The sequence below is a fragment of the Rhodamnia argentea genome, chromosome 3, assembly GCF_020921035.1.
Source record: "Rhodamnia argentea isolate NSW1041297 chromosome 3, ASM2092103v1, whole genome shotgun sequence".
Taxonomy (NCBI): domain Eukaryota; kingdom Viridiplantae; phylum Streptophyta; class Magnoliopsida; order Myrtales; family Myrtaceae; genus Rhodamnia; species Rhodamnia argentea.
The window spans coordinates 31,749,997-31,889,623 of NC_063152.1; the positions used below are offsets into that span (position 1 = coordinate 31,749,997).

At 40.5% G+C, this 139,627-nt stretch overlaps 15 protein-coding genes and 1 non-coding gene across 27 annotated transcripts; 8 read left to right on the forward strand and 8 right to left on the reverse strand.

Annotated features, from left to right (window-relative positions):
* The first annotated feature begins 11,884 nt into the window (after nt 1–11,884).
* On the forward strand, nt 11,885–15,863 carry LOC115746409 (A-kinase anchor protein 9-like). The gene is made up of 5 exons (XM_030682152.2): nt 11,885–12,022; nt 12,209–14,440; nt 14,633–14,746; nt 15,045–15,166; nt 15,334–15,863. The coding sequence occupies exons 2-5, from the start codon at nt 12,266–12,268 to the stop codon at nt 15,581–15,583; spliced, it is 2,661 nt and encodes an 886-aa protein (XP_030538012.1). The 5' UTR covers nt 11,885–12,022; nt 12,209–12,265; the 3' UTR covers nt 15,584–15,863.
* Nucleotides 15,864–15,961: 98 nt separating this feature from the next.
* Nucleotides 15,962–20,335, reverse strand: LOC115746411 (RNA-binding NOB1-like protein). The gene is made up of 5 exons (XM_030682156.2): nt 19,878–20,335; nt 17,847–18,981; nt 16,882–17,050; nt 16,448–16,567; nt 15,962–16,327 (listed from the first exon to the last, which is right to left on the reverse strand). The coding sequence occupies exons 1-5, from the start codon at nt 20,230–20,232 to the stop codon at nt 16,178–16,180; spliced, it is 1,929 nt and encodes a 642-aa protein (XP_030538016.1). The 5' UTR covers nt 20,233–20,335; the 3' UTR covers nt 15,962–16,177.
* A 6,607-nt stretch (nt 20,336–26,942) lies between these two features.
* LOC115746455 (NAC domain-containing protein 2-like) lies at nt 26,943–28,398 on the forward strand. Its single transcript, XM_030682217.2, has 2 exons — nt 26,943–27,347; nt 27,781–28,398. Exons 1-2 carry the CDS (start codon nt 26,943–26,945, stop codon nt 28,396–28,398), a joined length of 1,023 nt encoding a protein of 340 aa, XP_030538077.2.
* Nucleotides 28,399–32,576: 4,178 nt separating this feature from the next.
* Nucleotides 32,577–35,476, reverse strand: LOC115746479 (probable CoA ligase CCL9). Its single transcript, XM_030682254.2, has 4 exons — nt 35,174–35,476; nt 33,502–34,549; nt 33,278–33,381; nt 32,577–33,052 (listed from the first exon to the last, which is right to left on the reverse strand). Exons 1-4 carry the CDS (start codon nt 35,372–35,374, stop codon nt 32,834–32,836), a joined length of 1,572 nt encoding a protein of 523 aa, XP_030538114.1. The 5' UTR covers nt 35,375–35,476; the 3' UTR covers nt 32,577–32,833.
* A 13,231-nt stretch (nt 35,477–48,707) lies between these two features.
* On the forward strand, nt 48,708–52,946 carry LOC115746414 (probable copper-transporting ATPase HMA5). 2 transcript variants are annotated; one of them, XM_030682162.2, is made up of 7 exons: nt 48,708–49,104; nt 49,413–50,807; nt 50,884–51,138; nt 51,484–51,606; nt 51,709–52,188; nt 52,302–52,757; nt 52,799–52,946. In XM_030682162.2, the coding sequence occupies exons 1-6, from the start codon at nt 48,805–48,807 to the stop codon at nt 52,716–52,718; spliced, it is 2,970 nt and encodes a 989-aa protein (XP_030538022.1). In that variant the 5' UTR covers nt 48,708–48,804; the 3' UTR covers nt 52,719–52,757; nt 52,799–52,946. The 2 variants fall into 2 exon arrangements, with proteins under 2 accessions (XP_030538022.1, XP_030538021.1); XM_030682161.2 differs by having other exon boundaries at nt 52,302–52,946.
* A 2,042-nt stretch (nt 52,947–54,988) lies between these two features.
* Nucleotides 54,989–57,273, forward strand: LOC115746417 (probable phospholipid hydroperoxide glutathione peroxidase). Its single transcript, XM_030682167.2, has 6 exons — nt 54,989–55,356; nt 55,953–56,029; nt 56,245–56,306; nt 56,482–56,600; nt 56,786–56,953; nt 57,044–57,273. Exons 1-6 carry the CDS (start codon nt 55,042–55,044, stop codon nt 57,074–57,076), a joined length of 774 nt encoding a protein of 257 aa, XP_030538027.1. The 5' UTR covers nt 54,989–55,041; the 3' UTR covers nt 57,077–57,273.
* Nucleotides 57,274–57,498: 225 nt separating this feature from the next.
* Nucleotides 57,499–61,716, reverse strand: LOC115746418 (putative pre-16S rRNA nuclease). 2 transcript variants are annotated; one of them, XM_030682170.2, is made up of 7 exons: nt 61,279–61,716; nt 60,758–60,906; nt 60,085–60,142; nt 59,096–59,167; nt 58,913–59,008; nt 58,367–58,456; nt 57,499–58,000 (listed from the first exon to the last, which is right to left on the reverse strand). In XM_030682170.2, the coding sequence occupies exons 2-7, from the start codon at nt 60,904–60,906 to the stop codon at nt 57,950–57,952; spliced, it is 516 nt and encodes a 171-aa protein (XP_030538030.1). In that variant the 5' UTR covers nt 61,279–61,716; the 3' UTR covers nt 57,499–57,949. The 2 variants fall into 2 exon arrangements, with proteins under 2 accessions (XP_030538030.1, XP_030538028.1); XM_030682168.2 differs by having other exon boundaries at nt 61,397–61,713.
* Nucleotides 61,717–69,316: 7,600 nt separating this feature from the next.
* On the forward strand, nt 69,317–75,704 carry LOC115746416 (serine/threonine-protein kinase BSK7-like). 2 transcript variants are annotated; one of them, XM_030682164.2, is made up of 11 exons: nt 69,317–69,561; nt 70,118–70,286; nt 70,363–70,583; nt 70,832–70,967; nt 71,522–71,655; nt 71,724–71,829; nt 72,291–72,376; nt 73,029–73,217; nt 73,770–73,922; nt 74,407–74,520; nt 74,942–75,704. In XM_030682164.2, exons 2-11 carry the CDS (start codon nt 70,205–70,207, stop codon nt 75,185–75,187), a joined length of 1,467 nt encoding a protein of 488 aa, XP_030538024.1. In that variant the 5' UTR covers nt 69,317–69,561; nt 70,118–70,204; the 3' UTR covers nt 75,188–75,704. The 2 variants fall into 2 exon arrangements, with proteins under 2 accessions (XP_030538024.1, XP_030538023.1); XM_030682163.2 differs by having other exon boundaries at nt 70,145–70,286.
* A 3,498-nt stretch (nt 75,705–79,202) lies between these two features.
* LOC115746507 lies at nt 79,203–85,245 on the forward strand. The gene is made up of 8 exons (XM_030682300.2): nt 79,203–79,716; nt 80,414–80,476; nt 81,325–82,035; nt 82,133–82,267; nt 82,433–82,516; nt 83,537–83,596; nt 83,707–83,793; nt 84,640–85,245. The coding sequence occupies exons 1-8, from the start codon at nt 79,294–79,296 to the stop codon at nt 84,919–84,921; spliced, it is 1,845 nt and encodes a 614-aa protein (XP_030538160.1). The 5' UTR covers nt 79,203–79,293; the 3' UTR covers nt 84,922–85,245.
* Nucleotides 85,246–87,576: 2,331 nt separating this feature from the next.
* Nucleotides 87,577–92,148, forward strand: LOC115746502. 3 transcript variants are annotated; one of them, XM_030682289.2, is made up of 3 exons: nt 87,577–87,979; nt 88,715–90,626; nt 91,156–92,148. In XM_030682289.2, the coding sequence occupies exons 2-3, from the start codon at nt 88,731–88,733 to the stop codon at nt 91,474–91,476; spliced, it is 2,217 nt and encodes a 738-aa protein (XP_030538149.2). In that variant the 5' UTR covers nt 87,577–87,979; nt 88,715–88,730; the 3' UTR covers nt 91,477–92,148. The 3 variants fall into 3 exon arrangements, with proteins under 3 accessions (XP_030538149.2, XP_030538152.2, XP_030538150.2); XM_030682292.2 differs by having other exon boundaries at nt 87,577–87,974; XM_030682290.2 differs by lacking the exon at nt 87,577–87,979 and adding an exon at nt 87,989–88,258.
* Nucleotides 92,149–92,339: 191 nt separating this feature from the next.
* On the reverse strand, nt 92,340–92,411 carry TRNAD-GUC. The gene has a single exon. It is a non-coding gene; the product is annotated as a tRNA-Asp (tRNA).
* Nucleotides 92,412–92,899: 488 nt separating this feature from the next.
* On the reverse strand, nt 92,900–99,056 carry LOC115746474. 6 transcript variants are annotated; one of them, XM_030682248.2, is made up of 11 exons: nt 98,747–99,055; nt 98,164–98,359; nt 97,953–98,057; nt 96,329–97,629; nt 96,071–96,189; nt 95,764–95,888; nt 95,407–95,506; nt 95,222–95,299; nt 95,011–95,094; nt 93,914–93,999; nt 92,900–93,787 (listed from the first exon to the last, which is right to left on the reverse strand). In XM_030682248.2, exons 4-11 carry the CDS (start codon nt 97,578–97,580, stop codon nt 93,688–93,690), a joined length of 1,944 nt encoding a protein of 647 aa, XP_030538108.1. In that variant the 5' UTR covers nt 97,581–97,629; nt 97,953–98,057; nt 98,164–98,359; nt 98,747–99,055; the 3' UTR covers nt 92,900–93,687. The 6 variants fall into 6 exon arrangements, 5 of the variants coding, with proteins under 5 accessions (XP_030538108.1, XP_048132065.1, XP_048132064.1 ...); XM_048276108.1 differs by having other exon boundaries at nt 98,164–98,381; XM_048276107.1 differs by having other exon boundaries at nt 98,164–98,487.
* A 5,162-nt stretch (nt 99,057–104,218) lies between these two features.
* On the forward strand, nt 104,219–108,737 carry LOC115746506 (microfibrillar-associated protein 1-like). Of its 2 annotated transcripts, XM_030682297.2 has the most exons (4): nt 104,219–104,384; nt 104,512–104,639; nt 106,526–107,826; nt 108,408–108,737. In XM_030682297.2, the coding sequence occupies exons 3-4, from the start codon at nt 106,637–106,639 to the stop codon at nt 108,520–108,522; spliced, it is 1,305 nt and encodes a 434-aa protein (XP_030538157.1). In that variant the 5' UTR covers nt 104,219–104,384; nt 104,512–104,639; nt 106,526–106,636; the 3' UTR covers nt 108,523–108,737. The 2 variants fall into 2 exon arrangements, with proteins under 2 accessions (XP_030538157.1, XP_030538158.1); XM_030682298.2 differs by lacking the exons at nt 104,219–104,384; nt 104,512–104,639 and adding an exon at nt 105,442–105,520.
* A 4,936-nt stretch (nt 108,738–113,673) lies between these two features.
* LOC125314176 (L-type lectin-domain containing receptor kinase IX.1-like) lies at nt 113,674–115,503 on the reverse strand. Its single transcript, XM_048275674.1, has one exon. The coding sequence runs from the start codon at nt 115,501–115,503 to the stop codon at nt 113,674–113,676; it is 1,830 nt and encodes a 609-aa protein (XP_048131631.1).
* Nucleotides 115,504–120,908: 5,405 nt separating this feature from the next.
* Nucleotides 120,909–122,979, reverse strand: LOC115746457. The gene is made up of 3 exons (XM_048275675.1): nt 122,566–122,979; nt 121,480–121,654; nt 120,909–121,177 (listed from the first exon to the last, which is right to left on the reverse strand). Exons 1-3 carry the CDS (start codon nt 122,977–122,979, stop codon nt 120,909–120,911), a joined length of 858 nt encoding a protein of 285 aa, XP_048131632.1.
* Nucleotides 122,980–132,023: 9,044 nt separating this feature from the next.
* Nucleotides 132,024–134,042, reverse strand: LOC125314177 (L-type lectin-domain containing receptor kinase IX.2-like). Its single transcript, XM_048275676.1, has one exon. It carries the CDS (start codon nt 134,040–134,042, stop codon nt 132,024–132,026), a length of 2,019 nt encoding a protein of 672 aa, XP_048131633.1.
* Nucleotides 134,043–139,627: the final 5,585 nt, after the last annotated feature.

Below are 139,627 nucleotides of genomic sequence, written 5' to 3' on the forward strand. Positions count from 1 at the left end.
ATTTTTCATTTGTTCATTTCGTGAGCAATTTAACCAATCGTTTTTGTTTAAAAAAAAAATTCCGTAAAGAAGACGCAGCCTCAATTTCACTTCAAAAGTGTCAATATTTCGTCTCCTTAAGGTAAAAGTCAACGCACATTTATTCCGTAAGTAAGGAGGAAAAAAGAATTTGCTTGAACGCCATCCTTACTTGATATATATTGCTTTCAGCATCGGTAAAAATCCTCGTAAAGCATGTGTCGTACCCCTCTAAGCAACGGTAGTCACTAGTCAAAGATAATATAATTAATTAGTGATGATCTTGTAGTAAAGCTTTTTCCAACAAGGAACATCAATTTAATAATTCCCATAAAAAAAAAAACAGAGAGGACAAAATAGGTGGGGTTGGAGTGGACACTTAGCATCCAGATTGTGGAAGAGAGATTGACAAGATAATGACGCTTATCATGCTAAGGGAAGTAGGTCGTCCGGCCCAGCATCGAGGACGGCCCTATCTCTTCTTATTTGAGAGTAGAATGCTCAAGCATAAGTTCTATCTGTTTAGACATTAGGTGTAGAGATTGAGCTTCTTCGAAGAGTGCCTTGTTAAAATTATTGCAATTATTTTGATGTCTTTTTTTTTTTTTTGGTCAATGTTGGTATAGTGCCGTAGGTCTAATCATCGGCCGAGGCGATGATTGTGAGTTCACGTTTAAATTGCTTTCAATTTATTAAAGTATCACACATATCTTATCTACCGGGTTTATGCTATTTATATACATGCGATCTTCCTTCACCTTCTGATTAAAAAAAAAATCTCCCTTCACTTATTAGTTTGAGTTTTTGGATTGGGTGTTTTTATATAGTATCGTAGTTACTACTCTAGTGCATTTTGCACATGTAGACTTCCGTTCATCAAGTTTCACTCGTACTCTTTGTATGCATGTGGTCTTCCTCCATCTCTTGACTTAAACTTTTAGATTGAACTTTTAATATACTTTATATACTACTATGTACTTCATGATTCGAAGGAGAAACAAGAATTTTCATTTGATATGTGTGAGGGTCGAATACTAATGCAACTATGAATTCATCGATAGATCGAGTCACTTGGATGAGGAAGTTTCGCATCGCCCGATGCCATAATGGATTTGAGTAGGGGTAAACGCTTTCGGCTTTCGGGTTCCACCTAAAATCTGGAATTTATCCGTTGGAACCGATTCCCATTTTTTAAAAGTTGAAACCTACCTTGCATATCCGGGAATTTGAAATCTACTCCTATCACATGTTGCAAGGTCAATTCCAAGGCCCACTCGGGTTCTACATATATTATTAATTGAACGATTGCAATGAATTATCACCTCTAATGGTTATCATTACTGCTATAAATTCACCGAACATAGCTTATATTTAGACATGCGAGAAATATGAATCATTAATAAAGTAAAAATTCCACTTAGCGGTACCGTCCGAAAATGAAAGCTCGGACTAATGGTTCTAAATTACGCACTCACCATCGGAAGATATGAAACATCGCATATCTCACGAAGAATATGAATCATTAACAAAGTAAAAGTTTCACTTAGGGATACCGTCGAAAATGAAAGCTTAGACTAATAGTTTCGGATTACACACTCACCATCAGAAGCTATGGAATATCACAAATGTCGCGACCTAAAAATTAATTTAGGTTAATGGATTATTCGGTTAATTAGATGAATTAACTAACCTAAAACGGACTCTCCCAAGCCCTACCAATTCGCAACTTAAGTTTGATTTTTTTTCTTTTGTAGGAGCCGCCACTAATCTTTTTTGGTAGGTAGATTAGATACCTAAATAAAGTATGAGAGAATATTTTATTTTTCGCTAACCATAGATTTAGGGTTCGGGGACTTGATTATGTTAATTTTTAATTAACACCATTTCGGTACCAAATTTCATGAAAATGCCTTTTCTTGATTGATGATGGGAATTGAATGTTTTTTTTTTTCGATTTCCCTTTTATTATTTTTTGTTTTTTCGAATTTCTTTTAAGCTTGAATTTGAACAAAGTTAAACAAAATGCCCATAATATACCTTAATTTCCGAATTTTCCGATAAATCTTCTCATTCCCGAAGATCCGGGCCGGAGCGAGATTCTATCCGCTACATTCTCGGAGATTCGAACTAATATGCGGATAATGGTATAAGATGTTATCATCCCTTCTCGCCAAAGGAGATAATACGAAATCTTATACTAAATTACCGCCTCATCCCATAAGATCATGGTTAAGGCTTGCAATTTAATATTCCGAAGGGTCGGGCATAAGGGAGCATATATTATGGGCGGTTTTATTTAAAAATGTTCAAACATTTATTGAATTTTCGAAAAAATCCCTAAAAGATTTCGAAATCTTCAAGGAGATAAGCTCCTATCCACAAAGGATTGATATCTTTCACATTTAGGAAAAGTTATCTCTTGAGATCTTCAAAGTATATTAGATAATTTTCCAAGTTTAAAAGATATGATAAGGATTTTTAAGGATTCCAATTTAGACACAAGATAATCTTTAATATTCCAAAAGATGTGTATAATATCTTTAAGATGCGACCGGGATCTAGATTATCGCAAATGTACTAAGGATATGCCCAAAAGTTAAAATATGATGGATACGTCAAAATATATGCAATTTTCTAAAGATATGCTCAAAATGCACAATATTCTCCCAGATTTTCTCAAGCTCAAACTTAGTAACAATTGATGCAGAATATTTAGAAATAATCACGACATCATCAAGGTTCGCTTTCATATTCAAAATTTCAAATTAGGCAACTACAATTTGTCGGAAAATTGTCCACATTAAATCGAACATTCAAATTACACAAAACGATTTCATAATATCTCGAATTAAGGATATTACCCATTAGGAAATAAAATCTCCTAATTTAGAATTTTTTATTCTGAAAACATGTCGAGTGAATCCAATTAAAACCCAACTTTTGAAACTTGTGATAAAATTAGGGTTTTGATAGTTAGATCATACGAAATAATTGCTTCTGGAATTTTTGAAAACTGCGTTTTAGTCCAAAGTCAACAGCAATTCAACGTGGAATTCATGCAAAATCGGCGTAGAAATAGTCAAGAGACTTACCTTTATGCTCCCCCCAAAAATCTGCATGGTTAGAGATCATAAAACACGCCAAAAACAGACTTGATTCAGACAAAACAGCATGCAAAATAATGCGAAACAGCATGCGAAACAACATTGAAAACAGCGCGAAACAGCATTGAAACGGTGGCAAAATAACTTGTTTTTCAACTCAAAAATTCATCAAGTAGATCTGCGAAAGTATAGGGAGATTACCTTGAATCGAGCCTGTAAATCTGTACTTCAAAAGTAACGAATTCGCCTGAAAATTGTCTCTAAACGGTGCTGTTTTTCACTCCAAACAGCAGTAGAACAGCCCCCTAAGAGCAGCAAAATCATTTCCTGGACAGCAGCTCCGAACCGTAGCAAATTCTGCACTAGATAGTGGTTGATTTGCCCATGAATAGAGCTGGGAACACTCACGCCTTCTCTCGTCAAATCTTGTGTCTCACCAGTGCAGAAAATTTTCAAGCAGAAAATTTTTACAGACGTAATGAGTTGCCCCCCCTTAAACCCTAGGCATAACTGTATATTTATAGAACAAAGGGTTGCACGCAAGCATAGGGTTTACCGACGACCGTTCGATTCAGAAACTCTTATTAGATATCGATCGTCGGATTGAAAATTTTGACTTTTGATGAGTCCTATTTATTAAAAATAGCTAGAATTTTCGTCCAAATGAGGACTCTCACAAGTTGGACCAAAATCCTAGGCTTTTGTGGGCTCATTTTGTCATTCCGGACTCAATTGAACCTTAATTAATCAAATGGATAATTAATTTAGGCCTTTTTGCAATTTTAAGAGCTTAAACGGGCTGTTTTAAATCCAAAATTATGATGAAACATTCGGCATCCCCTCTGGGCCTCATTCGAAATTTTCAAACCAGTCCGGTCTAGCCGCCTATCAAATTAAGCTCAATTGACCCGATATCCGACCCTAAATGCCATAACATGCTTTTAAGCGATAGAAAATAAATGTGCTATGCATGATAAAATTATTTTTGTGAGAACCATTACTAATTCTCATTTTTATGAAATGACAAATGAAAATTAAAATTTAGATGTCAACAACAGATAGCACGAAGACATAAAACAAGAAAAACACAGATACTTATTCCAAGTTCCACCTCCTTTAACCTATTTTTTGAAACTAGTTCCCCAAAACTTAAGACCCAAAACCTACCATTCATACCCTAAAACATGAAACGTACCATATTTTGACCGCTCAGGCTATCCGATTCCGTTCTATCCTGAAGACATGTTCATCGCCATGTGGGAGCAATCTCTTGGGAAAAGGACAAAGACCATTCTTAATGCTTCCATGGCTACGAATTTTATTTCCTAATAGCCACGGTACAATTATTTAGGATGGATTTTTGGGAAATCTATTGATTCGATACGGTAAAAGGAGAAAAGTTCAGTAGCATGCAACATGGTGTGAAAAGCCTTTCAACAACCCTAGATTTTATCTATAGCGTATGCTATCTATTATTCTCGAGAGATAATTCGATCATACACCACACAAAAAATCAACGAACCAAGACCTAGCGACTCTACATTAGATAGAACCAAACCCATAATCTTATGTCGCAGTCAACGAGAGACTCTTTCTTCGACCAAAAACGAAAAACGATATACTCTTTCACATTGAGTTTGTATATATAGCAAATTCATAGAACACTTTCTTACGCATATGTGCCATCATTTTACCATTTTTTTTCTTTGATGTCTCAATGTTCAGGGATCAAACAATGCATGAAGGCTTTATTAAAAAACTTAATTTGAGAAAAAGTAACGAAATTGTTATTCAAATTTAGGAAGTCACGTATGTACAAGATGCCTACTTTGATATAAACCCCAACAAGCACACAACAAATTTGGTTTAACTAGTAAAAGCTGTCCCTCGCTATGTACAGTTGAAACTGACTCGTGGTCCAACTTTGGGTGTCTTTGATCCCACCATCTCGGTCTCAGATTCAACTGGACTCTCCCTTCTTTTGTTATGTTGATCAGAAGCACTTACCAAGTCCACCAGAAAATCGAACACATCGGTGCCGTGGATCGCCGACACGACGTCGTCCCTCTGGAGCGTCCTCCTCTTACCTTCCGCAGCCAATGTCCCTGACTTCCTGGTCAGTCCCTCGATGGACAGCTCGATAGCCCTCGAGAAAACGGTCGGCGCCTTGCCCGAGATCATCCTCACTCCGTCGCTGGACTCTTCATGTTCTTCTTGATCCTGGCCAATGGCAATGAACGCTGCTGACTCGCACTCCTACCGCCAGACGATGACGATATTCTCGAGTACATTCCAGCTTGCCTCATTACTAATTTCCCTGGATATTCGATTCTTCGTCGCGTTTAGTACTTAGAGTTTGCCTCGACTTGATACTCCTTTCACCACGACCGCTAATACGAAGGAAAACATTTGAGGGGAGAAAGTTAGGAGATTAGCTTGAAGAGAAGAATAACAAGTGGGAGTCCCTAATATAAGGGAAAAAAATTTGTGGAGGATGACTTGTGTGATGAGCAAATGAAGGGAGAGCGGTGTACGGTCGAGGCGTCTGTTTAATTAGGCCGGCCAAATTACAGCTTATGTTAATATTTTGACTAATGAGAAAGAGGTACACCTTTGACTGCCAATGAATTGCATTCGAGTTAATCTTATTTAATATGAGAAAAGAGAGATTTTATTTTCGCGCATATATTCAATTTGAATGACTGCCAAATTACATGCTCTTTTGTTTTAGTTCTTATCATGCAAAGGGATTGAGATCCGTCAAGCATTTGATTCCGAGGCGACAAAAAATTTCGTATTCGAATCACAACTCTCGCTCGGAGTAACATCGAAAGCCACTTGATCACCCCGTGGGTTGAGTATTACCCGATGCGGATGGACTGGAAATCTGTCGAGTGATGGTCAAAGAGTTATAGGGAAAAGTATCAAAAGAGTTACAAACCAATTGTATTAGTGTCCTGTTAAAAAAAAAAATTGTATTGGTGTCAATTCAGTTCTAAATCTTTTAATTATGCTAGCTCGGTACTAAACCTTTTGCATTTCTACCAATTGAGTCCATCCGATCATTTTGGCAGAAAATAGTTGATGTGGATGCGTGCTGTCCTATGTGGCATGATCGGCGCAAACATAGACATTTTTAACAGTGATTTAAAAAAAATTAATTTTTTTTTCATTTTCTTTTCATTCACTTTGGTTAGCAAGGGCCACCTCGCATAGAGCCAGCAGGGCTGTGATGGCCATGGGCGAGGCCGTGGATGAGGCGGCCCTCGCCCGGATCCGGCGAGGCCATGGATAAGGCGACCCTCGCCCAGATTGGGTGAGGGTTGCCGACCAAAAATAAAAGAAAGAAAGAAAATAGTCAAAAAAATTTCTTAAAAAAATACTAAAGAAATATTCACGTCATCTCCCATCACGGTACGTAGGATAGACAGCATCACGTTAACGATTTCCAGTCAAAATTGATCGGATAGACTCAATTGGCACAAATACAAAATGTTTAGAACTAAATTAGCACAATTGAAAGGTTTATGACTGAATTGGCACAAATGTAATGGATTTATGACTTTTTTTATGCTTTTCCCAAGAGTTATAGATGATAACACTTATAAAGCAAATGAAAATGAAGGTTGCGAACCCATCATTAGCAATTAGTATGAGAGGGAGTACCGAAATTTGAGCCTCCGACTCGTGCTTTGAATCACTTATAAAACTTATCGTTTTCTCGAGAACTTCTATAAAAAAAAAAATGAATCGACAATCTATGCACATCATATCGCTTAACAAGAATCTTATAGCCCAAACTGGCGTGTCCTAGGGTTTCCTTAAATTGGTGTGTGCTAAGCTAGGCACGCATGGTAACACTTCTGCTTCGGAAATTGATTTTTTTACTTTTGCTCCAGAAGTTGTTTTATGATCATAGAAGATGTTTGATAACTGGGCAAAATTTTTACTTTTAGAAAGAAATTCATTTGATAATAGTTAAAAATTTATACTTCTGAAACATTATTAACACAAAAACTTCTATGAAAAATTATTGATTCTAATCTAAATGTATGTTATTCGAGAAAGTAAAATGCAAATACTCCAGATTTACATATAATTTATCATTTAATTATTTATGCAAATGGGGATTAAATTTATGGGAAATTTTGTATTAATGAATTCGATGGTCGAGCTCATATATCCACATTAAAAGCATGGGTAGTTTTGATGCTTCATCACCTATGCCTAGAGGTGTCAAATGGGTGGATAAGGTCGTATTGAAAATGGTCCGACCCATATTGACCCATTTAATCCGTTTTGACCCATTTTCATAAAGTACAAATTTAACAATCCATATCCGACTTGATCCGTATTACTTAAATACTTCTATATTTAACCAAATCATAAAAAAAATTTCTCATAATTTATTAAAAAATGATATTGCTAAAACGTTCTCATGCAATTGAAATTATTTTAATGTTTAAATATTTTGTTATTATTAAAAAATATTATTTTCCTTTTAGAACCAAAAAATTAATATTATTTTTTACTCCGGGGGCGGCGGGCGGTGGTGGGCAATGGCGGCAAGTGGCGGTCGGCAATCGGCGGTGGATGGTGGGTGGCGGTGACGGCGATGTTCAGCAAAGTGAGAAAGATATTGATGTCGAGAGATTTCTACTTCTAAAAGAGAAGTAATTTTTGTTTTTAACTTCTGAAAGTGGGTCGCAAACAACTGAAGCAAAAAATTACTTCAGAAGTAGAAAAATAAAGTTGCATAACCAAACGAATTTTCGTTTCAGAAGTTGCGCTATCAAACGGATTTTTGCTCCAAAAGTACTTTTGAAACAAAATTTTTGCTTCATAAGTGTTATCATGGGCGCCCTAATTAACATGCTCTTATTCACACATTTCATGCTAATAAAATTTGGTCGGACCCAAAACGAATTAAAATGCAATTAGCTTTTGGCATCATAACATTCAAAAGGCAACTTGGTTAGAAGAAATCTACGAGCTTTAATAAGCAGAATAGTGTGTTTTTCCTTTATTCATTATGCTTCGATTGTTACTTTTAATTTTTAATTGTATTGCTTTTCAATCTCGATTTTGTGACAATGCATGCTTCTCCCTTGGCAATGAGTATAATTGGTTCGTTCCTTTCGGCTGGGAATCAATTGAAAACCCAAGGACATCATCGATGGCTCTTTCCCTTATTAAAGAAAACCCTAGATTTGGGATTAATTTAATGTCACGTAGCTTTAATTCAATCCGCTAGAAGGTCTAATCTTCGGCGACTTCCATGCCAAAAGTATTCAAGAGGGAAGTTGATGATGGGTCTATTTGATTAGTGGCGCACATTTAGTGAAATCAGAAAGGCCATCGATTAACAAGTAGATTAAGAGTCCCTCTCATCCATCACCATTAGCTGAACAAGGTTTAAGTGGACCCATCTAGTGACCATGAACCTCTTGAGTCTTGACCATCTGTCCTAAGTTCGGAATTGGCGCTAGGTTTGCTCATTCTCTACTGAATTAGCATTCGTACAACTTAATTAATTATGTCCTCTTTGCTTAGTTTAACACGATGCCACCTTTTTTTTTTAAGCTGGAAATTGGTCATGTTTCGTTATGGAAACATAAGACTAATCATCCTTGTTGAAGAATGAGGCTCGAATTGGCATGACTGGCCACCAAATGCCCGATGTTGAAATGAAAGTATAAGTTATGATTCAAGCACAACAAAAATGGAGAGAGAAGCTCTTCTTCTCTAGCAAGAATGCGTTGAAGAAGAAGATGATTCGGAGAAGGGGTCGCGCCCGACCCGGTCGAGACGACAACATGACTTGTCCTGGACCGACCCATTTGCACGTATCAATCTACGTATTGAGATGGCGAGAACCAATTACTTTTGAAAAAAAAGGAGAGAATGAAAACGAGCCAAGTCAAATCGTTTGTTACCCGCGAGCCAAGAAACTGAAATTTATCAAAGAAGAGAAGTTAGGTGATTGTGGCCTCAGAACGAAGCGAGCTGGAGTAACTACAATCTTCAGACGCGAAGGGTCGTGTCTCCGCCTCGGACTCCGACCCCGATGTTGTTCAAAATCAAATCGTGAACGAAGACAGCGGGGAAACGGGTTCTTCGTCTTCACTCCAAGCTACAAGCTGGGATTCAAAGCAACCCTTCTTTCTTACCCTCTAATGGAAGCTTCTCCCCGTTCTCTCTTTCCCGTCCGTTTTTTATAATTTGGGAATGCAAGCGCTGAGGCTCGGTTGTTGGAAGCCCGGCCTCTGATTCTACGCAAAAAGTCCCGTCCAAAAGCAATTTGCACGCAATTGATTAGATTCGAATAAAGAATTTTCAATTTTAGGGAGGTAGGGTTCAAATTTTGTCATTCTTTCTTTTCTTTTTCTTTTTTTTCCTATTTTTGGGTCGAGAGATATTAATTTTGATGGTCCATAGAGGGCGTATTTTCTTATGCCAGACGTACGAAATTTTTTTAATGAAAAAGGCCTAGGACCATTGGTGGGGGTAACTTGCAGCCAAAAGAGGGTACATCGAAATGAAGACGAAGTAATTTCCCAAGTATTGAAAAGCAGGAATGCAATATAAATGCAATTTAAGAATCAAGGATCCATCGTTTTCCATGGTTGCCAGAGACGTAGCGTTCGGACGGTATGATTTGTTCCATTTGACAGGACCTGAAAAGAAGGTGGGGGACAATTTGCTTTTCTCATGCTCTTCGTTCGATTGATCGAGCTTCATAATATCTCGGTACGGTATTAATTAGGGGCGAGCGAAGAGGGATCGATCGAAACGTGAATTGCCGTCTGAACTAATTTTCGATTCCGATTTTCGATCCAGTTCTCAATTGAAAGGGGAGACCGAACCACTCGGATCAGATCAATTATTTTTTATTTAGTTATTTATTTCTTAAATGTAAACATGATAATCCACCCATTATTTTTTTTATTTTTCAATTATTTTTTATTTAGTTATTTATTTCTTAAATTTGTGTTGCTCATCTCTACTAATAATCCATCGATTTCATTAGCCTGTTTAGGAATTGAACCGACCGGTTGGTTCGGTCCGATCCGATCTCAGGACCATCCGGTCCAGTTTTCGTTCTCTGAAACTGGGAATCGATGATATAGGTCCGATTCCTAGAACTTGGGTGGACCGAACAGGGAACTGATTGCCTGTAGTGTTTACAAAAGCCGATATTTTTTTTTTTTTTCGGGTCGAAACCGAGACTCTAATGGCAACGTGGCAGCGGACATGTGAGTTGATTCAAAGTCACTCGTGGAAACGCATTAAGGTGAATAAAGCCACTTGCTGAAGAAGGCGAATTGAACACTGACCTTGATTTTAATGACAGGGAAGCTTCTGATTCTCCCTCAGTAAACCTGATCTGTCCTTCCCCAGAAAAACAAGCTTTAGTCAATCTTTCTTAGCTTATAATTTACCATAACCAAATCAGCAAATTGATTAAAGAAAAAAGAAAAAGAAAAAGGAATTGCTCTCTCTCTCTCTCTCTGGGTGTGAAACTGAAACGAGACTGTTTCTCAGAGAGAGAAAGAGAGAGAGGGAGAGAGAGGGAGGGAGGGAACGCTTAGAACAGAATGCACATACAGAGCAAGCGCAGGGACAAAGGAAGAAGCTCTTCAGATCCGTGTTCTTTGGCTCACCCGCTCGCTCACCGCGTTCCCATGTCGTAAAGCTCGCTCCTTTTTATGGTGAACTGAGCTAACTGGCACCATACCTCTTCAAGGAGCTGCAACACGTATCTGGGGTCCTTTGGTTTGGCCCGCATTGACGCAATGTGTACCTGCATTGGTGATTCTCCGGCGAGCTCGAGCTTCCCGTGACCGGAGGTGCCGCCTATGAGCTCCGGCGAGGGGGAGGGTGCTCGAGGCATGGAGAATGTTTGAGAAGAGAGAAAGCACTAGATGAAGAGAGGTGGGTGTTGAGATTGCAGTTTCATGCAACTCCAGGTTTCTCAAAACACTCTCTCTCTCTCTAAATGCAGTGGAACTAGTCTGTATAAATTCGTTGAGAAAATGCAATGCAAGAGAAGGTGACAACTGGAAAAGGTCTCGCATCTCATAAAATTTGTTAAATTTTTCTCTTGCATTGTCATGTTTGTAAAGCCACTGCACCCAGATATGACTGAAAGTTCTAAGTGTTTTCTTTTTTTGTCCTTTACAAATCTTTCGTCTCAATTTTGTGTTCTAAGCCGGGCAACCCAGAAAGTCTAATTATTCAGACTGGATAAATAAATGTATAAATAGCGGTAGGTCTATGTGATTGAGTGATTGAATTGAGGCAGTGTGTAGGAAGTCTGATATTGATTCAGGTGTCACAGTTTTGGTGTCAATGGAGGAATGGGTCTTTGGTTCTTCCTGGTGATGCGAAAGTACCAACTCCGAGATCAGAAAACTGCGCCGGAGATTCAAGATTATTGCTGAGAAGATCGCCGATTCGCCCGCTTCATCGCATGTCGATGGTATGAAATGTTTGGAATGAATTGCTCTCTAGTTGTCTGATACTATGTAACCATTATAAAACGGTCAACTGACAATGATAATAGGTGAATTCACAATCTCTGAGATGCGTGGAGATGACAATAATTAGATCTCAATTAATTTTTTCATTATATTTTATCTCCACAGAGGTTTTGTGTCCCCAGAATCCAAGAAAATTTCTGATCATAGGTAAGACACAAGCTTTACTTCTCCATTTTATGTAGTTTTTCATGCTTTTATAGTTCTGATAATGTCGTCTGAATGGGGTTTTCCCCTGCCCGAACATCTGCAGATTGGTGGAGGATGCTGAAGATTCAAAACTTAAAATGAAAGACGAGCTTCAGGTCCCAAGCAAGTGAGAGAAAAGGACGCGAAAGCGCTGAGACTAGCTTTCTTGATGTATGCTTCCATTTTAAGTCAATTGCTTTCAGTGAACTGTGGCAAAATTTTCGAGTAGAACATTCATTCCTCTGGCGGGAACATATTTCGTCTTTCAGTCACATGTGATGAAGAACCAGAAATTTCACAATATAAGTGTTTCTTCAAGATTTTTCGCTGATGTTATTGGATATTTTCCTATTGTAGTCGCCAACAGGAAATGATGAGATTCTGCTTCACCGTCTTCCAGAAGGACAATTAATTATGACCAATCAAAATGCCAATCTACACGACCTATGTAGAATGTCTAGCGGATCAAATCTTACAGTATCTAGCTCCGAGAGCAGTTCCGGATTAAATTCACCTCAAGAGCTAAAAGCAAGAAACTTCATCCAACACAGCCCAACTAGCTTCCTCTCATCTCTTGGTTATGCCTCAGTGCCTCAGAAACTGATAGCAGATGAATCAGCCAGAGCTCACCAAGAACAACAGAGGTCAAAGTGGGAGTGGTCGCTAAATCTTGATGGCGACTTGAGTACAGATGACTCGAAGATTATATTACAGAACGTTCAAACGAGCAAAGGAACAGAACAGGCTTCCCACAATGAGGTTGAAAGGCTCAATGCTGAGTTATTTGCTTTGGCTAGACAAGCGGATGTTTCGGAGTTGGAATTGCAAACTCTTCGCAAGCAAATGGTCAAAGAGACCAAAAGGTCTCAGAGGCTCTCAATAGAAAATGTTAGATTGAAGGAGGAGAGGGATTCTCTCAAGGAAGAATCTGAGAAATTTAAGGCCTTCAAAAGTAATTTTCAGGGCGGAGATCTGCAGGCGGTCACGGTAGAATTAAGAAAAGAAGTAAGTCACGAGAAGGAGGTCAATGCTCATCTGAGGTTGCAACTTCAAAAGACTCAAGACTCAAATGCTGAATTGGTTCTTGCTGTGAAAGAACTAGATGATATGTTAAAGCAGAAGGATCGAGAATCACCCAAAATTGCAGCAGTTGAAGATGAGGACCAGAAGGCATTGATAGAGCTCATTAAGGGCCAAGCAGGTGCAAATGATCCAACCCAGCTCGATCACAATATCACAGACCTTTGTAGCGAAATAGCTAACTGCAAGAGGGAAAAGGATGAATTGGAGATGCAGATGGAGCAGCTTGCACTGGACTATGAAATATTGAGGCAGGAAAATCACAAGATGTTGTCAGAATGGGAACAATTCCGGCTCCAGGAACAACTGAATGTGCAATATCAATGCGCTTCTTGTTTGACCAACGGAAGCGAATGGGAAAATCATATTCAAATATTGGAGAATGACCTCAAGAGCAAATCAGAATCTCTCTCAGATGCTCTAGCAACCATTAACAAGCTTGAAACGCGTATTTATGGCTCGGAGCGAGAATTGGAGAAGCAGGCGATAGAATTTGAAGCAGCTTTCGAAGACATAACTTGTGCCAAAGTAGAGCAAGAGCAAAGAGCTATCCGAGCAGAGGAGACTCTAAGAAAGACGAGACAAAACTATGGGAATGTAGCTGAGAAGACAAGACGGAAGTACGCCAATGTTGCTGAAAGGATTCAGGAGGAGTTCAAAAATCTCTCCATGCAGATGTTGTCGACGTTCGAGGCTAATGAGGCAGTGACTGCGAAAGCATTGACAGAAGCTCGAGAACTGCGTGCACACAAAAGTCAATTAGAGGAAACACTCCAGAAAGCTAATGAAGAGCTCCTTTCTGTTCGAGAATATTACGAAGCAAAAATGGAAGAGCTTTCCAGAGAAATAAAAGTGAAAACAGATCAGATCGAGCACATGGTGTTGGAAATCAGTGAGAATTCGAGGAAGCTTGAACATCAGATGGATCATGAGACCGAAGACTGTAAAAAAAAATTGTCGCGGGAGATCGCGACGTTGAAAAGTGAGATAACAAGGCTGAGTACGGACAATCATTTCCTCTCTGATCAAGAGGAAAATCAAACTTCAGAGTTGAAACAGATGAAAAAATCACTCGGTGAAACCAAGATTGTGGTGGAAAATGGAAATGCAGAACGAGATGAGCTGGTCGGTGCCCTTGCTTCAATGAAGAAAGAGATGGAGGACTCACTGATGGAGTTAGATTCCTTGAGGCAAATGAAAGATCAAAAGGAGATCGTAATTGAAAGCTTAAAGTCGGAATTGGAAAACCTAAAAGCTCAGAGTCATGACATGAAAAGGTCAATAGTTGACGATAATTCAGGAAAAGAACGACTAAGAAAACAAGCAATCAAGCCAAAGGGTGATCTCAAGAAGCAGGAAGATGCATTCACCGTGACCGAGAAAAAGAGGAACAGGCGAGCAGTAGTTTCGGACGGAAAAAAGGGTACTCCTAGAAGTAATAAGCCTGCTCAAGTTTCTAGCAGCAACAAAGAACTAACAAGTCTCCAGGAGAAAATCAAATTGCTTGAGGTATTGAGAACCTCTTCTTTTTTGTGATTAACATTCGATTATTGCGACATAAGAATAAAAATGCTGTTCTATTCTGACTTGTTGCCTTACAGTGGATTAGCTTTAGTTCAAGATTGCCTCTCTCTCTCTCTCTCTCTCTCTCTCTCTCTCTCTCGCCCCCATGTTTGACTCTTGTACTTCTGCTTCTGACAGGACCAGATCCAATCAAAGCAAGCCGCATTTGACTCCATGAAGGATTCATTCCTAGCTAGGGAAAGTGATCTGCAAAACATAATTGAGGAGTTAGAGAGAAGGTTGCAAGAAAAGGTAATCCTAGCTTGTCTTGTGATGCACAGAGATGCTCTGTACTTGGTACAAATTAGAGATTTAAGCAAGATAAGGTGCTGGAGTTGTTCAGGCCGGAGATCGATTGGCAAGATCGTGCCTAAACATTTGCAGAACAACGGGAGATTAGTCGAGCTGCTAGGCACGTTCATTAAAGGACAAGACATTTGGTGTTTAGGACTAAATATCTGCTACTTCGTTATTGACCTGCATTCGGCAGAGAGTTCACGGAGTTTTCTCTCACTGCTTCTAATATGTGACAGCTTCGTCTTCGATGCAGAGACCTGAAGATATTGGCGAAATCACGCCAACAAGTGTGACACCTGAAGAAAAGGAAACTCTAGCAGAAAATTTGTGCAGTGTGTCGCGCAAGCCCGGAGAAAATGGCGATACGACCCATGGGTATGATGGATTAGCCAGTTGAAGGTCATTTTGTATGAACTATTCTTTGTACTTGTAGGGCGGTAACAATTGGTGCTTAGTTTTGAAAAACTTTTCATTCTTTGAGGCACAAGAACATGGTCACCAGTCACCACTTGATCCATTCTACGTTCTTCCTTTTCTTCCAGGGATCGTTATGATATTGTTTTGGACAGTGAAGCTTTTATCTCCGGTTCAAATGCCAGAGAAGGCAACTTCGACAAGCTCCTAACTGAATCGGCATCATTGAGGGAGAGGAACGAGGCGATGGAGCTTGAGCTAAAGGACCTGCAGGAAAGATACTCCCAGATAAGCCTCAAGTTCGCTGAGGTGGAAGGTGAGAGACAACAGCTGGTGATGGCTCTACGAAACCTCAAGAATGCCAAGACTGGCAACTGATCATCACCGGTGAAGATATAGCGTACAGAACTAAGGATTTGGCTCTGCCCAATCAGAGTCTTGATGCAAGGACGACCGTTAATAATCTTGGACATAGCAAATAACAGCTATGGGCATGTGCGGCGAGGGTTTTCCGATTAGGTACCTGTTCTTCAGGACAAACCATCCTCATACAAATTTGTAAGAGCTTTTCATTGTACCAGAAATAACTGAATGACTATGTGGGGAACTTCCACTCGTTCTTACAATTTGCCTTCCCATCAATAACACGAGGTACCGATCCTGGAATCCCCAATCCACAGTATTAGTGACATTACCTTTTTTCTTTGTGCATGCAGTTCTAACTATGTTCTGGATGAAGGAAATGAGAACAAGATATGCCGAAGCCCCGGATCATGGCTTAGTGAGACCGCCATCATATATCGAAACACAATTATACTCAATCTATGTAATGTTGACATGTTTCACATCACAATTGATAAAACAGGCATATCTCTATTGAAGCAAAACCTTGAACACTCGAGGCGACCAAAATTGCAGCCCCTTCCCCTTCACCCCCAGGGCACGCGAGCACCAGAGAGAGTTGCCAAAGATCTATCTACGTCTAGAACGGGAAAAATGATTGTCATTCGGATTTCTCTTTCCACTGAAAACTGCCAAGGCCTTCCTTACAGGAGGCTGAAAAGAGCTACTCCTAACGCTATGGTAGGAGAACACGTCATCCGAAGTGAAGAAGTCATCTCCCTGCGCAATGGAATTTAATGCAGCCTTAGTTCAAGCAAAAGGAAAGGAACTGGAACATTTCCAACTTTTAATTGAGTTGATTGCTATGGCATAAAAAATCACACAATGAAGATAATCTACCTGCTTATTTGCCTTCTTCTTTGTTTTAGGATAGAGGTACTTCTGTGGCAACTGATCTTCACGTAGAATGAGGTTCTTCGTAATAGCATCTCTTCCGCCTTGGGGTAATGGCAATGAAAACTACGGAAAGAAAATGAATGTTTCAGAGACTGAAAAATTGTCACAATATCATAATTACGAAGCAAAAGCAGGGTGGTTTACATTTTAAAAGCAGAGATTACCAAGCACAATAAAACTTGGTAAAACAGAAGACAGATTATAGCAACAAAGAGTGCAAGTGCAGCAATCGAACTAAAATTAGCAACAAGAGCCAACATGCTCGGATGAGCCAAAAACCATGTTCAATATAACAATGACATTCCCGATGAATATATCCACCTTCTGCTATTATTAAAGACTAAAATGTGCAGATTGCAGCAACCAAATATACGTACTCTGGTGCCACGTAAAGTAATACGCGGTCGACGGGCTGCCAACACAACTCCATTTTCATTGACCGTGACAGCAACTTTACGCAAGGTCCCACCATTTCCACACTTTGGACAGAAAACTCTCCCAATTTCAGCAGTCACAGTATAGCAAGCATGGCATTTCAGTATCCACCTGGGAACATGTAACAAACGTGAGTAGACCGACACTGAAGTTCATTAAAGATCTCTGAACTTTCTTTGGTTAAGTAAAAGGAACAATAGAACCTAACAAGCTTCCCGATGATCTGGTCTTAGGAGGTTGAGATTACACAGCCTTACCAGCTTCCGCAGAGAGGCTATTTCTGAGACTCAAACCAGTGACATCCAGGTCAAAAGGGAGAGACCCCTAGCCCTCCGGAAAAAATGAAAACATTATGCTTGGAAGTAAAAGATTCAACAGCTATAACTGCTGAAGAACTACCACTGTTTTGCACAAAAAAGTCACAAGTTAGGAATAACAGATTCAACCACCCACCACCCATCTCACTTTGTTTCCCCCATTCCTTTTTCTTTTTCTCCTTTCCTTCCCTCTCTCCTCCAACCATGAATTTTTTCCCGAAAAAATGGCTCTTACTTCTACACTTCTTTTCCCTCCCTGTGGAACCGCAAGAGGAAAAAAAAAAAAAAATCTACACCAAGTGAACTCTAACCTCATGCTGACCACTTCCTACATTTGATTCCATCTGGAGAATGAGACGGCCAATTTCAATTAGTAGTTACATTTTGTACTGCTGAATTCAACTTCAAACTAGCCAGACAGGGAATCGGGACAAGAATCAAGTGAAAGGGGAGCTCAACTGAAACCTGTAGGATTAACTATGAGAAATTCAAAAGGCTAGCATTCTCCTATAAGACCATCATGTTGCTGTCAAAGAAAATCAGAAAGCTAATTACCATGACATTACATCTATCTATATTTAGATACAAACCTGTGCAGTTGACGTATTTGCATTCCCCCAGGAGCAAGCAGGCGTAGGCCCATCTGAAGGATAACATTTTGCATTGCAAAATCACCAGTAACACAAGCTACGCTGGACTCCGACAATGATCTCAGCACCCAACTCTGTTCACTACTCTTGTCATCTATATAAGATGCATCATTGCTCTCATTATTCTGGCTTAAGATCTCCAATTGACCTGGATCTTCACTGGCATTATCAGCATCATCTCCGCCAACAGCTTCAGCTTCCGCTGCATCAGCAGATGTTACTTCAGCTAACATCGCCTTGTTGGATTCCATTACTGCAGAAGAAAGGTCGTGCTCTACCCCTTCTCGAAGAGCTGATGCTGAATCTTCCTCCAATCTTATTTGTTTCAGGATAGAAGAAAGGTGCTCACTGCCCTCCACCCTTTTGACTATCTCACTCTCCTCAGAAGTTTCGTTGGCGGATAGCACTTCTTCAGGACATTGATGTGATAGCTCTCCTGAGCCTTTGATATCATCAATAGAGCGGTCATCAGTATCCTTCTCGGCATCTTGTTGACTCTCTTTCTCAGACAACGTCTCAAAATATTCACGTCTAGCTTTTCTTCTAAGATATCTTCTGTGAGTACTTCTACTGACGGCAGGCATCCAATCACCAGCATCATCGTCGACTTGTCCCTGAGAAGCGTCAATTCCATCTGCTACCATTTTCTTGCCTTCAATTGTAATATCTTTTTTCTTAGGGGGAAATCTCCTATATTTTGCTGAACTTCCTTCCACATCCTCGTGATCCGCAGAGTGATTATCACCTGCAGAATCATCTTTAGAATGGTTGTCTTCAGTAATAATGTTCAGGTTTAAGTCCTTCAGTGGTAGAATTCTCGAAGGAGTATTTGTTTTCTCCTCGGCTTCATTTTCTAATGCTTCCCACTCTTCCAGATTAGGAACATTTTTTCCCCATCCAGGCATGTCATTCTCAGGAAGCCTCTTAATATTAACTGTGTGTACAGGCGGTGGACAATCTCTCAGATGGTTAGTGCCATGAATTTGAGCCTCAAGCATGTATGTCAGGGCAATGAGTTTCAGATCAACATCGGAAAGAGTTTGCAAGTCACCAGTTGCTCGCGCAAAATTGATAACTGTCGAGGCACATGAAACAGATAAGTGACTTGACATTCAAACTCTTGTATAAAGTCTAAAGCATAGCTTTTTAATATGCAAGAAAAACTATCCAAAGTCCCACCCTATACAAGAACGCCAAGCAAGAAAAAAGCTAAGGTCAAAACGGAATTATGGCGACTGCTTTAAAATTCATAAAACCCGAATTCTATTACATTAATGCTCTTGTCAGATTTGTTTAGTTTACAATCCATTTATCACTCAGCAAGTATGTCTCCACGTTTGCCTGGATATAGACAACAATAACCCATTTGAATTACATAATTTGGCATGGTGCAAACTTGGCTCCTGTCATCCATGGTCTCAGAGCACTGGAAACTTGCTTACGGGAACCGAACCTCGACAAAACTTCTCAAGTCCTGTGGTTTGATTCAGTTCTGCAGTTCCAATGTCTAGTACACTGATTGCCTTTGAGAGGCGTAACTGGTTCTCTCACTCCCTGTGAATTTCCACTCATGAGCAAGTTATATAGTACACTGATTGCCTTTGACAGGCATAACTGGTTCTCTCACTCCTTATGAATTTCCACTCATAAGCAAGTTATATATCTCCCAAAGCTTCTTACAGAGCACAATGCCGGGAATTTTTTTCTCTTTCGAACCTCTCACAATCATCTTCTATTCCAAAAAACACACCCCCCAATTTTTTCAATTCAGCCCAATTAACATGACAATCCTACCGATTTTTTTTTTTCCCAATACCTCTCATTATCACCTTTTACGTCCATAAAACAAAAGGACAAGTTAACTTTAAGCTCAATTAACGCGACGAGCATAGTCAATTGACAATGCCTCAAAGCCTGCATAATTCCTCCTCTATAATCTATATACCAGGGCAAATTCCACCATTAAAGTACCTTTATTTAGAGCTTCTGGGCTCGGCTCCATGGTCTCGCCAGAGAACGGCAGGAACTCGATGCGGCGGCGCGAGACGGGGTCGCGGACCTCGCACAAGACCTCCGGGACGGAGACAAACCTGTCGGCGAGGCCTCGAAGCTTTTCGCCGCCCTCGATGATGGCGTTGGCGTCCACAACCGCCACGGCCACGCCCTTCGAGGAGCTGCAGCTGTCTACGAATATCTTTTGCGTCGTGGTCGTGCTGTGCTGCGTTTCGACTTTCGACTGAGGCTGGGTCTTCACTATGTTGCTCCAGCAGGGGAGCTGCGCAGCCGCTGGAGGCGGAGCCGTCGGCGACGGCGGTGCATCTTCCATAACTGACCGTGTGTGGAAAGGGAGAGTATGAGAGATGAGGCTAAAACCCTAATGGCGCATCTGCTCATACGGAGTTTCAAAAAGAAGCCGAGTATAACAAATATTTGTCATTTCAAAGCCGGTATTGACTGTTTTTTCGGAAGTCCATAATAAATATGGGGAAATTTTCAAGTGGAGGATTGAAATATTTTTATTTTTTTAAATAAATATTTGTAGTAAATTTTATTTTGAATAAGGGCTTGAAATATCTTTTTTTTTTGTAAGGAGGGCTTGAAATATCTTTTTTAGCTTTTTAGCTTTAAAAAAGACAAAAAAAAATATATTTTTCGTCATTTAATTTTTTTATTATTTTATTTTTAACCCTTGGTTTTGTCGGCCGGCCAACCCTCCGGCGGGAGTTGGGGGGCCTCGCCTAGGGCCGTCGAGGCGAGGCCGCCCTCGAAGGCCGCAACCGGCGAGGGTCGCCTCGCCCGCTGCGCTTGAGTAGGGAAAGGCCATCGAGGGTGCCCTTGTCGGCGGCTTGGCCGGCCAACAAAACCAAGGGAGAAAATTAAAAGAAAGAAGAAAAAAAAAGGGAAAAAAAAACAAAAAGATATGAATACTTACACTCACGATGACGCAGCATGTGTATGCTGTCTTCACTCTTTATATAAGTAAATGTGCCTTCATTTTCACAAAAGAAATAAAATTGCCGTCAACTATTCAATTGATGGCCCCAAATTTGATTTTTTTACATATGAGTAAAAACAAGCACTATATCAATAATTGACGTGGGGCTTCGCAACCGCCGAATATTTTCTTGCGGAGTTTCTTCTTAAATAACAAAATTTGGCCAAAACAAAAAGGTGAAAATAAGAAACCTGAAATTGCTAATGTATCCAAAATTCAGGTAAGTGGAAATACGAAATAATATTCATTTGATCTAATTCCTAAATGAAATTTTAAGGTGATTTATCTCTTGTTTTGCTTACGTCAATCTTCTATCATATTTTTATAGAATTATACTTTCATTATTATTTTAGCTTTTATACAAGTTTAACACTCTAATGTCAAGCATGGCCTTTTGGTATAAATATTAAGAAATCTATGAACTTGAGCATATTCATTTCAAGGAAAAATTCGTATGTAACAACTAGAACATGATGTCCAAGTACCGTCTAGTGGTATTTGAGTAAAGTTCAGAAGAGACTAGTAAACTTTTTTTTTTTCTCCCCTGAAAGAGAGTCTAATTGGATTTTCAATCTACAAAAGCCAGAGAGGAGGAAGAAGAGATTCCGTCATCGCTTTCGAGTTCATTACGATGGCGAGTAGGTATCCCAGGCTTCACTTTGAACCCACCGACGAAGAGCTCTTTTACCATTACTCGTTGCCGAGGCCGAATCGACCACCACTGCCAGATCCGGACGCCGTACACGACTGCGACGTGCACGGCGGCAGCGATCCTTGGGAGATCTTTGGTAAGGATCGCGGTGAGAAGTTCTATGTTTTCACCGAGAGTGGGCAAGACTGTCGACTCGAGCACTTGGAAGGGTGAGCAGAGCTACGAAATCAGAAATTTGCTAGATGAGTTAGTAAGCTACAAGAAACTCTTTACTTTCGAAAAGAAAGCCGGCTCGAGTGCGAAAGCCAACGAGGCCGAGAACGGGCACTAGATCATGTACGAGTACTCGACGTATCCCCACAATGTAAGTGTCTCCTTCCTCTTAGGTTATTAACTATTCCAAGTTCGCCGTTTATACCGGATGTTTTCCTTCATACTTTAAATGATGTCACCCATCCTCGTCTTAGTATTTTCGTGGGATCTAACCATTTTGATCCAGTTTTAAAGCATCGACTAGGGTTTGATCGATAACACAATTGTGTTAATGATCCGTCCAAAATGAACCTCGAAAAAAGTAAGGGAATAACAAAATTCTTTCATCGATACATTAACCGTAGAAAACCGCAAACGACTATCCTCATTGTCACCCGATCAATCATACATTTGATATACCAACTCAATTTTTTGGTAATTTTTCTTTCAAAGCGTCTGCTTTTATCGTAACCCAATTTTCCGTTGCAGGTACATTCTGGGGCATAAATATTCTATCATTCGTTTGATGTGCGTAATTAAGTTGTTTAATTTCTGGTAATTTTTCTTTCTAATAAATGGATGGTGCCCGGTGGTGAAACAATTATCAAATACAGTATCGAAAACCGAATTTCTTCCCATTAATAATGATAATAAGTATTCAATGGACATGTCAAGTCCGACTCATAAACATGTATTAGCTATCGTGAGTTAACTGTATTTATAATGTATCTTCAACTCGGTGCATTTTTTTTTTTTCAAATTGGGTCTCTTTACCAAACCCCAGCCGGCTTCTTTGGAATATTTTGTGTTCAAAAACTTCTTCAACGGTTTCTTGCAATTCTGGTTCGCCGACTGAAGTCGACTTGGGGTCTACCTTCCCCAGCTACCGCCCCTAAATTCCCTCTAAATGTTTTTCTTCCCCAAAGAGAGGAAATACAAAGAGAACTTACGGGGATGAAAGTATTTTATTGACAAAAAAAATTGGTGCATTTTAAGTATCTAATTAATTTAGGGAATTCATTTATTAATCAATAAATTAATTAAAATTCATAAATAATCATTATTGTGGTGACTTGGTCTTTTAACCTACTGCGGCGACTTTGTTGGTTATAGTCTTTTTTTATTCATTCTTATAAGCGGGAAATGATTATTTACTTCCGTTAAATAAAGTGTCTTATGTGTAATCCGCAACAAGTGCGCGGATGAAGGAAACGAAAAGGCGTGCCGTAAGCTGCACGGCCATGTGCAACTTGAGGAAGAGAATCGACGAGAGCGAAGAAGGCACGCCCGCTCCCCGATGATCACGCAAACGCCGCCGACATTCCTTCCACCGCGTCGCCACCGTCATCCGTCGCCGCTACTCGAGCTCGGCCATCCTCTTGCCCGGCTTTAAACGAAGACGAAGTCGTCATCCCATGAAACATCTGCGGCCCGACTTCCCCGGATTTTGCTGACGACACCAACCTCCGTTTGCATCCCGCGGCGGCAGCGACGACTGCCGCGCCAAAGGATGTCCGTTGTACCGCTGATTTCTCGGCTTTTGGTGGTGCGAATGCTGGTCCACTTTCCATGACGGGGGCGGCGGCACCCGTGGTCGACCGTGAATGGGGCGGATCAGTTGCGGAATATGGAATTAAGTCTGAAAGTTCGGTAACTACTCTTGTAAAGTCGTGGAGCAACGCGCTCAAGCTCTTCATGCAAGGAACGACCTCGTTGCATCGAACCCCGGGAGGAGTTCCAGCCAATTTGCCTGATATTAGTAGAATTGATGAACATCACATCACGTTCTTAATCGCAATTATTATTAATTTTTCTGCTCCTTCGGATAATGCAAACAATTATCACTTTGATTATAGATTAAATGTTCGTGATCTTCAAAATAAGCTTAAGCTCTCGATTGTACATAAAGCAATACAGCCTCTTATTTTTATTGGTGTCGGGTCCTTACCATCGTATTTAAGCCCTTTGTCTTCATTTTTGTGTTGTTAACTTTGTCAAGAATCCCTTTTGAGAAGCATCTTCTCTAACAAGAGCTTTATACGGAACATCAATATATAAACAAGAATACTACGTAATGTGACTAGTATAGTCATAGCTAAAAGGGAATTTCTTTCGTACCTTACACATCCGAACTGACAATAATAATAGACACCGTGGTGGATAACTGGATCCATTCGTTTTGTGATAAATGCATGATTTGAAAAATATTTTTCCAAAAATATTACTCAGAAAAATACATTGACGAAATTTTTCTTCATCATTTCTGAAAATATTTAGACATGTATTGTTGTAGACAATGAATTTTCTTTCCATTGGTTAACAATTTCGAGCAATATGAGCGATCATTTTTGAAAAAATATTTTTCAAATCATTCATTTTTCGCGAAATACGCGGAGCCTAAGTTGCTTTTACTACGTAATAGATTCATAAGGACAAGTTACTAATTTGAGGGTAGAGAACATTAAAAGAATGAAATAAAAATTGAAGGTTTTATTTATTTATTTATTTATTAATAGTATAGACACATTAAGAATCATGATAGACTTAGATAATGAAAATTACTTCTTTCTACCAAATTTTCTATTCTTCTTCCTTTTCATAATTCTTTTTCTCATCAGTGGTGCTTGCATTTTTCATAATTTCTACTTTTTTTTTTTGCTTTTTTGGTAAATAAATTAACTAGAAATTAAGTTGGTCGTTAAATAAATTATCTCTACTCTTCTACTATTGCATTCAGCTCTTACCTGACACGTGTATAGCGCATGCGAAGGATCTCGTCGTACTTCACAACAGTGGATTTTAATTCTTCTCCATTAGTCGAAATCACAACTTTTAAAAGCAAATTATGATGTTTACAAGATTACTCGAGGAAATTAAGAGATAGGAGTAAAGGTGGCTTTGGATAGAAGCAGCTTTGAATTAGTTGAGTCCTCCAATAATCGCATGCCACGCAATACAATTTATTCCACGATTATCAAGATTCAAGATGACACTCCGTCAAACATGGGAGTAAGATCTCCTTCCCGTGTACATCATCCTTTTTGCTTGTTAACAAATTATATAGTAGGATATAAGATATGTAGATGTCTGTATATATTTTTATAATGGGCAAAAGGACATTAGCAGTATCAATATTTGTGTACGATACTCACTTTAGTGTCAATATTTTTTTGGATCATTTAAGTGTCAAATCGGAGAAAAAAAACGATCACTTAAATGCTAATTCCGACCAAAAATCATTACTTAAGTGCCAATTCCTGCCAAACAGTGCACGTGATATTTTTTTTATTAATTTTTTAATATTATGTGGAATTTTTTTTAAAAATTTAGTCCACGTGAGCGCCACGTGTAATATTTTTTTTACAAAATAAGCTAAAAAAATTTTAAAAAATTTAATTTAATTTGAAAATTAGCTAAAAAACTATAATTTTTTTTTTAAAATTTGTGTGTTGCAACGGCGAGGGCTTCGAGCCCCTCATCGCCGCTGCCATCTACCATTGCCGGCAATGGCCGACGAGGTGGGGAATGGCCGATAGGGGTCACCAAGTGGCCATCGGCCACAAGCCGGGCCCAACCAGGGTTGGCGGGGCCTCGCCATCACAAATCTAGGCGAGGCTCAACAGAGTTTTTTCCAAGCCCTAGCCACTCAATAGAGTTTTTTTAATTTTTTTTAGCTTTTTTTTTTTTTTTTTTTGGCTTTTTTATCGTTGATTTGGAAGTTCCGGCGAGCCATATAGATGCCACGTCAGATTTCCAACGAAGCTCACCGAAATTGACACTGAAATAACCATTTTTCAAAAAAAAAAAATTGCACTTAAGTGATCTAAAAAAAATATTAATATAAAGTGGGCATCGTACATAAATATTGGCATTCCTAATGTCATTTGCCTTTTACAATGGATAACAAACTTAGGAGTTTTTCAGAGGTGTAAAAATTCTACAAGAAATTTTGATAAAGTGATTTTGCCATTGTTAATGACAGATATTGGATCCTTCCCCGTTTACATCATCCTTTTGCTTGTCACATTACTCCTACTTTGCACGGTCTAATCTCCTATTAATGTTCGGGCATATAAGAAGAAAGTATTCGAAAAGATAGTTATATTTGGTTGGCCAACCACTAACCCATTTATCAGTATCTTTCGCTCACTCTTTTCTCTAGATTGTCGTTTATCGTTATTGACCAGATTTTCAAAATAATGAACAGAATTCAAATAAAAGGATCTTGCTAACGATGGAAAGACATTTTTTTTGTTAAACCATCGAGTGTTCATCCAGAATCTTTTCACTTCATGATATTCACAGCCATGCATTGAAGATTGCATATTTCTTCTAAAAACAATTTTTAACAAGTACCGCTAGAGCAGTGATTACCGAGATCCTTTTAATAATATGTTACCAACTTAGCTGATAATTATTAACATGTTTGCGAAATTACTATCGTTCGCCAAATTCCAACAATCTTAGACACGTAATCCCTGATTTAAGTGACGTACCTCTAGCAATTTTCCATTTGAAGGGGTTGAATTTCAATCAGAGATTTTAGTGGGTTGATAATCGTTGAAATATTCTAGGTGTTTTACATCTTGACTTTTGCTCAATCAAGAACAAATGGGCCCCTGCACTTAGTCCACAAAATGAGATTATCTATCGCAGCCATCCAGAAGTTAAAAAATTGAAAAGTGAGGAAGTACAAAGGCAATTGGGATTTATGGATATGACTTAAGCGGATATACACAGATTTACATTTAGTCATATTAATCCTACTTTGCACGGGCTAATCTCCTATGAATGGTTGGATATATAAGAAGATCATATTTGAAAAGGATAGTTATATTTGGTTGGCCATCCACTAACCCATTTATCATTATCTTTCACTTTTTAAATAATATGATTGGTTGTGCCAGGGTTCTTGCTAACTAAGGAAAGGCGGTTTTGTTAACCCATCGAGTGTTCATCCAAGAATCTGTTCGCTTTAGGATAAAGTTCATGAACTTGGTTGAGGATGGGATGTTCGTAATCGGTCCACGTTTATAAAAGCACATAAAAGCGAGAACCTCTCTTTGAAAACGACAAAAGCCAGAGTAGAAGAAGAAGAAGAAGAACAGACTCCGTGATTGCTTCCGACTTCATCACCATGCCTGTTAGGTATCGTGGACTTCGCTTTCTTCCCACCGATGACGAACTCTTCTTCCATTACTTGATGCCAAGGCTGCACGGAGAACCGCTGCCCGATCCGGATGTCGTCCGCGACTGCGACGTCTACGGCGGTGATCCCTGGAAGATCTTTGGCAAGGATCGGGACGAGAAGTCCTATGTTTTCACCATGTTGAAGAAGAAGAGCAAATCGAGAGTGGACAGGACCACTGGCTCGGGTACTTGGAAGGGCGAACAAAGTTATAAAATCAAGGGTTCGCAAGGTGAAGTGGTTGGCTACAAGAAACTCTTTACTTTCGAACCTAAAGCCAGCTCGAGCGCGGAAGCCGACAAGGCCGATAATGGACACTGGATCATGTACGAGTACTCGAAGCATCCACACAATGTATGTGGTTCTTTCCCTTTTTTTTTAGGTTACTAATTGTTCTAAATACGCGTCCTTAATACTTTTGATCTATGTGAATTCCTTAGACACTATATTCATTCCATGTCAAGTTTGTTGAAGTTCGACAATCTCATATGTTTGAGAACGGAAGGCGCTTATTTATGTAATTATGGTATTTTTTATGGATCCTAACTAGTTTAATCCAATTTAAAAGCATTGATATAAACATGTTTACGATCCATCCACAATGTGGACCACGAAAACAAGTTAGGGTATAAAAAGAGTTGTTTGATCAATCGGTTAATTGCAAAAAAAAAGTCACAAATAACAATTTTCACTATGATTATGATGGGGTTGATCTAGAAAATGTACTTTTCTCGTAACGCCAATTTGGCCCTCGCTATATAATTTAACTTGTTTATATATGACGCAGGACACGGAGTGTGTCTTATGCGTTATTAGCAACAAATACGCTGAGGAAGCAAGCAAGAAGGCGCGTCAGAACCTGCACAGTAGAGTGCAACTTGAGGAAGAGAGTCGACGAGCAAAGAAGGCACGCCCACACCGCGATGATCTCACAAATGCCGACGACATTCCTTCCGTCGCCTTGCCACCCTCAACCACCGCCACCGCTCGAGCTCAACCATCCACTTCCCCACCTTTCAACGAAGACGAAGTTGTCATTCCGCAGAACATCTGCGGTCCCACTTCCCCGGATTTTGCTGGTGACGCCAACCGCAATTCGCATCCTGCGCCGACGACGACAATGGCCGTGCCGGAGGACATCCGCTGCCCTGCTGATTTGCCAGCTTTTGGTGGCGCGAACGCCAGTACATTTTCCACAACTAGCACTGCAGTACCCTCACTCTACAGGGAATGGGCGAATCAGTTGAAGAATGTGGAATTCACTCCTTTAGTCAAGTACCTACTTTGTAAGGCCGTCGAGGATCGCGCTCAAGCTCTCCATGCAAGGAACGACCTCCGGGTGGAGTTCCAGCCAATTATTAGAAGAATTGATGAACATCACGTTTCTAATTGCAATTATTACTAATTTTTCTGCTCCTTCGGATGGTGCAAACTATTGTAACTTTGATTATGGATTAAAATGTTCGTGGTCTTCAAAATAAGTTTGCTCTATAACTCCGGATCAAAATCAGCAAAACGCCTAGATGACGGTATTTATACTAATTGTATACCTTCTGCAGTGGCACTAAATAGCCTCTGTTTACTTGCTTTTTTAAGCATATGTTTGTAGGGGTATCAAAACCGAACTACGAACCGAACCGAACCGAAAATTTTGCACATTTCGGTTCGGTTCGATTTTCGATTTTGATAATGAAAAATAACCATTCTTTATTTTTCAGTTTGGATTATTTCGGTTTGGTTCAGTTAATCGAACCGTGAACCAAAATATCTTCTTTCTTTTTAATATTAGCCATTTGAAAAAAAATAATCTTATTGTTTTTTATCCCAACGACAATATCTTCTTTCTTGCTCGCAGTCCCGTTCCTAGATTCATGACGACCTTGGGAGTGATGTCCAATTTCGAGAGCAACCAGTCGCCTAGGTCGGAGTTCAAAGACGCCGTCTCGTCGGCCTCGCCATTGAGGCGGTTCATCGTCATGAACCGGCTCCCCTTGCAAACCCATTAGGACAAGCAGACCGGGAAGTGGAGATTCTAGTGGGACCCAAACAGCCTGTTGGCGTTGCAGCTCAAGGACGGGCTGAGACCCAATGCCGTCTTGTCGGCCTCGCCGGAGTGGCGGATCATTGTCGCGAACTAGCTCCCCTTGCGAGCCCATCAGGACAAGCAAACCGGGAAGTGGAGGTTCGAGTGGGACCCGTGGTGTTGCAGCTCAAGGACGGGCTGAGACCCTTAGTCGAGGTCATGTACGTCGGCTCTCTGATGGCTGACATTGACGTCGCCGATCAGGCGGAGGTCTCGCAGTTGCTGTTCGAGTCATTCCGGTGCGTGCCGACGTTCTTGCCTCTAGATATGCAGAACCAGTTCTACCATGGCTTTTGCAAGCACTGTCTCTGGCCTTTGTTTCACTACATGTTGCCCATGTGGCCAAGCCAAGATGCAACACTGACGCCAAATCTGAAACAAAACAGGAAAAAAAGAAGAAAAAATGGAAAGGAAAATCGAAAAACCGAACCAAACCGAACCAAATTGGATTTTCGATTCGGTTTGTATTCGGTTTGGTTTGCGATTTGGTTCGATTTAGTTGCTCATCTTAACGGTTCGGTTCAATTCGATTTTTGTGAAAAACCGAACCAAACCGAACTGAACCAAACCGTTGATACCCCTATCTGTTTGTAAGAATAACCATGTCAAAAACTTTTTCAATTACTAGCGGACACATAAGCTTTGAACTATCAATGGATGGTAACTCGGTCAAATATATATGTCGATTTGTAAAACTTGTACATCGATGACGAACTCCCGGCACGACGGTTGTGGCAATGCCGATTCATGATATGTGGCGTTAACACTATGCAATTCCTCATGTTGGCTCTAATTGAACAAATGATTAAGTTGGTATTGCATTCCATTCCACTGCGTTAATTTTTTCGACCCAATGAAGTGGTATAACCACATATGTTCATTGGTGCTTGATGCGATCACCAGGCAAGACTGACTTTGATGCGACGGAATTTGTTGAGCCACATTTATAAAAGTTTTTTTTTATGTGACCTATATTAATTGATATTGTAATTACTGTTTTACGTGATTGATCTAATAAAGAAAAAGATTCTTAATTAGTCTAATATGGGCTGTGTGAGCTGTGTTGAGCCAATACGTGATGAGAGGATCCAGCTAAAAATTCTATAAATAGAGCTTAAATCTCTCTACCAACATTGATGCACAAATAACCGCATGTAAGAAGCACATACAGATTCACATCGCGAGGGGCTATATCATCGAGCTAGTAATACGGAATGCAATAGAGAAGAAGCGCTCAAGTTTTGTATAGTCGCTATTCTGCATCAAGAACGATGGATTCCAAATCGGGTGTACAAATCCCTTTTTCGCTGGTATTTTGTTTCTAGATCTTAACTAATGGTGTTCCTAGGATGCCTTCAAGGCTTACATGTGGTATCAGAGCCGCCATAGTATTGAACTAGAACTCACAATTTTTGCCCTTTTTCGAGAATTTTTTCTTAGGTGAAAATTAATTTTGACTACATACCCGGAATCTTCTCGTTGAGACGAGAAGAACAATGAATAGCAAGGCACCAGAGACCTTTGCCAGATAAATCTTATCATACTAGGGTTTGCGAGACTATTAGACAAGAAAATGACACAAATAGTCTTCGATTTTTATTTTGATATATAATGTTGTTTCTAAATTTTTAATTTGTTCAATATGATCCATGAATTATCAGTACATATTTAATCTAATCCCTAGATTAGATAAGATATGCAATGCTGTCCTTCCGTTAATGCTAAGTTAATGAAATGTGTTGCCGTGACATCTAATCTGGTTAAAAATTTGAACAATGGACAACAAAAAAATCTTCCGTTAATGCAAGTTAATGAAATGTGTTGCCGTGACATGACGTCCAATCAGGTTAAAAATTTGAACAATGGATAACAAAAAAATTTCAAGTGTGAATTATCCATGTAAAATATTCATTTCAAATCAAGATATAACAATCGCCAAAACTAAATAATGAAGGATATATTAACACCCTCAATTTTTTTTTTTTTTCATTTCCTTGGATGGATATGTTGACTTATCATTTTTAAGAGTCCGACTCAGCACATGACAATCCACATTGTTAAATAACATTTGATTTGTCATAAGACTATATTGAACATTTAGGAATAGTTTAGGAATCACATTAAACAAATTTAAATTCCAAGAGTGACATCGCATATCATGCGAGAGTCTATGGACCATTTGTGTCATTTTCTTTTACTAAAAAAACATAGCAACTCAATTGAATTTATTTCTAAACCTTTCAACCTAAAGCTATTTCATTCTTTCCGGCTAATTTTGGTCGGATATTACCGACGTGGATGTCAGACGGCCTATGTAGCATGGCCGGCGCCGACGTGAATATTTTTCATGATATTTTAACAATATTTATTTTCTATTTGTTTATGTTTTTTCTTTTTTTCTCTGTCTCCTTCGATGGCCAATGAGGGCAAACACCCGTGAGGCGAGCTGTGGCCTAAGCGAGGGCGGCCTCATCGGCGTTCGCCCTCGCCGGCCACTGGAGGAAACCCTGAAAAAGGTAGAAAAAAATCCAAAAAATAAAATATTATTAAAATATTATTTACAAAAAGTTCACGTATGCGCCGGCCGTGTTATGTAAGCTATATGCCGTCCATGCCAGCAATATCTGATCAAAATTAACTAGAAGAATTGAATAAGCTGTAGGTCAAAAGGTTTATGGCTAAATTGACACTAATGCAATAGGTTTATGACTTTTTTGAGACTTATCCTCATCGGCAAGGCATCTTACGTAGAGCATTTAGGGAGGCATGGCCGAGTTCTCGACGATATAATCCAAGGATATGCACAGCAGCTTGGGTTTTGAACTAGAATGCACCGGTCAAGTTACCGGGCTACACGTCGAGGTTACCTATGGATTGTAAATGAGTTCATTTGTAGCTAAATGGCTTGTAATAAAAATAAAAATAAAAATAAAAAATCAAACAAATTTAAACTAATAAATTTTACAAGCCAAGTGAAATGAAAATGGATTGAATTTGTCCAGCTAAATGGGTTGGGGTTGTAAATGTATTCGAAGACAAACCTATTTACGACCCACAAATATTTAGACTTAAATCATACCCATTAACAGCAAATTTATCAGAATTTTTTTTTTTTTTTGGGTCAGCAACTCAGCATTTATTAGAACTTGACTAACTAATATTTGACCCATTTTGTGAAACGTGGGTTAAAATATGGGTTTTCAACCCATATTGATGAAGTGCACTTTGGAAGAGATGATGACGGTGATAGCCATTTTGCTCGGGAGCTGTTGAGATTCTGGGCAGAACTCGCCGGGATTCCCATCACTAGTCGTCTGAGGGGTCTCAGACATTCCGATGCTCGGATGATCTATCGCTTCGGATGCGCGGAATGCACGGTTCCATGTAATGCAAACGTGACCTGTTGCTTCTTGTCTAGTGTTTTGTGCTTAAATTTTGCAGCAGCCATGTCATAGATCGAAGAGTTCAGGTCAGACCAAGATGAATGACATGCTATGAAGTTCCCTAGAACGAGAGAATCGTTGTTTTTCTTTCTTTTATTGATACCAACATGTCTGTACAAGGTAACGAATGCAAATTCCATTCAACCACCGGCAATCAGCTAAGAGAGAATGCCGGTTAACAATACGGAGATGGAGACGAACAAAAAGGTAACCCCTATGCTTTGTTTTTCTCTGAGTTTGGGACGACATAATGTAGTATTTGTTACTGAAAATGAAAGTCCAACCTAAGACTCAGTGCGCTCTTAAGGAGGTGATTATGCACCAAATTTGGGGACTTTGGCGGTCGAGATCTGCGCAAGGAAATGCTCCGCCACAAGCCGGCGCTGGATCTTCCCGGAAGCAGTTTTCGGGACAGAGTCTGTGATGAAAACCTTCTTCGGGACCTTAAAGCTGGCAAGGTTCTTCCTGCAGAACTGGATCACATCCTGCTCTGTTACCTTGGCACCTTCCCTCGGAATCACGGCACAATTTATCTGCACACAAACCAAACGGGCATTGACAAATGCAATTATATGGCTAAGAACTTTTCTCTTTCGTTTTCAAAACTTGTGCACGAAAATGTCCATTTTAGTCATCTAAATTCAAACTGCCATTCCAACAAACATCCAATCTCTCAGGAAATTGACAAACAGATAAGAGCTGATTCTTAATGAGAAACACTAGGTAACACAAAAGTGAAGAATGAAATGTTTGTTTACCTCTTCGCCGTACTTATCATCTGGGACTCCAAAGGCAACTGCTTGGGCAACATCTGGATGTGCCAGAAGCACAGCATCAACTTCAATTGGTGATATCTTCTCTCCTGCAAAGCATAACCAAAGTTTAGTGCACGTTGGCCTCAACACAGAATCCATCGAAACTACTTTCAGAACTCTGTTATAGCAAACAAAATGGCCATAATTCCAAACTCCAATCCAGTTACCTCCACGGTTGATGAGTTCCTTGATCCGACCGACCAAATGCAAGTACCCATCCGAATCCATAAACCCAACATCACCCGTATGAAACCACCCGAACAGGAAGGCCTGCTTATTTGCCTCTGGATTATTCTTATAACCCTTGGTCATGTTCGGACCCCTTATACACACTTCCCCGCTCACGCCCACTGCCTGTACGGCTCCATGCTCGTCTAAAATCGCCATCTCCTGCCCCACGGGTCTTCCGACCGACCCAGGCTTATGCTTGCCATCTTCGGGCAAGGGGTTTGATGACATCAGGTGAGTAGCTTCCGTCATTGCATAAGCCTCGAGCACGGGTGCATCAAATGACTCCTCGAGCCGATCCATGATAGAGGGCGCGAGTGACGCGCTGCAGCTCCTTATGAATCGCAGCTTCGGGTAAGCCCGCTCTGGCTTGCTGAGGTGGCGGTCCAGGATGATCTGGTGGATGGTAGGGACTGCTGTGTACCACGTGGCATTGTATGAAATCATATCTGCCCAAAATGTGGATGCCGAGAACCTACCAGCCGCCGGGAGGGCCACGGCAGCTCCGGCAGCTAAAGAGCTCAACAATCCAGCAACTAAACCATGCACATGGAACAATGGAAGCACAATCACAGTAGAATCTGACTCTGTTAGTTTGTATACCGACTTGATGTTCTGAACTGACGAAGCCAAATTGAGCTGAGTTAGTGGCACGCCTTTGGGCCGACTCGTGGTGCCAGAGGTGTGCAAGAACAGAGCTACATCTGAGGGATTATTGACGACTTTGGACATCAAGTCGAGACTCGGCTCTATGTCAGTCGAAGAGAGAGTGAATTTGGAATCCGCCGAGTGAAGCTTGGCGGTTAGGTGGGGGATGTTAAGCTTGGAAGCAGCAGACTGAGCTGGCTGGTTTCCTTCTTGCGGTGTCAATAGGACCTTCGATTCCGAGTCGGAAAGGTAGAACTCAAATTCCTCAGCTGTGTAGGCGGAGTTGAGTGGAGCCGCTGTGGCTCGGCATCGGATTACCGCCAGAAAGAGGATCACAAACTGCAAAACAAGCACATATTTCCAATCAGCAAAGTAACATACTAATCCCTCGCAAAGGAGATCCACACACATATTATCTTCAGAACACGCAGACAACTAGATTGTCATTGTTTGATTCCATTGAAACCATCCATCTCCTTTTCATTAGCTCCAACTTGTTTTTCCATAAATCGATGCTTGCATATCCCAAACAACCCAGGACACGACAGAAATGCCCTTCATGCTCTGCCCTGTCCAATTTATTCCAAATTTTTTGTTTTTTTCTGTTGCAAAACCCGTCATGTTAACAGTAATCACGCGCTCACAGAAATTTCATGCCTTAGATACACTTCCTTCTATGGAAATTGACACCATGTCCATTGCTCTGTTCTCGAAGAACTGTAAAGCACAAAGGAACGTCTTCTTTTCACGCATTTTCCTGGTCGATCTTTCACAAAATGATCCGACTCGTCGTCAGGAGGTTGTCGTTAATCCCTATCTCCTAGATATTGCATTTCCGAATTCAATATACATCGTCATCAGGAATTCTCACGTCCAAATTCACATAATCACACAGCCAAAAACTCGCTCGAAAAGGCATGCATACGTCGCACTCGCGGAACAGACTCGACGATCCGTACGTACCTCGACAGCGTTAGGGAAAGTGAGCGCGACGACGTCGCCGGCGCCCACGCCGGAGGCGGCGAGGAGCGCGGCGGCGTGATCGACGACCTCCCGCAGCCGCGCATGCGTCAGGTCGAACTGCCCGCAGACGGAGAGGGCTCTCCTGTCGGGGAAATCCGACGCCGTCTTCGCCAACAGGCCTGTAAGCGTGAGCGTCTCCATTCGCTAAACAGAGAGCACGAATCGGGACGAAATCGACCGAAACCAGATGGCGATTGGGACTGAAAAGGGCACGCAATCAACGAGAACGATCCGCACGAAGAAGAAGAAGCGAAACGGAGTGCTCGGTGAGACGAGAGAATGGGGAGGGTTTGCGGATGTATATAAGGGGATGGGACTGGGAGGCGCCAGGGAGGGAGGGAGGGAGAGAGGGAAAAATCGAGGAGGCTCGCGGGCAGGGCGAGTTCGGTGAAGGTCGCGACTGGGGTGGTGGGGCCCGGGGACGCCACGTGGCGGAGCCGACGGTCGGTTCGGGGGAGGGAGCGTGTGTCTTCGGGAGGTGCTGCGCAACTTGCCTTTTGCCTTCGAGAATCTCCATCCCGCCTTCTGGGCGCCACGTGGACGACAAGGCTGACGGCAGCTTTCTGACGCGGACAATCGGGCGCGTCGGCTTGCCCCCCGGGGGGAGTGGGGTCCAGGAAGCGGAGAAGGGGTTCGGGTGAGGAGGTGCGTCTTCGGGGAAGGGCCGAGCGATCGTGACACGGGAGAACCCCTCAAAATCAACGGCCGTGATTCGTCCGATCAAGTCAATCTATATCCGAAAAAGAAAATTTTCCTCTCTAGAAAAATTTGAATTTGAAGAGTCGGCATATGCCAATATCACAATCACATGAGTCGATTCAATCGTGGGTGTTGATTCCACGAGCGTATTTATGAATCTCACGCGACCGCTGAAACATCTCACGGCGGTCATTGCAATCTATCCATGAACTTAGAGTTCTCACGAGAATCTTTCGAGAAGGGAGTGAATGGTGCTTACAAGTGAAAAATGCATTGAATCGGTCTAAACCGTGCAAGCCGTGGCATAAGTGAGTTGGGACTCACACACATGCCATCGCGTAAAAATACCTATGATGTTGTGTGAAATTTTTTAACTTATATCAGATGCATGTGAACCCGCTTGATTTTAATTCTCGCGTCATGGGTGTCTGCCATCGACATTTTGTGGCCAACAGATAACTATAAATTAATCTAAAAATTTATAATGTCAGATGAAAACATAATTTAATATACTTTAATATTTTATCGGTTGGTGCGGACGTGTCAGCCATGCGAGAGCATGGGAGGTTTGGTCGGATTGGGTGTGGGGCTTATGTGGTCAAGTATGACCCCATGACTGACTGAGTAGTTGTTTTTGCTTATCCCTTTTTCTTGGAAGAAGCGAAGTTCGATTTTTGTTTTTCTGGTAATAGAAATTCCATGGGCTCGAATTCCTATGCTTGATTATCTTTTTCTTTTTTCGTTTTTTTTTTCGCTCAAATGCTTTCTTTCCTTCTTGTTTTTCGAATGTTCAAATGCTTTGATAAAGGTTAATTTTAAACGATTGTCTGTTCTTCTACCCGGAAGATACTACGAGCGACAAACAAACAGCCAACTGACATAAACTTTTCCCGTCTGCACAATAATTTAAGTACTAAGAATGGATTAACTCATTTTTCTTGATTAAAAGAACCTCTACTTAAGATTGATAATATGATCACAACCAAGCATACTCTCTATATATTTTTGAACTACATTAACCATCTAATATTGGTTGTCTTGGTAAAACAAAAAATTGAACAATTACTTTTTCTGGTAACACTTTAGTGTTGCGTAGACGGATTAATTACCGCCCGACAAAAATAGCGGGAGTTTGGAACACATGATAAGCATGGATTAGTTTATTTAAGTGTAAATGACTATCGTCGGTGTTTATGAATAAATTAATTCCAATCACGATCAATTTTAAATGAATGAGTGGAATTGCCATGTTAGTGAACAATCAAAAGGAAGCTAAAGTGCACATAGCATATTCCTTAAGATTGGATTCTTTTCATTAAATAAGATCCAACGATCATGATACGGGATATGTCATGTGCTAATGATGTTTACTAAGAAATTGGTGAAGGAATGATATAGTATTGAACCATCAAAACAAAGGCAAAGTGCAAACATTATATAGTTTTATACAGGCTGGAATATATTCGATTGCCTAACTTATCTATTACTTTAAAGATCACGCCTTGATAAGCATGTCGATTCGCCGTTCTGACAATGTAATCTTGTCTTGCCGGCGACATCACTCATAAAAGTCCCCGAGCATCAATACCATCCATTGCTCTAAAATTTTCTATTAATCCATAAAATGCATGTCTACTGTCCATTTACTTTCAATTTTAAAGTTGTATCTCGTGATTATCGTTAGGGGTTAAATTTAGACATTTGCCTCATGTTCTTATGTGGCAAATATCCCTAGTCTTCATCTCGCGAATTGTTACGTTCGCACGCATACAGCTCATATCCAGCTACCACCACAAAATATGCTCAAGCTCTTAAATGACAAATTAGAACGCATCAACATCACGACATGGTTTATTCCTAATCAGTAATTAGAGCATATCCTTCCTGGGTGTCTCTTAATTTAATCTATTGTGGTAAAATTAATATTCAAATCGAAGTCGAAAGGCGATGAGATGAGCTGTCGTTTAGTGTTGATCAAAGGTGCAAAGCCACACACTCGATTCATTTCTTTGATACGTAATATATATGCCACATAATATTCGTAAATATTGCTAGTTAGAAGCAAGGCTTTTGAGGACGGAATGCTCTCCAAACTCATATTTTTCTTTTATCTAGAGAAGTATTTCATAAAGTCTCAATTATAAGGCAAATGAACTCGTCAACGTTGAGAATTAAATTGACAGAATTAGAGCGTTAAAGATTGAAATTGACATCCCGACAATATATTTAGGACTGGTTGTGTAATGTTTTTAAGTTACGAAAATCAATAACTCGGGACTGGTGATCATTCTTTTGGGCCGGTCTTTTGTGCGACTATGACCTGACTAACCAACTCATAATGATGTTTTGACGTCCCACCATACTAAATTGACTGAGTTGGGGGGTCCAAATTTTCATGCTCGTGCGGATTTCTAGATGGTAGGAGCTCTTGTGATCATCGCCATTAATCGTCATTGACCCTTTTTTTTTCTCAGATTAATGTGGATTATGAAAGGAAAAAGAAGTATGTCAAATCAAATTAAAAGACTTATCTTAGCACGTCAACCTTTACAATCACGGATCATGGTCAGCCGATTATTCTTTGATCTGATCTTTTAAGATAAGAGGCGTGCTTATAATTGCAATTTCAAAAGCCAAGGTCAGGATGAAGAGTGCCATACAACTCTAGTCTTGAACCGAAGCCCGGAAAGAGCTTGCAAACTTGACGATCTACGTCTCGTTTCCGCCGGAAGCCGGGAACCATTCGATGCCAGAATAAGTAAATAATAATAAATAGATGAAAGGGCAAACCCACAATGACCACAGACAAAAGCAAAGATCCCCACCCCCACCCCATCGGTAAACAACAAGGTGCTTAATGACTTGATTAGCACCCGTCATCCACATTAGACGCACCTGATTTGGGGACGTTTTGTCGCCGTTTAAAGTTTCCGTAAGTTCACGCCCTATGATATTTTTTTAGCGGCAACCGTCCGCATCGTCGAAGCTTCGCACGAGGAAGATTCTCGGCTTTGCAGTGAAGCCCCAAAAATCTCCTCCAAAAGCCAAATTTGACCAAAGGGTTCCCGCAAGTGGCGTCCTGTTGTATAAAACTTTGCCCCCATGCAGCTTTCAAGGGCCGCAGTTGAAGGTCGTCGTGCCTGCGAAATCACGTAACAACACGTGATTTCTTGCTTGCTTTTTGCGTGGTCAAACCCACCCACGTATCTGGATTCTGGTTGGATGAATCCTCTTTACTTGCAAGATTAGTCCTCGAAGGGGATAAAATCTATCCACCCATGTAAACACCGTCATAGAAATGTACGGGAAAAAAAGTGTTAGAAAAGCCCTAAACCTATTATTACGTTTGTGCCAACTTAGCATTAAACCTCTTAATTCTATCAATCTAGTCCTAGACCTTTTAACCTAGAGTCAATTCAGTCTTTCCGACTAATTCTGACTAGACATTGCTAACATGAATGTCGGACGGTTTACGTGGCACGACCGGTGTTGACGTGAACATCTTTAAATAATATTTTGATAATTTTTGCATTTCTTTCTTTCTTTTGAAACTGTCTTTTTTTTTTTCCTACTTCTTTTCTTCGATGGCCGGGCATGGCCATGGCCTGTGAGGGTTAAGCCTTATCGGCGTTTGCCATCGCCTCGACAAGGCCTACCCTCGCCTTTGGTGGCGAAGTCCACCCTTGCTCAGGCAAGACCAGCCATTGCTGGCCATGGCCGTGCCAGCCACATGAGGAAAGAGAAAAAAAAGAAATTAAAAAATTATGAAATAAAAATGTTCACGTCAACGTCGCCCGTATCGCATAAGCCATCTATCGTCCACGTTAGCAATATTTAGGATCATATCGACACTAACGCAATAAATTTAAAACTTTTTCAATACTTTATCGAAATGTTCGTGTTAAGCGTTTCCATCGTGTAAAAAAAACGACGGCACGCGCGCGTTGAGCCACCAAAATAATTATTGACCAGTCTGCTTGACCGCTCGATTTGGTCCATTAACCAAGTCAGTGGGGGTCCATTTCATAGGTCAAACTCACAGTAGGACCAATGAATCGGTCGGGACTGGGGGAGGGAGATCAGAGCTTCAAAGAGGCAAACCAATGGAGATTTTTCCTTCTTTGCTCGATCAGTACCGTGGGACTATGGCGGCCGGTCAACCTGACCATGCGTATCCTACAAAAAACCATGTCGGTCGCATTTAGGACAGCCCTGCTCTCAAATTTGGGATTTCCTTCCTCCACCTCCCCTCCTGTTTTCCTCGTATGATATTTCGGTATCGACGGCCGGAACAATTCTGTCTCCTACATGGTCCCCGATACACGTGAGCCCATGCATATACGAATTATTAGGTCAAGTGAGTTTCGTCGTTGCAGCACGGTGATTGTTTGATGAAATTCCGCGCGCTAGGGTGCGTGGGTGGACATGCATGTGTTAAAAGATGACTTCAGGGGACCAATGACGGGGAAATAGCTGCTTGCAATACCGTTCCGAAGATTGAGTCCAGATCAGTGCCCCGTACCCGTTTTTAACCTACTGAACGAGTCGAAACTATTTCCTTACGAAAGCCGGACCTGTTCCCGATCGGATCGACTGAGCCAGTACAAGTTCGGTGCCTTTTTTTTTTTTTTTTTAATTTCCTGCTCTCGGAATCAGTGGCATTGGGGGGGCGAAAACAGGGAGGGATTAGGACCGGGCCGCCAACGTAAGCGCTTACGTTGGCCATCATCCAACGCATTCTCATGGCCACCCACGATCCTGTCCGTCCCATCCGTCCACCCAAGACACAGCCTGTCCCAGTTACCACCTTCGACGTTCCCAACCCCGAATGGTGGCTGATGCGTCTCTTCGTTTTGAGGAGCAGGAAGAGACGTTTTGCCTTCTGCCACTCGACCGTTGGGAGTTGGCTCTACTCTACGTGATCGACGTGCATATCTTGTCGGCCGGATCACATCCGATTCCGAATTTTGCTGCTTCTGCTGTTGTGATGTGGGGGAGGAAGGAGAAAATTAGAGACCGGGAATTAATTACTTTGACAAGGAGCGCGAGTGAGTGAGACGGGGAGTTTGAGAGCGGGGAAAACTATTCAAAAAGCTCTGGATTTATTATACGATAGTCAATTCAGTCGTAAACTTTTTAATTATGTAAATTTAGTCCTAAATCTTTAGATGATTTGTCGATTTAGTCATAAATATTTAGATGATTTGTCGATTTAGTCATAAATCTTTCAATGACCTGCCAATTTAGCCATAAATCTTTTGATGATTTTGTCGATGTGATCCTTCCGACCAATTATCTAAATAATAGGTTTAAGACTGAATTGGTAAATTTTCAACACACTTAGGACTAAATTGACATATTATCAAAAAGGTTTATGATTTGATTGACATACTTGAAAGGTTAAAAACTTAATTGGCATATACTTAGAATTTTTTGGACAATTATCTTGACCATGAGCCAAGAGAGGCATGGCATCCCTAGAGCTGTGGTGTCCAGCTCCAAAACGAGCGGCGGCAACGGTGGTGAAGAGGAAAAAGGATGCATAGCTGGTTGCGGTCCGAGAAGCATTTGCTTTCTACGTGGTTCGATGCGATCGTTTTGCATACATTTCATGACGTACGTACCGCGCCACGCCCCATGGTCATTTGGGATTCAAGTTTGAACTCGATCGGAAGTAAAAAGTGAGCATATGGCAAGTATTTTTTTTTCGAGATTATATCTGCTAAATTGGAAATACAATAGCTTTATTCTTTTATTTTTTTTTCCCCTTATCTTTTGCTAAATCAATGCCGTGGCTCCTATTGGTAGCCCTCGAGCATGGTTTAATCTGCGGAAACACCAGCCTAATCTCACAATTATGGTCCAATTAACGGTGGCGATTACGTAAGAACTGAGAAAGCTGTGAACAGATCTCTCGTAACGGAGAGGACACGCGTGTATCGACGATGGCCACTTGCCAGACACAGCTGTTCATGAAGGCATCCAATCGAAGGCCAACTGGACACGCCCTCTTTAGACTCATGAACGAACAAGGAGAGAGATTCGTGGTGTCCTTGGTTTTGTCTTTGCGCTAAAACGGGGTTTGGGTCGGCCATTGCGTGTATAATTGCCCCAAATCTACATGTGTTGTGATCCTAGGACGAGTTTTCGTCAAAAGTGGGTCTCCGTTATGGAGACAATTATCCAAAAAAGTCCTAAACATATTGCATTTTTATCAATTTAGTCATAAACCTATAATTATACCAATTTTTTTTTTTGGTCATAATAATTATACCAATTAAATCATAAACCTTTCGACAATTTATCAATTTAGTCATTCCGGCCAATTTTAACCTAAAATTAGCGACGTGGACACTAGCCGTCCCTAATGGCACGGTTTGTTTGTGTTAAGGGCCGCCAACCACCAGCCACATGCCAAGCGAGGGTTCGCAGGCCCTCGCCCAATGGCCAGCAAGGGTCACGACCCTCGCCGGCCACTGGGGGAGACCAGATCTTCGGTCGGTGGCTACAAATGTGTATGTATAATCATGAACCAAACTGGACATTTTCTTAGACCGATACTCGGCCCGGCATCATGTGATTCACGTACATGGTTGAGAACGAAATGGTCAATAAGGAGAGGAGCCAACCCATTGGAAAACAGTGGGCTTCTGGATCGGACCGACTCTTGTCCTGTTGGACAAGCCCGGCTATTGGGCCCCCCAAAATGATGCTACAGAATTTGATCAATGCACTTGCGGGATATATTTCCTCTTTCGTTTTTCTATTAATACGGCAAGAACTACTAAAACGGTGCACCCGTGCAGCTTTTATCTCAGTATAATTTTCGTGGACACAGAAAATCCTGAATTGATACCACGTTTACTTCAAATTGATTTTCGTGTCACGAAAAACCTCAAGCGGCACACCCCGCGACAAAACCGCCAAAATCTCGGGGCAAAACTGAAGCAAATGTGGCACGGACGTGCTGGTTTATGATTTTGTAAGTCGACACGGAAATTATTTTGGGCGAGAGTGGCACAAGTGTACCTGTTTGTGAATTCTCCGACCTGAAAATTAGTTTGATGTAATTGTGGAATTATTTTTTGTGACATGAAAATTAATTTTGGGTAAGCGTGGCACAAGTATACTAGTTTAAGATTTCTTGTGATATTAACCATTTCTTATGGCCCAAGTATGGTACATTTCTTCCTTGATACATTCATTTCTTATAGTAGTATAAGCTTCTTGGAATAATCGCCTTCATATATAACTTAATATGGTATGATGTATGAAATGTCCAGTTTTCAATTTTCATATTCTCCTATCATACTATCATCTTATATATAGCATGTAGAGAAATGTCATGTTAATCTTCTTCTTCTTTTTCAAACAAAAAAGCCTATAGCTGCTTTTGGGGCACACACAAATTTAAGTGAAAGTCTTCTAAACAATTGATGATAAAGAGTTTAACCATAAATTCATAGGCGAATATAGTATACCTAGCTTTTAATCTATTCGAGTCTCTCTTAATCTCTTCATCGCCGTATCTCCGTTTTATACCTATATACGGCATTACATGCTTGAAAATCTTACGATGTTTCTAGATGATTGAAAATTTTACAAATTTTTTTCTCAGCTACATAATAATGTAATCTGTCCACGGAGAGCGGTCGTGATTCTTATCTCTTACACTTAAGGACGAACCGATTGTCGATTGACGGCCCCCATATAGAAATTACACTTAAGGACAAGCCGATTGTCGATTGGCATTCCCCAGATTATCGCAACGACATTTCATTAGAAAAGAAATCAATCGATGATTTAGATTTTTTTTTTTTGGCCGAAGGATGACTCGTTCCACGGTCCCTCTACGTTGCACGGGTAATGGTTCTCTTCTTTCTTAAATTGATTATGCTGCATTTTTGTTTGTTCGGGGCTAAAAAATTGGTTCCAAACTAATTATAACCAATCATCAGCCCTCATCAGCCAGATAAGAAGCACATCGTATATGACGTCATCTCCCTAAGAACCGGCGCATGACAATGGTTTAGCTCTTGATATACGGTTCGCAAACGACGGTTTATGATGTGGGCAAGCACACAAGAATCCACGAATTTTACCAATGAAGCGGCTAGCCCGATTGTCGCTTATTTTTTATTACACGATCTCCCAATCAATAAATACTTTATGCAAAACACGCGGTGATGATGTGTGGATTTACAGTATCATCGGGAAAATATTTCCCTTTTAACAATAGCCACCCCACGTCGACTTTAAGATTCTTTAGTTCATCAGGGGCGCCGATTCGATTGTCCTGTTCGAGAAGGTCGTCTTGTTCACGTTCGTCTTCTTAATAATTTTTTTTTTTGGGGATGTATCTAAGGACAGATGTTGATTTGAACAAGTTGTTTGACCGACAATCCACTAGAAAAACCGAGGGCGGTGGTTTTATATGGTACTAACGTTGTCAATTGCTAGACTGTCGATGCAAACTCAACAACTTTAGATGCCAAAATTTTTAAGTATGTAGAATATAGTAAAGTAGTAGTCTGATCATAGATGGGACTTGGTCATCGTGCACGACTAATTTGGTAGGTCTTATCAATGTCATTGGTGAAATATTAACTATCTTCGCTTATGTTTCCGATTGAGAGAACTCTGATAATTCACTCCATACGTTTCCTCCACCAAGTCAGTTTCAACTTGAGTTGTGAGTTTAGTCTCTTATCAATCGTTAAATTTTGAATTTATGATATTACATATGATTCTCAAGCATCGTGCAGAGTTTGCTCTAGTCTCAGAGCCTGATAAGTGTTGAGCACTTGTCGACCCCGCATGGATTCTATATTTGTACCAAACCCGATTTTTTTATTAGGTTCACTATCGATGGAAGACATAAGTTACACCTCCACCGTTAAATAGTCGACCTATGGATGAAATCGATTATATAGTTAAGGTTTGGAAATTTCTCTACACACGAAATAATAATCCTAAAAAATAAACCATATTTTCTTGGGTCGGCTAGGGTTTCGTTCTGTTCTCTCTCGGTCGGCAAATCCCCTCATCTCCCAAAAACCTTCCCTCTTTTCAAGCTCTCTAATTTTTTTAGTATGTGATTTTCTTTTTCTTTGCTTATTCGTTATTTTTTTCCTTTTCTCTAGGAGTTGGCATGTGTGAATAAATATTTGTCACTAATCTTGAGTGAATGTGAAAATTTATTCGGCCATTTGTCTAGTCGAGAGCCATTAAGGAGGATTTGTGTGACGTGGCTCCACAACCTCTTTGAGATTATGCCGCTCTCCTCTCCGGATCAAGATTTAGGCCAAGATCCGGGGGTTTTACTCACTAAACTAGATCTAGATATAGATTTGGGGGGTTCCTTATAAGTACTTAATCTGTGTTTTTTCAACATATTTATATTGATATCTTTACATGCAATGGTGAAAGGGACGTTCAACCTAAACGGGCACCGCAAGCCGTCGCAAATGGAGTGGGAGATCTCCGCATGTACCCATCACCGAACCTAATGTCCGGTTGTCGATCATTTGCGATGGCGGATATGTTCCGAGGGACGAAAGTGTGCTTATAGCTGCAGATCGTGCTTTGATATTTGTTTTTTGATAGCTATTTGGAATTTGCTAGGCTTGAAAGCTTTCTATGTATGAAATCTTTCTTTCGACTAAAAAAGCACTTAGATTCCACCAAACGTTCCGGAAATAATTGCGTTAAGAATATGTACCGAATCCTCGTCCCCATCAGGACGTGAATGTATAAGGAAGGGAAGGACGTGCTTGTTCCAACGACTGCGGGCAAAATAGAAAAAAAAAAAGATGACGTTGATGGGTAGTGGAATTGTCATATTCATGAAGTCAGCGGCAAATATGGCAAATATTTTTCCCTTGTTAATAATGTGTTCGAAAACTTGGAGTTTAGTCCCACGAGCAAGTTCATCTAATCACGTTCGTGCACGCTGCTAACTTCTCTGTAAATCACTTGATCGAGAGGAGTTAATCTAATCACTTGGGGGGAAAACGATAATCTAAGTTTAATGCTAATTAATTGGGCGGTCAATTACTTCCACGTTGACAACCATGCGTTTGGAGAATAAAAACCTTAAATTATGTACTCGAATCTTTAGATGTATCATATGAATCTATGGATCTAAACATACGCGATAAAACCTCAAGTTGCATACTCATACCAATTAGGGTGCATTGACTATTCCCTATTTACGTCACATTCTTGACACGGGACGTCTTTCCGCCTAGTGCTTTCACGCGGTCGCCTTGAGAATACCGCTCGGTTCTTTGATACTTTAAAGTTCATTGGAAGAGCGATGTACCTGGAAAAATAACATACATTCTATATTTATGTAGGCTAGGCTTTACTAGTTAGCATAGATGAGATTAAATATCTCCCTCGATCGTGTGTATGAAATGGCCATAAGAGCCCGCGCTCTCCTTAATAATCCAACATTAGTTGTGAAGTACGTTTTGCGTTAACAAAAAAATTCTTGCACTACTTGCAAGACTTTATGGAAATTTTTGTAATTACACTCGTAACTACCCAATGTATAAATTTGAGATTAGCGAGCCCATCGCTAGTTCCCCGCTAACTTTGACAATAAATTATCGCTCTCTCCCCTAGAGGGTGACTACTACCCAACGCTCCTCACGAAAATTCATCCGACTTCCGAGAGATTTGAATCCAATGACCTCGGCTAACCTCGAATTTTGAGTGCTAATTAAGAAGAGGAAGAGAGAGATGTCCTAAGCACACACTCTGTTGTATGTGTGAGGGAATCTCCGAGATTCACCTCCCAAGATTCCCTCGCGTAGGAAAGACAAATTGGTTGAAACTCTATCCGCTTATAAAATACATTGTGTAGACTTCCCTTATGACGACGCGGAGTTCTTTAACAATTGCTCCGAGGTCACTTGACATTAGGATCGACAAGTAAACAATCGATACTTTAATCGCGTTTTCGGCGGTTTAAGCGACTATATGTATGAGGTACATAGAAAGCTTTAGCACGCAATCACGCTATTCCAGATAAGATCGTCGCAAGTAAAGTCCCTTACCCTTACCCTTAAACTCTCTCTTTCTCTCTACCGCATGAGATAATTAGTCATCATTTAGATTTCAATTAATTTCGGTAGACGGTAATATTCGCATTTCGACCCCCGAAAAAAAAAAAAATTTATCGATGTTAAGTTTTTCTACTCCACGTTGCCAACTTACTCTACTTGGTCACAAAGAAATTTCTTGTACGCTTTGCCTTTCCTTGGCTTCTTTTTATTCGATACCGTATTTTTCTCGAATCACGTCTGTGATTGGCGGGTTACAGGCTATACACACAGTTGCACATCACCTTACATTTTTTTTTTTATAAATTCCATAACTATGTTCATTAAAAACGTCTACAACCTAACATCTTTGCTGATGTTCTTGTCGTGCTTCGGACCGTTGCTTCTAATATTGCTTGAGACAATTGGTTAGTGTTGATTGTCAGATGATTATTACTCCTCCTAATTATCTAAGTTTCCATTTCAAATAAAGTAATTTAAATCGAGAAAAAGTCTAGGAAGAAGTCGTTGATCATGGTTGTTTTAAGGGAAATATTCGCAAAGCAAGCTAGATGTTTTAGAGGGGAAAATTATCCAAAAAGTTTTAAATCTATTGTAATTGTGTCGATTCAGTCTTAAACTTATTTTTATTAATAATTGAGTCCCAAACCTTTTGTAATTGTGTCGATTCAGTCCATTTGGTCTGTCAAAGCCGACGTGGCAAATTCGTAATCATATTTTAATATTTTTTGAATTTATTTATTATTTTTTCATAATTTTTTGTGTCTTTTTTTTTTCTCTTTTTGGTTTGGGCCGGCAGGAGGTTGCCAAACACCGGCGGAGGGTCGCGAGCCCTTGCCAAGCGGCCGACGAGGGGTCGTGGGTCCTCACCAAGGGCTGGTGGCCGGCAACCTCCCGCCGACCCAAACCAAAAAATAAAATAAAAGAGAGAAAAATTTATGAAAAAATAAAAAAGAAATTGGAAAAAATATTAATATTGTTACAAATTTGCCACGTCAGTGCCGATGGCACCATGTTAGCTCCAACAGGTTAAATAGGCTGAATTGGCACAATTGTAAAAGATTTAGAGCTCAATTGACAAAAAAATGGTACGAGTGCAATTGTTTTAGGACATTTTTGGTAATTCTCTCGGTTTTAGAGTGTCGTGCAAAAGAATGATGTTGGCATAGTGTCATTGAAATCCTTCTCTATGGTCGACTTAGCTTGTAAGCATGGAATGATTGCCAAAACTTCAAAACAAGAAGTGAATGTCATGGTAAAGAAAGGCACGATTCCATGAAAGAAGTTATCGATTTTAGGTCGGGTCTCAATTCCAACCCCAACTCTTTTTTTTTTTGTTTTTCGGGGGGGTCCCAATTGAATTTTCCTCCAATAATAACTACTAGATCGCACATTTTCATTACCAAATAAAATTTTACCCGATGAATTTCGGTGAATCTGCAAAATTAATTGAAGATAAGATTGAGTTCACCTGGCAAATTTGGATGGCAAGATTGAGAATATCGCGGGCTTGTTTTTCCCATTTCAAAATTCGGCTAAGATGTAAGGTGGCGCACAAACGTTCGATATCATCACGTAGCGTTGAAACCAAGTCGTGGCGGGACCTGAGAATCTCTCCCTCCTCGCAAATTTCAAAATGATTTGCTTTAGCTTCAATGTCAAACCTCCACTCCAATTTGAATTCTTGTTAGACACTCAAGGCGTAATATATCTGCTTTTCAGTTCGAAATCTCAACTAATCTGTATCTCCCTTTGCCAATTTGCAGCGAAGCTCCTGGGAAACGGATTACGTGTCTTGGTTACATGGCGGCGGCGAAGCTGTTCGCGCTGACCTGCATCCGCAAGGAGAGCCATGGCGACCTCTCCCCGAGGCCGCACTACCCTTCCATGCCCAGGATCCCGAGGGGCGCCTCGGCGGACGGGAAGGACGCGGCTGGGGAAACATCGGAGGCCAGGGCGGTGCTCTCGGTCGTGGGGATGACATGCTCGGCGTGCGCGGGTTCGGTTGAGAAGGCGGTCAAGAGGCTCCCCGGGATCCGCGAGGCCGTCGTCGACGTGCTGAACGGGAGGGCTCAGGTCCTTTACTATCCGAGCTTCGTAAATGTAAGTGGTTCGACGTTCCGGTACAGAGGATCTCGGGTACACCGCGCGTGTTTTCCCTTTTTTTTTTTGCTCGTGTCTGTTTTTCAATAGATCATGAGATCTTCTGGCACTGCGCCATGATTACTATGAATTGAGGATATGTTCCTGAACTTCTGAGGAGAAATTGTCATAAGATGCTGTTACTAGGTTGAATTTAGTCTCGAAACCTGCAGTTTCTCAAAGGAAAGGTTTGGCGGGTCGATTTTTCTGTTTCGTGGTTTGAATTGAATCATGCTTCGAGTTTGTTGTTGTGTTTTAATTTCTTACAGGAGGAAACGATACGGGAGACTATCGAGGATGTCGGGTTTCAAGCCGCCTTGATCAAGGACGAGATGAGCGAGAGAACCACTCAACTATGCCGCATACGCATCAACGGGATGACCTGCACTTCGTGCTCTTCCACGGTCGAGGCGGCTTTGCAGGCGGTCCAGGGTGTTCTGAAGGCCCAGGTGGCGTTGGCAACTGAGGAAGCGCAGGTCCAGTTTGATCCTCGCGCGACTAACTTGGGTCTCCTGTTGAAGACTATCGAGGATACCGGGTTCGAAGCCATACTCGTCAGTACCGGGGAAGACGTAAGCAACATACACCTCAAAGTCGAGGGTGTGAGGACCGACAATTCCATGAGAATCCTGGAAAATTCTCTCCAAGCGCTTCCAGGAGTTGAAGAAATCGATACCGATCCCGAGCTACGCAAATTTACCCTCTCTTACAAGCCCGACTTGACGGGGCCAAGGAGCTTCATCGAAGTAATCGAGTCAACTGGGTCGGGTCGCTTCAAAGCAGCGATATTTCCCCAAGGTGAAGGAGGGAGAGAATCTTATAGACAGGAGGAGATCAAGCAGTATTACAGATCTTTCCAATGGAGCTTGGTTTTCACTGTCCCTGTCTTCTTGCTGTCCATGGTTTTCATGTACATCCCCGGGATTAAACACGGGTTGGACACCAAAATTGTGAACATGATGAGCATCGGCGAGCTTCTCAGGTGGATTTTCTCGACCCCGGTACAGTTCGTCATAGGGTGGCGATTCTACACCGGGTCATACAAAGCTCTGCGCCACGGTTCGGCCAATATGGATGTTCTGATCGCCTTGGGGACCAACGCCGCCTACTTCTACTCTGTTTACTCGGTGCTGAGAGCCGCGACTTCTCCGAGTTTCAGAGGCACGGACTTCTTTGAGACTAGTTCGATGCTCATTTCATTCATCTTGCTTGGGAAGTATCTTGAGGTTCTGGCGAAGGGAAAGACGTCCGAGGCCATTGCGAAGCTCATGGATTTGGCACCCGAGACGGCAATCTTGTTGACCCTCGATAATGAGGGAAATGTGGTGAGCGAACAAGAGATAGACAGCCGGTTGATACAGAAGAATGACGTGATCAAGATCATTCCGGGCTCGAAAGTAGCTTCTGATGGTTTCGTGATTTGGGGACAGAGTCATGTAAACGAGAGCATGATTACAGGAGAAGCGCGGCCTGTGGCGAAGAGGAAAGGGGATGCTGTAATTGGAGGCACCATGAACGAAAACGGCGTCCTGCATATTAAAGCGACTCGGGTAGGCTCGGAGAGTGCTCTTGCACAGATTGTTCGACTCGTGGAATCTGCTCAGATGGCCAAAGCGCCGGTACAGAAATTTGCCGACCGCATATCCAAGGTCTTTGTGCCCCTGGTATGTCAATTACCTAGACTGGTTCACTTATTGGCAAGTGCCACATAAATTTCACTAATTGCACATGGTTTGGCAGGTGATCATCCTTTCGTTTTCGACTTGGCTCGCGTGGTTTTTGGCCGGAAAGTTCCACGGCTACCCAAAATCCTGGATTCCGTCCTCCATGGACAGCTTTCAGCTCGCTCTCCAGTTCGGGATATCAGTGATGGTGATCGCCTGCCCCTGCGCACTGGGGCTTGCGACTCCAACAGCAGTGATGGTCGGGACAGGAGTCGGCGCATCTCGAGGAGTCCTCATTAAAGGAGGCCAAGCACTAGAAAGTGCACACAAGGTTCGCATCCAATACCCTTTCGCGCTTTCAAATTCCGACCATAATCCTAGATAATACTAAACAACCTTAGGTCCTTTTAATAATTTTTCGTGTACTACCTTAGCATCTTGAGACTATTGATCGTTGCCGGATATGAAATCTTGTCTTCTGTCCTGTCATCTATCTCCTGATTGTTTAAACGGACGAACTTGGTCAGTAACAACCTTAGTAAGAAGTTGCAAATGTTGTGTCATCCATTACCTTTCTCCGGAACTTATTTGAATTGGTTGATCGTGTCTTCTGTCTCTCGTGGTAATTTGCATCTCGATCCCTTTTCTTTACTCTTCTGCTTCCTCGAAACGGCAGGTTGATTGCATAGTGTTCGACAAGACAGGTACGCTCACGGTCGGAAAGCCCGTGGTGGTCAACACGAGACTCCTAAAGAACCTGGTGCTGAGAGACTTTTATGAGCTGGTTGCTGCAACTGAGGTATGAATCCTCCCATTTTTCCGCTTCTCTAATGTTTTCGAAGGCCAAATTCGTGTCAACTGAGCCGTCAAAGACCCCTCGAACTAACAGATGTTGTATTAGGCGAATAGCGAACATCCATTAGCCAAGGCTGCCGTCGAGTATGCCAAAATGTTCAGGGACGATGAGGAGAATCCCGCCTGGCCTGAAGCCAGCGACTTCGTCTCGGTCCCTGGCCACGGAGTGAAGGCCGTGGTTCGTAATAAGGAGATAATTGTGGGAAACAAGAGCCTGATGTTAGAGCACAACATTGCCATTCCAACAGAAGCAGAAGAGATCCTGGCCGAGACCGAAGGGATGGCACAGACTGGGATACTGGTATCGATAGACCGGGAACTGATTGGAGTCATCGCGATTTCAGACCCGCTGAAACCAGGCGCTCGCGAGGTGATATCTATCCTCAATTCGATGAAAGTGAAGAGCATCATGGTGACCGGCGACAACTGGGGAACTGCGAATTCCATTGCCAAGGACGTCGGCATCGACACTGTGATAGCAGAGGCCAAGCCTGAGCAGAAGGCAGAGAAAGTGAAGGATTTGCAGGTGATTTGACATGCTATTTTCGTCCCTAAGAAGCAAGAATTCGATCAAATAACTTGGGACTCTTTTCCAAGCAGGCATTGTTTGCTTTAAACCATGATTTTTAATATCCACAGGCTTCAGGATACATTGTAGCAATGGTGGGAGACGGCATCAACGACTCGCCGGCGCTCGTGGCCGCGGATGTGGGGATGGCGATCGGCGCAGGCACGGACATAGCCATCGAGGCAGCAGACATTGTGCTCATGAAGAGCAACTTGGAGGACGTCATAACCGCGATCGACCTCTCCAGGACGACGTTCTCCAGGATCCGCCTGAACTACATTTGGGCACTGGGCTACAATGTCCTCGGAATCCCGATCGCCGCCGGGGCTCTCTTCCCTTCAACGGGGTTCCGCCTGCCTCCTTGGATCGCGGGTGCCGCAATGGCCGCCTCGTCAGTCAGCGTCGTCTGCTGCTCGCTCCTGCTGAAGAAGTACAGGAGGCCGAAGCAGCTCGACAACCTTCAGATACATGGAATAACAGTGAACTGATGACGCACCAGGTTGTCTGGTTTTGATGAATGCCTGGGGATGAATCTGTTCAGGAATAAATTTTGCAGCCAGTTTATTTGGGTTGAATTAGTCAGCTGGATGTAATTGTACATATGTGGCAGTGTTGTCTGGGATTCCTATGAAGAGTTGGTGTGTCTTTGAGCAGTGAAATGTGTCATCTTCGAGTTCTCTCAATGTGAATAAACAACTCCTTTGCTGTTGTTGGCCTCTTCTGATTCTGATTCTGATTCTGATTCTGATTCTTACCATAGTTCTAAAATCATTTGCACCACCTTGAAAGTGTAGAAAAAACATCAACATTCAAGTGCACAGTGGTTAGTCAAGACCCTGCATTTCGAGGGACATGGTTTGCCCATTTGCGTTGAGGGCGTGCTCCGATGGATAGCTTAGCGAAACTCGGCATCATGACGGTCAAACCGGCAGCTTGATCGCCTCAGGTTCTGCGTAAACCGTGAGCGGCGTCAGCAACAGAAGACGCAGAAGTTCAATCTGGGGCGACGGCTCGGAAGCTCGATCTGGGACCGGGGGTGCTGTACTGGTTGGTAGCAAAGAGACTCGTGAAGTTTGAGCCTCTTGCCCCGAAATATTCCAGGCCTCCTCTCTTTGAGATTCCAATGCCAACTTTGATTCCATAAACATCGGCCTCGGCGAAATTAATATGTTCCCCTTCATGAATCATCATGACTATGAACACAAAATAATAATAATGATAATAATATTCAGTAATTTCAAAATCACCACGTCACCAGCCTACATGGTGTGCGCGAGCCTAATCAGCTCCATTCAAAATGCGACACGTGTCTTCTAACATGACTGATTGGAAAATTAAAAAAAAAAAAAAAGGAAACGGACGGCTTTCTTTTCTCTCTCCTCCGGTTGGCGGGCAGACAGAAAAAGAAGCAGCAACGAATGCTCACATTGAAATCACCGAATATTTTCTCCTGAAGCACAGCAAGATCAAGTCTTTTTCCCATGAAAATCAGTTTAAATACTATCTTGTGGCATTGGATTGTCTCACCATAGTACCATTACACGTTGAAGGTGGTCCATGTTCTTGATGCCAAATGGGTGACGGGTCCTATGACTAGCAATACATTAGTGCAAAAATGAAAAACAATTTGGGAATATCTAAATGATTAAACGTTCGTACGTCGCGTAATCTACAGAGTTTTTGTATCGAATCGATGTTATTCATTGATGGGAAATAATGATTTTTAGTGGTTAAACAAACTATTTTATTTGGTATATTGCTAGAGATCGAATTCATCCGTAAACATCATCTATCTTAAGAGTGAATAATTCATTTCTTCAATTTTTCTTAAAAATTTAAACACAGTTCCATTTTGAACATATTTTATTTACACGGTAAGTGATTTTGGATGATAAAACCTTTGAATGACAACCAGAGAAAGCACGATTCAAATCACCTAAGCTTTACACGGTGGAATGCAGGCTCGTCACTAGTGGAACACAAGCAGAGGAAAGACCTGGGTAACTTGGAATCCCTACCTATTAAATGGCAACCTCTCCACCCCTTGGAGCTCTCACGCTCAACGTCGACGGCTCAATCATCTCGGGACAAGCTACTGATGCCATCGCTGGCCTCTTTCGCGACGATAAGGGCAGATGCATCGATGGTTTTGCGCAATCTGTCAACGCTGCTGACCCTGAACAAGTTGAAGCCCTAACATGTCAACAAGCTATGAAAATTTGTTGTCGATCGCATTGCCCAGGACGGTGCTGACCTCAATACGTCAACAATACATGGTTGCCATTGAATCTGACTGCAAGAATGCAATTGAAGGTCTTAACCGCCTGCAATGATGGTCTGCGTCAAACCCCTCGGCTCAACCGCGGGCGACTCTGCTCCAGTCGTCCTCGTGGAGTTCTTCCCCCATTCTGTTGGAGTGCTGCCGCTTAATGGGTCCAAATGCACCACTTTTTTTCATTTAGTTTCTGTTTTAGGGAAGCAAACAAGCCTGCTCACTGGCTGTGCCAAGCCCATCGGAGGAAGGCCCTCCCTTCGTTTGGGCTTTCCTCTGTTCTGAAGCCCACCCCACTTGTACCTCTGCAACCAAACTTCAATGCATGCATCTTCACGACCAACAAAAAAAAAACAATAAAGCCCGGATCAGATCAACTAAACTGGCATCTATCCACGTTCCACATAAACAGTACTTCCACGTGGATAACTCAGCGCCCGCCACGTCTGAACGCCATCTTCACGACCCAGGAACAAGAGCTACTCTACAAGACCGTGAGCTCAGCCCAAAAATCTCACAACAGCGACAGTCGACCGCAAATGCTCTGTTCTTCTACAAAAACTCTGCTTCTTCGTTGCAGAAATCTCAGCGCGGCTCTTACCTCCTCCTCCTCCTCCTCTTCTTCTTCTTCTTCTCTGCCTTTTCCCGATCTCTTCTCGCCTTCTGTCCCGGAGCAAACCCTTCTCTTCTCTCGCCCAATCTCGTCGTTCCCTGACTGTACTCCGTCGATCAAGCCACCGACTTTCGGTTCTTCGCTCTATCGTTGTCGGAGTTCTGTCTCGCGCGATCGGAGATCGAATCGTACGATGGCCAGCCAATCCTCGACCGGGTCGATTCACGACTTCACTGTGAAGGTCAGTTCTCTCCTGAGGTTTTCTGAAATTATGAATCAGGGATCGCCCATTAGCCGAGATGTTAAACCTGTAATATAAAGTTCACCTTTTTACGTCGTTTCTGACCGAAGATTTCGTCTTTCTATATCCACAGCAACGCTGCAATTTTAGCTCAGACAGATGACATTTTTTTTTTTCAAATGTGTTTGAAATTTTTTTGTAATCTATGTAAGCTGAGGCCCTTATCAACGTGTTTCTGTAACCTTGTCTGTTTTTTTAGGTTTTAAAGGTCTAGTTGGTTAATCTGAAAATGGACCAATCTACAGAACCTTTGAGATATATTTGTCCCTCTTATATGTGTAATTCGTGCATGTATCAGATTCTTGTTGATACAAGTTGAGTTTTTGAATAAGCTGCTGAGATAAGCTGGTCAGGGAGCGAAAATCATGTGTTACTGGACACTGCTAACCGAAAAAAACCAGTACATAACGGTCAGGGCGGCAAACCCAGAAAGCATTATGTTTCTGTGTCGTGTGCTAAGAGGTTATGAATCAATTGAGAACCATAATGTTGTGCTGTGCTGAGACTTGGAGATTCGGGTTCCTTTTCTTATTCAGGATGCCCGTGGAAATGATGTCGACCTCAGTACCTACAAGGGCAAGGTCTTGCTGATTGTCAACGTTGCTTCGCAGTGGTAATTCTCGGGATTTTGTGTTTATGCCCTGTACAGGAAACATCTGCTTGGACTTTAATCTTGGGGGATCTGCTTAAAAGCGATATCATATTTCATGCCTTTGTCATTGAGAATTCTCTATGCAATTCTGCTTGGGAGTAGCTCAGTGTTTTAATAATCAGGTCGGTCCACCATGTTCTAATTTTTTTTTTTTAATGGTATGTTGTTTGTTGCAGTGGACTGACCAATTCAAATTACACCGAACTCAGTCAGATCTATGAGCAATACAAGAATCAAGGTCTCCTATGCCCTCCCCCGGTCCTGATGTCCCGTCGTATCTCATGTTTAGTGGAATACTGACCTCAATAGGATGATAAATATATCGTATTAGAAACGACGATTGGTTATTGGTATCGCTTAGCATATGGAAATTCTCGAAAACTTAAAAAGCATGTCACTCTAATGCGATGCAGGTTTAGAGATACTAGCATTCCCGTGCAACCAGTTTGGAGCTCAGGAGCCGGGGACAAATGAGGAGATCCTACAATTTGCTTGCACTCGATTCAAGGCGGAGTATCCCATTTTCGATAAGGTAAAACAAATACATGAGGTCCTTTTCTGAAGATGCAGAGCGTATTGTGAACTCCTTAAGTTCTCTTAAGTTTTTTTGGAGTTGTATCTGCAGTTCCCTTATATTTCCTAGTGACTATAATTTGCAGTTTGAGTTAAAAAAAAAAAAAAAAGCAAGGATGAAGAGTCTGATTGCTTTCTGTGTAGGTTGATGTGAATGGTGAAAGTGCCGCTCCTCTCTACAAGTTCCTGAAATCGAGCAAGGGTGGACTCTTTGGGGATAACATTAAGTGGAACTTCTCCAAGTTCCTCATCGATAAAGAAGGAAATGTTGTTGATCGCTATGCACCCACTACTTCTCCTCTTAGCATTGAGGTAAGAATCTAATCATCAACGGACCATAGTTGAAGTTTGTTAACTTCTTTGGCTGTCTAACCAAGGCATTGCGGTTTGTTATTAATGCAGAAGGACATCAAGAAGCTGTTGGGAGTGGCATGAGCGCTGGAACTTCTATTCCCCAGAAAGGATGAGAAGTAATCTGAAAAATAAGCATCCTCTTGATTCATCATGAGGGTAACTCTAGATGTCTTCTTCACATGTTCTATCGTTGAGTTTGCACTCGGTTTAATAATGTAAAGAGAACGTATGCTTGTCAATCAAATCCAGCTTCCGGTTTCCTACTGCTGTTAGAAAAATAAAGGCGCTAATTATCGCGGGTGTAACAAGTTTTAGTACTCAGGTGCTACGATGCTAGTAGATGGTTGATCATTTCTCTAGCGGAAAAAGCTTCGAATGAGCGATACATGGCACTAAAGTTAGATGAGTTTTTGTCTGTTGGATTAGACAGTCTTTGTACAGAGAGTATGGTTCCTTTTCTGTTTGTGATGTTGTCATGGGTGTCTTCACTAGAAGATGGTTTGCTTAACTGTAGAATCTCTGATGTGAGTTGAACAGGAAACTGTTTAGCTATTAGCATTAGGTACTTTTCTCTAATCAATAATTACGTAAAAAGACTTGATCGATGAACTGCCGCAGGTCATCAAAGTTTACATTAATAAGATCATTCTCGAAAAAACAGATGCGTCGACTAGAGGGTCTTCGATGTGTGTGTAGGAAAGAACTTTCTTTACATCTACAAGATCGTCATCACTTCATTGACACGGTCTGTTGAAATCCTCCTGTGCTTTTTCCCTCAGCATACGAACCAAAAATTGCCAAAACTCGTTTGAATATCTACTTATCCCTCTCAAACTCTTTATGGTGCATTAGCAGCAGGTGGTAATGGCACTGCATATTTACCATCGCAATTTGAAGGTCACATTCAGGATAACCTCTGAGAATGATAAAGCCCCCACAGTTCTCGCTCATGTCCTATTCAGAAGACTCTGATCTCTGCTTCTTGTTGGCATAATCCAAATATCCCTACCCATAACAAAAGTAGTGTTCAGCAACAGATGACAAAATAAAAAGTTCGCACACTGAATACTACATATCTTAAATAAACAACTGAAAGCAGAACAATAGGCGAAAATCCATCCTCACCCTTTTCCTTCTATTTGCAACAGCCTAGAGGTATTGCTAATTGCTATTCGCCAACAATGCTCAAGAGTTGCGAGGGGGGGAAAGCCTGTTCATCAGCCAAGTCCCATTTTTTCATTTCTATCCTAAACAAAACCTTTAACCTTAACAATTGTGTACTCGATCATGAAATGGTGATCTCTAACTAGCAAAACGAAAGGAGGCGGGGTGAGCTACTTTTTCCCCAGGAATATGTGAAAAGCTAATTACCTGGAGTATCCCCATAGCAGCGAACTTGTCCACTATTGTCTTCGCTGCTACTGGATGCAACGTCAAAGGTTGTAACAACAATTCCACATTCTGTAAACGGACATGCATTAGGGCCCCATGATTAATTAAAAATAACAACAAGATACTCATTTGCAAAAAGGAGTTGAATTTAGCTTTCCATGTGGGGACTGCCATTGGACCGCTAAAGAACACAAGCTAGGGGAAAGTATGGAAATGAGTCTCAATAAGGGAACTACGATCAATTTGTATAGAAGCAGAATTTAGTCAACATAGGGCTTAGGCATTGTTTGGCAAATTGGCAGCTTTGCGAGAACATTGAATTATGTGGGAAATATACCAGAGGATATAAAAGTTAAGCCTTACACACTGAAGAATTATTTAATGTTTATGTAGTTGCTTCTACTATCACAATTCGGACCTTACAGATTGGATAGATAAGGAACTAGCTTTATGGTGCATACCTTAGTAAAATAAAAAAAGGAACTCAGGTTAAGATTTTCAAAGAGAAGGGAAAACAAGTGGCACCTTTGATGTAAAAGTTTCTTCCCAATACGTATAACAAACACCATCAAGTTTTCCTGTTTTGGAAAGCTCGTCAATAAAAACCTTCATTTGCACAGCCTGATTACAGACAACAAAAAGGATTATAAAAATTATAAATAGCATGTCAGAAAAGTTATAGAAAATAATGGTTTAAAGGAGACGTACCTCAGGATTGCCACCACGAAACCGGTCAAGAGGGCAGCCAACCACAAATCCAAGTAGCGAGAATTCAGAGACCTGCATATATACAAGGAATCAGGAACCAATCAGGCCCCAGTAAAAACATTTCCAAGACCATGCAGATTACTTCACGTACACATTCAGTAAGGATATTGTGACCCGAGACTGAGAAACAATAAGATCATTGACCAAAACCTGGCCTAGCTCCCTAAAAAACCCCAAATTATAGGTCCAATTTCAGTTCTGCTATAAACTTTTTTTTGTCTAAAAAAAAATCCCCAAAGTTCACTCTAGTCCCAATCTACCCAAGCGTCCAAAAATCAACAGTGGTTTCCTCAAGATCATCTACATCATGGCCAATTAGAGGTTCATTATCAAAATTTGCATCGTCATCAACACCCTCACTTTCGTATGGAATAACAACAGTCTCCCGATGGTGTTGATCTTGAAGAAACTAATGGCGATTTTTGGAAGTGTCGGCAGATTTGGGACTAGAGTTAAAGTAGGGATTTTTCTTTTCTAGACAAAAAGAAAAAGTTCGGGGCAAAATTGGGATTGGCCTAAAAGTTGGTGTTTTTTTTTTAGCACCCAAAACCTAAGGTCTATCTAATTGAGATACCAAGTCTAATGATTCTAGCCCAGGTAAACATAACGCAATAACAATATCCCCTGTTTTAGATAGGAACTTATGAGGCAAGAAATTAAAGATACTAATTTCGGGAATAAGCAGTAACAAATACCAAGCCTTTAGCAGAACCAACACTGAGAAATTACTCATATTTGAGGTCCTTCACACAACTATCCTCACAGTTGGAAGCCAGACCGAGTGCAATAAACAAAATGCTCTAGTCAACCCAAACACTTATATTGGAAAATTTTCTTTATAGGACGAATCCAAACAGTAATTCCCACAGGAACAATTCCTCCAAGAAATGGAGATACTAACACAAAAGCAGGCTGAAAGGCAGACTTACCAGACTCTGAAGATCGGTTGCCATCAAGTCAATATTTGTCTTCTTCCTAAGCAGAACGCTGCAATTATGGCAACAACAAAGATCATTTCACAGGTGACAATCGCATATACACCACCAAGGTTAGGATACGAGGAAAGAAAATAGAAAAGTCACCCTGAGGGACAAGCTGCAGCAAATTCATGACTTCCAAGTTCCATCCTTATAAATACCAAATAACAAGAATAGTTCTAATATAGAATCAGATTGGGAAAAAGTGCACCAGAAGTCTAAATCTTATGTATGAAATGCGATCAATTGAATCATTTGAAAAGTTTAGGACTCAATTACAGTTTTTGAAAAAGGTTTAGTACTTGATTGAATCAATTGAGACTTTAGGATTCAATTGTATTCCATACATAAGATTTAAGACTTATACAGTACGTATTTCCTGAATCAGATTCTTACATGGCAACCCTACAGAGAGAGGCACATACTAACATCATTGAGATAAACAACATCTGTACCAATCGTATACGCAATCATCGTTTGGCTAATATTATCCACAACTCAATCATCTGATTAGTGCATTCCGACGCTCAATTTCTATGGAGATAAATCGCACAGGAACTGATAAAAACATATACCACAATTCATCTTCGCCAAAATATGATACAATGTGAATGAACGGCAATACCTCAGGGGTGAGGCAATCTTGTTACTCGAATCAGAGACAGCAAGCCCGACATACTTATCGCCAACATCCAAGCCTAGCAAACGGCCTTTTTTCTTCGTACATGCCATCAATACGTCTTGGAACAAGCTCAATGGTTTCACATACCTCATCTACAAACACAATGAACCCAGCTGAGAAACTTCACTTAATGACTCAAGCTACATGCTTGGAAAATTAAGCAGAGACCAAATAGGAATATCCATCGATTCAAGCGGTGCGTTGATGTCAGAGAGACGATCTCTCACGACGCAACCCATCGATATATCTATCACTACATACTATTCGTATCTTAAGTAATACCCAATAAGGTAAACCATAAACAAGTACTGGGAGCAGCTCTACAACTAGCGGTAGCATCAGCATAGCTATTACGGGTTACGCTAAAGCACATAGCTTGCATGAGCAATGAGCTAGAGCGACAACGCAAGCTTATGCAGCACGGCGATCTTGACTGCTTTCAATTGAAAATCAAGTAAACGTACGACTGAGAGACTGAATATGGTGTAAAACTGTCTCGCTAGTGTTCACTGAGGCATTAAAACAAACACTTGGTATGGACGGCCATATATCAGTGGCACACACAGATGGTCCTTCACGTACCGCTACTTCGTCCACTTATGGTATCGCCCGGACAACTTTGCTTTCCCAAAGGAAAATGCGATCGCGAGCGTGGATGCCACCCGCTCTTCCCCTCCTCCCCAATGGCAAGCTCGTGATCCAATCAATGAAAGTGGGCGATTCTCCGGTCAATTCGTGCCACCCTTGTTGGCCCTCATCGCCTCCTTGGCAAATTCGTGACTTCCTCCTTTTACGCTTTCGTTGTTCTTGTGGCCCGGTTTCGATTTCACTAACACAGAGAGAAATTGCACGAGTGGACGGTCTCACTGAAATCGGGTGGAGACGGTGAAAAACTTCCTCGCAACCGACCTTTTTCGATTCTCTCCGCCTGGTCCTCGCCGACTCGAGGTTGGGCCGGTTTAACCATCGTGAGCCGGTTAGACCCGGTTTTATTTGAACGACTAGCCGCATGGTTCGGTTTCTCTTAGTTTAAGGCTTTAAGCTTTCGAAAGAGACAATGGAACTTTCGATTCGAATTATTATGATATTAGAAATGAGCCTCGCGATGTGCAGGAGATGTTTAAAAGTAAACAAAGTTACAAAATTTCGTATCTCTAGAATATGCGTGAAATTTATGAAGGATGCAAAATGAAAAATTACATAAATATGGGGTTAAACGAATCTACCTTCTTTAAATCGTTTCACGCTCGAAAAAGTTAGATATATTTAATAGATCAAATGTTTCCTTCTGAAATACAAGGTTCAAAGTTAGATACCAACATTTTGAGTTAAATTATTGAGGGCTCACCAAAGAAGATTAAAAATTGCCCACGAAAGTCTGAATATTCATGCTTGCAGTAGCTATTTTCACTTATTAAGCATCATTAACTATTACAGGCTTTTATCTTTTAACCTTTGGAAATCAAAATACACTTACTCCTTGCTAGGTAAATTGAAGATAATACTATTGTAAAAAGAGTTATTCCCATTTTTTTTTTATTAGTGAGTAAGGTACTCTCAATTTTTCGTACGATATATTTTTTTTCAATGACGAGATGTATATCAATAGTATATTTTCACGTTCACATGTATGGCTTTCGTATTTAGTTAACGCAGATCAATTATATGATATTGCACATGCTTATTTCATAAGGTCGAGGGTCGAGAGTATCGACCGAGTAATGACCGTTTTCGAGCATTTTCAAAAAAGTTGATCGTCACTTTTATGCTTTCAGTAATTTTTTTTTTTTTTTTGGGTCAAAATGCTTTCGGAAATTTAGGAGCATCAACATTCGCGGACATATTATACCTTTGAAGAATTTTTGTTGAATGGTCAAATGCAGAATCAAAATTCTAATTTTAGTTTTAAAATTGAAAAAAAAAAAGAAAAAAAATAGCGAGTGTTTTCTAATAGGGATCAAAGATTTTTTTTTTTTGTAAAACAAAAACGGTCTTATAATTTTTTTTTTGGTCGGAAAACAGTCTTATAATTCACCTATTAACTCTAGTACCAATAATATGACCCAAAAAAAAAAAAAAACTCTAGTACCAAAAAGACAAAAAAAAAATTGAAGAAGATAATGCTGACGAAAAGAACTTACCTACCAACTCTCCACCAAAATTAAAAACCTTAAGAAAATGAAAAACATATATAATGGTGGGTTCCATTACGCTTTAATAAATCCAGCAAATTCATTTTAATATACATATAGCATAGCATTAGAGCCATGAGGTCATGAGTTTAGTTACCCACCCGACGCATATATAGATTGTGATTCTATGGGCTTGATCTTTCGAACGAGATGGTAATGGTAAGCAAGACCTGGTTCTATTCCAACAACTAGGCTACATGAGATCGTGAACTCATCAAATTAGAAAATTGGGTACTTAAATTTAAGCCTGTCAATTGGGGTGGGTTGGATCGAATTGAAAGCTGTCCGACCCAAAGCGATCCGATTTTTACACGAAACAATTTAAGCGATTCATACTAGAATTTATGGAAGCTTTGCTTCCAGCTTTCCGTTAAGCCTTTTAAGGACGTGCCTAGGTCCCGAAAGTAAACAGTATATATGAGAAGTTCATTAACCATGGCAAAATTGTACTTTGGAAAGGCAAACCAGACTTGATTCCATTCGAGCAACTGGGCTACATGAGATCGTGAACTTCTCAAATAAGATAATTGGGTACTTAAATTTAAGCCGGTCGGCCAGGGTGGGTTGCGTCGGATCAAAAACCGTCCGACCCACTTTTTACACAATACAATTTTAATGATTCATACCCAGCTCAACCTGAATTCAACACATACCCGACCCGATTCGAGTCCTAATTCTTAACAACTTTTCCTTCTCAAAGTGTTGTTTTTGAAAAGTGGGTGACTCCATAGACGGGCTCATCAAGTTGATAAGGGAGCTTGGGTGCTCAAGTCGGGTCGTGGGCTAAGACTTCACGCGACACATAAACAAATTGAAAACATGGGTGAGCACTCTGCTGGCGATCAACAATACCTATGTACACAATTCAGTGATTAGGTCATGAGACCGCGAAGGTGGCGACAAGGTGAAGGGCGGCGGATCTTGCCAAGAGATGAGCAATGCCTTCACTCTCTTGAACAGGTTTGCTTCTAGGCATCGGCCAGCCATAGTGGCAGGGTATAACTATTAGCTTCACATTTATATCTCTCTCTGGGCTCCTGTTCATCTTAATTGTCCCAAATCAAACCTATACCCAACTCAATCTATATTATTACAACATGTTCATATTTGACCCAACCTATCAAAACTAATACCCATTTACTAAACCCATTTTAAGATCTTTAAGCGAACAGGTTATTTGGATAAAATTTCTCATCGCATTAAAAAAGTAAATTTACCGTATTAAAAATGTTCATATATAGAACAAAAAAATGCAAGAAAAACCTAAAAATCGAAAGCTCATAAATAACTAGGAAAGTGTTGTATTAGAATCCATATCGATGGTGATGTACGTGATAATTAATCGGTCCTCACCAACAAATCACCATTTATTGCGCTTGCATTTTTTATTCATACCCCCTCTTATTAGCTTGGTACGCAACTTTAGTCAAATAATTATTACTGGGCCTCACAAGCGACATTGGTAAATTTCTACAGGCCCTTGTAATCTATAATCACATTGGTGCATCCATTAGAATATAATGGACCCATCAGCAAAAAAATCAGGTACATATGCAATCCTTGAAATGGTTAATATGCTGCAATGAAAATGGATTTGAATGTGGATGTTTCCAATCTGTTAAGATTTACATGTGTCAATGGACATGTGGTCCTACTGATAAAGGGATAGAGAGATGGAGATGTTAGTATTATAGGTGCGAGGTTTGACACCCGTGCTCTGCAAATAGGCAAAGCAAAAGCTAGGGAGAGAAGACTTACAGATAGAACAAATAATTAAAAAAAAAAGATCCACGTGTAATCAGACATTTATCTTTTGGACCCACATGAGATTCGGAGTTCAATTACTCACATATCTCTTTCGCCCATTTTTGGATTATCCTCACGTGGCTTCCATTTTGATGTCGATACTTTGCAATTGACTATTCTAGCATCGCACCTTTAAATTAACAATTAAGCGTTGCAATCGACTCCACCTTTAAATCAACACTTAAGCGACTTCTCCCGACAGCTTAGCTTGCTAGAGAAACCCATATGATATTATTCAATAATGAAATGAAATTAAAAAAAAAATTGCTGAGATTGTTCGAACGAGCGCTCTTTAAAAACGCTAGCACAAAAGTGATACTTCATAAATCTTATCGTACGAGCAATCACTCCTAGAGTTTTGATACCGAACACAAGTGATAAGCTCCATGGATTCTCTTCGAGTTCCCTCACAAATATTGTCGAATTTGAGAAACGTTGACGCCTTCCATAATTGTTGTAGTAGTAATTGCTCAATTATTTAAGTTATATTATAGTGTCACGATGTTACATAAAGCATGGCAGTGACAAGACTGTTCTAATCATGCTTTAACTCGTGCGGTAGTGGAGTATCATTTTTGTACTAATCATTGCAGATTTCATTCTGTCTCGCTGCTTCGCGGTACTAAACTAGGATTCGATGACTGTCAATGTCAGAAACGCACACTAAAATCCTTTTTTTTGTTGATTCTACGGCCGGCGATCGAAACATCAGTGCCAGAGTACTTCTCATTGCATTCTTTTCTTTGGGAATCATTGTCCAAAACAGTGTTAAAATTTATTGTGTCGCGGCCAATTCAATTCTAGACCTTCCGATTTGCACAATTGACATATTTAAGACTAAATCGGCAACTAGTCAAATGGTTTATGATTAAATTAATATTATTAAAAAATTTAGGATTAAATGGGCAAATCGTCAAATGGTTTAAAGCCAAATTGGCACAATTAAAAGATTTGATACTGAATTGACCGTCGTACAATAGGTTTATAGCTTTTTAAACTATTTTGCATTCTTGTTTGTATTACTTTCTTGCTATATTCTTGTTGTTTGTCTTGGCAATACTTGTCCTACCTGTGTAGAAATTAACAGAATAAACCATCAAGTGGGCAATTATCCAAACTCTAAAAATACAGTTTTGAGATTTTCTATATTTAGAGGGATAATTATCTAAAAAGTTCTAAATTTATGTATGTAGCGGCCAATTTAATCATAAACATTTTAATGGTATCGATCTAGTTTTAAACCTTTTGACGATTTATAAATATAATTTTTTTTTCCATTCAATTTTGATCGGAATCGGCGACGTGGACACCAACAGTTCGACGTGACATGGCCGGTGCTAACATTGATAATTTTTAGAATTTGTATTTAATTTTTTGAATTTTTTTTAGCATTTCTTTTATTATCTTTCTTTTCTGTTTGTCTCCTTGTTTTTCCTTTTCATATGTGGCCAATTGCCGATGCTGGCAATTAGCCACGGGCAAGGGTTGCCCTCGTCGCCAGACCCTTAGCCGGATCTAGCGATGGTTAGAGTTTGGTGGGGAGGGGTCTACGTTGCCTAGGCGAAAAGAAACGAAAAAAAGAAAAGAATTAAAAAAAAAAGAACCCAAAAAATCGCTCATATTAGCGCTGGTTGTGCTATGTAAACCTGTCAACGTCCGCGTCGGTAATTTCTAGCTAAAATTGGTTGGAATAATTACCTGGGTAAATTGACAAAATTAAACTGTTTCGAATTGAATTGACCGTCGTACAATAAATTTAGCACTTTTTTGACAATCTTGCCAAAATTAACTCGGTTGTGTGACAACATTTGTATATTTTTCTTGCTTATGCATCGACCATTTAGACGGATAATTCCAAATATATCATTCTCCCTAATTTTAAGGAGAACCCAAACATATTATATCTTTCCAACCATTTGAATTATGTCTTTCCTAAGTTGAGAGATGTCAATTAATCTTATTTGATTTTATTAAGCCCCATCTCAAGATCCATAAAGTGCATTGGAGCTTTATTCCTCAAATGATATTTTGGCACGAAAAACTATGTGACATTGTCGATCACGCCATCTCAAGATAAACGAAGTCTGAATGAGACAGAAACACAAAATGGAGGTACGAGTTATCAAATACAATGAGAATACTCGGCAAAATAATTGCTCTTTTCTTTTTTTGTTCTCCGTTGAGAATAGAAGTCGACAACCATAAAACACAAATCATGTTGAGAAAACTTCCCACGGTATTTTGGAGTTAACAAAACCATCTACTTGTTATCGATCGATAAATTCATATGTTGTTTTGTTTTAGATGGCATTGATACGAAGCAAGCTATATCACCGTTGATTTGATTCCAAGTACAAAGTGGAAAGACTCGTGAAGACCGGAAGGACCTTAATAGAGGGCGAATAAGCTAGAGTATTTTTGACCCTCGTTAGTTTTTTGTGCCCCTTTTCTTTTTGGGGCTTTAGGGAAGCCCTATGTTTCGAAGACACGTAGATGGTCTGTACCGTAGTTTGTTTCCTCGATTCCGGTGGAGTGTGGCAGTTGTTTGATTGAATTCCGACGTCGTTTGTTGAGCATGGTTTTCTAATGTTATTTTACGTCGATGATGGGCGAGATCGTTATTTTATCATGCTTTTGCAAACACTTTTTATGTAAGGCACGAGTTGGAGTGATGTTGGTTGCAACTTCAATCTCAGTATATATCCGCTGTTCAGCAGTTTCACCGGACTGCTCGAGAACACTGGTCGGTCCAACTCCCAATTATCTAGGTGAAATCGGGCCAGACTAGGACCTATCTATCCCTAACGATAGTTGGTCACCCAGCATCCCGACCTTTTTCTCCATCGAGGAAAAAGCAAACCTAAAGACGTCGAGATAACCACTAATGGAAGGAGACTTGATCACAATTTGCATCTTGCCCCGAATTGAATTTCAATTCGGGAATTTTTTTCATTCCAACTTGCATGTTTGCCTCGTGATACGAGCTGACAGCTACTTATTGTGTGGATTCTATGGACCGTACTACGTAAATGTACCCACGAGGCATACCAAATTACCATCGCCAGACATTAAATGTTCATTGTAAGATTTGGGGACAGATCTGGAAGAGATTCTTGTCACTTCAAATTATGGCATCTCATAGTACCCCACACGCTTGCCCATCATTATTGCTCTTGATTTAAATGCCTCCTCCTGTTTTTTTTCCCCTCCTGAATAAATGCCATGGTTTTTATTGCGATGTTTGTAGTACGCAATGAAAGGAAGATCAGCCTCGACTTAATCGGTTCATGAGGCTTATAGAATGCTTCGGCAATCTCGGAAAAGAAAGAAAGAAAGAAAGAGAGAGAAGGAAGGAAGAAAGAAGAGGAAAGATCAATTTTGGCCAAACCTCTTGTGATGATTGATATACTCATTCTGCAACTCGCTCAGGCCGTCGCGATCCATACTAATAATTCCAGGTAAACCGAGATCGTCCTAGTCTGGAAATTCTGATTTTCGAGAAGACATGATAGTCTCGATGTTTTTCATCCGGCAACAAAGTGAAACGATATCAGCCCGACACGAAGAACTGAATAAAGAACCGAGATAGAAAATGTTGATATAGATTTGAAACGAGCCAAGGATAAGAGGATATGTCGGCTAATCGATTTTTTTTTTCTATATGATATTCATTCAAAATGTGGTAAGTACATGTAGGACGCAATGACCAAATAAAAAACGGGATGAAAGACCAATCGTAACACGAATCTTTCGTAATAGTCAATCATGTGAAAGTAACGCTCCCTCGACTCATTTAGAAACGTCGCAACACCAACTTTCACGATCCTTTGGACTCGAACGACCAATGAGAAAGAGGAGGAGCATATATTTCTTAAACGTTTCGACCGAGATGAGAAAATAACGTCGGACGACTCATTTAAAGCCGCCGTAACGCGTAACGCAACGGCCGGTTAGAGGAGCGACCAACCGATCGAATCTTTCACGACGGTCAACCGTACGTAATAACGTTCTACGACTCATTTAAACCATGCCACGACTTATACCAACGGTAACGCATAATTCTTCTTAAAGCAACGGCCAGTTAGAGGAATGACCGGCCGATGGAATCATTCACGACGGTCAATCATACAAAATAACGTTGCGGTGACTATCATACCATCAGATATAACATAGATCAAGAGTTCGACCACACGATTTGACCGTATAAATTTCCAAAACTATCATAAGATACTTTTCCAAGCCAAATTCAACACGCAATTTTTTTTCCTTAATTTTCTCATTTTCCATTTTTTTTTTCAGAACTTGTCAGCGGCTAATGGTCTTAGTAACCGATTGGGGGGGGGGGGACCTGCCGCAGAAAATTTGGAAAACCGAAGGTTGTCATGTCGGTGGAAATTGCCAACAGAAAAAAAATAGGAAAATATGGAGGCAAATAAAAAAAATAAAAAAAAAAGAAATTGAAAATATTAAATCTCATGACTCCCCCACTCTCAACGATTCCATTTCCGTGCTCGGTCTTCTGCTTCTGCTTCTCCTTCTCCATCTTCGTCTGTCTCTTTTCTTTCCATTTTTCTAATCCTCCAAAGTCCATTTTTTTTTTTCTCCAAAGCGTTCAGACTCAACGCTCGCTTGCTGTTTCTTCGTTCAAATTGGGATCAAAGAAAGAATGGAATGAATGGAGATTGAAAGCAGAAAGGAACAGGGACTTTCGCTCGTGCCACTCCCACTTTGCGAGGAATCGTCGTTCAGGTCCTCTCTAAAGCTCTTTCGCTTTGTGTTAAATCTACCCTTTGTTCTGCCCTTTTTGCTGTTTTAGCTTCTGGGTTGTCTTGGGGTTGCGGAAATGGTGCTCGCCGAAGTTACCTAGAGCTTTGTTTTTCTGTTGACTGGGCTTGAGTTCGGTGGGGACTGATGAAAAGAATCGGCGGAACTTGGTCGAGTGGCGCCTCGGTTTGCTGTGGAAAACAAGTGAATTTACGAATGTGCTGGGTTTGGATGATTTAGGAGTTTGAGAAATTTTCGTTGCGTACAAAAAGGACTTGAAATATTGAGCTTAAGGCTAAACTTCTTCTGGAGCTATTTGATGAGCGTAGATATGTGAATTGAACTTGATATAAGCACCTGCATGTTAATTCTGTTTGAGAAGAATTTTGAGTGCAGAATGTGCATGGTTTAGTCACATTCGTTGTTGAATTTGGCTAAGGTTCTGAACTAGGAACAATGAGCTTTTGACAATTGATTTTAAGATATCGCGACCCTTTTTGTTGACAATAATTGCTTGACTAAATGAGGATTGTGTTTGAAGCTACTGATTGGAGCTTGTGCTTAAAAGTCTGGTAAATGCTGGATCTTCAAGATTTGCTGTTGCTCTTTGTTGAATTCTGTCACCGGGATGGGTTGTAAGTGCTCCAAGCTATTTGTCTGTTTCCGAGGTTCAGAACAAGGTTCAGCAGTCCCTGAGGTCAAGGGCATTGGTCAGTGGATTATTTCTACTTAGGTCATTTACTGGTTTGATCAATAATAGCAAGTGAGAATGTTGTCTGTGTGCAGAAGATGAGCAGAAAGGTGAACCTGATAATCTGCCTTCCTTCCAAGAATACACATACGATCAGCTGAGGAAGGCAACATCTTGGTTTGCTGTTGAAAACATTGTGTCTGAACATGGGGAAAAGGCGCCAAATGTGGTCTACAAAGGAAAACTGGAAAATCAAGTGCGAATTGTTGTAAAGCGCTTTAACAGATCAGCTTGGCCTGATGCCAGGCAGTTCATTGTACGTAGTGTATCCTTTTAATATAAATACTATGATCCGGTCCTGAATTTTTTTTTTCCTTATGCGGATCATTCTGCCTGGTGAAGTTTCAGTATAGTGCTGCGATAAGAAATTTTAATCGCTTTGGCTCTGTGGGAGCCTGTGGCTGTGTCACGGTGACATCTATTTGAGTGACCTAAAGTTAAAATCTTTTACAAATGGGGCATTTTTCTGGCTACCTGTGATTGAGTTCTGATCTTATAATGTAGGAAGAAGCAAGAGCTGTAGGGCAGCTTCGTAACCAAAGGTTGGCAAATTTAATTGGTTGCTGCTGTGAAGGTGATGAGAGGTTGCTGGTTGCAGAATACATGCCCAATGATTCATTACCAAAACATATTTTTCATTGTAAGTTTGTCTCATGGCTACATTGATTCATTTTCCTCCATGTACATTTACCTTTGATTCAAAAAAGTTTAGGTTGTTCTACTCGAGCAGTCTATCAGTATCTCTCTTTTGGGCATCTACTCCATTTATTGGTAATTGTCAATGTAGTTGTAGATGGTATTTACTTGATATTATATATTCTTTATTTGGGTGGATTTCTACCTTTGCATCTCCAAATGGATATGTTACATTTTATTCGTTTTTAATGTGGATTTTTTCTTTAGAAAAATCATCTTCTTCGAACTTTTGTGCTTCCTTTCTCCTCATCCCTCCTCAGTATTAGCCCGGTCATAGAACCGGATGTTATTCTCTTCCATTCTCTGGCCTGTTTATATCAAAGAACTGGATCCAGGTGAAACTGGTTTTGAGTAGTGGCATTTTTTAGTCCCTGGTACAGTATTATCCTTTTAGCAACATTCTTCTTTCTTTCTGTGTCTGCTTTCATTGTTTCCTTTAACCTTATAAGAGAGTAGGCACATAATGGAAGACTGAATTTGGAATATGTTTTGACTCAGGGGATACACAGCCTATGAAATGGGCAATGAGGCTAAGGGTGGCTCTGTATCTTGCACAAGCTTTAGAATATTGTACTAGCAAAGGACATGATCTGTATCATGATCTGAATGCTTATAGAATCCTTTTTGATGGGGTAAGTATGACATTTCCCAGCTACAATCAAGTTAAAGGAATATAGTCTTACAACATTCCAATTTTTAGGAAGGAAACCCCAGACTTTCATCATTTGGTTTTATGAAGAACAGCAAAAACGGAAAAAGCTACAGTACAAACTTGGCCTTTGCTCCTCCCGAGTATCTGAGGACAGGTATGAAAACGCATGTAAATGTGTGACTGGCCCTTTCCGACTATAAATGAAGCAGTTGCTTTTGTATTTGGACATAAATGGTATGGACGTGTGTAAGCTTGTCTATGGAATGCTATTCTTTTTCCTCTTTAAGAGTTTTAACAGCTGTTCAAGCTATCAAGTAACGGATGCACTTGAATATTTGGTAATATATTGGTGGTTTTGAGGTCATTCTTGAGGAGTAAAGGCTGATGAAACGGATTGAGCTCTTTATGATTGTCTTTATCATGTGTTCTTCTCTAGATTTTTAGTGTGCAAAATAAATACACAAATACTATGTCGGTTTGCCAGCGCACTCTTCTTGATGGTTATTTCAAAAACAGGATGTCGTTCACTATTAATGCGTTGGACATGCCTCTCGACACTGATCAGGTGGACTGTGGATTATGATTGACTACTTATTGCATCCTTGTGTTCTGCAGGACGAGTCGTTCCTGAAAGTGTGATGTTTAGCTTCGGTACTGTTTTGCTAGACCTCGTTAGTGGAAAGAAGATTCCTCCAAGCCGTGTAAGTTGCTTCCAGATGAAGGCAATTCCGACTAAGCAAATCTGTTGCCCCTTGTTATTTCCTTTATTATACATGTGAATGTAGGAGCAGGTTATGTTGTCGTTAATTTTTAGGCACAAGGAACTCTCCCTAATTGTTTTTCTTTGATAAATGTCTACAGTTTTCAAAGTCAGAAACTGTTTTCCTCAGCAAGTTATTACAAATTTTAGATACCTGCAGATGAGATCTTTTTTAGTGGTGTTAGTTTTCCTTTTATTTTTTGCCAGAATAAGTGGTGGTAGTTTAAACTTGCTGCTACTCTGCACTGTTTGAAGTTGGTTTCAGTGCCATGAGATAAAAACATCTTAATTTTGCTTGAAAGAAAGGAGCAGTGAGTCAGAGGACAATGTAATTCACATGTCAGTTCTCCTCATAGTTCAATCACTATAATTGCACTTAGTGTGCTGTAAATCATGTCGACCTCGTGTCAGAGTCTGTTCAGCAACTTGGTCACTGTTATCTCACAGTGACGGCTTAAGCGGCTGCCTTCTGACGTCACATTAAACCAAAATCTTTGGTTTTGACCTTTTCTTAGCCAATATTATGCTGTCCGAATCAAAATTGCAGTGATCGTATAAATTCCAATTCTAAAACTTGCTTAATTTGCAATCAGGCGCTTGATCTAATACGAGACAAGAACGTTCAGATGCTCACAGATTCATGCCTGGAAGGTCAATTTTCAGAAGATGATCGCACAGCTTTATTGCGGTTAGCTTCTCGTTGTTTACAATATGAGCCCCGAGAGCGGCCAAATCCGAAGTCCCTAGTTGCTGTTCTGGCTCCTCTTCAAAAGGATATTGAGGTTGGTAATTCTATTTTCCCCAATATCTTCAAGAATGTTACTATCGTGCACAGTGCAAAGCAGAAGAAATTGAAGCTCATAGCTATCTAAAGAATTTCCATGTAAAGAGAACAACAGCTAAATAACTGGAATATTAGTTAGTATAAGCATGAAGGAAATGTGAATGCTGTACATCCTTAAAGGTCACATTTTTCAGTTGCACGTCTATTTATTAGAAACACTGAACTTGGAAGATCATAAAAGCAATTGGGAGTTTGTGTATAGGATGGTTTTCTTGCTCTTTCTTTGATGGATATGTGCAAATGCACGTGCACGCGCACACGTACTTTTGTGCACCAGCGTCTGTGTGTGTGTTTCATTTCTTTGGGCTGGGGAGAGGCAATAATTTCTTGGAATCAAAAATATGTAAGTACACCTTATCCTCTCATCCCTTCTGATCTTTATGAGCCTTTATTTTGGTACGCAATGATACACTACACTGACTTGCAAGTGCAGTATGTTTTCCCCCTGATTTTGCTAGATCAAGCTTTAATTAATTACTCTGCACTGCAGGTTCCTTCTCATGTATTGATGGGCATCCACCGCGGTGATTCCTCCCTGACCCTATCACCTCTGGGTGAGGCGTGTTTCAGGAAGGACTTGACTGCCATACATGAGGTCTTAGAAAAACTTGGGTATAAAGATGATGAGGGAGCAGCTACTGAGGTTAGTTTCTGATTAGATATTGGACAAAAGATCTGTTACTGCATCATCTGGGTACTGTAGGACCTTATGTAAAGTTAAACTGGAGAGGATTTTCTAGATGTGTTAACCTGTGGTTCTCATTCCATACCTCTCATGAGATACCACGCTGGTTTTGTTTAGAAATGCTACTATTCTGTTAGTATATGATGTCCAAGCAAATTACCCAGGGTAAAATGCATCTTAGACAACAATATGTTGCTGGAAAATGACTGCTCTTTGCTGTTACTTGACCAAGAAATGAACCTATCACTGCTATTGGCTATTTATTTATTTTTACTCTCTGTAATGAGCCATAATTCAGATTGTAATTACGTCTGGCGAGATTGGCTTCATATCAAATTGCATTTACATGTCCAGTGCCTGTCCCATTTCTTAAAATTGCTGGACTCTCCATTTTGTCCTGCCACCATGACCAGAATTTAACCCCGATTATTGTAATATGTAGCTTTCATTCCAGATGTGGACCAACCAGGTGCAGGACACTCTGAACTCAAAGAAAAAGGGTGATGCTGGTTTCCGACATAAAGATTTTAGAGCTGCAATTGACTGCTATACTCAGGTTATTGCGATCTTTTTTATTTACAGGGTATCAAATGACTACCAATGACTAATATAACGAAGTCACCCTTCTGGAGAAATTAGGGTTAAAATGTTTTGGCTGGACCACGAGAATGTGCTTGTGGTCATACTTCTTTGTTTTTGCTCACATTTACCAGCGTTCTTTACAAATTGAGCTACTAGTTCTGTGACAGGCATCCATCAATGTTGCTAGTGGATACTTTTTCCTTGAATTGTGGATATAATTGTGTATGGATGCCCTTTATTTTTCATTTAACCAGATAAACGTAAGCTACGGGTAACTTAGCATGACCAGCATATGATGATTCCCCTTGCTATCCAGTAGGTTTAATGTTGGTGTGCCGTTCAGTGAATATGGAAGCACATTCATCACCAATCTCACTGTTTCATTCAATTTTCAGTTCATTGAAGTGGGAACGATGGTGTCCCCAACTGTTTATGCACGGCGCAGTCTATCTCATCTTATGAGCAACATGCCGCAAGAAGCATTTGATGACGCGGTGCAAGCTCAGGTGATATCTCCCGTCTGGCACATTGCATCCTATCTACAAGCTGTAACTCTTTTTATGATGGGGAAGGACAGCGAGGCACGGGTGGCACTTGAAGAAGGTTCTGTCCTTGAAAGCAAAAGGAATGCTGGCGCATGACTGGAAACTGCGAATTCAACTTTTAATCTGAAACCGCATAGAAATATTCCCTGTAAAAAAAGAAAAGCATCAAACAGAATGAACCTGCTGGTTGCTCACTTGAGTAAACAGATACTAATTAAACACAGAGAAAACACCATTGAGTTGAACTGCACATATACTTCAGAGCCCGTGTATATGGTCGGTTAATACCTGTCATCTCGGAACAGTCTTTTCTCACATTCCCAGTTAGGATGATCCATTCCGTGTGCCGAGGTACAATGTACTTATGTATCAGTAGGGAATGTCCCGAGCCGAAGCATTTGTCGGTAGTGTGTTGGGGTGGTTGTCCTTTTTATACAGAGACTTCTTCATAGTTGAAAAGGGTGAATTGCCAGAGTTTTGAGAGAAAAAATAGTTGCTACTGGTTGCAACTTATGTACAGCACAATGGTTCACTTGTTCATGCGGAATTAACTGACTGTTTCTCCATGCTGTGTTTCCTAATTTTCTCTTTCAATGAAAGTTGTGTGTTGCCTCATGGTGCCGTGAGTCTACTTTTAAGGTAGCCCCCTCCTGCTGCCGACCCGTCCCGACTGTTGGGATTTTACGTAACATGCATAGGCATATAAAACATATAATATACGCAGCGGAAATAAATAAAAACCTATACACGTATCTCCAGAGGCGTAGTTCGTGCGTTTCAATCGAAAATCATATTAAATGAAAGAGGGTTAACGGATTACCTCTTGAAGCGTGCTTGGAACGAAAAGGTTCAGACGTTCTTCGATCCGAGCCCCACAAGTGTCGAGCCTCTAGTTCGGACACACCACCAATCGCGCCGTCGAACAGAATAAAGAACTTGCGGATGATAACCACTTCAATTGTGCTAGCAATGTCGTGGATACAATACTCCGCAATCTTAAAAAAAATTTTGGTCACCAAAGGGAGAGAGTTTTCGAGAGAAACTACAATAGTTCTTTTACGAACACTTAAAAAATTCTCTCACGCACACAGCAACCGTTGCTGATCACACTATTACGTGCGATCAGCAACGGTTGCCGATCGCACGTTGTGCACGATCAGCGGAAGTTGCTGATCGTGCACAACAAGGCACACGGTCAGCAGTTGCTGACCGTGTGCATCAAGTATTTAAAAAAAAATCCTTTTTTTTTTTTTTTTAAAAGAAAGGAAAACACTTGGTCAGCACAACATGTGCTGACCAAGTCTGTTGCACGCACATCAATATGTGCGTGCAACACAATTATATATATCTATTAAAAAAAATTATATCTACATATAATTTAATAAAAGCATAATAGTGCGACTACATGTACATTTCGGATACATCAATATGTGTCCACTATAAGAGTGCGTGTGCATCATATGCACGTACGTCCATGACCAAAAATAAGAATCAAATTAAATCTTATTTAATTTAATTTTTCGACTAATTCGGTATACGTAATTGCAAACATATTTGCAATATCGTCTTTCCGTTCAACGTCGTCATGTATTGGTTAAGGTGTGTGACATTCCTAGGTTCATCACTGAGCTGGCAGTAAGACATGCACTAACACATTAGTACTTCCAAGAGAATTGATTGTCCCGATCAACCTCTAGGTCCTACAAGTCACGAGTGACATCTAGCAATATGTCATGGCTACCCCAGGACAGGTGTGAATTCTTTAAGAACATAATGAACCCGTCGGCTTCTTGCTTACGGTGTAATTCAATCCCTCTGTCTTACTATATCCCGATCGAACAAAGACCATGGAATATTTGTCAAGTCACCGATTCGATCATATGCACAAATCTAATCGACATGCATTTATACGAGACATGAACATTTCATTCTCGATTATAACCCCGGCCGAGGATTTCAATGCATTGTCATAATTAAATTGCATAAGATATCATACATTGCATGTGACAAGGAGACAGATTCCATTTTGCGCACACGTGTGACTTCGTATGTGCATGAACTGCGACCATCAAGAACAGAGACGGATCGACGAACCATCAATATGCGTCCTCGTGAACCATAGTCATGCAACACACAAGTCAACACTATGCCTCGGGTCTAAGGATTATTTACACAAGACCAAAGCATGAACAATTAGACATTGACCGCGCCAAAAGCTTCCATGTCGCTAATCGTTCAATGCATGTCACGTCCAGTGAACTTGTCTGATACAAGCACCTGTGTTCTAACTCGAGCATCGCAATACCCAATGACTTGTGACTCGTCATTCCCTTAAGCATCCAATGCTCAATGGTGAAGTTAAGAACACACCGGTCTCAACAGGATCATTGATATCCATTCAATGATCCATCAATCGGGAATAGTTTAAAGATTCGGTTTAAGCGTGAACCTGTCACACATATTCTCAACGTCTCAAGAATAGGTCCAGCCACAATTAATCTTGTGGAATTTATTCATATAAGTAAATAATTGGACAAATGAATAAATACGTCTTTGCCATTAATTAAATAATAAATTGAAAATACAACTGAAATCCCTAATATGTAACTATTACATAGTCGCTTTAGGGCATATCTCTAACAATACTCCTGTGACGGGAACTGGAAAATAAAACATCACACAAGCACGAGGCTGGTGTCGCCGTGTGTCGCATACATTTCCGGCAAGGTGGTGTCAATGCATTTAATGTCTGTTGGTTGAACTTGGGACCCGGCAAGAAATCAGACAGTCTTCCTGTCCGTGCTTCCGATGGTCTCCTGCTAAATATCAATTATCTGCTGCAGGTTAGTCGTTGCTTCTAATGGAGTTTTCCACGTCTTCCCGGCCTCTGACTCCGAGTTCGCCGGAGAAGATGCCCTGTTTATGGGTGCTCCGATGAGCAACGGATAAGATCCTTCAATGTGAAAGATTACCGTTATGCATAATACTGGTCAATGAGAACTGGTATCTTGCCAAAAAAATGAGAATCCTTAAAAGGGATGCACATCCCTATCCTCATGAAAGATCGTGATTTTAATCAAACTGGAAATCACTCCAAGCTTACAATCACCGTCGGGACCGGAAGTTATGGAGAGAAATCGAGTCGATCCGAATTATGTGGCCTCCAAAACCACTCTTGTCATCTAAGCTGACACGAAGGATTACTAAAAAAAATTTAAATCAATTGGCTTCTAAATATTTGAATCTGGCTAATTTAGTTTTAAAACTTTTGACAATTTGTCAATTTAGTCCTATTAGCAATAACTCGCCGGCGTGGATGTTGGTCGTCTTATATGGCACGATCGACGTGGATAATTTTTTAATTTTTAATTTTCTTTGTTCTCTTTTTTTTTTTTATTGGGCCTACGAGGCCGCAAAGGTCCTCGCCCAAATCTAGGGGAGGGCCCCCTTGCTCGAGGTCGGTGGGGCCACGAAGGCCCTCGCCCAAATCTGGTGAGGGCCATTGTGTCGTAGCTGGCAAGGCCGCAATGGCTTCGCCCAGTACCTTTGCAACTTGCTAATGAAAAAAAAGAGAAAAAATAAAATAAAATAAAATTATTCACATCAACGTGGGTCGTGCCACGTAAGTTGACCGACGTCATGTCAGCAATTTCCGGCGAATATGGCTGAATTGTCACAAGTGCCATAAATTTAGGATGTTTTTTTGGTAATTTTTCTGGAATTACGATGGATAATTTTGGCAAAATCGACACATTCCTCCTTGTTACAAACTCCTCTTTTAGGGACTTGCTCTCCATTTTGGAAGCATGAACGACAATATTGGTGTGGACTCTAGACGTAAATTGCAATTATCTTTTTTTTTTTTTTGGCCAGAAGAAAAGTATTTTCAGTAGAATTGTCTTTATTCTATTTTTTTAACAAAGAAAAATTCAAGATTTTTTTTAATTATTTTTTTTTTGGGTCTGAAGAAAAATTCAAGATCAAGATCCGAACCGGTGCCGTTGGGAACTCGTCCTCAAGACGCCGCCGTTTCGCACGGACCCGAAACTTTCGCATCTCTCTCTCCCTCCCTTCCCCCCTCTCTCTCTCTGTCTCTGGAGATCGAGACACGCACGCACTCGACTTCGGAAGATCGAAAATTTTAATCCGCAACCCCAGGGTTGCGCAAAATCCATTCGGTGGACGCACGCGCACAGAGCGGAATGGGGAGTCGAAGGTTCGCGCAGTTCCCAACGAGCGATGATGACGAGGAGGACGAGCCGCATCCTCCTGGGAAGCGAGTCACTCGCTCCTCGAAGAATCCCGTGGAGAGCGAGGCCGACTCCAGGAGCAAGCGCCGGAAGCTGGTGAAGCTCGTGGACGAGGACGAGGACGGGGGCGGAGGCGAACCTGAGGCTGATCGGGAGGGTGGGCGAGAGGAGAAGAGTGCGAATAATGCGAAGAGGAGGAAGAAGAAGGAAGAGGAAGAGGAGGAGGAGGAGGAGGGTCCAGAGGAGGAGGTGGAGGAGGAGGAGCCCGACGAGGATGCCAAGCCGATCGGCGACGCGGTTAGGTTTTCCGGCAAGGGGAGGGGGCGGAAGAGCCATTATGAGGCGTTCGAGTTGGATGGAAATCAGTACGAGCTCGTGAGTATTTGCTTCCTTTTTTTCTTCGAGAAATTTTTATCGGTTGTTTATTCTCCGGTAAACTGTAAATTGAGTCGAGTGTTATGTGTCTGCGTTTGAAAATGGGAAGCTCGTCAATTCGCTGTTTGATGAGGCGTGTTGAAGGGAGGCTTGGAATTGGTTTCTCTTCGCAAGGTTTTTAGGGTTTTCACTCGGTGATTCTACATAGGATGGGGTCGTTCATTTTCTCTCCCTTGTGTTGTTCTTCGTTTTAGGTTCTTCACTACGGTTTCTTGATGTCTCCTTTATCGGCAAATTGCGTTCCTTTGATCGATATGATCACTTAGGCTGTGTAATTCACTTAAAGATATATTATGTGTTGCTTTCGGCTATACAGTAAAGTATTGTGCTCGTGTTTTCTTTTCTTTTCTTGTCTTTTTTTCACTTCAGAACACCTGTTGACATTCATTTGCCTGTTTGTTTAGTCTTGTTTGATGTTGTAATGTCAAAAAATGCATGCACAGCTTTCCCCAAGAAAATGTTGCCAATGAATTGGCAATTGAATTCCATCTCCAAAATCTAATCTAGGATAAATGCATCGCCTCTTTGGAAAAATCTTCACCCTCTCCCCTTTAAGAAAAGTTGGAAGTCTTTACTTTCCTTCTTCTTCGAACATTTGTTTAACTTCTCTTCTTATTGTATCGCTCCTATCATTCAGGAGGATCCTGTACTTCTGGTCCCCGCGGAAAAAGATCAGAAACCGTATGTGGCTATTATCAAGGTAACTATTTGGTGCCTCCATTTTTGTTCAGTGCCTCCTTATCTCACTGTTTGGACTCGGAAAACTCATTCCGAGTTATGTGAAAAGTTTTAGTGATCGTGTTGATCCAATTTAAATTTTCAACACGTTCCTTCCAAATGGTTATCATTTTGAGTTAGCATTGGCATTTCCGAGGAATGATATCTTGTTGAACAAAAATACAGAATCTTGAACAATGTCAAACATATAGCTCTTCTACGTATCTGATATAATAAGGATTCGCGATGGTTTGGATTTTAGGTGGGTATTAAGAGTTCTACTGGTGCTGAATTAGCTTCAGCCTGCAGGTTTTTGTGGTTTCTGAAGAATTTGATTAATGGTAGTATAGAACAGACTAGTTGGGAATTGGGTTTTGACTTCCCTATGAGTTCAATCAGAAGAGTGGATTTCGGGCTTTAGGTCGTCACTAGAGGCTTGTTCAAGAGCTTTATCCTCTAGGGATTGCTATATCACGAAGCTTAGTGTGAGTTTTTACGTTCTGCTCGGCGCATTGGTTGTGTTCAAGTTTCTCCCACTTTCAACCATAACGAATCAAATTACATGAATGATATAAAGCTCTCCGTCTCCTTTAATTCTCCTTCAGCTCCCTTTGTAAGGACTTTGGTTATGTGAGCATTGGTCTTCTTCTTCCTAGGTAAATATTGCTGCATTGTGGTGGTTGATTTTTTTCATTGAATTTTCCGTTCTTTGTTTATTATCTTGTGAAAACTTTGTTTCGTTGATAACTGTCCTAGAAAAGTTCGTACCCTGGTTGCTATTATGTTTTGTCGAGCGGTGTTCAGTTAGGTACTCATCATCTGATTATGTAGGATATTGCACAAACCACAAAAGGAAGCATAATGGTTACTGGGCAATGGTTCTACCGCCCTGAAGAGGCAGAGAAAAAGGGAGGTGGGAGTTGGCAGTCGCGTGACACTAGAGAGCTATTTTATAGTTTCCATCGAGATGAGGTCCCTGCAGAATCCGTGATGCACAAGTGTGTGGTGCACTTCGTTCCGATTCACAAGCAACTCCCTCATCGAAAACAAAATCCTGGTTTCATAGTGCAGAAGGTTTATGACACTGTTGAAAAGAAGTTATGGAAGCTGACTGACAAGGATTATGAAGACAATAAACAACATGAGATAGATCTTCTCGTTCAAAAAACCATGCAACGCTTGGTAGATCTCCCAGATATCGACACAGAGGATGCTCATGCTGAACAGGAAGATCAGTTGAAGAGGAAAAGGAGCTTCCGAAGAAGGAATGTGTCCCCTTTGGATGTCTCCAGAGATGAAGATTCAGCCAAATCAGATCAACACTTTAAAGCTGAAACACCAGGAAGTTGTACAAGTAATGCCTCCGAATACTATGCCATTTTAGTCCGGTTTAATGAACTAACTGGAGAAAGCGCTCGTGATAAATGGTTAGAGAGGCTTCTTCAGGCAGTGCAGTATGTTTGCATTTCTGAGGGAACTAATGATGAAAATGGAACTAAATGTTCAGAAGGAGTCAATGGATCTCAAGAACAGCAAATGAAGGCATGGATGACATTTTTCTAATTACATTTAGTTTCACTTTGGAAGTGGATGATGATAGAGATGCTAAACTAGTGATGTTATTTTTATTTGCTTGTAGGGTGAGCATCCTTTAATTTGGCCAGATGCTGCGGTGTCAGCGGTAACTGCCCTTGAGAAGGCTTCACATCAAACCTTTTCATCAGATTTTCAGAAATATAATCAGAAGTTGAGGCAGTTATTGTTCAATCTGAAGGTAAGAAATTGTTTGACCTGTTATGGAAAAATTACTAGCATTCTAGCCGAAATCTGAGCACATCCATGCAGGAGAAGCTTGGTGGTTTGTCTGTGCCTTTCGCCGTATAAATTCCCCTGAGAAAGTTATAAATGTGGTGTCTATATTCTTTGATTTTTCTTGCAGAATAATGCGCTTCTAGCCCGCCGTTTGTTAAAGGGAGAATTGGAACCTTCCAAGATACTGAACATGTCACCCATTGAGTTGAAGGTATTCTATCTATTGTTTGATGGGTAGCATTATTTATGCGAATTTCTCAATTATTGGTGAAAAAGAAATTCTCATTCTCACAAATAGCATTGTTTAGGCTACTGGTTACATGTAAATTGGCCTACAAACTCTAGTTACTTTGTTTTTGGAGAATATTATGGTACATATTTGTTCCCGCCGGTGTGACAAAATGTGGTAATTTGTTGGTTTTAACTCTTTAAATGGAAAAGTGAGGGCAATTTTAATTTTCATGAAGTGATTTTTGCACAAATGCAGCTCTAATAAAAAGTGACAAGAATTTTCCCCCCTTGCTGTGACCAATGAAATGATTTCACGGGCTGATGTGGAGAGAAATTATCTTGGAATAATTTGATTTTGTTATTTGAATCCTGTATGCATTGCAGTAAATCACAAGCAGAGTAATGCATGGGAGTATCAGTTTATCTGTCTGTTTCACTAGCTCATGTTTCTTTTCCACCATGCTTGTTCTTGACTTCATCATGTTGTGCTTTGTTACTTATTTAGATGAGGTCCGCTTAACATCGCGTGCTTTCTATTTTCCGGAACTAGAAATATAGCAAGATGTGGTTATGGAAGAAGTTTGCTTCTGGTGCTTATCCGACTCGCTGTGATAAAAGCTTTTAGTTGTGGTTGCCAATTTAAGAGACATTTGGGGTGGTATAGGAAATAAACATATTTTATTGGCTGTACCTGTAACTTTGGTTTTTTTTAAAAGATTTGGCTTTATGAAATTTACTATTGGCATTCTACAGAGTTTTGACTTATTTCTATTATGTTATGATTCTTACTTCATGAACTAATTAACTACTTCATGGTCACAGCTGCTTTACTGTAGAGAGTGATATTGTTAGTGCTTGCCAATTAATATGTGAAGTGATTGGCATGTTTGCATCTATTATTGGATGGTGTAGTCAAGTTCTTGCTTTTTGATTACCATAATTTTATGCTCTTTCAAACTAGAGAAGTGAACTGATCATTTTCCCTCCTTAAAAATCACAGGAGGGCTTGACTGCGGAGGAGACAGCAAGAAATGAGCCAGAGGAGTCAGAGCGCATGCAGGTCACTTTTCCATCGTCCTCAAAACTGGTTACCGGTGATTCAGTTCTGTTATATTTAATCTCTGTGTGATCATTGTCACTTATTTCTACCTTATTTTACCTGGTAAGCAGATGACAGATGCCCGTTGTTCTAGATGCAGCGAGTTTAAAGTCGGTGTGAGAGACATCATCCAGGCTGGACATGGAGATCGGTATCAGGTATTTTTCTCTTGCTGATAAATTATTATAGCTTTCCGTCGGATCAATGAATTAGTCTGAGTGGATAAGTTTCTATAGTAGATTTCAATGCGAACAATTCAGTATTACAGTTCAATCTATGTGATGGAGGGCTTCTTACGGTTGTCATGAATTTATTCTGTGATGTCTGGTCAGTGTGTGTTTTGATGGAGGCTAAATGTTCCGTTTTGCCCTGGTTGTATTAACGGAAAGTGTATGGCAGCCGCAAAACGACTATGATATATGCACCAGCTGTTATGGTATTCACCAAGAGAGATCCTGTTTGGTCTTAATGGGGAATAAATATCTGCTTGTGTTTTGTAATGGGCCAAAGAACACAAGAAAACAGGTTGTTAAGATTATGGGTATTATCCTTGTCATAAAGACTTAAAAATTCCAGCATCAACGGTACCTTGCTCTTCCTTAACTAATGTTGCTGCTGAGATTTTCCTTCCTATGCCTTGTCTCCCAGAGGTTTTAATATGCAGCCTGATTGTCATTTTAGTCAGATTGCCTGCTTTGTAGCTAGGGTCACATGTCAATTGGAGAGATTCATTCCCTGCTCTTTTTTGATCGAACCATCTTATATTCCAAGTTGGAAGGGGATAGTCTTCTGTATATAGCATAAGAATTTCTTTGCGATCTTTCTCTCACCTCAGTTTTTAGTTTTTCTCTGCTCTTTTATCCAATTTAATCCTTATCCAAATGCACCTACCAAAAATGACCTTACATCTTAACGGTTTTGCTTGCTGTCAATTAACAATTCTGTAATTTGATACCGTCGCCTTTTGTCTATTGATGCTGAGACACTAGAAATTTTGGTTTCAGCTGGAGTGCATTGCTTGTGGACATTCCTGGTATGCATCCAGAGACGCAGTGTCAATGCTGACAATAGATGGGCCGAGCTCCACCAGAAGTGTGGGTACCGCACCATGGGCGACTACCAAGTTTGAAAGCGTGGAGAAGCAGCTGGCCAGTCCCCGAGAGTCTACCAAGCCACCGGACGATGCTTTTAAGAAAAGCACTGAAGTCAAAATCCCAGTTTTAGAAAGGCAGAAATCCATTAGCAAGTCCAAGTTAGAGGATAACTCCGAAATCACAACTAAGTAGGCTCCTCCTGCACCTTCATATAGCATTCACTAGCTCAGCAGTGGTCAGCGAAGGGAATTAGGATCGTGATGTACAGGTTGTCATGGATAGTCGTGCTGTTGTCGTTCGTGTTCATACGTAGGTGTATATCCTCCTAATATCTAGTCATGAAATCGTATCGAGACTGACCGAGGTAGAAATGACTGGTTTCATTTGGGAGATGCATACAGTTTCTTGTCTGATCTTTTCAAGACAAATGAGCGAATGGAGGATTTGTTTGCAGTATGGTTGTTGTGGCGTGCTGAGTAGGGTACAGGCTGCAATATAACCTGCAGTGTGATTGTTCATGTGGTGCAAAACTGTTGATTTGGCCCCACCTACTGCTCAGTTCGGCGGATGGCTAATTTCATTGTTCCATCTAGCTAGGGATGACCTTTTAGTTGAGCTTGATTTCAATATAAAGCGTCTCCGAGTAATTGCGATCGCAGTGCGCAGGCGAGAAACGTAGAGATTTTTTTTTTTTTTGGTCGGAAGAAACTTAGAGATGGTGATGCATCTTCTGCCATACATTGTCCGATAGCAAGAACTATTTTCCTTTTTTCCGCACCCAAACCAACACCCCCGGGGAAGCCCTCTGATTAATTCATTAGGTGGATGATTGAGGATGGACAACCAAAAAGTTAAGGAGGTCGGTTGGATTGGTATTGACGTAATGATCTCTACATCAGATCAGAGTCGCATCTGCCAGGGAACTGAGTTCCTGGTGGATGCAAATTCCGGTTGTTGGTAATGTTTCATAATGTTCATCTGCCATTATCATAACTCGTCTCACTACGTCCTTAAACTCTTTCCATCTTGTGCTTGTACATTACTAGCACTAACATTGTGACAACTTTGGTACGCGGTGGTTGGCTGCTTCTTTTCATGGTTTCTTTCCTTTCAATTGTTGCTAAGGGTGCCGAGGAACCTAACTTTGTTAATTATTGTCGGGAAGTATTCATTGTACTCTGTATATTTAAAAGGGGTACTTGTGAACTGTCAAAATGTCGAAGCGCTTTGATTTGCTTAGTGTCCTACGCAAACGAAGGTAGTCATTCGTTGAAATGAAAGCTCTTTTATCCGATACACGTGAAATTGCCGGTTGGCATGCACCTTTGTCATCGAGTCGAAGTATTTGCAAAATCCATGTTACAAGTGGGATTCATCGTCTAATTATGTTAACCCATCTTTGAAAAATCTTCACTTTTACACGATCCCAACTCCTAAATCTGATTAACTTTCAGTGCGGATTAGCAACAGGATCAGTTCTGTTCTGCTCAGTAGCATTACCAAAACAGAGCAATTCCCTAAATTGCAGCCTAAGAAGTGAGATTATCGAGGGATCTAAACGGTACTTTTCAGCCACCTCCTCAATAAATTAAGTGGGGGCGCACATTAATTAAAAAGAGAAAATGCGGGGGTGTGAAGTTGGGGAGATTCCGTGGGTTTGATGTGGACCGACAACCACTTTCTAGATTTGGCTTTGGCTTCTCCCTCCTCCCGCCCAACGCCCCAATCACATGCCCCGCTTTTAATATCAAAGCCAAGGGGACATCTGGTCAATCGGTCAAATCCCCATTCGAATCCTCATTATTTACAATATTGCCCTTCGTTCCTTCTTCATCTTCTTCTTCTTTTTTTACTTTTATTTTTTGAGGTTACCTATAGTAGCCTTTCGCTTCATGGCTTGTTGGAAAAGGGTAATGGTAAGATAGACTTGCATCGCTTTGCATGCGTTTTCAGACATTAGTCCACAGTTGTTTGTAAAGTCAAATGTTCAATCCAAGATGATTTGGCCAAGTTATTGTGACTCTATACTTGAGTGTGTATTTCTCTCTTCCTCCCCTAATAAAATAATTGCGATTTCTTTGTGCAACGGCGAGATGTTGCTATTTCGACGTGCATGATTTGGAGTGATTTCGTGTATTTCATTTACTAGTTTATCCTCATTGGCATTTATTATGTTTGGGCTTTTGCTATAACAAGGAAGGACAAGCATTTGGACCACTTGGATGGTCCCTTGCGTGTAGTCTCCATTCCAAACACTTCGCTAACAACGAAGGTTGTTGTGATGATTTCAAATCAACACGAGTGTTTGGCCATTTTGGTCAACTAGAAGTCCAAGTCCAAGGGGTTCCCTATTCCTCCGGGGGTTTATGGTAATTTCACAAGGGCGGATCAGAAATTAAATGTGTATTAAAATTTTAATCTTATTCTCATTAGCGAGGACAGTCAAATTAAATGTGTGATTCCCGTCTTGATCTCTTCAATTTTCCAAGGCATTTGAATAATAATTTCCCGTCGGACTGCTCTGGACACCAGCCCTTTTCTGATCGATCAACCTCAAATATTTTATCCCGAAACTGCCCTTGGAAGTAGCAGGGGACAAAGCCAATTTCAGAAGGATTCATTTGTCTTTTCAAGCACTTGGGCATCCATTTCAAGATCGCCCGAATGACTTGCCAAAAACCCATGGGGAAAATAAATGAAAGAAAGCAACAAAAAAGAGATTTGTTTTGGGCCAAAACACACCCATGACATGAAAAAACCACATGATGATGACTGGAAGGCAATTGCTTTTTTGTGTAGACAGTGAACTGACGCTTGGCAGCTCTCTCTCTCTCTCTCTCTCCTCCAGTGTTTGCTCTCGAGAGAGAGACTCTCGACTTTATTTTCAGTCTAAGAAAACTCAGGCATGCTATCACTCTATCATTGGCTTGCCTCACTCTCTCTTTAACCCCACTTTCTGGTCTCTACTCTGCTTTGCTGCTTCTGGGGCCAAGTTCTTTGCTTGTGTTTCTCACTTTACCTTTTGCCACTTTGCCCATTTCCTTGGCACGCTCTAGAACAGTGTTACAGTAACACTGTTTAACGGTTGCGGTTCACTCATTCTCGAAGGAGGAGTTCTTGGGATTTTCATGTGGCGCTGTGGGAAGATTTATGAAGACTTTGAGATCAAGCATTTGGTGGGATATGATTGCATCTACTCGCAGTTCGTTGGGTGTTTCTTTGAAGCCACTTCTATGAGAGATCTGGTGGGGTATGTCCGGTTTCAAGTTTCGATTTTTATCATTTGGTTCTTCCTCCTTTTAGCTTGTAATGCAAGTGAAGTTGAAGAGAAAGACATTGCTTTTTTTAGCTGAGATTGTTGTAGCGTCTTCCTCTGTTGCTTTCTAGCCGGTTATAGTATCACAGAGGATAAATTTTCGGATTCGAGGGTCTCGTTCTTTTGGGATCAGGAACAACCTTTTTCAAGTTTATGTGAATTGCTAATCCAAATATGGGATTCGGGCGTTTCCAAAAACCAGTTCTTTATACAGTAAGATCATCAATTGTTTTTTTGGTTTGGGAAGTTTAGGAACTGCTCCTTCTGCATTTGCTTGATGTGACAATATTGTCTGTTTCTGCAATCTGTGTGGTTATTGATTTTACCAGTGAATCTTTGTGCGTCTCCATCTTGCATTGTAATTTAAAAATCTGGACTTTTTACTGGTCTGATTTCATTCTCCAGTTTTGCTTGATGAGCACACCTTCGCTGATTGTGGTTTGTGCTTAGTACAAGTTACAGATGCAATGAAAATTGTCTCCTTGTGAGCTTCATATTGGCGAAGCTGATGTATATGTCAATATTCAAGTCCTGTGAAAGTCTTGCACGACACTTTTCTTTTGCCTTCTTCTAAATTCTGATCATAGCACTAGACTGCACTTTGTTCGGTGGAAAGTTTCGGGTTTCTTCTTTGAAGTTCACAACATGATCCTTTTATTTTCCCTGCAGAAGTATGGATTTATAAATGTGGGTGGATATGGATCTACGCTTCGAAAAGAGCTGCGCCGTGCGTCATAGTCCAAAGACTGTTCTCAGATCTCATCGACATAGCTTAAGCACTGAAAAGAGGAAAGAAAATGCAAAACATGCTTGTAAAGACGATTTGCTGATCCTTAATAAAGATTTCCTGGAACTAGATTTTGGATGCCACCGAAGTGCTTCTTGCAAAATCATTTCCTCTAGGCCTGTACAACTAGATGGAAATGTTGAATTCAGGCGAGGTTCTGTATATCAAAGTTCTCGAGAGAAGAATATCGGAACTTTCGAGAGGAGGAGAAAAATTGAAGTGTCACGGGGCAGCGATGCCACTTCCTCTGTGAGTATTGTCGATTCTTTGTGTTCTCCAGATGAGGAAAGCCCACGGAAGAGATCGTCAGTTATTTCTCTAAGCTTGGACTCGAATTCCACTTCTGCTAACAAGCCTAACATGCAGCCTCCCATCACCAATCGTTCAAAAGATATATGTCTAAATGTGGATGACAGAAAGATGCAATCTGCAGAAGCTTTGGACAGAGATTCAACAGGGGATCTCAAATTTAGGTGCGGCGAAAACATTGGGCGTTCTAATGATAGTAACGGGATTCAAGAAAGAGATAAAGTATGCCTACTGCCCAAGTCGTTATCGGCGAAGGTGGAAAGGCCCCCATCTCCTTCTGTATCAGAAAGCCGCCCCTCTTCCAAAACCAGCTCGAAAGTTCGAATCAACCCTGTCAGAAAGATGTTTGATCCTTTGATAAAGTCAAAATCCCTACGGAGTCCTTTAACTTATGCCAGGGACGATAGTTTAGTCAAAACTACTGGGATGGTGCATGTTAGAAGGGATGGGACGTTTAGAAGATCCAAAACTACGGCTCATGATTTCTCAAGTACACCACACAATTGTAGATTGAGCGCTCAAGTTCCTAAGACTGACTGCAGTCTTTCCATGGTTCAAGAGTCTCCAGTCCACCTACATGGCTTTCTCAAATGCAGGGATAAGCATGGAGTGCCATTTTTCGAGTTCTCTTTGAAGTGTCGGGAAGAGGTTCTTGTGGCCCAGACATGGAAAGCAAATAATTCTTTTAGTTGGGTATACACTTTCCATTCCCTTGATGGAAGGAAAAAGAGCAGTGCCGAGGGATGGTTGTTGGATGGAGGCGAGAAAGAATCGTCCATGGTGGGACAGATGCAAGTTTGCTGCTACTTGTGTTCGGAACTGAAAGGTACCGGATCTTTCGACAATTCTTTGGTGACAGAGTTTGTTCTGTACGATATTGCGCATGCAAGACGAAGCACGGCCTGCAAATCCCAAGATCAAGCTAGCTCTTTGCCAGAGGTAAAATGTGTGCGCAGGAACAATCCTAGATGTGTCGGGAGGACGAGCAAAATAGACGACATCACCAATGCCGTCAAGATCCAGCATCAGACAAAACATACTCAGGATAGTAGAGATCCTGATAGTTTGAATTTGTACCCTAGGGCTCCTTCCGAACTGCGTCCAGACCTTGAGAGTGCAGCTATTGTTATTCAGGTTCCATATGAGAAGACAGAGAGCTTGAAATGTAAAAGAGGGGATGAGATTGATGATAATGCTCATCCGAGCCTCCTTAATCTCTCTGTCTTTGAGCCGACAAGAGAGCAACTTCCAGAGGGAACTTGTAACACAGTTCAGGTGGTAATTCCAACTGGTAATCATGGTTTCCCCGATTGTGATAGCCGTGGCCCTTCATCGTTATTAGAGAGGTGGAGATCAGGTGGAGGTTGTGACTGTGGTGGCTGGGATATGGCCTGCCCCCTTACTGTTTTGGGCAATCCCAAAATACAGTTCACTGAAGATCAATCACTTGTGGACAATCAGAAGCCCTTGCAACTTTTTCTTCAGGTTAGTTTTGTATTGAGTGCAAGTAGATTCTTTGATTTATATTATTAGAAGATTCGGAGTGGGTGAAGCTATATTCCGTTGATGAGAATATTGGGTTTAAAGCCTTCAAAATCATTTCAATGCATGCGCACTAGCTAATGAATTCATTATAATCAGCCTTTGTCCTGTTACCATATTGACTATTGTACATTTAGTTAGCACCCTTTTGAAAGTCCTGAAAAAGCTAGAACAAGTTCTTCTTTTTTCTTTTTCCTCTTTTGTGCTCAGTATTCTGAAGTAAGTTGCAACATATCGAATCATAGAAAATGTCGAAGAAATAGTAATAGAACTCTTTATCAGTTGTGTGGAGTAGATGCCTGTAAGAACTAATGACATAACATCACACTTTATTACTGTCGCTGCTTTAGAACTGGCGCTGCATATGCTAAGAATTCGTTCTAATTACTTGTAACTGTGTGCTGGAATTTTTGCTTTTCTTTAGGCGTGAACACTCTCTTACAACCTCCTATTTTCTTTGGTATGCACATAGGGAGCCAAAGAAATCACTCCAGCCTTAACAATGAAGTTTGTTGAAGAGGGCAACTATGCTGTCCACTTTCACGCTCACTTGTCCTCTTTACAAGCTTTCTTTATCTCCGTCGCTATGTTACATGGTTCGGGAGTCCTGAGTGCTTCCGGGCAAGAGATTAAGGAAGTGCCGCAAACCAATTCGCTGAAAACGCTCATTGAAGAGGAAGTGCAGATCTTGATAGAAGCAGTAACGGAGGAGAAAAAAGCCCGCGAGAAGATGAAAGACATGCCTTCCTCTTATGCGCTTAATCCTCCATTCTCCCCGATTGCACGAGTGTGATTTTAAGCTCCATACACAAGGCTTTAGTGCTTCTGCAGTGAATTCCCGACCAGGGCCAGCAAGTCCCCTGACGCGGGTAAAACGAAAGATAGTGAACTGAGATCTGTGAAAGGAGGCTGCTGCTGTATAAAGATGGGCCAGCGAGTCCCTTGTTGGCTAAAGATGGGTAATTCGTTGGGTGGTCTCACTTTGAGGCAAAGCACGGATGATTCAGTGAATACATCGGATTGAAGTGTAGGCTGCCAAGTATCTGCCCCGGTCTATAGAGCTTGATAGGCGAGTTGTCAAAATTCTTCATTGTTTTTTCAAGTTTTCCCTCCCCTTTTCTTAGTTAAGAGTTACATGTAGCATTACGCTACTGTCCATATTGTAGGTTCGATAGGGAAGAAGGAAAAAAAAGGGTCTTCGCTTGATTTGTCAGCAGATGGAAGATTTTCCTGCTTTGTAGTCTTCACATGAAGGGCATCATGCATATGAAGTTCGATTCTGAAGAGCTGTTGTTGCCAAACTCTGTATGGGAGCCGAGAGCCTTTAGGAAACCTTGGCTGGAACCATTTGCCATTGCCAATACCATGTAATGAATAAGCCATAATACCAGTTTGCCCCATTTTTCTCAGGAATTATGTACTCTGTCTTTGCAAATCAATGAGAAGGCATTTCGAGTTTCGCATCGCATAACGTTTTGCTCTTTTCCAAGTCATTCGTTTATCCCCGACCCCCTGTTTATCCCCAAAGTGATGTACTGCTCCAAACTGCCCGGCTTTATCGGTTCCCTGAGTCGATGTATCGTGTACCCAAGTTTAAAGTCTTCGTAGTTTGTGGGCCAAAAAAAAAAGAACGAAAAGGGAAAACCAAAAAGAAGACGCCGTTGCCGGGGATCGAACCCGGGTCACCCGCGTGACAGGCGGGAATACTTACCACTATACTACAACGACCAAGTTGTTACGTAGCCTTGTCATTTTTATATAAATTAATGATTAAAATAACAAAATTCAGCCGACCCAGAATCTGATGTTGGTCCTCCGAGTTTGTACTTTGTTAGCCTGCTGGGGTCACACAGTTTTGCTAATTTTCCGACTCTTGCAATTTAATTTTCCATTTAGCTTGGAGCTCCTAATATGATACCCTTCAATTCAACATTATTCACTTTGCCTTGATAGTTTTTAGTATGAATTATACCTTTTTCTATTTTTTTTAATTTTTGGAAGATGAAGTTCACTGGGCTCGACTCTCGTGCTCCGCATAGAGGTGTAGTAAAAGTCAGAGAGAAGAGAATTAAAGATAGAACAAACAAAAAAAAAATAAAGAAAAAGGAAGGGGAAGCCATTTATAGCATCAACTAAAGCCCCAAAAGGAGTCAGAGTAGCATTTCAGGTCCAACATGGAGCAGAATCTTCTCAAAGTCGAAACCTTTAAGCACTTGAAATTTCAAGGCTCAATAGGTATCTCCAGAGTAAATGTTTCATGTAATGTCATCGTCAATGAGATTACATGTTACATCAAATGACTGAGAGACGTCTACAAGCTGTTGTTGCACTTGCTTGTGGCAGCTATAGGAAATTTATTGATGTCAAACTGTTTGTTGAACTGGGCCAAAAAAAACAAGAAAGAACTGTGACAAAGAAGCTCCTTGCTAAATTTGGAAAACGAAAATCCTACCAAAAAAATGCTGCTCCCGCGGCCGACAATCTCTGCCTCTACCCTTTTATAATGTACACAAACTGCTTCCGCTAACCGAGCAGCAAATTACAAGTGCATCGGCATTTGACTGCTGAACAATAGCAAATTGCACAACAACGATCCGTCCTGGCTATGTTTCACAGGTCAAACAATGCTGCTCCCACTGAGAGCGATCTCTGCCTCTAGCCTTCTATGAGGTACACAAACTGCTTCCACAAACCGAGCAGCAAATAACTAATGCATCCCCATTCGGCTGCTGAGCAATAGCAATTTCTCAACGACGAACCGTTCTGGCTATGTTTCATCAGGTCAAGGCACACGAGGATGTGACCCGAACTTCATAAGCACTCATCTGTCATGACCTTCAACCAACTCCATTTTCCTTCTGTTAAGAACCACCACTATCTATTGCCGGAGCAGTTCATGGATGAGGCTGCTGATGGCAGAGAAGATGATGACTGCAGTTCCAAGCTTAACAACGGTGCATGATCTTCTGCGTTGTCCTTATAATGATTGTCCTTGAGCAGCTACTTATGGCTTGTCCAAAGAGAATAATCTCTTAAAGGACTCATACGATGCAAAGAATAGCGCTCCTTGAGAGATGTACATAATAAGTCTTGGAGTCAATCCCCTGATTATTAAAGAGAACAGGAGGAGATTGGCTCAATACAGTCATCACCTTCCAAACATAGTCAGTTATTGTGAAGAAAGATAGTGCGGTGTCGGATAACATAATCCTAGATGAAGAAGGCAATACCTGTATAGGCCTTTCAACCCTTCGTGCTGGCCTATTTCTTGAAGGGCACGCAAAACGCCATTATATGGGTGAACAGAACCGGGTATCTGCAAAGTAACCAGCTTTTGAGAAGCTCATCTGGTTAACTAACAATTGCTAGCTGATACATTAGTTTGGATTGAGATTACAGGCTTGTGATACTAGTATCAAATCTAACTTTCAACTCTGAAATGGACAAACACTTCAAACCTCTCTCCCACATTTTATTGGCCAGGGAAGATGGCGGATTACTCCAGTAACCTCAAAAATGATCTCCAAATAAAGGGTCTTATCTCCAACACTATCGTCCAAAACATGCTTTAGTGAAATCAATTGATTCAGTTCATATTTCAATTGATATCATAAAATTTCTGAAGGAGGCTATAAAGCCTCATTCACAGATCCAAGCTCATTAGCTTATTGAGACAGAAAATTAATTTCTTTTCCACAAGCGGACAAAAAGTTTGAATTATACTGTTATAAATGGTTGGCATGGTTTTGCATATTTCTCAAAATTGAGGCGAGTCATGCTGATTTACTCTGCATTCCTCCAATTATAAATGAACTGCAGAAATAACTGCCAAATAACAATGCACATAGTTCAGTGACTCCTCAATCAATGGGTGATAACAAAAGAACTCAATTCTGGCTGCTGAGAAACAAGAAGAGAGTGGACAAGCAGTAGTAAACATGGCATCAATGAGAGGAAGACCCTTAGAAGTACTTAAATGTGATTTATTTCTAGCTGATTTACAGAAAATGATCATCATAGACAAACAAACGACTATATCCCCCAGTGTATAATTGTCCTTACTGCATACTGCCTTTCTTCTTTTACATTTCCACAATACCAAACTTTAATGTGTTCAAATGTTCAGGTGCTGGCGATTTATACTATCATACTATCAATTTGCTGACTCAATATCACACAAACAGACAGTCTTCACCTACTTATCATTTTGTACTGAAAAAAAAAAATGAGCATGGAATTGATGACAACTTCACGTAACATCACCCCTTACTTTGTGTATAGATTGTGTTACATATAGACATATATACGCAATGAAATCCCACCAAACCTGAGTTTGTAATCTTGTCTTCACCACGTCAAAAGGGGTTGAAAATAAAGCTGCAGTAGATCCTGCTAGTCCTCCACAAACAAGCTGCACAAAAAGGAAATTGTAATAAAAAAAGGCGCTTCAGCCAAGATTGAAAAATAACATCCTGCGGAGCAAATTGGAATTATCCATGGACTCTTAAAGGAAAACGGGAGGCAGGCAGACAACCAACCGATTGCAGGGTGTTCAGTTGAGCACCAGGCGGTAGTGAGGAAAGTGTCCACACCTTTAAATTCTCATAAACATAGAACTGCAAGTGGTGTAAGACAAGATTAACTATTTACTTGCCGAAGAAAATGAAGATTACAAGCCACAACAACAACAGAAATCCATAATCTGGTGCATCCTCATAGCTACCTTGACCACTGAGTGGGGAATATTTCTACAGAGCACAGCTCCCCACCCAGCATATAAAGAAGGCAAACCACCTCTTGTGATTATTCCAACCAACGCATTCCTGCAAAAACAAAAAGTAAAAGTAAATGGCATGGCAAATGAACTACTTAAACAAACAAAACATGTGCGCAAAACATGCTTGACAACCAAGGATGAAGTAGCGAGGGGATTATTTCATGAGACTGCTACAGAGAAACATCTCAAGGAGATGCAGGAATCTGTCATAGGAAGAACATCTGAAGTCCATCACAACCTCTGACCTACTAATTTTGACATGTAAAATAAGGAGATTATGGAAACGGGATTACACTAGAATACCAGCAGTTATGATAGTGAGAGCCCACTTGCATCTGCTGCTTTATGCGCTCACTCGGAGTGTAGACAAAAGAGGTAGCAATGCTTGCACAACCACCTGCAATACAATGTGTGATGGAGTAATACTCCTGCAGGAAGAAGTAGATGAGATATCAGGAAAACAGACACTGTTTAGTTGGGAACATTCAAAACCTTGCCGAGGCTAGAAGAGGGGCATTCAGAACCTTGCCCACATTTAACTCTGCAAAAAGAGAAACACCAAAAAGTGGAGAAAGAGAGTTTAGAAAGCAAAATGAGGGAAAAAAATTACCTTGGGGAAAAGAGGAAGTAAAGCGCCTTTTACTGACTCGTAAGTGAAAGTATAAATCGCAGAAATTGGACCTGAAGATGCAATTTTGCTTGAGATACCTCGATATAGTCCAGTTAGACCTGGAGAATGAGACAAATATTGACCAATTTTCACCAGCAATTTAGCAATATAATACAGAACAGGCAAACCTTAATTGCAATAGTGAAAGAGGTTCTCAATGACCACTGTCAAGATCATGTTGAATCCAATGAAGCATACCTCTCTCAGAAACAATTGATTTCCCAATATAGCAAAGAGACTTCTGCTCTGCACGGTAAGACTGAATTACAGTTTTGATAGTATCAACTGGGTGAAGACAAAGGCTGACAAAGATACCACTAAATGCCCCTGCAAATGCATGTTCTTCCTTGGCAACAGCAGCCTGAGGCTTATCATGTCCCAAACAGTGTATCTTCAAGGTATGTTCTTCCTGGGCATGATGATCATTGTCCTCTTCCTTTCTTTCAGGAAAGAATTCAATACCGTTTGCGCTCTCATAGCGAAGTTCGCATTCATCTTTTTCAGATGCGACAAACTTTAAACGATAATCTGCATGAAGGATAGAGGATGCAGCTTTTGAGATACAGCTGTCTGCATCAATATTGGCAACTTTGAGGTAATAATCCGAAAGCAAAGAGGTGCTTTCCTTCTTGTCCAAGTTCAATTTTGCATTGTTAGCCACCGGCAAATCCTTGGACTGGACAGAGGGGGGGTAAGAATCAGCACTTCCACTATCTATGTAGATTTTGGGGCCTCTATCTTCTGATATAAGATTCTGCGGAGGAGTAACTATTTCTCTAGAAAAGTATTTACCAGCTTTTTCACTATCAGATACAGCAGTTTTGAAAGGATGTTTGGCCTCAGCAGGTATCAATTCACTCATCCAGCCATAAATAAGTCCCAGTCCAGATGAGATCCCCAAACAAGAAATCCCATTTCCATCCCTAGGTCCATTAAGCAAATTGGTCATGTCCCCACTAAAATTCCGCACCAGTGATTGATACCGCCCAGTGTTTTCCCCGTTAAATTTAAGCACTGACATTCTGCTAGTTGTCCTAAGAATGTCTAGGTTCAGTTGCCGCAATTCTGTTAAGTTGGTGTCAGAATGACTACATTTAGGCACAGTAGATGTACAGCCATTTTGTTGCCATTTCACATTATGCAAGATATCTTCCTTCTCACCAGAGATTTTGTAACTTAAGTTTGCTTTTTGTTGTAAAACTGCGAGAGAACGACTTGTATAGTCCCATGCATGGCCAACTGCTGCGATGAGTTCAGAAGTGGTGAGTATTTCCGTTGATTTGGACTCGGGATCTGCCTTTTCCGGCTGAAAAGTTTCAGAATGTGTGGGGACATCCTCTTTATGGACAAAATCAGCAAATTCAAAGGATGCCCGTTCAACAAGGTTACACCGGTACTGGATCGAAGGTTGACTCCTTCTAGGTGTTTTACTGGTCTGACTAGTAGACATTCTCAAATCCCCCTCTAATAGGCTGCAGCAATAACTCACAGTGGCAAAACTGCAACGAAAGAATTAATCATCACCTTATTTGGTTCATTCAAAACTCACGGTAAATGCAAATAAATCTATGCACACTGCTATGCCTCTAGAAGTAATAGTCCTGATTTTGCTGGGATTCTCACGCTATCATTCTCATGAGACATAGGGACTAATAAATTTCCTCAGACTTGACAAACTTAAATATATCTCAGTAACGGCAGTGGATAGCATTCCAAATAAATCGCTTTCTGAGCAAGGTATTGAATCGATGAATTTAAACTAAGCACGTTAGAACTATAAGAAGCTAAAGGTACAAAGAGGTATATTTGGAGTGATTTTCACCTTAACACGTAAATTATCAGTCAAAGCCTTCCCGTTGTGGCATTGCATCTGCCAACAGTCCCTCCAATCGAAAAGAACCAGAGCAAGCAGCTTAATGATGGACTCCTGGAGTTTTAAGGAACAAAAGAGTCACTCTTTTACGGTCATATATAATTGACAAACGATCAGGCGATCACAAATAAGATGCAGGCTGCCATCATAAGAAACTAACCACATGGCAAAAAGAAGTTTGGAACACAAACAACTTATGAGCTATAAGTTCACCAATTCCAACTAGTTGAACCAATCGATCCCTGATTTTGCTCAGGCCATATCATGCCACCATAGTTCACAATCTACACTGAAGCTCCATTTTCTCATCAAAGAAGCTACAGAGTCACGGGCACTGCTACGGTACACTGCGTGTGCTGTATGACATTACTACGTGTCCTTATCAAGTACAAGAACGTCGTAACACATTCATAAAATTGTTTTACGAGAGTGACATGGTTAGTTGTAAGCATGTCTATGTACATCAGAAATCCCACTGAGTCACCTACGACTCAGAATTAAAAAAGGTATTGTGGGTGAATGTATTGAGTCTTAAATTGACGACAGAATGTGCGAACAGAATGGAAAGTCATGGGCTTGAGAAAACCAGTTTCCTCTTCGTACCCGCTCATTTTTGGGCAAGCAAAGAGACATTTGAAAACAAAGGCATCATCATTCAAAAACCCAGAAGGGAAAAGGTCGAATGAACTCCGTAGGAAATGGCGACCGAACGCAATGCGAAAGAATCGGAGAATCCAAAGAACCTGGAGAAGCTCGACTCGCTACGAGCCGAAGCCAGCGCCTCCGCAGCTCGGCGATTCATTTCCCTTTTTTTCCCGAGAAAATCAGGAAGCCGGGGACTCTTTGCGGGAAAATCAGGGTTTAAGGAGCGTGGGTTTATGTAGAAAGCTCGGATTATGCTCCGCGACAGCGCGAATTTGAAAGATGCTCCGCAAGCCGGGGATGGAAATTGCTGGGAAGATTCGTGTGTTGGCGCGTCTACCGTATGGATTTGGCCCCGCGCGGAGAGGTAGCTTCCATCGGATGCGTCTGAGCGCAGCTTCATCCACCATCCGGTGCGACCCCAAATTGGTTGTAATAAATTTACTCAAATTAATTTTTTTTTATCATTTTTTAAGATCGAAATTTCTTTTGTCATAAAAAAAAATCAAAACTAGTAAATCTGTAATAAATTTACTCTACAGTAAAATTTAATGGTGCCACGTGCATAAAATTTAATGAAAATTAACAAAGGATAAATTTGTCACATGTGTACTAATTTGAGGTTTTTTGTGATAAAAAATTAATTTGGAGTAAATTTGTCACTGGTATACCTAACTTTTGTTCTGTCTCTTTCTAGAGAGGAGAAGTTGAACCTCGCATCTATGATGCTAGCGTCCCACCTTCAATCCCTTACCAGCATAGGCGAGCGAAATATTTTTTTTTTTGTCAAAATTTCATATCTCATGCGTTTTGAATGCAGAGTTCTTGAAACTTTTGTAACACGTGAATGTTGAAGCATAAATTTACGTATAATTTTTCTTAGTTAAAAGTATTTCGAAGTTTTAGGGAGAGAAGGAAATATAGTTTATGCTATAGTTATCACGGAACGGACAATGAAATCTATATTCATCGCATTATTACTATAGGAGTCTTAGACAAGCAAAGAAATTTAATTTTCAAGAAGATACTGAAGTGTACACATAATTACCAACATACATGACCGTTAAGAAAGGTCTTCACCTTTTCTGTCGTTAGAACACCCAAAAACTCTCACGACATACAAAATTCGACACGCAAATTTACGTCGAACTTTCTTTGTTATTTTTCGCGATTTATATAATGTTTCAAATTTTGATAGGTTAGTAACAAGTTAACTTAAGCGTAAATAAACATGCTCTAAAGACTTTATTGGAAAAAAAACCTACACCACAGTTGATCTTTCGCATGTGCAATTGTAATCAAACGTTGAATTTAAAAATAAAACATTGCTTCTTGTCACTATACTTTTACGCATTTTTCTAATCATGTTTGTGTCTAATTTGTCCAATTAAGGCCTTTAATTTTCACAGATTTTTTGTAACTAAACCTTTTTGACGCCAAATTTGACCAAATTCACCTGACATGGCGGTCGATCGGCTCAAAAGCACGACGTGAATAAAATATGTGGATGCCCATTTGGATCTGTATGGAAAATTTAAATAAATATAGATATAACGTGAATAAAATCTAATCGTGTGAATAAATATAGATATAATTTAAATTTGTTTGGGCACCAATTGCCCGAAAAATCTACGCGCGGACGCATCCGGTCGAGCTCCTCTCGCGCGATGCCAAATCCATACGGCAGACGCGCCAACACACGAATTTTCCTGGCAATTTCCAGCACACACTCATTAAACCCTGATTTTCCCGCACAAGCACCAAAACTCTCTGATTTTCTCGGGAAAAAGACATGAACCGGGGAGCTCCGGTGGCGCTGCCGCTCCCGCTCGTGACGGCGAGTCCGGCCTGTCCAGTTTTTTTGGATTCTCTGTTTCTCTTCAGTGCTTCGGTCGCCATTTCCTACATAATTCATTCGCTTTTTTTTTTTCCCTCTTTTGGGTTTGGATTAATAAGAAGAAAAAACTTGTACGTCTATCCACCGACACGTGTCATTTAACTCAACAATTTGACGGTAAAATTCAACGAAAACTAATGGAGGACACATGTGCCGGTTGGGATTTTTGGTGGTTAAAAAATTAATTCTTGGTGAATTTGTCATAAACCAGTTTGGGATTTTTTGTGCCCAAAAAATTAGTTTATGGTAAAGTTATCACATGTGTACCGGTTTAAAATTTTTCGAGTTATTAACTCTTCGGATGTTTGAATGATGATGCATTTATTTCAAAATTTCACTTTGCTTGCAAAGAAGTTAGCGGACAAGAAGAGGAAGCTGGTTCTGTCGTCAATTTGAGACTCAATACATTCACATTCACCCACAGGAACTTCTTTAAAGGACCGCTCTGGCAATGGAGATTGCAAAGTTACAGACGAGACGGCCCAAGCGGGAATTTCTAAGGTACACTACACTCGCTCACAGCGACCCGTCATGACATCAGGAAACAATTCTACGACGTGCTACGATGTTTGCGTTCTTAATGACGACGATACCCGGTAATGCCGTGGAGGTGCCAGCGACTCGGTAGCTTCTTTGATGAGAAAATAGAGCTTTGGGGAGTAATCTGCTTCGACGTGCTCCGGTTCTTTTCAATTGGAGGGACTGTTGGAAGATGCAACGCCACAATGAGAAGGCTTCGACTAATTATATTTCTAACCTGCAGAGTTTGAATACGTCGATTCAATACCTTGATACGAAAGCAATTCATTTGGAATGCAATTATAGAGATATACTTAAGTTTATCAAGTCTGAGGGATTTTGTTAGTCTTCATGTAGACCGGGAATGATAGCATGAGAATCCCAGCAAAATCAGGACTACTACTTCCAGAGGCATAGCGGTGTGCGTATGTTTATTCTACTGCGAGTTTCAAATGAACCAAGTGAGGTGATCGTAAATTCTTCTCTTGCAGCTTCGCCTCTGTGAGTTATCGCTGTAGCATCTGCCTCCTGTAGGGGGATCTGAGATTGTCTACAAGTCAGACCAGTAAAACCCCTAGGAGGAGTCGAACTTAAGTTACAAAGACTGTCAGGCGAGCAGGTAGATATCCTGCATAACACGAAATGGCAAGTAAATGGCACTGGCAGTACATCTACTTTGCCTAAATGTAGTCATTCCGACACCAACTTAACAGAGATCCGGCAACTGAACCTAGACATTCTTAGGACAACTCGGTTGCTTGAATTTAACGGGGTGAGCTCTGGTCAGTATTGATCACTGGTTCAGCGTCCTAGGATCTAGGGATGGGAAAGGGATTCCATGTTTAGGGATCTCGTCTGGGCTGGGACTTCGTTGTGAAGACGATAGAGACGTACGATAGGCTAGGATGCGCGTCAAGCCAAGGATAGGACAACCTGGTGCCCCTTTAAGCCCTCCACTGCCTGCAACTTGCAGATGGCCTCGGCCTTCATATGGTGAAGAAGAGTGCGGGATCGAGACTCCCTTCCTCGATGGCTCTCGAATCCGGAAGAACCAAGGGTTCGATTGACTTCTTCGCAATCAATTTTTACAGCATCCTAGCTAATACTAGCAGAGATGCGTGTTACGTTTATGCAGCGTGACGAGATTTCTTGGGCATGAAGGAGTGGATCGAAAAGTGAGCATGTGGTCTTTCCAGGAAGTCCTCGAGCTGTTGGACCGCTACGAGGCGGGTTTCGGCTTGTACCACCTGGACTGGGACGATCCTGAGCTGAGAAGGTACCCCGAATCTCTCAGCTCGGCGGTACTCGCACATTCTGAAGGGAGGGATCTTCGACTGTAATGCATCTGTTCAACGCCTTCGAGCGAAATAATGTTATGTAATATATGATCAGCCAAATCAGTTTACACGCGATTGCTGAAGGCGTAATTGCTCTTCCGCCGATTTTCCTTGCTTATGCAGAAAATCATGTTTTTCTTAGTACTTATCAAAAAGTCTACATCTTTATTGAACTCTAGGAGTACCACTTTCTCAGTTTGGCTTCTCAAACCAAATTAGAGACCAATAATTCAACCTTAAAGGTAACATGAGAGCCGTCATAACCAATTAGAAGCCTTTCTGAACTGCAATGTGCACAAACAAGGCAAAGAACAGCACAATCTCATTAGATACGGTCTTTATTTTCCCACATCTGTACATTTGCAATCCGGGCCATCTCGTGCATCAATTTGGGTCGGGTTTTCACCAACGGGCTCAAACTCGAGAACACGAATTCCACATGCTCTCTAAGAGGCTCACCTTTCTGCAGCTTAGTAGAGATGCTGTGACAAAATTCAGGCCAAAAATAGCCTGAACACTATCATGGTATCATCAGTGTGTGGCAGAAAGTAAATGCTGCGTAGCAAAAGTTTTCTTGGCAAGCCTTCAGCGGATAAAACTCCAATTGCAATTTGCCCATTTCTTGAATGGAAAGCCTTTTTGTCTCCTCTATTTAAGAAACTTACCGATGTATATATTATCAACTTGAAAAAGTAGTATCCTAAGTTTCCCAAATATGTTCTTGGCAATTGAGATTTGAGAGCCTCGGCCATGGCCATGGCCATGGCTTCGGCCATCAACGCGGACGAAGCAGAGATCGTTTTCGCCCCTCCATCTACCAGCCGTCCCCGACGAGTCACGGAGCAGCAGGCTGCCCCCCCTCCTTCCGTCGCTTTAGGATGAGAGCTCCGTAGACATCAACAATAAAGGTGCGGCCTTTAGTGGTTTCCGAGCTATTTCTGTCACCGCTCCTCTCGATTTGCACTGTAGTTGCTTTGATTTGCCTTCTTTTTTCAGTGAATTTAGGGCTGAATCCTTAACTTTTTTCGGATTTGGTGCATTGAAATTGGATTTTGGCGATGATAATCGAATTGGACTGAAAAATGACTTACCCAACGCAAATGAGGCATGAGCTAGTTATTCACAAGGCCGAGCTTGTCTAGAAACTGAGAAAACGGAATCTTGAACTCGCGATCGATGGTGTGTGAAAATAGAGAAAGCTCTCGTGTGATCTTTTTTACGTCAAATAGTCTTGAGTCACTGAATATGCGTGGAATGACACATTAATATTTAACAGCATTATTAGATGAAAACTCAACAGGGTCAAATTTGCGTATCGACTGATAAGTTGAGACGAAAAAAAAGTTTTGAAAAAAAAAACTTGATATTTAAATTAAAAATCAATGCCTTTTAATGTTTTAATTAGTTCCAATCCCAATTTTTGCGAATCAAATTTAATGAGCTCGGTTCAGTATGGATAGCTTTCTTTTTTCTTTTTACGAATGATTCGCATTTTGGGCTCCTACGACAATATTTCTAAAGTAGAATTTTCGTTCAAGAAGTGTTTTTGAAACAGCAAACCGTTTAGTTACGTGATTTCATTTTTTCACTTCTGGGTTATTTTTTTGTTTGCTCTGGAAATAGTTTTCGAGCCACTTGAAGGACTTCTATTTAAAATTAGAAAAATTAACTTCTGATTAAAAAATTAATTTTTGATTAAAAGTTAATTTCTAGAGCAGAAGTAGCGCTTTTAAACTATTTTTCCCAGGCCCGAAAAATAAGTCTCGGATGGATCACATATTCTAACCATTTTTCCAAAACCCACCCTCACATATTTGAACTCCTTTTTTTCACGGGCTCGGATTCGCGAGTTAGGGCCTCCTCTTCGCTTCGTTTTCACTTCTTCGACGAAGTCGTCGTTTCCTCCTCCTCCTCCGCCTCCTTCTACGCCGAGGAAGCTGCTGCATCCACAGCCGACGTGCCTCCGCCGACTGCTGCATCCATTTGGTAAGCTAGATCTCAAGCTTGCTGCATCCACGGTGAGGTACGACTCCATGGAAGCTTGAAGTCGTATCTAGCCATTTGCGACGACAATTCTTGTTCTGCGTAACCATTCGATGCCTCATCGTTGCAGCTTGGCCTCGCTTCTTTGCCGATCAGCCCCTTCGCGCGACGCGCAACTGTATCAGGGGGCGACACGCTCAAGAATCAGCCAACCCCGACCAGACAAGTCTTAACAAAATACCCAGAAGCTCTCATCAGGTACCTCTCGCTCTTCAGGCCCCGACAGAATCGTGGGAAATTCCCCGCGGTCCCTGTTCATCGCCCTTATTCGGTTTTGTACTCCAAGTTTCCAATTCTCTCGTTCCGTGTGTTGGGTTTCAACCGCGGGTTGCGCGTTGAAACCCTAGATTGATCTTCGTCCACGGCAAATTTTGGGTGTTGCAAAGTCGTAGCTTTAGCGTTTCTGTTTGGTTGACTTTTTTGGGGGGGCTTAAAAGGCAAAGGAGTATGGTGGAGCCAGGGCTTCTATGGCTTTGCCAGAAACCCTAATTCCCGCGGGGTTTTCGATGGGATTTGCGCCGCGGTCTTATTATTCCTGTTTAATACGCAAGATAAATTCAGTAGAGGTCCCTATTCGGGGAATTCACCTTTGGTCCTGCCTCCATATTGGCACTCAAAAGGTTTTGCTGATCAAGGTAATACACGGAAAGTTTGCCGAAGTTAATGCTTCCGGGTCAAATGGTACTGTGCGTGTTGAAGAGTCCATTGGTAGTAATTTGACCGTGAAGGATCCTAAAATATGTGTTGGTTTAAATGAGCACAAAGGTTTTAAGAGCAAGTGTGAGTATCTGATCGCCAATCCTGAGTGTGACTCTGGTGGGTTGTTCGATCACCTTTCATTCTTTTACTGTGGTTGTGAGAAATTCACGGGTGTGGGGTATGCCGTGCCGGCATTGTGGCTGACCACTCTGTTTTACTTGTCCGGCGACACTGAATTAGATTACTTCTCTTGTAGTTTGGAGAAGCTTTCTAGTCTTCTGAAGTTGCCACCCACAGCTGCAGGGGTTTCTCTGCTTCCACTTGTTAATGGACCTGATTGTGTTTGCTAGCATTGCTGCATTCATGGGGAAAGATGCAGGGGAGGTGGGTCTTAATAGGCTGTTGGGTGGTGCTGTTTTTGTTACTCGTGTTGTCGTGGGGGCTGTTTCTTTCTCTGTAGCAGAAAAGAGGGTTCAGATTGATAGGAGGTGTTTAACAGAGATATATCATTCTTCCTGTTCACTTTGATGTGCCTTGGTATGATTTTGATTGTTGGGGAGGTCAATGTTGGGTTGCTATTGCATTTTTTTCCATATATGGGCTTTATGCGTTCGCAGTCGCTGCCAATTAGATGCTGAGGAAACAAGCCAGGAAATTAACGCTCTTGCTGGTCTGGGAGTTTCCATGTTCTTGTATTATTATTTAAGCGTACTGTAAAAAAAAAAAACAAACTCTCAAATTGTGTGATGGAATATTCTCATTTTTTAATACCTTGAGACTTAGTTTCTTTTTATCATACTTATTTCTTTTATTTCCTTGATTTTCGTCTATTTTTTTGCTTAATTTTGTTCCATGGACAACGAACTTGACGCAGGTTAGAAGAGTACTTATAAGCAAATGTTATTTTCATGCCAATGGTTAGCTGACCAGAATTTCTCTCATCAAGAGTTTTTTATAAGCAGTTCAATTTATTACATTCTATTTTATTTATTGATTTTTTATTGTTTAATTTACTTTTTTAATTTTAATGTGAATTTTACCGAGTAACATATACACGTGAAGAGCTTAAAGTGGGTTAAATGGGTGGTATGGGTTTTCCTAGATTGGGTCAAATATTAATGTGTTATTGTAATTAATATATGGGTTGGGTGGGATTAGGTTGGCTATGGGTCATCAATTTTACATCTTATGGAAATGGGTCAAAACAGGTTAAATCGGTCAATATGGGTCGGATCATTTTCCGACCATTTGACGGCCGTAAGCATAGGTAGCCTTCCTCTTCCCCGAGCTAGGGTTTACTTCAATTTCTTATTTTGTTGAAAATAAGGTTCATTTGCTGTATTAGCTCCTGTATATTTATAGATTTTTTCTTTCATTGCGCACAGAACAGCTGTGATTGAGGCATAAGTTGGTCCTGGAGGAGTCGTACCACAAAGTGGTCTGCTGGTCATAATAGTTTTCTCTTGTTCATATTGTGCCATACAATATACGCAACAATGTCGGTGACAGCAGGAGTGAGTGACACTGTAATTGCCGTTAGGGATAAACTTAGGGGTAAAATTGGACAGACTAAGGTTAAAAGGTATTGGCCTGGTAAAGTTCCGGAGTGGGCAGATGAAGCTGATGAAGAAGGGGATATGAGGATGGCCAGGGTAGTTGCCCTGGAGAAAGCTTTCCCTACTCATGAAGATTCAGGTATTAGCAAGAAAGATGATCCCAGGTTGAGGCGTTTGGCCGAGAACAAAATAGATAATCGTGATGAAATTAGGGCTGATCACCGTCGCATTCGGCAAGCTGAGATTGTTTCTACCATAGAAGAGGAAAACAGAAGACGGGAGGGTCTAGAAGCGGAAGAAGAGGATGCAGAGGCTTTAGAAGAAAGGAGAAAAAAGATAAGGGAGAAGTTACTTCTGCGGGAACAGGAAGAGGCAGCTGCACTCCTTCCCGAAGAGGAGGAGGAGGAGGAAGAGGAGGAGGAAGAAGAGGAATCTGAGTATGAGACGGACTCAGAAGAAGATACGAAAGGTATTGCCATGGTGAAACCGGTTTTTGTCGTCAAGTCAGAGAGGGATACTATAGCTGAAAGACAGCGGCTTGAGGAGGAAGAAAGAGCCCTTGAGGAGCTAGTGAAAAGGAGACAAGAGGAGAGAAAGGCGGAGACGAAGCAGATTGTGGTTGAGGAGATCAGGAAAGATGAGGAAATTCAAAGGAATCTGGAAATGGAGGCGAACATTGCTGACGTGGAAACTGATGATGAGCTTAACGAGGCTGAGGAATATGAAGCTTGGAAAGCAAGAGAGATCTCAAGGATCAAGAGGGATAGAGAGGACCGTGAAGCAATGTTGAAGGCGAAGGAAGAGATTGAGAAGGTGAGAAACATGACAGAGGAGGAAAGGAGGGAGTGGGAAAGAAAGAATCCCAAACCTGCTTCAGCACCAAAGCAGAAGTGGAGGTTCATGCAGAAGTATTATCACAAGGGTGCTTTCTTCCAGTCAGAAACCGATGACCGTGCTGGAACAGCTGGATCAGATTACATCTACAACCGCGACTTCTCTGCTCCAACTGGAGAGGATAAGATGGACAAAACTATTTTGCCCAAAGTCATGCAAGTCAAGCACTTTGGTCGGAGTGGAAGAACAAAGTGGACTCATCTTGTTAACGAAGATACAACTGATTGGAACAATCCGTAAGCTTCACTTATCTATTGATTGTTTCACTCTGACATAGTTCCCTAATTCTCTTCCTTACATCTCTGCACCTTGTGGACACCTCTCTTGTTTGCATAATTGAGATTGACGTGCATTCTTAATTGTAATTTGATGACTATGGAGGGTGTCTACAGCAAAGTTAACTGGATCTTATGCTTGTCGTAATTATTAACTTATATTGTGATCTTTTATGATAAAACTTGCAGCTGTGGACATGAAGCGTGTTGAAATGTACTGGTCTGCTTATTTCTGTTGCAAGATATTAGGGTTATATTAAATGCTACGGTCTAATGTTCAAGTGGAATTGTACACGAGAACTCATTTGTTGTTCCCGAATTCTTCATCGGAAGAACAAAGTTCCTTTAGTTGGTCTGGACATTTAAAAAATCAATAACTGCATAGGGAAGTTTGTTTTGGTTCTACTGATGCCATCTTCCTATGGATAGGCAGTCCGTCTTGTTTCCAGTGCAGTACCTGAGAACGGAAGTTCAAAGAGAACTATTTATTACTGATTCGTGATGCTGATGGGAACTTAATTTGGTGTTTGCTTGTGATGCAGTTGGACCTACAATGACCCTCTCAGGGCGAAGTACAATGCGAAGATGGCTGGAATGAATGCTCCCATATCGAAACCCAAAGGAAGCAAGAAATTGAAGGACTGGGAGTCTCGATGAGTTGTTGCAGTGCTGAGGAGTACCCATAGGCCAGATTTTCATCGTTAGGTGTTTTGTAGCAGAGAGCATGTGTTTCTAGGCTGAGGCAGCACTGGATAAGAGGGGTTGAATCTCGAAAGATGCAAATATTGATGCAATCTTCATAGGTGTAAGAAGTCCAGCACGTCAAAATTTGATCAGTTAATGATTAGACATGACATATGCATTTGCTGGTGTTATATTAGAATGTCAGAGGACAGTTTCTAAGAGATTGGATTGTGCCCGCCATTTTTCAGTACCTTCCCGGGCATGTTTATTTATGTCGGTAAAGTCTTGGGAACCAGGGGGGAGAGGCCTAGGAAGCATGTGAAGTGGGGGCTTCCAAGTGTAAAAATAATGCGCTTAATTTCCTTATCCAAGATTACTGAAATTTACTGGTTGTTTATAAGCATATTCTTAATGTAAAAATGTAAGTCACCGTGAAAAACTTAACTTTTGGGAATTCCTTCTTTTATATATATATATATATATATATATATATATATAAGAGGCCGGCCCGTATAGGCTCTTTCATGCAATGGATAACGGGCCGGCCTCCTATAGATTCCTCCAACTCAATGAACTAGGGGAGTATGAGGAAGGCCGGCAAGGGGAGCGTGTATGTTGTCACACTCCCTGCCTTCTAAAGGTGCTTAGAGGACGGGCCAAACACAGCACAGTGATGACCCGGGAGCGGATTCCCGCCTGGCAGGGGGACAGGTATGAATTTTTTTTATGAGTTTCATATGAGACTACTTACTTATCTAAGGTTCGCTTCTGGCTTACAAAAAAAGTTTACTGAAGGGAGTGACCAAGGGTTAGCTCTGCTGCTGGTCCACAGAATTCCTTATTTATTATTTTCGTATCTTGCCATGTGGAGGAATTACTAAATACAAGAGCCACTAGTCTGCAATGTCTGAGGTTACATTTTAACATAATAATACATATAAGAAAGCGTAGAAAGCTGAATGTATCTTATAAATGCATAAATAAGCTAAGATCAACATATTTTCATGTTATTACCAGAGATCATCTGACGGTCCAAAACCACAACTATGCAGGGGGAAAAACGGACGTAATGACTGCACAAAGTGACTCTCTTCGTTTGTTTCGCAGAAAATGAATGATTATGAAAACATTTCTTTAAATATAATTTTTTATATCGCTTAAAAAAATGAACAAAAAATATCTTTACTGTTCACGAAAATGTTTAAGCATAAATTGTCATTCGTAATGGAAACATTTTTCATTGGCTAATTATTTTTAATGAAATAAGGGATCGGTTTTTGAAAAATATTTTCCAAATCATTCATTTTTCCCGAAACAAACGGAACTAATGACACATCAATGTATAATTGAATCCATTTGAGGCAAAATGAATATGGGCCAATAGCTCATTACAAGCTTGCATTTCTATTTTGGAGCTAAGGTCCATTGGTCTATAGTCATCACACATTTACAAAAGCAAGAAAAAAATCTATGCGTACACGAGGGTCCTAGACATCAGGAACTTCTGCAGCCCCTCTATCTTTGTTCAGGTGCCTAATTGTACGCTCTTGCACATTGATGCCTTTTGAATTTATACTTCTACGAACTCTTTGTTTTTTTTTATCTTTATCAACTTTTAATGACCTTCTTCGACTATGTCTTAAATTTACCAACTATTGTATGAAATTACTAACTATATTTTAAGTGATTTATACATTTAAGTTTTCTTCGAAAGGTAATAAATTTACCAACCGTTTTTCATTGAGCCTATCACAATGGTTGGCAACGACCAACCTCCACCGCCATTTCCAGCCAAGCCAATTGCCCTCACTCGCCTCCGCGCTCGCCCTCCCGCCATGCGCCTCTATCGACTTGCTCTTCTCCAGCACTGGGTCGACAGCGGGCCAAGCGGGATGGGGTTGGGCCCGATGACTCTGGTCTTCCGCTTCTTGGAGTTTAGCCCAGTCTCATTCTTGTTGACTTGGATATTCGACGACATGAGTTTTAGGTAGGTGTGTGCAAAGGAACCAGGAATCGCCCATAACCAGACCATATGGCTTAGAACTGGTGGGTCCCAAGGGAATCGGTACAGTTCTCGCGGGGTTACCGGTCCGATTCTCCATTTCAGGTGTGGAACTGCTCACCCCCTCACTTGGACTTGACCGGTATTATATATATATATATATATATATATATATATATGCGTGCGTGTGCGTGTGTGCGTAAATACGACCTTTAAAAAAAAATTAAAACCCTAATCTCGCTCGTCGGTTGTCTCGTCTCATCTTGGTCTCTTGACTCTCAACTCCCATCGACTCACGGCCTCGCCTCCTTCTCTAGCTCTTAGTTGCCTCCATTTGCTATAAGTTGAAAACCCTATTGCTACAATTTCCCCCTTTTTAGTTTCTTCAATCTACTCATTGTTCGAAGTACTGATAGGAAAGTGAATATTCTTTGCATGTGTTTGAAGTTCTTTTACAAACAACAGGGCAATTAAAGAACATGACATTCTTTTTTTTGCTGGAAAAAAAAGAAGCTTGGTGGGATCGATTCATAATCTGTTGGAAAACAAGCCAATGATCGTGTGAAACTTAGTGGGACCGATTCCAAGGACCAAACTAGAAACTGGATCGGCAACGGCCGGTTCCCGATTCCAAGGTGGCCGGTTTCGGGGTGGGAACCGCCCACCCTAGAACCGATCACCCCTAACTTTAGGCGATCAAAAGGTCCACAATCATCAAATATCTCTACAATATCAAGCTTCATTATCCAACAAGTGGCCCTTCAAGCCATTTTAGAAGGAGAGGATGAAACTAGCATAGTACTTTAGTAACTTGCAGTAGTTTTCCTTAAAAGTGACAAAATATGATTATATATCTATATATTATGATTAGATATTCAAATAAACGGGTCATACTTAGGTATCCAACAAAACATTTTGGCGTTACTATGCAATCTATTCTTTTTAGGGATTTGGAATTGAGTAGTCTAACTTACATATTGTGTGCATTTGGGTCATTTGACCTATCATATGTGCAATTCATTTGTCGTAGGTATAAGTTTTATGTCATCCTTCCTTAGCGGATGATCGCCAATTTCTATAAAAGTAATGCCGCGGACTCATTTTATTGGAAAGACTAAGGGATAGTGACGTTGCAATCACTCGAATTTTTACCCTTTTTACAATTGCGTATCTCAATTGATTTCGTTTGTTCAATCAAATATCTCAGCTTTTCAAATGTGGGCCATTAAAGATGGCCCTTTAAATCAAGGACGGAAAATGTCAACATGGACACCAACGTAGTTAAATAGTCCTTAATCATCAATAGGAGAAAATTATTAAAAAAGTCATAAACATATTGCAACCGTGTCAATTCAGTCCTAAATCTTTTTTTTTTTTTTTGTCGATTCAGCCCTAAACCTTTTGCAATTTTGTCATTTCATTCCATCCAGCAAATTTAGACCGACCGGCGCTGACGTGGACGTCGACCGGCCGACGATAGAATATTTTAATATTTTTTAAATTTTCATAATTTTTATGTTTTTTTTTTCCCTTTCCCCTCCCCTCCCCACCTCCGGCCGATCGCCATAGTCCGGTGACCGGCCAGAGGCGAGGTCGAGCCTCGCCTGGCCATGGCCGGGGTCGACCTCGCCATCGCCGGGTGAGGCAATGACGGCAAGGTTAGGCCCCGTCATGGCCAAATGAGGCTCGACCTCGCCGGCCAAGTCGCCGCCTCGCCCAGCAACGGCGAGGTTGACCCTCGCCATGGCAAGGCGAGGGTTGGCCTCTTCAGCCGCGCCTCTGGCCGGTTGTCGAACTATGGCAATTGGCAAGAGATGGGGAGGGGAGGGGAAATAAAAAAAAAAAAAAAGAAAAAGAAAAAGAAAAAAACATAAAAATTACAAAAAAATCATTAAACAAATTCAAAAAAATTAAAATATTTGGTTGTCGGCCAACAGACATTCATGTCAAGATCGGCAGGCCAAAATTCACTGGATGGATTGAAGTGACACAATTGCAAAAGGTTTAGGACTAAATCGGTAAAAAAAAAAAATTAGGACTGAATTGACACAATTGTAATAGGTTTAGGACTTTTTTGGTAATTTTTTTTCCCTCATCAATAGCGGCGTCCAATGTACCCTTTTGAGACAATCCCACATCGACAGATACTTATTTGGACGGCTAAAATCGTCCTAGTCGACAAGTACACTCGCTCTCCTCTAATCGCTCGATTCCTGAAAGGAGATGCCATAATTCTGCTAAGTATGCAAGTCGCAGCACCAATTTTGCTCAACGTTTGCTAGGCAAACGAGTCACGCCAAGGAATTTATTTGATGGAAGCCTCACATTGAGGTACTTGATTTAACAGAAAATAATGGCTAGGCAGTCGACTTTAGAATGACAAAAATTTATCTATTTATCATGTCATTATTTCAAAAAATTGAAAGACGTGGACACTAAAAAATTATGTGGACCATCCAAAGTACATATGAGAATAATTTTGGGAAAAGTACAAAAAAAGTCCTAAATTTACTATAATTATGTCAATTCAGTCATAAATCTTTTAATTATACCAATTTAGTCTTAAACCTTTTCACATTTTGTCGATTGAGTTCATCCGACTATTTTTGATTGAAAATCATTAACGTGGATATCGGCCATCCTAAGTGGCGCGGCCAACGGTAAAATGGATGATTTTTATTTTTATTTTATAAAAAATGATGATTATTTGTTATTATTCCTTGGAAGAAAAATAAATACGAAGAAAGAAAAGAACAAAAGAATTATAAAAATTCAACAATTTGTTAAAATATTATTAAAAAAAAAGTCATCGTCGGCGTTGGTTGTGGCACTAAGTCGATCGATGTTCATGTCAGCAATTTTCGATTAAAATTGGCTGGATAGACTTAGTCGGCAAAATATAAAAAGATTTAGAACTAAATTGGTATAATTGACTCCAATTGCAACTCGAGATCTCCCGTGAAATGACACGGTTTTGACAGGATCTTAATCTGAAAGCATGGGCGCTCAACATTACAATTAGTGCTGAATGAGAAAGGCGAGGACAACAGCTTTTCGATAATTTACAGAGCGAGGCATTTGCTTGAAGCTAAACGCAATCGAGACGAGACCTTCGGGTCAAATTATATGTTGAAGACTGGCATCTTCGAGGGGAGCTTGGGAGGCTCTGCTTTCAAGTCCAAGACGGACATTGCCGCTTCGACCGAAGGCCGAGACGCAGCAACGGGATGAGCACACCACAGCCCCACAATCATCAAGGCCTCCGCCTGTTTCCCGTCGAAATCCTTGCCGAGCCTTTTGTCCACTGCACCGAGAAAATTCCTGTGCCAGCGCCTGGTCCGGCTCCAGCTCCGCCACCCATAAAGCTTCCAAACCCACTGAACGAGGCCGAGGCTTTGCTCTGCTAGTTCCGAGTCGAAGACTCTTTTCCCACATACTATTTCCAAAAGGACCACTCCGAAACCGTAGATGTCGGATTCCTTAGTTCCCTTACCTGTTTGATAGCATTCCGGAGCCAAGTAACCCGGTGTTCCTATCAATTCGGTTGTGTCTGGCCCTCTGGCATGGTCGACCAGCCTGGCCAATCCGAAATCTCCCAATTTGGCGTTGAGCTTTTCATCGAGCATAGTGTTGCTGGATTTGATATCCCTGTGGATCACGCATTGATTGCATTGTTCGTGCAGGTAGTGCAGCCCCGAGGCCAGTCCCCAGGCGATGTTATACCTCCTTTCCCACGTCAACAAGGTTCTGCTGTTAAACAGATGATCCTCCAAGCTACCTCCTCTCATGAACTCGTAAACCAGGGCCAAGTTATCCGCCTCGTGACAGTAGCCTATGAGTTGCACCAAGTTTTTGTGCCTAAGTTGGCTTAACGACATCACCTCGGATACATACTCCTTTTTCCCTTGGTGTGAATTGGGTTTTATTATCTTTACAGCGATCCTTGTGCGACCGTCTCTTATGTGCCCTTCGTACACCATCCCGAAACCGCCTTTCCCCAAGATCCTGCCCTGTGCGAAAGAATCGGTCGCGGTCGTCAACTCTTCATAGGAGAACTTCTTGGGTCCACAGAAATTCTCGAGCTCTTCAGTTAATTTCACGCTACGATGGCCAGCTTCCTCCACCTCTCCCGGTCTCGATCCGTTCCCTTTGGTTGTCTTAGGTCCATTATCTCCCTCTGGCAAATCACTGATCGGGTATGGACGGTTGCCTTTTGGCCTATAACGTACCCAGGCAAATGAAGCGAGAATGATCACTGCCAATATACCGATGCTGCCGATGGCTATGAGCAGCCACTGCAACAAAGATAAAGCAGTCTTTTCCGGCCAAAGGCGCAAACTGGAGCTAAATTCCCATGAGTGGACCATGTGAAACTCATATGCAGCTCCAGTCGCAGCTGAGAAACCAACATCGACCCACTCTGGCAAATACTCACTTAAGTCTAGTGGGGCATAGTGAAGACTGACTGAGTTATTGGAATTCCCATTAGCATCCACCAAGATAACGCTCCAATTTTTCGCCTTTGAGTCGTATGTTATCGAAGCATTAACCAATCGGCCATCCATGGTTCCGTTCAACCATGTGACGGTGACATTGGCTGCGGACCTGATGTTGTTTAAATCTATACCAACATGTGGCACATCCCCATCCCAGGGATTCTTGAAAGTGTCAACCCTGTTCGCGACGAAAGAACCCTTGGGGAGACCTCGACATTCTCCTCCCAAGTCACATGACACGGCCGAGCCCGGAGGAGCATCAAAGAAAGCCAACCTGTCGCCGGAAGTGTTCCTATTTTGAGATTCCATGCCGAATACAAACTGGGCAGTGAAATCTGCCGCATTCCCTGCGGCCTTGTCCCAAAGATGCACTTCCCTGGAATACGTAGCTTGCCCGCAATCCCCGCTCGGGTCATGGTTCGGTAGCATTGGGCTGAGATATAGGTTAGGGGGCATCGCAAAGGCAATCTGAGTGTGTAAGATATTGAGGTTCTTGTACCCAAAGGATGGGAAATTGAAAGATGTTTTGTTAAAGTGGGAGGCTGAAGCTGCAAAGGGTTTGAGCAGAGAGATCATAAAGACTAGTACTAATGTGGATGTGGAAGCTTGATCCATCATTCTCACCGCTTGGTGATGAAAACTGAAAAAGGCAGTGCGGCCGCCAAGCTCTGGTGGCAAAGTAACAATCGCCGGGGTGAGCCCAACTCTTACGAGCCGGAAAGTGCACTCGCTCGGTGGGATTCTAGTGGAACCTAGAAATAGGCTCGGCGAACCGTGCGCTGAAGAAAGACAGCAGAACAAGGTTGAGAACGGCCGGCTGTAATGTCTAGTTTATCTTATGCGGGAGGATGTTCCCAGGAAACATAAAACATCAGAAACACGATGGGGAGGTAATTTGACATTTCAGACCACCAGATCGTAGAATGCTGACGAAATAGATGGGTAATGTAGAATTCTGAAATAGATGGGTTGGTGGTCCAAAATGTCAAATTACCCATTAATCCAACCTATTCTGTGCAATTATTCATAAAGTTGGCCCAATGATTTGGGTTAATGGGTAAATTTCCCATTGTGGTCCCCCAAGAAACGGAGAATCCCAGGAAAACAAGGTGGAGTGTAACTATAGACAGATTGTCGATTACTAAGATTTTTGTTTTCAGGGAAAGGAAGTCGCCCCAAGTCTTAGGAAGCACCGATACTTTCCGGAGGCTTCCGTATTGTGTCGAACACTCTTCGACACTCTGAGACACTCCGATATTCGACCGACATGTGGTCATTGGTCGGTGTTCCGGACATGCCGCCGACATTCAAGTCCAGCATCTCGACACGCCATTTCAACAAGCATTTCCAATAAATTAGGGGTCAAAATATAAATCTATCAAAAATATATACTTAATTCATACACCCAGCCACCCCAAAATTAATATATCCAGTCAACGTAAAAAAATCTAATCGTAAATTCCTAACATAAGCTAGGCCGACTCGGCTTTGTGCGGCTGCAATTTTGTCCAAGAGTAGCTAATAGGCTCGCCGACTGGGTGGTGAATGCCAAGCCGAAAAATTAACTCCCTTTTAATTGGTTTCTTTACCCCCCCACTATCCATGTTCGATATTTATGTTTGGATGTTCACGAACTTGTTTTGAATTAATGAGGCATGAGCAATTTCGACGGAAAAAAAATTCCTAATAAAAGAAGAAGAAACTCACTGCTGATATTTTTATACATTAATACATAACGTGTTTTAACATGTCGGAATTCTCTATATTTGGAGTAATAACATATCGACGTGTCATGTCATGCCGTATCGTGTATTGGTGTCGGTGTTATTTAACTCAAGTCCCCAGCAATGATCTTTCTTATGTTTAGCGGAGAATGGGCTTTCAGCTTTAAGCGAAGCCCACAATACATCCATTTTCTGTTCAAAATCGATGGTTGGGTGGCGGATTTAAAAATAATTAAGGGCGTCATCAGACGAAAATCGTAGATCAATGACTCTATATTGAGCCAAGCCTTCCGTTTGTCTTATTTGTCGATGTGAAAACAAATTACATATAGAAGATTTTAGTTTTTGCCGCTCTGTCTTTTTGATCAATTCAAAGGCGATGTCCATGTCTTTTTGGAAGAACCTATGCGATGGGAAAATATAACTCTTTCTTATTGATTACAAATTTTTGTATGCATTTCTTTGTGACGCCTCAAATTTACCAACTCTTTTTATAAATTACTAACCTTCATTACGGTAACTAATCATTTTTTTCTCTGATTAATTACCAACTATCATTTGAGTTATATATGAAGCGTTTTTTTCTTTTAATTACCGACTTTGATAATCTTTATCAACTTTAAATTACCTTTCTTAACTACATCTTAAATTTATCACTTGTTAAATGAAATTACAAACTTTAATTTAAACGATTTATATGGGCGTAATGACACATCAAATGTCAATATTTGTGTACAGCACTTACTTTGGTGCCAATATTTTTTTTTTTTGGAATCACTTAAGTACCAAATCAGAGAAAAAACAATCATTTTTGTGCCAACGACGAGAAATTCCGGTGACCTCACCGGAGTTGGCACTTAAATAATCGCTTTTGAAAAAAATTGCATTTAAGTGATCCAAAAAAAAAAATATTGACACTAAAGTGAGCTCTGTACATAAATATTGACACTTGAGATGTCTTTTTGCCGATTTATATGTCAATTTTTCTAGTAATTAACAAGTTTTGAGCTACCAATTCTCAAAAGTTACCAATGTTTATTTGGTTTTTTAAATTTACCGACTTCTCTATTTGGTTTCTTAGCCGATAAAAAAATTTGGTAAAAGTCACTTAAATCAATGTGGGTAATTTCACATGATTGTTGATAATGGTAGTGCCTTGTAACAATAAGTAAAGTTGGTAAAAGATAAGATTATTCTATTTTTTTTTTTTTTTGTCAAAGATAAGAGAAAGTTTATAATTAAGAAAGAAAAAAATGTTGATAACTAACTCAAATAAAAGTTGCTTGGCAAAACTAGTTTTTAGCTTAATTGTAGAGAATGATTGGTACATAAGGCGAATGAAATGGTAACTCAACATGGAAATTGGACAAATTAGCAAAGATAATAAAAAGTTGGTGAGCAACTCAAATGAGAGTTTCTTTTTTTTGGTCAAAACTCAAATGAGAATTGATAAACTTAACTAGTAACCTAATTAGTAAATTTAAGATGTTTATAAGAAATTTAAGTGAACCACAAATAAAAAAAAAAGAAATTTAAGTGAAGTTGGAAAAAGGAAACAAAATTGTATAGATAAGAGAAGTTGGTAGTAAATTGGTAACTTAAGCGGAGAAAAGTTCATAATCACTCTAATTGAGGCTTGCAGTAAGCAACTCCAATGAGAATCGATAACTGAAAACTAGTGAGTACCTTAATTGGAGAAAAGTTGATAAGTCACACAAATAAAGGCTGGTAGTTTGTAAATATAAGCAGTTGATATGAAAGGTAAATTTAGTAATTAATGATAGAAATTTCTTTTTTTGTCAAATATAAGAGATATTGACAACGACCAAAGTAACATTTGTAACTAACTCAAATAAGAATTGGTAACACAAAACTATATGAGAACTTCATCGGAGAAAAATAAAAATCACTCTAATTAAGGTTGGTAATTTTTAAAAAGAGTTGGTAGAACAACTCAATAATTAAGGAAGGTGATAACTCATTGGTGAATTTTAAGTAAATATATAGCTAAAATTGGTAGTAATTCAAATAAGAGCTAGTAATTCAAAACTAATTGATTACTTAACTGAAGAAAATTTAATAAGTCATACAAATGAATGTTGGTACTTTTATGAAATAGCTCGATTGTAAGTTTTAACCGCTAATTTTTTTTAATAAATTAAAATTAGTTTCTGTCAGAGATAAGAGAACTTTTTTTAGCAACAAAGATAAGAGAACTTGAAAACTTAGGAAAAAAAAAACAAATAGACTTTGCTAAGTTGTTAACTGACTCAATAAAAGTTGGTAACGCAGCACTAATCGGTAACTTGATAGAAGAAAATTGATAATAACTCTACTTATAGTTGGTAATTCTAAAATAGTTCGTAAATTTTACTGTTGATATGTAAGGCAAATAAAAATTGGTAACTCAATAGAGAAGTTGGTAAATTCAGGAAAAAAGTGGACACTGGTAGGAAATCCAAATGGTAAACTAAAACTAGTCGGTACTCTAATGGATGAAAAGTTATGAAGACTCAAAATAAAAATTGGTAACTTCATATCAAGGCATATGTAAGAAATGAAAAACAAAAATAAGTAAATGATAAAAGAGATGATAATAAAAATGGGCTAGTAGTTCAAAAAATCTCAAACTAGTACACACATACCATATTTAACCAAAGCTAAATTTTTTGTTGCGAAGAATCCCATACCGGCACACCCATACCACATTTACTCTCCAAACTAATTTTCATATCATAAAAAATTTCAAACTGGTACATCCGTGACAAATCTACCAAAATCTTAAAATAAAATTGGGATAAGTATGGCTCTGATCTACCATTTTGAGATTTTTTATGGTCTCAAGACTCTCAACCCTTAAAAAAATTAAAATATGGAAGTTGTTAACTCAAGACAAGTTGGCAATTAATTGAAAAGAAAAATTTGAAAGACACTCAAATTAAGATTCGAGAATTCCTGTAAGAGTTGGTGAGTTTAAAGCTGACAGTGAATGCTATGGAAGTTGGTAATAAAGATAAGAAAAAATGGTAATTTGAATATTGTTAAAAAAGAGTTTATAATTTCATAAAAGTGTCGGCGGGTTGCTACTACAGAGGCCCCCGTTTTATTTCTCTTTTCGTATTGAAACGATGGGGGATATTATAGATTATTCATTTTTGGAAAAGATACAAATGAATGAATTTCAATTAGATGACGATAAAATGAATATCAATGTACGCAGTGAATAAAGAAGGTAGCATCGCTTACATGACATAAGAACACGACACATCGACCACTTATATGATATTTCATCACTCCTCATGAGAATTTCGGAGAATTTCATCACTCCTATGATATTGAACATGAATTGGACGCCCCCCACCCAAAAAAAAAAAAGAGATTCATGAGAATTTCGGTGACGTTATTAGCATCATCGTACCTTCTGTCGACCATCTCCTGATACAACAATTGGTTTTGTCGCGGCCGGAACTCCTCCTGTTTATTTCCTTTGTTGGTACCTCGTGACTTGACCTAAAGCCAAAAGCATCTCGGCGAGACCTTCGGCGAACTCATATGTTGGGACAGGGGGCACATTGGAGGGGAGGTCGGGATGCCTTGCCTTCAAACTCAAAACGGCCATTGCGGCTTCAATCGAAGGCCGAGAGCTAACAATGGGATGACCACACCAAAGCCCCGTTATCATCAAGGCTTTCACCTGTTTCTTGTCGGAATTTCTGCTGAGTCTGGAGTCCACGGCATCGAGCAACTTCCTGCGCCCACATTGCTTCCAAACCCACTCCACTAGGCCTGGTTGGCCTCATGCCAAGCCGATGACTCTTCTCCCGCATACTATTTCCAAAAGGACGACTCTGAAACCGTAGACATCGGATTCCTTATTTGCCTTACCCGTTTGATAGAATTCCGGAGCCAAGTAACCCAGTGTTCCTATTAATTCGGTTGTTTTTAGCCCTCTGGCGTGGTCAGCTAGCCTAGCGAATCCGAAATCTCCCAATTTGGTGTTGAACTTGTCATCGAGCATGGTGTTGCTGGATTTGATATCCCTATGGATCACGCATTGATCACATTGTTCGTGTAGGTAGTGCGGTGCCGAGGCCAATCCCCGAGTGATGTTATACCTCCTTTCCCACGTCAACAGGGTTATTCTGCCCTTAAAGATCTGTCCTCGAAGCTAACTCCTCTCAAGAATTCGTACACCAGAGCGAAGTTATTCGCCTCGTGACAGTAGCCCATAAGTTGCATCAAGTTTTTGTGCCTAAGTTGGCTTAACGACATCACCTCGGATGCATACTCCTTTGTCCCTTTGTGCGAATCAGGATTTATTATCTTCACCGCGATCCTTGTGCGACCGTCTCTTATGTGCCCTGCGTACACCATCCCGAAACCTCCTTTCCCCAAAATCCTATCATCTTCAAAAGAGTCACGCTCTTCAAACTCTTCATTGGAGAGCTTCTTGGGTCCCCTCTACTTCTCGAGCTCTTCAGTTGATTTCATGCTACGGTCGGTGGCTTCCTCCACCTCTCTCGGTCTCAATCGGTTCTCTTCGGTTGTCTTAGTTTCATTATCTCCCTCTGGCCAATCATTGATCGGGGTATGGATGGTCGCCTTTCGACCTACCAAGCAAATGAAGTGATAACGATCACCACCGATCCAAGGACACCCGCCGTGAGTATAAAGTAGCCACCTCAACCAAGAGTTGGTAACCTCTTACGTCTGGACCTGTAAACGGGACCTAAATTCCCATGAGTGGCAGTTGAGAAACCAACATCCACCGACTCTGGCAAATAGTCCCTTAAGCTGAGTGGGGCATGGTAAAGACTGACTGAGTTACTTGAATTCCCATCAGCATCCATCAACAAGACGCTCAAATTTCTTGAACGTAAGTCCTACGTTATACAACATTAACTTTTGGAAAAAGTAATGGAATGTAGTAACAATGTGGTCGGACTTTGAGGCGTGTAATCACTCTCTTTTAGGATCAATTTGCCCCACAAAGTTGCTATAGGTTTCTGGCAAATTCCCTTCAGGATACAACAAAGTCGCGATGAGATTACTGGATAGCAATTCCAGTAAATCTCCAAAAACTCTCTACGAAACAATGAAAATTGGTTGTCTCTCTTTTGAAGGAAAACGAAAGAATAAAAGTTGTCCACAGAAATTGAACAGAATTGTCCTTTATATAATACTAATGGAACACACCTCTTGGTGTCCAAATTGCCCATGTACGAACGTTCCTATTCATGTCCGAAACATCACACCAATTCATGTCCGAAACATTACCATTCGGACATGACTGTTCGTGAGTGACAACAATCATTCGAACACAACCGTTCGTAAGTGACAACCGCCATTTGGACGCAATTGTTCATATCTGAACAGTCATGATTAATAATATAGAATATAAATATATAAAAAAATTGATTTAGAAAAAGAAAAAATAATAATTAAGGTTTATTTCCGTCCGCGGCGCGCAAGCGTGTAAAGTGCTAAGTGCGTCTAATAATCGCGCACCCGCACGCGGGTATAGTGGGGTCAGCTCACTTGCCCATTTCTTTATTCCGAAAGACTATTGTGGCCTTCTAACTAATAAAGAGACTTGCACCCTACTTTCTATCCTATGTGGGATTGAAAAGGCAGCTTTTGTTTTAACAAACAAACTTCAACATTAACCAACCCACCATTCACGGTTTTGTTCAACCATGGGAAGGTGACATTGGCTGCGGACTTGATGTTGTTTAAATCTATACCAGCATGCGGAACATTCCCATCCTAGAGATTCTTGAAAGTGTTCAGAGACATTTGTTCCATCTTTGTACTCCATGTACGACTCCTTTTTATCAAGCTTGTTATGTTTTGAGATCCCCGCGTATGTCCATTCCAGATTTCTCCATAAAACATAAGCCTTGTCTTCTTGGGTGAATTTTTCAAAGATGCTATGATCAAGCCACTTTCCGACGGTGGCAACACATCTTTTGTTGAGGGTAGTCCACTCATCCTCCTCCTCTTCTTCTTCTGCTGTGAATTTCAAGGTTTTTGAGGAGTCTTCTCCTACCTCTCTAGCTATTGGTGCTTTGGGGACTAGTGCCGGAGTCTTTACCAAACCCTTTGGAGGCATTCTTGTCTTGATCGGCCTTTGCAGGCCTTTGATGTACAGATGATCCTCCATCTTGTACCTCCATATTGCATAATTTGTAACCGTGAGCTTGATCATGTTGTCCTTGTCTTCTGATATCTTTTAAAACCCCAGCTCTGATACCATTTTGTTGTAAATTAATTTGGATCGCAATCAATCGCAGCGAAATTTTAACTGTCAGATTCTCGCAATATGTGGGCTTTTATCTCTTTGGAGAATGAACATAAATAACACAACAACAAGAAACAAGAAGAACGATACACTACAAGTTTTTACATGGAAAACCCAATGTGGGAAAAATCACGGGACGTTGGTCCAAGAATTGCTCTACTATGATCAAAGGATTACAATTGACACTCTAACGACATCTCTCTCTCTCAATAAATCCTCACAATTGTCACAAAACACACTCATTTGATGAACTTTCAAGATCCCACGTGTTTACACATTGTTGAGAATTTTTGCAATCTCTCTAGAGTATTTTCTAGTGCACACTCCTCCATCCAATCGCTCTATTTCTAGTGGTAGGTCTCCAACCAAATTAAAATCTTACCTAATTGATTTTGCAATCAACTCTTGATTAGAAATCTCCTAAAAGGATTGGAATTCCTCTAATTTGGGCAATCACTAAAATTGATTCTATCCTGCTATTATTCCTTTTTAGCGTCGTACCACAATATGACTCCTTCATATTAGATATTCTTGAAGAGCAATCATCCGGATCTTTTAAATCAAATCCCGAACATGTTGGCCTGCTCCCAACATCTTGAAAGTGTCAACCTCGATCACGACATAAGAGCCCTAAGGAAGACCTAGATATGCTTCTCCCATGTCGCATGTGGAGCCCCGAGGGGCAACAAAGAAGGCCATCCAATGCCAAACACAAACTGGGCAACAAAATTTACCGCAATCCCCGTGGCCTTGTCCCAAAGATGCACTTTCTTGCAATACGTAGCTTGGCCGCATTCCCTGTTCGGGCTCCCGGTTCCGCTGGATTGGGTTGAGATTTAGGTCAGGAGATAGCACAGAGGCATTCCCCCGAATGTCTAGGAGCTTGAGATTGAGGCTCTCTGAGCCAAAGGACGGAAAATTGAAAGATGTGTTGTTCAAGCGTGTAGCTGAAGCTAAAACGGTATGAGCAGGGAGATCATGAAGACTAATACTAATGTGGATGTGGGTGCTTGAGGCTGATCTTTTGTCTCCCAAAACCTTTCATGTTGGATGTTCTAAAATATCCGGCCGATTAAAACCGAAAAAGTGGTCAAAGCGATGATCAACTTTTTATTAACATTTCTTAAGCTCATTTTAAATTTACCAAATGTTATACAAAACGTCTAAGTTTAATTTAGGTGATTTAATTTATGCTTTCTCCAACTAAGTAATCATCTTGTTTCGAGCTAACAAATAATTGGAAAAAGTCTCTTAAATAAAAGTTTGTGTAAGGAATGTAAACAAAATTTGGTAAATAAATCGGGCGAAAACACTATTTTAAATAATTAAAAAAGAGTTAATACCACAAAAAATCTCAAGTTGGGACATTTATAATAAATTTACCTCAAATTATTTTTTAACTATAAAAAATTCCAAACCGGTACACTTGTAATAAATTTATCCGCTGTTAGTTTTCTTAATATTTTAATAGCTTTTTGAACTTTTTTTAATACATTTTTGACTATTTGTTTTCTTTAGTTTTTCTTCCAACTGTGGCCGGTGAAACTCGCCGGCCACCGGCAAGGGCTGTCATGAGAGCTTCGTGACCCTCGCCGGCCTCGCTCGTGGTTGGGGAGGCCATGGCCACCTTGGCTCACGGCCGACAAGGCCCTAAAGAGGCTGGCCGAGCATTGCGATGGCCCGGGTTCGTGAGGCGTAGTCTCGGGCAAGGCCACCTCGCTCGGATTAGAGCAAGGTCGGTCTTGCCCTTGCCTAGATCCGGGCAAGGCGGCTTCGCCCGTGGTCGTGATGGCTTCGCCCGGCGGCCACTCGGCTCCAGCGACCCTCATCGGCAACAATGAAAAGAAAAAAAAAGAAAGAATAAAAAATATATTAGAATGCTATTGAAAATTATTCACGTCGTTGTTCGTAGGCCAAATAGACTGAATTGACAAAAATGTAAAAGGTTCGGGAATGACTTGGCATAAAATGATTTGGGACTGAATTTGCAAAATTGCAATAGGTTTTCGATTTTTTGGTAATTTTCCCCTTGAAAAGGTGGAGTTCCAAATGTTGTTCGGGATTCCTTAGTGATAACAAGAGGAATCAAACATAGTGGTCGATATGAATTTGGTGATACAGTGATAGATTTCATTGCAAAGGTGGTGGATACATATGTTCGAGAGTTAAAATTGTGACGTATGAGTCTTGGGCTCATTAACGAGAGAATCCTGAAGGTTCCGAGGGAAATGAATTTATTGTGTGGTTGAAAAACCAACCGCATCAAAAATTGAATGTATGTAGGTAGTGTGACTTATCGAAATGGCGGAAATTACAATTCAACATGACTATTAGAGATACCATAGAGATTGTAGAGTTGATCTACTTGGATTTTCGTGGGTTGTTGCAATTTCTTTTGAAGAAGAGTTTCAGGATTATGTGGATAACTACTCTAGGAAGACCTGCATGTTTGTACTTAGGCACAATTTTGATGTTATTGTTAGGATTAGTTGAAAGTGTTCATAAAAAAGGAAACTTGTAAGATGATTAAGCATGAGTAGAATAATAGAAGCATGTGAATAGTTTTGGAACTGTAAAATGAATTATGCATGAAGGACATTAACAAAGAGATTCTTTTCAATTTAGATCCAATGTTAGATGTAGCCACTCATCAACGGTGAGAGTCTAAGGGAAAATCGATCTATGCACATCAAGAAGACGTAATGTATTAAATTCAATGTATCCTCGGACCTCGACCGAATCTCTCCCGGCCCAACTACGAGGAAGTCTTTTGGATGATGCTAACCATTTGAAATAGGTAGAATCATCGGCCAAGGTGATGAGATGATAGATACAACATACGTAATGGACGATTTTTTTTTCTAAGAGGTTTACGGGGTTCGGGTTCTCCGACTAGACCGATGACTCGATGCATGACGAGAGTGAAGTAGAGTCAAAAGCTTTTTAGCCTTTTCCTAAGATGATGTCCGGCTTTGTTTATTTCTTGTGAGTCTTATTTCTTCATGCCATTTATTTATTTATTTTGGTCACAAGGAAAGTTTTCATTTCACTCGAAAGAAAGGTACATAACTTCAAGATAAAGATACAAAGCAAACAAAGCAAATAATTCTTAAAGATAAATCAACTCGGTACATACCTGTCACAGAGACTCACTCATTCCACAAAGACAGGATCTGTCATAATGTTAGACGATGTAGCTACGCAATACCGAGAGTGTGAACAAATAACGGGCACACCTAAAGAACATCTTTCTATACTGTCCATGGATGTCATTGTTGGGGTAAACTTGAGAATCTGATGAAGATAGAGAAGTAGAAATAGATCCTTGATGCTTTGATGCATGATAACGATCACTGTCCTTAAAGTATTATTTGCCCCACTTTTGTTGCTGCCAGGTTTAGAACAAATATACCTCCAGGATAGACACCAAAGCCGCAGAGAAATAAGTTCAGCAATTACTCAATCTCGCAGAGAAATAAGTTCAGCAATTACTCAATCTCTCTCTTGGAAATTTCATGTTGAATGCGTTGTGCGTGTATAAAAGAGAAAAGACGAAAAGAGTTATATATCCGTGAAGTTATGAACAGTTGTGATTAATATCAATAACGTACGATTTGGTGTCCATTCAAAGATACCAAATCAATACAACTCTTGGGAATAGGTACCTTATCCCTAACTATCACCACTCTTCACATTTAAAATAACTTCCTTTCAAAACTGTCAATAACATCTCTTTCGAAACAAAGAGTCATCTCTTTTCATTGAAGAGTCATATCTTTATGATAACAAACTATTTCAACAATCCTCCACTTAGTTTGTTATCTACACTAATTTACATAAATACATACATACAAGAAGGTATCTGTTAAGATTTGAACCTTCAATTAGTGTAAATAATTTCATTAACGAAATCAATGGTAGATAAAATTTTGAACTATGATTGCATTTGCTAATCAAACTATCACACACACGAATTTACATACATTCTGTTAGAATTTTCCCATGCCTCAGCACTTTTATGGCCTTGTGCTCCCTCCCGCATTTTACAAAGTTCATCCAACTTTTGTTGAAGTGGCACCACTTCTTATATTTATATAGGTGAAGTCCTTAATTTATCACATTAGCATTCCCTTGCTAAAAACCTTGAACCTTATTAAGGGTGTTCTCCTACACTCATCCTCCTAACTTTGCATGAGTACCAACCTTGTGCCATAGTACTCGTTCACCGTCAAGTTGCAATAGCTTGTTACCCATTTAACTTTAATAATTTCATTAAGAAATTATAAAGTTGGGTTTCCACTATACTTGACTATTATCAATTGGTCTAAGACCCATTACTTTGGCAGTGCTATTTATTAAACCTCTCGAGGGTCCTTTAGTGAATGGATCGGCCAAGTTATTATTTGTTCAAATATTTATTATTTGAAATAATTCCATTAGTAATTAGTTGTCGAACATACTCATGTCACAAACTAATATGTCTAGATTTTTCATTGTATATTTTATTATATGCCCTAGACATAGTTGCCTCACTATCACAATGTAAAAGTATGGCTGCCATTGATTGTAGCCACAACTCTATGTCCAATAGAAAATTCACCAGCCATTTAGCTCCTTTACCAGCCACCGATAGTGCTATAAATTCATATTCCATCGTTGAATGAGCTATACAAGTTTGCTTCTTTGATGCCCAAGAGACCGCACCATTCGCAAGCTTGAAACCCATCTAGATTTTGACTTGTTATCAATTATGTTAGTTATCCAACTAGCATCTGAATATCCTTCCAATACTGCTGGTTGTCTTTTACAAAATAGACCATAATATATTATTTTCTTTCAATAACCAAGAATTCTACTTATGGCCTTCCAATGTATAGTACTGGGATTACTAATAAATCTGGATAATTTACAGACAAGGAAAGCTATATCCGGTCTAGTGTAGTGCATAGCATCCATCAAACTTTCAATCACACTAGCATATTCTAATTGTGCTAAAGGTTGTCCAATATTTTTCATCAATTTCATTGATACATCATATAATACATTTGTCTCGTTGATTCCCAAGTGCTGATATTCTTTGAATGATTTTATTCACATAGTGGCCTTGACTTAAAGCATAACCCCCACTATGTTTGATTACTTTGATACCCAAAATTGTATCCACTTCTCCCAAATCTTTCATTTTAAATTGAAAAGATAGATACCTTTTAATTTCATCTATACCATGCATAGTTGTACCAACAATCACATATCATCTACATATAAGCAGATTATAACTCCAAACTCTTTAGTAAATTTTGAGTAAATGCACTTATCAATATTGTTATGTTTAAATCCATTTGATAAAATCACTAAATCAAATTTTTCATGCCATTGTTTCGGTGCTTGCTTCAAACCATATAATGATTTATTTAACTTACAAACATTATTCTCATTTCCAAGTAGAACAAAACCTTCAAGCTGTTCCACATATATCTCCTCTTCTAATTTACCATTTAGAAAAGTTGTTTTAACATCCATTTGATGCACATGCAATTTATAAATTGATGACAAAGCCAATAGAACTCTAATAGATGTTATTCGAGCAACTATGCGTATGTATCAAAGTAATCAATTCCCTTTTTCTGCTTATAACTATTTGCTACCAACCTTGCCTTAAAGGTTTGTAATGTACCTTCAGGGTTATACTTTCTTCTAGATACCCACTTGCATCCAATTGGATTTGATTTAGGAGGCAAGTCTACTATTGTCCATGTATTGTGAGCAATAATCGAATCTATTCCATCATTAATTGCTTCTTTACAAAATGATGCATCTCTAGTTGCCATTGCTTCATCGAATGTCCTTGGATCTTCATTCAACTAAAATAACATGGGTAATTTATTCAGAACATTTTTCCTATCTCCTTCTACTATGAGAGTTACAAAATCAGAATCGAAATCTTTTGCTTTCTTCACTCATTGACTTCTCCTTGGCTCACTTGCCGAATCAAATAGTTTTCTTTTAATTGATGAAGGATTGCTTACATCAATTGCTATTTGTGAATATGATGAAGTATCACTTGAATCTTTAAGAAACTTGTGTTCAAGAAATTCAACATCTCTTGATTCCACAATTACATTAGATACAACATCCAATAAGAGATAAGCCTTAGAATTTTCAGCATATCCAATAAACACACCTTTCAATGCTCTTGGTCCTAATTTAGTTCGTTTAGGATCGGGAACTCTATAGTATGCAAGACATCCCATACTGTAAAGTATTGGATATTTGGTACCCTTCCTTTCCATAATTCATATGGAGATATCTTAAATTTCTTTGAAGGAATTTTGTTGTGAATATGACATGCAGTAAGAAGTGCTTCTCCCTACGGATTTATGGCAATTGTGCTTGTAAGGTCATGGAATTAAACATAACCACCAAAATTTGATTCTTTCTTTCTTCCAATCCATTTTGTTGTGGTGCATAATGTGCACTTGCTTGATGCACAATACCATTTTCTTTACAAAATGCAGAAAAGTCTAATGAGAAATATTCTTCTCCACGATCGCTTCTCAAAACCTTGATTTTTGCGTCCCTTTGATCTTCAAAAATAGCCTTGTATATCTTGAGCATATCAAAAGCTTGATTTTTTTTTATTTCATTAGGTAAACATGAGTATATCTAGAGTAATCATCGATAAATGTAATCAAATAACGATTTATGCCTCTAGTTATTACACCATTTAATTCGCAGATTTCGTAAAACACAAGTTCAAGTACTTTAGTAGATCTTTCTACTTTTAAGAACGATTTCTTAGCCATCTTTGCTTATAAACATATTTCACAATCTTTCTTATCCAAATTATCATAAGATATCATACCACGTTTATTCATAAATTTCAAAGTTCTATATCCAATATGTGATAGTCTATTATACCATAAAGAAGATGACTCAAGCATATAAATAGAAATGAATTTCTCATTAATACTTAATTTGAACATTCTGTTACAAAAGTAACATTTCCCAACAAATGTCTCATACTTAGACAGGATAAGCTTATCAGCCTCTAACACAACTTTAATTCCATTCTTGCACAATAAATTTGTTGGTACAAGATTCTTATGAATATCGGGAACATGCAGCACATTGATCAAAGTCAATTTCTTTCCAGTAGTGAATTGCAAATCAACAGTGCTTGTCCCTAGAACAATTATAGTATTGTGGTTTCCCATCAACACTTGCTGTTCCTTCTCCACAGAAGTATAAGATTTGAATTGGCTTTTACCATTGCAGACATGTACAGTTGCACCGGAATCAAACCACCAACCCTTTGAATCATTTACGGTTACCATGTTTAATTCAGTCACCACCCCAATATGCAATTCAGAAACCATAACTACTAATCCGTTGATGTTTTGATCCACAATATTTGCTCTTGCGTCAACCTTTTTGCTTTTTCCGGTTGCAACACTTCTTCTTGTAGTGGCCGTTTTTACCACAGTAAAAGCAAGACTTGTCCTTCTTGAATGTGTTGCTATTGCTAGGTTTGTTGTTGGTGGTGGTGTCGGTGAACTTCCTCTTGTTTTCCTTCATATTTTCTTTGTCTCTATTCATATTGCCATTCTCAACAAAATGTACCTTGTTTGCAACTTCTTTCATGTAATTAGCCTCACGTTCCCGAGAACCTTCCTCAATTCGAATGTGTTTTATCAAATTGTCCATGGTCAAATTCTCGGTTCTATGGAGAAGTTTCTTTCAATAGTCTTTCCAAATTGAAGGCAATTTTGAAATAATTGTAGTAATTTGAAGAGGTTTAGAGACTTCAATCGGAAGATCTTTGAGTTTAACAGCATATATTTGATGTTCCTCCACTTGCTTAGAGATAGAATTTCCATTAACTATGGTGAATTCAAAATATTTGAAAGCAGTAAATCTATCAATACCTTGTTTTTCAATGTTGTATTTGGTCTCTAAGGTATTCCAAATGTCTCTGGGACTTGTGTAAAATCGAAAAGTTTCGTAGAGTCGATCTGACAGAGCATTGAGAATCCTTCCTCGGCACCTCCTTTCATCATCCTCATGTCTCTTCCTTGCAGCCTTGATTTCATCAGAATAGTCGTCTTTTGGATCAAGGATAGTGTGCAAATTGGGATCCAAGATGTAGAAGATATATAATTCAGATAAAAGAAAGATCATGTTGTCCTTCTAACAGATGAAATTAGTTCCATCATAAGGATTGATTCGCAATCTGTCGAGATTGCAAGCATTTGACATAGACAGTGTCTCCATCTTTACGAAAATAATACCTTAAAACTGTTGGAATAAACTTGAGAATCTGATGAAGATAGAGAAGTAGAAACAGATCCTTGATGCTTTGATGCGTGATGACGATCGCTATCCTTAAAGTATTATTTTCCCCACTTTTGTTGCCGCCAAGTTTAGAACAAATATAACTCCAAGATACACACTAAAGTCGTAGAGAAACAAGTTCGGCAATTACTCAATCTCTCTCTTGGAAATTTCACCTTGAAAGCGTAGTGTGTGTATAAAAGAGAAAAGACGAAGAGAGTTATATATTTGTGAAGTTGTGAACAGTTGTGAGCAATATCAATAACATACGATTTGGTGTCCATTTAAAGATATCAAATCAATACAACTCTTGGGAATAGGTACCTTATCTCCAACCATCACCACTCTTCACATTTGAAATGACTTATTTTCAAAACTGTCAGTCATCTCTATTTTGAAACAAAGAGTCATCTCTTTTCATTAAAGAGTCACATCTTTATGATAACAAATTATTTCAACAATCGTAACCATCAACTTCAGAAACAAAAGCAACATTAAGAGACCCATATTAAACGTATATACATGAAAGTAACTTTTTGCTTGAAGATGACATGTACGCGGAAAGAGTCACCATTGCTTGCGTTCAAACGGAGTTGGCATTTGCCCGAAACTGGAACCATCTAGACCGGACCTTCCATCAACTGTCTCAGATCTGCGGGAAGGTTGGAAAGATCTGCCCTCGAGTTCAAGATGGACATCGCCTCTGCAATCGAGGGCCGAAGGCTAACATCGAGATGAGCACACCAAAGCCCCACGATCATCAAGACCTTCGCCTGTTCCTTGTCGAAATTTATGCCGAGCTTCAAGTCCATGGGCAAGTTCCCCTGCCCATATTGCTTCCGAACCCACTCTACCAGGTGGACTTGGTCTTGGATGACTCTTCTCCCACATACTATTTCCAAAAGGACGACTCCGAAACTGAAGACATCGGATTCCTTACTTACCTTACCAGTCTGATAGCATTCCGGAGCCAAGTAACCCTGCGTTCCTTTCAGTTGGGTTGTTTTTTGGCCTTTGGCGTGGTCGACTAGCCTAGCCAAGCCGAAATCTCCCAATTTGGCCTCGAACTTTTCATCGAGCAAGGCGTTGCTAGATTTGATATCCCTGTGGATCACGCATTGATTCCATTTTTCGTGCAGGTGGTGCAGGCCCGAGGCTAATCCCTGAGCGATGTTGTACCTCCTTTCCCACGTCAACAAGCTTCTGCCTTTAAAAAGATGATCCTCCAAGCTACCTTCTCTCATGAATTCGTAAACCAGGGCGAACTTGTTTGCCTCGTGACAATATCCTAAAAGTTGCACCAAGTTTCTGTGCTTAAGTTGGCTTCCCGACATCACCTCGGACAGATACTCATCTATTCCTTGGTTTGAATCAGAGTGTATTATCTTCACAGCGACTGGGGTGCAAGCGTCTCCTATGTGCCCTTCATATACGTTGCCGAAACCTCCTTTTCCCAAGATCCTGGCCTCTGCAAAAGAATTGGTCGCAGTCATCAACTCTTCATATGAGAACTTCTTGAGTCTCAACTTTTCGAGCTTCTCAGTTAAATTCGCATTGTGGTCGTCTTCTTCTATACCTCTCTCGGTGTCGATCATGTTCTCTTCAGTTTTCTTAGATGCATTATCATCCTCCCGCCTAACATTGCTCGGGTATGGACGAGTGACTTTTGCCCTACAATATACCCAAGCAAGAATGATTACCACCAATATACCAACGCAGCCAATGGCTATGAGCAGCCACTGCCGCCAAGATAAGGTAGTCTTTTCGGGCCGGAGCCGTAAACTAGAGCTAAATTCCCATGAGTGGATGATGTGATATTCAAATGCAGCTCCAGTGGCAGCTGAGAAACCAACATCCACCCACTCTGGTAAATACTCACTTAAGTTGAGTGGGGCATAGTGAAGACTGATTGAGTTACTGGAATTCCCATCAGCGTCCATCAAGACAACGCTCAAATTTTTCGCCTGTGATTCGTACGTTATCGAAGCATTAACCAACCCACTGACCTTCATGGTTTTGTTCAACCATGGGACGGCGACATTGGCCACAGACCTGATGTTGTTTAAATCTATACCAACATGTGGAACATCCCCATCCCAGGGATTCTTGAAAGTGTCAATCTCGATTGCAACAAAAGAACCCCTGGGAAGACCTAGATATTCTCCTCCCCAGTCACATGACATGCCTGAGCCTGGAGGAGCAACAAAGAAAGCCAACCCATCGCCGGAAACGTTCCTACTTTGAGAGTCGATGCTGAATACAAACTGGGCGACGAAATCTGCCGCATTCCCCGTAGCCTTGTCCCAAAGACGCATTTCCTTGGAATACATAGCTTGCCCGCAATTTCCACTCGGGTTTTGGTTCGGCTGGCTTGGGCTGAGATATAGGTTAGGAGACAGCACAGAGGCATTCCCTTGAATGTCTAGGAGCTTGAGGCTCTCAGAGCTAAATGAGGGGAAATCAAAAGATGTGTTCTCAAAGCGCGTAGCTGAAGCTAAAAAGGGTTTGAACAGAGAGACCATCAAGACTACTACTAATGTGGATGTGGGAGCTTGATCCATCATACTCACCGCTCGGCAATTAAAACTGAAAAAGGTGATGCGACCACCAAGCTCTAGTGGCAAAGTGACAATCGCCATAATAAGTCTGACAATCACCAAGCTCAGCGGGATTCTATTGGAACCTTGAAATAGGCTCGACGAACCGCGTGTTACTAAGAAAGACAGCATAATATGGTTGAGAACGGCCGGCTGTAATGTCTGGTTGATCTCATGTGGGAGGATGTTCCTAGGAAACATATTACAAGTCTGACTAGATGATCGGACGGCAGATTTAGATATAATTAAGGGCATCATCAAACGAAAATCGTATTCGGTGATCCTATATTAAGCCAAGTCTTTCGGTCGTCTTATTTGTCGATGTGAAAACAAATTAAATATAGAGGAATTGAGTTGTTGCTGTTGTGTCCTTTCGATCAATTTAAAAGGCGATGTCCATGTCTTCTAGGAAGAACCGATGCGACGGGTAAATAAAACTCTTTCTTATCAATTACAAGTTTCGTATGCATTTCTTTGCGACGCCTTAAATTCACCAACTCTTTCTACAAATTACTGACCTTAATTGCAGTAACTTATCAATAATTCTCTGATTAAATTACTAACTAGAGATCGAGTTACCAGCTATCATTTGAGTTGTATATGAAGCATTTTTTTTTAAATTACCAACTTTTCTGATCTTTATCAACTTTAAATTACCTTTCTTCCAATTGTTTATAGAATCCCAAAAACTCTACCCTACCTTAAACCCTAATCCTCTTTGCTTCCTTCATCGTTTTGCCCTGCCAACACCCTAATCCTCTTTTATTCTCTCTTATTGTTCCATTACCAAATCCCCTCTTCCCAAATAATCTTTCCTCAGCTTCGATTTCTTCAATTTCTTAATTCGTGGTTTTCAGCTTAGAAATAAATACTTCTTCTCTAGAAATTAACTTTTGGTCACTAGTTGAATTTTATACTTTTGCTTCTGAGCAGAAGTTGATTTTTCTACTTCTGGAGAGAAGTAATTTTTTTTTTTTACTTGTTCAATTGGCTCTATTTCTAGAATAAAAAAATGCTCCAAAATTTGCGTTTTATGCAAGCCCTTGACCCTTGAAATTTCTTCTAGCTATTCTGGACTATAAGTCAATGGATTCTCTCCATTATACATTATTGTAGAACAACCCCATCCCAACCTCATTACATACAAACCCATTCGTCAAAATACTCATTCTGAAACTTACCAGCGACCATCTCCACTAACATCGTTTGCAATAGGCGACCTTCCTTCAATCCATTGATAGTTAGTCTGGTTTTTCTTCTCGAGGTCCATCGCCCGCATCTTAAGGCTAGGACCCGTCGAATTTACGTATCAATACCATCTGAACTGCCATTACTAAAATAGAGAAAAAAGAGGATAATGTAAGGGAAAATTCTCTACAACTCGGAAAACCTCATCTTGAGAATTTAAGATAAGAAATTGTTAGTTTACCTCTTTTAACCAACTTGATCCCATGGTTCCATCCAATGAGTTGGTTTAGTAGTTAAGCCCCTTACGTGTGTGGTATAGACGCAGTATACAAGAACCAATATCTAACTAGTCAAGAGTGGCTGTTATATTCTTCTCAGATGATGTTTTGCTTTGTTTAGTATCTTCGAAATCACGTTCTGCATGCAATTCGTTAGACTATCACAGGAAGTTGCAAAAATCGTATCTTGCAAGAGTCGTTACGGCAATCTCTATTTCTTTTTCGTTATTTTTTGCAGTATCATAGCAATCCTAACCATCAATTTCAAGATTAAGACACATTTAAGAAACATACTTACAAAACTTTAACATTTTGCTTGTAGATTACATACACATGTATAACATTTTGCTTCAAGATGGCATACCAACATGTAACTCTGAGACTTCATGGCCCGCACTCAGAGCGAGGCATTTGCCTAAAGCAAAAAGCATCAAGCCGAGACCTTCGGATCAGTAACATGTTAGGACTGTGGCATATACGAGGGGAGGTTGGGATGCCTCGCCTTCAAGGTCAGAACGGCCATTGCTGCTTCGATCGAAGGCCTAGAGTTAACGGTGGGATGAGCACACCAGAGCCCCAATACCATCAAGGCTTTCGCCTGTCTCTTGTTGAAATCTTTGCCGAGCCTCGAGTCCACGGCATTGAGCAACTTCCCATGCCCATAATGCTCCCAAACCCACTTTACAAGGGCATGTTGGACTTGGTCTGCTCGTGCCGACTCCACAGCACGTCTCCCACATACTATCTCCAGAAGGACGACTCCAAAACTGTAAACATTAGATTCCTTATTTGCCTTACCTATTTCACAATACTCTAGAGCCGCATAACCCCATGTTCCTATCATTTCAGTTGTTTTTCACCCTTTGGCATGGTCCACTAGCCTAGCCAAGCCGAAATCTCCTAATTTGCCTCCGACGTTTCATCCAACATGGCGTTACTGGATTTTATATCCCTGTGGATCACACATTGCTTACAATCTCTATGCAGGTAGTGCAGCCCCGAGGCTAATCCCATAGCAATGTTGTACCTCCTTTCCCATGTCGACAAGGTGCTTTCCATAAGCAGATGATCCTCCAAGCTACCATGTTTCATGAATTCGTAAACCAGGGCGAAGTTATTTGCCTCGTGAAAGCAGCCTATAAGTTGCACCAAGTTTCTGTGCCTAAGCTGGCTTAAGGACCTCATCTCCGACACTTACTCCTATCTCCCTTGGCCTAAAACTGAGTTCATCACCTTCACAGCGACCACTGTGCGATCGTCTCCTGTTTGCCCTTTATAAACTACCCCAAAACCTCCTTTCCCCAGAATCCTATCATCTGCAAAAGAATTGGTCGCGGTCGTCAATTCTTGATAGGAGAACCTCTTAGGTCCATTGAACTACTCGAGCTCGTGTTAATTTCACTCCTTGCTTGCCTGCTTCCTCCACATTATTTCCCTCTGGCAAATCCGCCGCCGAAATGGTTTCCCTAGCAAGAGTTGATGCTGAACGTAAATCGGGCCGTGAAATCCAACACATTCCCAGTGGCATCGTCCCAAAGGTCCACTTTTGAGGAATACATAGCTTGGCCGCATTCCCTGTGGGTGCTCCAGTTCCGCTGGCTTACATATAGGTAAGGAGACACTACAAAGGCATTCCCTTGAATGTCTAGGAGCTTGAGGCTCTCAGAGCCAAAGGATCAAAAATTGAAAAATATGTTCTCAAGGTGTGTAGCTGAAGCCGAAAAGGGTTTGAGCAAAGAGTCATCAAGGGTAGTACTAACGTGGAGCTGATCTTTATGTCTTCCAAAGCTTTTCATGTTGGATGTTCTTGATGTTTGGCGGATCTGGTTACTGCTTGCGAACTCTAAGCGTCGTGCAGTGCCGGCGTGGGCAGTTTAACATCTTCATCACTCTCGGCTGCGCAGCTGTCTGTGATAAAACAGAAGACGTGGTTAGAGTGACGATGATCGCCTCGGTGCGCCCGACTCGATAAAGAACGGCAGCATTTAGAGACTATCGATGTGAAAGCAAATTAAAAATAATGAAGGGCATCATCGACAGATAATGGGGGTCCATGACATTGTAATGAGTCAAAAGTCTTTCTATAATCATTCGACCACAAAAAAAAAAAAAAAAGCCTTTCTATAATCCATCTAATGAAATGCTTTAACAGTAGACCATGCCTTTGTCTTAATCTAATAGCTTAAGCTTTTAAATCATTTGGTAGTAATCTCGCATGGGATCGGAGCTTGATGTCCTGAGTTCAAATCTTCCATGTTCTTATTTGCCTCCTCAAGTGCATATTTCAACACTTTGTGCTAAGACCAAACTCCAACCTCCATATAAGGGGAGTGTTAGAATATTTAAATAACAGATCACATATTTATTTAATAGCTTAAACTTTTAAACAATTGGCATAGTCTCACGAAATCTCACATGATATCAGAATAAGATGTCATAAGTTCAAATATTCCATGCCCTTATTTTCCTCCCTAATTGAATTTTTTTGTGCTTTAGATAAAGACCAAAGTACAGCCTCCCCAATTGCATATTTTCATGTTTAGATAAAGACCAAAGTACAGCCTCCCCAATTGCATATTTTCATGCTTTAGACAAAGACCAATGTGCATCCAAGTGTGGTCATATAACAATGAGTCAACTCCTTCTAGGTGCAACCCGTGAGATTAGTGAATTGGCAGAACTCTCGGTCACTTTGATAAGTGTCAATTAACTATTGATTAAAAAATAATCCCTTATACTGTTTGAAATAATTAGCAAATAAAAAATATCTTCATTATCGATAAAAATTTATGTCTAACATTTTAGTGAACAATGAGAATTCTTTTCATTCATTTTCTGTTGCAAACGACATAAGCCATTGTTTTTAGGACAATATTTTTCAAACCATTCATTTTTTGTAAAATAAATGTCGTATAAGCTTTTATACTTACTTTTATATAAAATTACCAGTCTAAATTATGGTGACCCGCTAATTTTTTTAAAATTAAGTCACCCAATAGTTCTGGGTTTTCAACTCTCATTTAATTGTTCATTTTAAATTAGCAACTTCTTAATTGAGTTACCAACTTTTATTTGTCTTTTAGCATTTTAGAGAATACTAGCCTAAATTAGTATGACTCATAAGTGTTTTCCCTTTGAATTACCATAAATAATTGGCTATCGACTCTTGCTTAAGCTACTTCCCCACGTTAATTTATTTTCTTTTAATTTTGCAAATTGTATTTATCAATTACACAGTTTTATTTGTTTCTATTACCAGCTCTTCTTAAAATAACAGGCCTTAATTACGTTGACTTACTAGTTTTTATGCCAACTCTTGTTTGAGTTACTTATTAAGTTCTTTCTTTTATTAACCAACTTTTCTTAGCTTTATCAACTTTTTATTTACATTTCTTAACCTCACTTTAAATTTACCAAAGGTTATATGAAATTACTTACTTTAATTTAAGTGATTTAATTTATACACTCCATCTAAGTGTTGGTGTGTGGTTCATACTCCCCATCAACAGGAAAGAACGGGGATCCTCTACTAAATATATCCCTAGTTTAACGTTAAAACAAGATAAATCTTGAATCTCGATTTCTATTTCTCGATTTTACACTCTATTTCATTGTGGACATATGAGAAGATGAAGAAGGATTCTAGACGAAGCTACAAAGCCTTTATCAGAACAAGTCGCTTGTGACAGGGTTGTTTTCGCAAAAGCGATGCACAATCTTTGGATGAGTGAAGGTGATTCTTTTTTTGCATACTTAAATGAGTTTAATACTATCTCTAGGCAACTTGCATCTATTGATGTTAATTTACATGAGGAGGATAAAGCATGTACCTTGTTGTGTCCACTACCCAACTCATCGGAACATATAATTGTTTCAATTGGCACTAGTGTTAGTTCGTTATCCTTTGAGAACGTTGTACTGATTTATTGTCCGAGGAGATGAGGAGAGCATGTTCCCATAATGCGATGAATGAGGCCCTTTTCGTAAGAGGAAGGAACAGTGAATGATCCAAATCCATAGTTGGTGACAAGACTAAAGAAAGGTCTAAAAGCTAAGATCAATTCGAAATAAAATGTTGGAAGTGTGGAAAAGCTGGACCCTTGAAGAAGGATTGCAAAAGTAAGAGTGTAGGTCCAGAGAAGTGAGATAAGGCACTATCGT

Bases quoted from the DNA above. Each gene is read 5' to 3' on its own strand.
- LOC115746411 (XM_030682156.2), bottom strand. From the start codon at position 20,232: ATGGAAGATGCACCGCCGTCGCCGACGGCTCCGCCTCCAGCGGCTGCG. The intron at 16,568-16,881 runs GTACGTATATTT...TTCTTTCCGTAG, and splicing joins TTACTTTACGTGGCACCAGA to TTTTCATTGCCATTACCCCA. The intron at 16,328-16,447 runs GTAGATTATCTT...TCCATTGCGCAG, and splicing joins AGAAGAAGGCAAATAAGCAG to GGAGATGACTTCTTCACTTC.
- LOC115746502 (XM_030682289.2), top strand. From the start codon at position 88,731: ATGTGGGTGGATATGGATCTACGCTTCGAAAAGAGCTGCGCCGTGCGT. The intron at 90,627-91,155 runs GTTAGTTTTGTA...GTATGCACATAG, and splicing joins CCTTGCAACTTTTTCTTCAG to GGAGCCAAAGAAATCACTCC.
- LOC125314176 (XM_048275674.1), bottom strand. From the start codon at position 115,503: ATGCCCCCTAACCTATATCTCAGCCCAATGCTACCGAACCATGACCCG.
- LOC115746418 (XM_030682170.2), bottom strand. From the start codon at position 60,906: ATGAGGTATGTGAAACCATTGAGCTTGTTCCAAGACGTATTGATGGCA. The intron at 58,457-58,912 runs GTGCCACTTGTT...GTCCGTTTACAG, and splicing joins AAGAAACTTTTACATCAAAG to AATGTGGAATTGTTGTTACA. The intron at 58,001-58,366 runs GTAATTAGCTTT...TGTTATGGGTAG, and splicing joins CTGCTATGGGGATACTCCAG to GGATATTTGGATTATGCCAA.
- LOC115746409 (XM_030682152.2), top strand. From the start codon at position 12,266: ATGACCAATCAAAATGCCAATCTACACGACCTATGTAGAATGTCTAGC. The intron at 14,441-14,632 runs GTATTGAGAACC...TGCTTCTGACAG, and splicing joins AGAAAATCAAATTGCTTGAG to GACCAGATCCAATCAAAGCA. The intron at 14,747-15,044 runs GTAATCCTAGCT...TCTTCGATGCAG, and splicing joins AGAGAAGGTTGCAAGAAAAG to AGACCTGAAGATATTGGCGA.
- LOC115746417 (XM_030682167.2), top strand. From the start codon at position 55,042: ATGCTCTGTTCTTCTACAAAAACTCTGCTTCTTCGTTGCAGAAATCTC. The intron at 56,307-56,481 runs GTCTCCTATGCC...AATGCGATGCAG, and splicing joins TGAGCAATACAAGAATCAAG to GTTTAGAGATACTAGCATTC. The intron at 56,954-57,043 runs GTAAGAATCTAA...TTATTAATGCAG, and splicing joins CTTCTCCTCTTAGCATTGAG to AAGGACATCAAGAAGCTGTT.
- LOC115746414 (XM_030682161.2), top strand. From the start codon at position 48,805: ATGGCGGCGGCGAAGCTGTTCGCGCTGACCTGCATCCGCAAGGAGAGC. The intron at 49,105-49,412 runs GTAAGTGGTTCG...AATTTCTTACAG, and splicing joins ACTATCCGAGCTTCGTAAAT to GAGGAAACGATACGGGAGAC. The intron at 51,607-51,708 runs GTATGAATCCTC...ATGTTGTATTAG, and splicing joins AGCTGGTTGCTGCAACTGAG to GCGAATAGCGAACATCCATT.
- LOC115746416 (XM_030682164.2), top strand. From the start codon at position 70,205: ATGGGTTGTAAGTGCTCCAAGCTATTTGTCTGTTTCCGAGGTTCAGAA. The intron at 70,584-70,831 runs GTACGTAGTGTA...CTTATAATGTAG, and splicing joins CTGATGCCAGGCAGTTCATT to GAAGAAGCAAGAGCTGTAGG. The intron at 73,218-73,769 runs GTTGGTAATTCT...TCTGCACTGCAG, and splicing joins CTCTTCAAAAGGATATTGAG to GTTCCTTCTCATGTATTGAT.
- LOC115746507 (XM_030682300.2), top strand. From the start codon at position 79,294: ATGGGGAGTCGAAGGTTCGCGCAGTTCCCAACGAGCGATGATGACGAG. The intron at 82,268-82,432 runs GTAAGAAATTGT...TTTTTCTTGCAG, and splicing joins AGTTATTGTTCAATCTGAAG to AATAATGCGCTTCTAGCCCG. The intron at 83,597-83,706 runs GTCACTTTTCCA...CCTGGTAAGCAG, and splicing joins AGGAGTCAGAGCGCATGCAG to ATGACAGATGCCCGTTGTTC.
- LOC115746506 (XM_030682297.2), top strand. From the start codon at position 106,637: ATGTCGGTGACAGCAGGAGTGAGTGACACTGTAATTGCCGTTAGGGAT. The intron at 107,827-108,407 runs GTAAGCTTCACT...CTTGTGATGCAG, and splicing joins ACAACTGATTGGAACAATCC to TTGGACCTACAATGACCCTC.
- LOC115746455 (XM_030682217.2), top strand. From the start codon at position 26,943: ATGCCTGTTAGGTATCGTGGACTTCGCTTTCTTCCCACCGATGACGAA. The intron at 27,348-27,780 runs GTATGTGGTTCT...TATATGACGCAG, and splicing joins ACTCGAAGCATCCACACAAT to GACACGGAGTGTGTCTTATG.
- LOC115746479 (XM_030682254.2), bottom strand. From the start codon at position 35,374: ATGGAGACGCTCACGCTTACAGGCCTGTTGGCGAAGACGGCGTCGGAT. The intron at 34,550-35,173 runs GTACGTACGGAT...CTTGTTTTGCAG, and splicing joins CTTTCCCTAACGCTGTCGAG to TTTGTGATCCTCTTTCTGGC. The intron at 33,382-33,501 runs GTAACTGGATTG...TATGCTTTGCAG, and splicing joins GGAACTCATCAACCGTGGAG to GAGAGAAGATATCACCAATT.
- LOC125314177 (XM_048275676.1), bottom strand. From the start codon at position 134,042: ATGGCGATTGTCACTTTGCCACTAGAGCTTGGTGGTCGCATCACCTTT.
- LOC115746474 (XM_030682246.2), bottom strand. From the start codon at position 97,580: ATGTCTACTAGTCAGACCAGTAAAACACCTAGAAGGAGTCAACCTTCG. The intron at 95,095-95,221 runs GTTGGTTGTCTG...CTTTTTGTGCAG, and splicing joins AACTGAACACCCTGCAATCG to CTTGTTTGTGGAGGACTAGC. The intron at 94,000-95,010 runs GTTTGGTGGGAT...GTTACTTTGCAG, and splicing joins AGACAAGATTACAAACTCAG to ATACCCGGTTCTGTTCACCC.
- LOC115746457 (XM_048275675.1), bottom strand. From the start codon at position 122,979: ATGATCAAGCTCACGGTTACAAATTATGCAATATGGAGGTACAAGATG. The intron at 121,655-122,565 runs GTCTCTGAACAC...TGTATAACGTAG, and splicing joins AGTACAAAGATGGAACAAAT to GACTTACGTTCAAGAAATTT. The intron at 121,178-121,479 runs GTAAGAGGTTAC...ACTCTTTTGAAG, and splicing joins TCCCGTTTACAGGTCCAGAC to ATGATAGGATTTTGGGGAAA.